Here is a 125,148-nt window from a genome sequence, read left to right as displayed (position 1 = left end):
AAAAGTGACAATTTTAACATGCTATATAAAAATATCTGTGGGGTATTTTGAGCTAAAACTTCACATACACACTCTGGGGACATCAGAGACGTATTTTACATCTTGTGAAAAGGGCATTATACCACCCCTTTAAGGGAGGGTATATCGATTCTAGCAGAGAATTTATTGTGATATCTTTGCGCATCATGATATCTTTGTGTATCAATTACATCTACTGTTGTAGGAAACGTAATTGTTATTATTATTGCCATTGTTCCTGTATTTATCGCAAAGATTGTAAATTCGTTTGAGTACGTGTTTGACATATGACATAATATTGAACTTTTATAGAACATACTATTTAACTTTTCTTAATACGGTCCTGGACAGTGAGTGACCTTGCACATTAAGATAAAATCGGATTTTCTCCAGTCATTATTAAAAAACAAGCTAACAAAACTTGCAAACTAACGTTAGTAAAGCGGCCAAAAGTATCGTTCTGCCACCACCTAAGCTCCGCCCACAAAAAACGTCACCATGTTTACCAACTGAAAATTGGTCAATTTTCAGTTGGTAAACATGGTGACGTTTGCACATGACTGTAGCGTGAAACGCAGATGGAGGGCAGGAAGCGATTTTCTACATAGGAAGTAACTTACTAGCACAAACTCAAAATAAACCAGGTAGGACTCATTTATGGCACTACCACCAGAAAATTTCTTTGGCTTTCAGGTTTTACCAATTGTAATAAGACCTGAATGACTATGACTGCCATGCACTATGATGCTGATATAATGTATTTTAATGAATAAAGAGAAAATTTAATTATAAATATTGTTTAATGAAAAAAAGAAAAAAAAACTTTTTTCTCTATGGGTTTCAACAAATAAATTAGACTTGAATTGTAATGATTTATGACGTGCCGTGTATGAAATAATGCCTTTTAATGATAAAGATTTTAATCCAGATTCCAGATTTCAACAATTAAATTACAATAACATTTTTAGTGATTAGTATCACTGCTATGTATGCCCTATAAATCTGTTTTTTAATGAACAGATTCAAATCTAATCTTAAATGTGGTTTTATCCGCACTCTACTGACCAGTAATCTGCAGCTAATAGAGCAATTCACATTCTTTTTTTCTGCTTAGTAAAGCACATTCCACAAATATTTACTAGAGACATAACACCAAATATAGAACATTATTCACAAGACAAATGCGTTAAGAAACTGTGCAACGTGAACTGTAACTGACTGTCATAAAACTGGCCGTCATTGGCCACTGACTTCATTGCCATTATATGATAGGCTATAGGCTATATGATAGGCTTCAGATAATGATGGAGACAAGACTCAAGAAGAAGTGACAACGTAGAATGCAACAGGACGTTTCTGAATGGTTAGTTGATAAATTTATGTAGCTTATGTGTAGTTATCTTCTAGTCATTGACAATGTTGGGGAAAGTTACTTTTAAAAGTAATGCATTACAATATTGCGTTACTCCCCCAAAAAGTAACTAATTGCATTACTTAGTTACTTTTTATGAAAAGTAATGTGTTACATTACTTTTACGTTACTTTTTCTTCTCACCTGGGCTGGGCTTGCTTTTTTGTTTTTTTAATAACAAGACCAACAAAAAAGTTATATTTTTGGCAAATGTTAAGGCCCTTTCACACCAAAAGTGAACTGAATAACCCTCAGGCTGAAGGAAATGTATATTTACGCTTGTACAGTAAAGGGTGCCGCTCAAACTAACCTTTCAGCTGCGCTGCTGTTCTGGATTAAAGAACAATAATATACAGGAGAAGGAAGTTCAACACTCTTATTTCTAAATCTTATAAAGTAATTTTTGCTTATTAGTATGGTTGAATTAGATCATTGAAGGTCAGCAGCAAAGACATTAATAAAGTGAGATTAAATTCACAAAGTATATTTGTGTAATTTAATAGTTAATTATAAAAGTTGAGTAAAGTTCTGAGATTGCATTTTACTGTTTTTATTTATTTTAAGCAGTGAGATGAGTAAGTTCACATTTACTCTAGAACTACAATAACCATCATGTTTACACAGCGCACACACCACCACCTCACTTTGTTTCTCTCAACATGGGGACAGGAGAGCTGTCAGTCAATAAATGTGAAAAAGTAACTAGCGTTACTTATTTGGAAAAGTAACTTAGATATTTTACTGCAAATTGAAAAAGTAATGCATTACTTTACTAGTTACTTGAAAAAGTAATTGATTACGTAACTCAAGTTACTTGTAATGAGTTACCCCCAACACTGGTCATTGATTATATTTTGTCTTGATTGGTGATATCACTAACCCTGGAGGAATGTTGTGCGATTTCTTTAAAAGCAAATATCTCCCTTTGCTTTGAACTTTGAGCATTGTAACTTTGCAGATGTTGTTTACACTCAAACAGCAACATTACACACTAACTAAAGTTAAAAAAGTTAAATCATAATCAACCACCCCTTTAATGGATGTCAATGGAGGAGAGGCTTCACTATGCTGAATAAACCGCTATTGTGAGGAAATAGCTTATCATTTAACGTTTCGACAGCCCATCTTAAAAATGTTTGCTCTTAAACATTCATTTTGGATTCATCTATTTTTATAGCCTGGGTTCCCCCATGCTGCCTTGCGCGCAGCGCGATTTTATTCACGCTGCTAGGCAGCCTGGATTCCATGGACCACATTTTTGCCTCAGTGAGGGGACCAATCACAGAACGGGGAGGGAGCAGCAAGACGATGACGACGTCTATGCGACACAACGAAGCAGTTTGTTTATATCTATGGATCCAACATGGCAGCAGACGCAAAGTTACCTTTCGATGCAGCCTTAGATAGTGTTCTAAGTAGTTTAGAACGCAAGTTTATTTCGTCTTCTTCCTCGTCGAATTTCTGTCGCTCTACATACGTCATCTGGTATAATTGAAACAATTGGCTATGAGCTACGTACAGCGCATTTGATAGACATTCGTAGCGCCCAATAAACGGCTCTGGGCATTCGTAAACCACGCCTCAAATACAAGAAAATGAACTTGTGGTTCCCAGACCACGTCTCAATGAGACTATGTCTGACGTTAGCCAGGCTACTATTTTTAGAGTTTACACCAAAAAAATGCTGTTTTATAAGAGAAGTCACAGACAATTGTGTGACATTTATGATTCAATTTACTGCACTTCTCATTCACTTCTATGGTATCCGCAAACTGTTACATAGCTCTTAACTAAATTCAAAGGCTGTATATATTCATGTATGTATAAATTGGTGCTCTATATATTTTAAATTACATGATAAAATATTTCAACTGTAAAGAAAATGACTTCAACCCGGAATGTGTAAATCATGTTTTTATTTATTTATTTATTTATTATTGAACTTAAGATAAAACCTCTTGAATGTATCAGGATGAAAAGCTCTTATTCCTGGCCTGGGCCTGTACATACTCCTCAGTTTTATACCTAAAGAGTAAAGAAAGAAAATACATAATTAGTAATATTTGGCTGGTCAAATGTGCAAACAGCATAAAGCATTAATTCTAATACAGTGGTTCTTAATCCTGGTCCTGCATGATGACCCACCACTCTGCACATTTTGTATCCCTGCGTCCCAATGTCCATACTATCCATCCTAAATAGCATGTGAGATTAGAATAAGTGTGTACCAAAGCATATACTAGTAGGCTACGTTGAAAAAAGTAGATGTCGAAAGTCCCCGGATGGTCTACTATTTCCGGTATTTTTGAAGTGTGGATCCGTGCACACTATGGCTGCGTTCCAGTCCACTTTTAGACACGCACTTACAAACTTCCCTAAGCTCTTCCCCTTGGGGGAATCCCTGCCGCCATTTTGAAGTGTGTTACACTTCATGAAGTGGATGAGGGAAGTTTATATGGACAGACCATAAAATTTGACATCTGTCAAAATCGAGGGAGCGAGTCTACTTCATATGTACACTTCAGGCAGCTCCATATACCACAATGCAACACGATTGGGACGTCATGGCATACTGCATTTAATTTACCCAACCACAAACAACTCTATGATATATTAATTATTTAAACTCAAACACACCTATATACATATAGAATGCTGCAAAAAATAAAAAAATAAAAAATAAATCAACCCCATAGTGGATTTTTCAATGTCAATCTTTTCACTGTTTACATGTTTATGCCCAAAATGCTATACTATTCAAAGTAGTTGACTGTAATTCTCCTCTACCCTGTGTACATTATAAGCCTAGCTTATTTAACATCGTTACAGGCACCTCGCAAGCATTCATTCATTCAACTATTTTAAAAGACTGGAATGAACACCAGCACACACAAGCAATCTTTTTTTATAGTCAATTTAATTAAAAAATGTAAACCCAAAATTTAGAACCCAAAAATGTAGAAGACTCTGTCTTCTAGTAGCTGTGCCAAGAGAAATCTGAATCATTCCCTTCCGAAACTTGCAGAGACGGAGAGTGTGAGTAGGAGCTGTCCATGAGCTATGAGCAAGAGAAACGTTTGCTATTGTCACAGTGTCTGGGTTTGTTCCCTGGGTCACCACTAGATGTCCTCCTTCCCCACGGTGTCTGTCACAATTGAACTACATTCCCCACGATCCTTGTCTCTTCATTGCACTCAGCTGTCCCTTGTCACTCATTATTACACTCAGCCAATTCCCCATTAGCATTGTCATTCACCTGTGTATTTATACCCTGTCTGTTTAGTATGTGTTACGGAGTCCTTGTTGTATGTCACTGCACTTTTGAAGTCTGTTTTCCTTGCCTGTTCTTGTATTATTTCTCATGTTTGGATTGGAATATATGGATTTTGACCCCCTGCTTGGATGACTACGAGATTGGATTACATTTAATAAACTACTGCTATTGGATCCTCCTGTTCCCCGTGTGTGTGTGACAGCTATGTATTCTGATTAATTATTTTGTCACGTTGCCTCCATGTCCCCCCGATTGCGTGCGAGCTTCTCCTCCTGTCCATACGGTAATTCTCTACTGTGCGACAGAGAGTCGCGTGGTTATGACGCAATCGTTAGCCTATTTTTACAAAAAATTGCTTCTAGGGGGCCATAACAGAAGCTACAAGGTAATGAAGCCTTTTATACATTTTCGTGTTTCTTTAGAAATAAATAATGGACAAATGGAGTCTTTAAACGCCTCAGATGTGAAGTTATTCGCTGTCAAAGTGACGCCAAAATGAATGGGAGTCAATGGGATGCTAACAGCAGGTGGGGGTCCACTAGCCAATGGCGGCGCCCGGGGGTACCTTCAAAATAATAGAAAACCCTGCCCCCCTGATTGTATGATGTAATAGTATGTCCCAAAGCTTGTCTACTCTTCTGCTACACACCCAAAAGTATGTAGTATAAATAGGCAAATTGGGACACAGCATGTCTCCCCTTTTTAACACACCTGATCGACTGATTGTCAGCTTATTAGAAGAGAGATCATTTAACTCAATTTAGTGTTTCAGATAAGAAAGACATACAAAACTTGCTAATTAACTGCTAATATTATCTAATATATCATATCACTGCTAATATATAATTTTCATTCTTTACATAGCTGTTTAGCTGCGGTAGTTCAGCTAATTTGTTAAGTTCATTAATTCGATAGTCTTGGAAATTCCAAAATCTTAAAAAAATTATCCAATTATTTAAAAGCAACAGTAATTCTTGGTTAATATCAAATAAAATATTCATATCTCACCTTGGTAGAGAGTTTACATCTATATTTTATAGGCTAAGTGGTGAATGAGGGGCGACAGGTTTTTTTTTTTTTTTGGAGGAGGAGGATGTGGTAGTTAAAGACCACCTGCAGTGAAAATCAAGTTTTTAAAGTTGTTTATGTGTTTTTTTAATATGTTTTCAGACCAACCATGTGCAAATTCCTAAGTCAAAACTGCAGTGAACAGTCTCAAAAACGCAGTTTAAAATTGCCGGTGTTTCTTACTACCTTGTATCCAATCATGTCAACGTGCAGATGGGCTTTAGCATATCATGCTGCAAAGCAGGGGAGTCTCAAGAGAAGCCAGGTTATCCCATATGAAAAATCGGGTACTTTTAGCAATATAGCGGGTGAATTATGTATATGATGTATATTCAGGTATATTATGATGTTATGATGAACTATATGCCTTTCTCCACTGACGTTCTAAGTTGTTCAAAGCGTTTCTATAAGGATGCTGATTTTTAGAAGGCAGACTGAGATGGCGAACGGGAATATGGTTTGTGTAGCATTAGCAACACATTATTAGCTGTTTGATAACGTTGTCAAGCAAAAGACTAATCGTATTAATTACCGTTATGTGTCCGATGTTGTAAAGAGCGATACCTTAAAAGTTGACAGAGTGGGTCTCTGAGCTGGGGCACGTTCTCTCTTGTTTGGTGGGTCTGTCAAAAATGTCAGCCCAATCAGCAGCAACATGTATATAAATCATGCAGTATTAAAGAGACAGCTTGCACAATGGATCCAAGTAAAGTAATTTACAAAATGTACGCTGCTGTTCGGTATACGCAACATTTGAAGATATTAGAAGACATGTTTGTCGTAAGAGTTTTATAGTAAAAAAAATAGCATATCAACAGTGATCAGCAATAATTATATAAGCCTAATACTCACAATAAAAATAACAAGGTCAAATAGATCATAACACAGTCGGAGGTAAGAATTGGAGGAGAGGGTGAAGATGGACATGAGACAGGAGGATTCAGCAGAGAGGAATGCCACGGCAGAACTGGCAGAGGGAGGAGTCAAGGCGGAGTCCTAAAAGTCTCATGGCACGTCTGGTCGTCAACCGATGGTGGTAGAGAGGGACGAGCTGGAAACCCTAGCAAAGCCGCAAGGATAACAGCCCAGGACGATATCGAAGGCAGGAGTCTGCCAGAACGGGGCGACATCGAAGGGAGCGAGGACCAAGGTGGAACCGGAGAAAAGGAGGATCCCGGTGAAGCTGGAGGGTTGGAGGGTTGAGGCATAGCGGAAGCCCTGAAAGTCCACAGCGAAACCAGGGTGAGATCAATGTGGAGCCAGAGGGACGAGGGAAACTGGCGGAGCTGTAGCGCCTGGACCAATCAGACACACACAAATTATTAATTGTATTCCTTATATAATCCAGCAAACTCACTCTCCTAACAAAGGTCTGTGAACCATCCCCCAAAATGCAACTAACATCCCAAATGCAGCCATTATGGCGCTTTTCCACTGCATGGTACGGTACGGTTCGGTACGGCACGGCACGCTTTGGCGCTTTTCCACTGCATGGTACGGTACGGCTCGGTTCGGCACGGCTCACTTATGGCGCGTTTCCACTGCATAGTACGGTACGGTACGGCTCGCTTCGGCTCGCTTTAAATGGTACCACCTCTGTTGAGGTTCCAAGCGTACCGTACCGGTACTAAAATGTGACGTGAAAACACTGCAGATCACTGATTGGTCAAACAGAATCGTCACTATCAGCGTCATTCTATTTGCGACACGAGACACTAAACCCGCTAGATTTAAATAGACAGTAGACAACAGCCAACGCTGTTTCTTGCAGTTAAAAAGTTTATTGCAAACTATACTTTAATGATCACAATTAAAGTTTTACTTTTATTAAATTGAACAAGCGCAAAATTAAGCATTAAATCAAATATTCAAAAAGACTTAATAATAATGTTATTTCTCTCTATAGGCGCGTTTACTACGAATATGGCGATCGTCAACTTCATCTTTGCCAGACACTGACAGAAAACACTATTTTATAAATAAAAATCAGTGCATGCGTCCCTGGATTTACAAATGCACATATTGCTTGTTGCACGCACATTATGTCGAAATAACGAGATATTATGTTGAAATAACATTATTTTTGAATATTTGATTGAATGCTGAATTTTGCGCTTGTTCAATTTAATAAAATTAGGCCTATATATATATATATATATATATATATATATAGGCTACTATTAATAAATGAGCAAAACTTGGCCACAAAATATTTAATATTAAATTTTTTTGATGATCACAATTAAAGTTTTAATTTTATTAAAACGCGTGCACTGATTTTTATTTATAACATAGTGTTTTCTGTCAGTGTCTGTGCATGGCAAAGATGAAGTTGACGATCGCCATATTCGTAGTAAACGCACCTATAGAGAGAAATGCACATAATGGATTACATACGAGAGTAGCCTATTTATTTTTGTTTTGAATTATTTCGTTTAAAGACATTTCAAGCTTTGTGTATTTGAGGATGAGATGCGCTAGTTAACGTACGTAGGCCTACAATGCAAGTGACCGCTCGGGCGCCTCAATGATTAAATTGTCTATTTTGCATCTTATTTTTTCAATTCAGGCAATTGTTTGATGAAAAAAAATATTAAAATTAAGATACAATTTATACAAAACGAAATTCACTTTAAAGAAAGGCTTTCTACCAAACAAAACATAATGAAGTGGTCAAAATTATTTCTGACTCGCTTCATGTCTCTCTACTCGTGCTGTTCACTTTTCATAATCAACATGGGCAGATGGAAAAAAAATAAGTTACATAACATTAACTAAATGCGCTTTTTTAATGGCAGTAGGCTATAGTTTAAAACAGTACATAGGCTCTCTATTTGTAAAGATTGCTGCACATTCATTTAATTCTGAATTGTGCACACACAAGTTGAAAGGCATTTGTTCAAATCAAGTTCACGGATAATTGTGCGTGCATTTATTAATCATTATGATACTGAAATCATAAAGTAGGCTATGCTATGTACAAAAAATTAGATGAGCCCATATGAACGCAACGTTTAATTACACGTTAAGAATTTTCCTTCCATATAGTAAACCATTATAAGAACGTTAAAAACATCCACATGCCGAGAATCAAGAGCACCATCCCCTGTGTTGTGCGTTTGAAATGTGGCGCGTTTACGATGATGTCATGGCAGTAGAGGCGGCAACTATACCGATCAGTCCCACCCAGTTTGAAGCGGTACTAACTGCAATGGAAAAGCAACCGAGCTAAAGCGAACCGAACCGTGCCGTACCGAGTCGAGTCGTACCACGCAGTGGAAAAGCGAAGCGAGCCGAACCGAACCGTTCCGCGCCGAGTCGAACCGTACCGAGCCGAACCGTGCCGTACCATGCAGTGGAAAAGCGCCATAACACCGGGCCTCTGGTTACAGGACACATGAAGACTGAGAATGTTTATGTTCCAAAGGAATTTTAGAAAGAGGTTTGACTCTCACTTAATTTTTGTTGAAAAGGACAAATAAACCCTTTTAATCCTATATATTCTATATATAACCACTTGAGAAATGTATAAACATGTATCCAATTTTCCATCTCATGTATCCATCTCATGATTTTCCTTTTATAAGGCTTGGCCTATATATTAATTCAGACTCTTTTAGATTAATGTTTCAGTTTCAGAATCGAATACTATGGTTAACTAAAATCACATGTGTAGATTCACACTTTAAAGATCACTGATCATAGATTTTCCCGCTTTCTGAGAAATCCTAATGTGAAGATGATGCTGAACTGGAAATCTTCTAAGGAGCCCTACGTTTGTGCCAGGCTGTGGCCTCGTCTTTCCATTCTAATGTAGTTAATAAAGTCTAGTTCGTATCACACTCAAGGTTGTTTGTTGTTTTGCTCATAACTGGAGTCCCTAATCATGCAGATTTTGGCTACATGCTCTGAGTAGTACTAAATAAATAAGTAATAAAGTTATTTCCCATAGCCCGGAAATTATCATTTTTTAGAATTAATTTATGATTAATACTGAACGTTTGCTGGACGAACAGGTTAGTTGATTGTGGTATTTATTCTGCTACATCAAGTTAATTCTATTAACTGATCCAAATATTTATAATTAATTATAATGAGTTAATTTGCTACAGAGCCTTAGTGATGGGGGACCAACGGCAGAGCTGAAGGAGCACAGAGCCAAGGCACATCTGAAGGGCTGGCAGGTTGAGGTGGAGAACTAGGCCTGGAGGCCTGAGGTGTTGCCAGGGGATCCGTATCACACAGCCGTGCTGGTGTTGAATGAGCCCAAGGTGGAGACAATGAGCCATCTGGAATAAGCAGTGAGGATGGAGTTGAGGAGCTAAGAGGTAAGTCTGGGGAATTAGACGAAGTAAGCAGAGATGATGGTAACAATGGGGTGGGCAGGATATTGGGTGGGATGCGTTATCCATGATGTTGAGTGTAGTGGACTGGAGAGGGATGAGCTCCTTAGTGAAATTGATGAGCCAACGCTCCTCAACTGGCTCATCAGAGAACTGTCTCACCGGACCTGACTCCTCGCTGGATCTGGCGATCGGCTCAAGCCTCGGAACAGGTGTGGCGACCTACTCTGGGATGGACTTTGTGGTGCTCAAGCTTGTGGTTTGCAGCAGGCGCTGACACAGGTTTTGACTCTGTGGCGGGCATGAGCATCATCACTGGATCAGTTGCAGGAGGTCTCTCTGTGTTTCCGGGACAATCCGGACACTGGGACGAAGTGTTTTCTCTGGAGTGGGCAGAGAGATGGCTGCTGGATGTGTTGATAGTCTTGGGGAGTAGGAGTTAATGGTGTCGTTGTCCTCAATGACTCCCACGGTGAGGGAGGATCCGCACACCCACAAGGCGTAATCGATGAATTGATGAATGGATGTTGATCCTTCCCCAACAGCAGCATCTGGCCGAGTATATTGTCCATCCCGCTTTAGAAACGCTGTTTTAAAGTTTTATCGTCCCAGTGCGCCTCGAGTTCCAGGTAATCCTCCACATAATCCTCCAGCGACCGGCCGTAACGTAGTCCTCATAATCCATTTTGTGGGTCGATTCTTCTGTCACAACTGATGTGGTAGTTAATAGAATCATGACGATTAAGATCAAATGCAAACTTGTTTAAGAACACAAAAAGAATATAGAGACAAAGGCATAGAGAAACATAACATTAAATACTCACACTAAAGATGGGAACTAACAATGTCCTGAATTGAAGAACAAGAAACAAACACACTGGAATGAAACTAACACAAAACACAACATAATCCTGACAGAGGGCTTCCCGGGAAGGCATACACGGCAATCATTTTGGCTCATGAGCAAGGTGCAAGTGTTTTCCTTTTGAGCTTTTTTTTTTGTAGATACATATAAATAAAAAGAAATGAGTCAAGGATCATGGATTACTATATAAAAGTATTCTATAATCATATAAAACAAATGAAATACTTAAAATTTAATTAATTTGTTGCTAATGATTTTATACAATTATGGCAGTTTTCCATGATGGTATAAACCAAATCAACTGCAAAAAAAAAAAAAAAAAAAATTATATATATATATATATATATATATATATATATATATATATATATATATATATAGCTTTTAAATATAGCCTAACACAGCCCAAATAAACAATAATGGGCAACCTAACTGGGACCCACAACTTTAACCAAGCTGGGGCCCACATTCAACCCATTAAAGTGCCCACTCTGACCCCATGCCCAGATGATGCCCATATAACCCAGATTAAACCCATGTGGGGCATGTTGGCTGGATTGTCACCTCCTAAAGCAATGGGCAGAGCCACTACCTCACCTTGCTGTCATGGTTTTAGAGGGACCCTCAATGGTCGATGTTGCCAAACAGCTCAACCCCTCTCAAAAAGGTGATTTCCCACAGATGGTACAGAATGTTCAAGGACATCTTCTTGGAGACACCTTAGCAGACACGTTACTGTTCATAACATCAGATCCCCCAGAGATGGGCAGTATTTCAGTTAAATATGTCAAATACATAATAATTCGAATTTTTAAAATTGTATTTTGCTTGATGGAAAATAATCAGGTGTACTTTGTAACAATATACTTTAAAAGATTGCTATTTTTTGTGTATTTAAAATACTGACTGATCCTCTTGGGTTCAGCATGCTATAGTTGTGAACTGTTTGTTTTCCTTATGACAACCCAAGGAAATAAGCTGCATTGGTGCTCAGTGCACAATGACTAAAGGTATAGTATAAAATACCATCAGATATAGCTCCCTGAATGTCATTATAGGACAGAAGAATAGAGCAATTAGCAAATAGCTGTGCTGCTCTAAAACTTGGCAATTTACTTGGTAGCTTCCAATTATTGTTAACATAGCTATTTTGTACCTATGAAACTAAGTATGGAACTAAAACTAAGCTTTTTATCAGGTAAATTTAGACTTTTTTTCAGTTAATCTTAACTGTTGTCGTCAAAATAGCTAGCGCCATCCTCATAAGGGTGACGTTATCTGTTTGTGATATAAAGTGATCGTGCCTCTTCAGAAGACTTGAATTTAACCACTCCATTCATATGGATTACTTTTACTATGTGTTTATGAATTTGACATTTTGTCATATATGTCAACAGAAAAACAGAACACAAAGAGAAAATCACTCACTGCTTTTGACTAAACAACTTTTAAAAGGTAGCAGAAGAAGACTAAAGGAATATCAGTATCACAATAAGCTTTAAAAAGACTATAAGTCTGTTGGCTTTGACAAGACAACCAATTGTTTTGGGTGTGTTGGTTCAAAAATTAGATCAAGAATAAACTAATCCGTACACCAAATATGGTGTCAGACAATTCTGGAGGAAACCACAGATAATACCTTGCACTCCCTCCTTTCCCATTCCCATTCGCAATTCTCTCATTATCATTAATACGGATTTTCTTATGTAAATAAAAAAAGCATGTGAATATAAACTATATAAAAAAATTTTTTTTTTTCATCAAATCAAAGGCTCTTGATTAAATTATTACTTTTGAGCCATGGTTTGTAGACATACATGTTGTCAACATAACTGAATCCATGTGGGATATTGACACAAAAAAAATGGAAACCTAAAAAATGTGCTTCATGTGGTAACGTCTAAATTAATTGATTTTATTTGAATAAAAAAATGTTATTTAACATTACTGAATCAACCTAAATATTATTAGGTTACACCAACAAAGCTAAATTTAAGGGTACGATCAGGAAGAAATAGCCTAGCTCTTTAAACAACAGGCTACCACTTTTTACAGTGTTGAGATACAGCAGAGCTTTAATTTACTTTAATGTTAGTCTACACTGTAAAAACTAAAGGAGCCTCAAATATCCTGTCGGATTCTCAAGGAACTTCAAAATGTAATTTTGTGCCTCAAAGCTCTTTCTCCTATAGTAGGGTTACTGGAGGAGCATTGACAATCTTTGAGGTTCTTGCTGGAACTTATGGGATCCTTTAAGCACTTTGTATTTAGTTCAGAGGTTCTGGAGTCACCTTTTCATTACCATGAGACCTCGAAGTGCTTTGGGGGAAAATAGAGGAACTTGAATGCGATAAAAGGGTTATTGGAAGATCTTTTAACATTTAAGTGGTTCCTGGAAGATCTAAGCCAGCATCTGGAGGAACCCAATGGTTCAGTGAGGCCAGAATAAGATTATTATTATCCTATTATTATTATTATAGGCTACTTAAGTTTGATTCAGTATCAAATGTGAAAAAGACGTACTATTAAATGTATTAAAAATGTACTTGAGTGTGTTTTTATTAGGCCTACAATACAAATATACTTTAATGCATTTTTAATACATTTAACAGTAGCCTACGTCTTTTTCACCTGGGTAGCTTACATTTATTTAGTATAGGCCTATTTTATTGATTAATTTAAACCTTAAACAACAACACTAAATAACAATAATATTAATAATATGAAGAAGAAGAAGCAGGAGGAGAAAAGTTTTATTCTGTCACGAAACTGCTGCTATTCCTCTGCTGTCGTCGCTTCAGTGATGCTCGCGCGCAACAAAGCTCAGCTGATCGTCATCGGATTTGAAAGTAACGGCTCCTCTCATTAAAGCCTGCGCAGCTTCCGCCGTTTGTTCGGCTCTCCGTCTCCATTACAAGGTTTGTAAAACTCTCCAAACAAGAAATATAAATACAGTCTACTCACTATATTCAAACACAGACATAAGCTAAATGTATTATACATTACTACGTTTTTACAGTGTTAACCACTCGTTTATTGCACAGTATGTGGTATGAAGGTTAGCCGCGATGCTTAATAATCTAATGAATATATGGAAATAATTGACTTATTTTCTTAATTTTTTTTAGCCATTCAATTCAACGTATTGTGTACAACTGTGTCTTCAAATTGCTGATATAACTAATTTAGCTGATTCCTGCTGTCGTCATTGGCGTTTAATAGTAACACAAGATAATGTTAGTTTGGTCTGTTTTTGTTTACTTATTACAGGTGCCCTCATTCTCTCAAATACCATTTTAAAGCCATTTACTGGCCAATAAATATTATGTTGTGAATAATCAGCTTTGTCCTTTTGTTTCCCCAGAAGAACCAGTACATTTCTAAAATAATCTGAACATTTCAGAGGCAACATTGAATTACGGTAAGTTACCTGCACCACATGCAAGTACTTTATTACTATGAGCTTTTCTGTGTGAAATTGTATTGTTTGACTGTGTAGTCTACTTGTATTTTTTAATCAGTTATTCTCTGAAAATCTTCCCTCATGCTCTCAAATCTCATTCATGTTACTCAGAAAAATAATATCACAGGTTTGGAGCCAATAATGCTATGCATTTTTTATAGGCTATACCTTAATCATTTGCATTTGAATATAAGACATTTGAACTCTGGATTATAACTTCAAGTTTAGTCTTTTTAGACAAAAAAGCTAGCCTATTATATGGCTTCAGAAGACTTACAACACAAATCATAACACATGAGTTGTGGATTTTTTTTTTTTTTTTTTTCCCATATTTTTATGCTCTTTTCTGGAACATTTTTGGAGCTTAACAGAATATTTATCAATTTTAACATAAATTGTTGCATTGAATTGAACTAGACAAGTGTACATAAGAATGGTTTAATGAATGATTTGCAATTTTTTTTTCTGCTTGTTTCATGCAGTGAAAGCGAATGGTGACTGGGGTTGCATTATGCCTGAGATCTGCTTTTGGGTTCCACAGACAGAGGTTCAAACAGGTTTAAAATGTCACAAGGCTGAATAAATTATTTTAAGTTCACAACTATCACTTAAATAACATTACTAACAGTACATTTTGTTCTTTGCAGGGATCTCGGTAAGCTGAAATACAAGTTTGAACAAGAATAAAAATCCTCCTGTACACCTGAAAATCGTTGAAGTGCCTGGACCATCCACCAGAAAAGAGGAAAAACAAACGGAAAATGAAGCTGATGCACATTTTCACTTTTCTAACTCTTTAAGTACCTCACATGTCCCTTGTGAAGATTTTACTGATTGCATTTTATGTTGCAGCGAGTAAAGGTGCGGTCACATTTGTGAATTTCGTGAAATTACACAGGCAAAAAAGGTCCATTGACCATTGTCAGCACAGCAGTGTAGCGACGTAATGTATGAAGCACAGCTCACACAGGAGTCACTTTCACACAGCTTTCTGTTGGTCAAATCAAAACCTTGGTCCCATAGTGAAATTTTTGACCACACACGAAATTGCTGATCGTGTGGATTCTTATTGAAATGACTGGAATTCACCAGTGAACATTCACAGAACAACAGATAATTTTACTGCACCTTAACTCTGTTAAAATTCTGCTTGTTGTGACATAAGGAATACTGTTTCCGGGTCGAAGCCTCTACTTCTACTTCCTCTATCTTGTTTCTAGTGAGAATACTCAACAACCATTTAAGTCACACATTTAAACTTTTCAAAAGCCACAGTGTACATTACAGTCTCCAGTCTCACGGCATCCCAGACTTCAACATTTTATGATTCAAAATAGCTGAATAACTAACCATCTGAGATTTCGGAATAGAGATAAAGGTTAGGATCATAATTTTCAGAAATATTACAGCACAATGAGTGTATATTAGCACTGTTTGTTGTTTGTTTTTGGCATCTGATAGTGATAGAGCTTTTGGACTTGGAAACAGTGATGTCTGACTTACCATCGGACTGAAACACAAATGTTTTAAAGTTAAGTGAAGATGGACATTTTTTATTAAAAAATTTACATTGATTTATTACATGGAACATGTGTTTCCATGCATTTTGTTGAAATGTCTTTTCTTGTGTAGCCTATTGTATATACATGGTTGATTATTCATGTTGCTTATGTATTATACTTTTTTTTGTGTATTCATTGATATTAATCTATGACTAGCTTTTTTCCCAAGTGCATGGAAGTGTATGTATTAAAATGGATCTAAAATATGTAATAAACAATTCTTATTTTGTATTTGGTTCAGTTTGTTTATTATAATAGAAGTCAATGGTAACCATAGTAACAACATGAAATTAAATAAATAAATAAATTAAATTTGGTTCCTGGAGGCACCCAAAAAGTGATTCCACACAGTGCCTTATATAAGAGTTCCTCAGGAAATCTGGTTCCTCAGAGAACCGCCCATTTTTAAAGGGTGCCTAGAGGATCTACAGACGGTTCCGCCGGTGTGGCAAAGTGAAGAACCCCAAAAGGTTCCTCCAGGCACCTTTTATTTTTACAGTGTACTATTTATAGCTCTCTTTTATTCTGTCTATAATATGCTGTGCAAAGAAAAAAACAAGTATTTTAATTCCGTAAGTAATAAATTCATGATTTATCGTTAAACTATAGATAAACGAGATGTTAATCTTTAATTTAATAATAAATTGGTAAGGTTTCATGCTGAAAGCACAGAAATTATGAATAAACAGATATGCCATTAGTTTTCGCTATCGTTGATTACATCTGTTCCTGTCATGTCTTGGGGTTATGCTAAAATAAAAGGAGCCATACAACAGTAATGTGCTCTAATGTGTCTGGAAACAATTTCAGCTACTTTGTATTAACGCATGTTAAAGGGGCGTGTGTAGCCTACTTATTGAAATTTCTGCACTCACCCAAATCGTGTACGCGCATTCACCGGCAGCTCTGAACCAGAGCCGTTCTGAACATCACCAAGCGTGTGCGCGCGCAGAGAAGAAATAGCCTAACGGGACAACGGAGACGCGGTGGTTTTGGTAAAACCGCGAAACGAAGTGCTCTTCTGAATGAAAATCAGATGTTTGTTTGTTTTTTCAGGTAATTTTTACGACAATGTGCGACGCCTCTTGCTGATGTTCCAGCTTTCGTTATTATCTGCCCTCGCTCGTCTGCGGAAGATCCGTAATTGATATCTTGACAGCATTACAAACGGTGAGAGGTGCACCGGATATGCTATTTATACTCAGACACATTGAGCAGCAATAATTGTCGATATTGTCATAGACATTTACTTTGCCATGTAATCTCAGTCTTCTCGCCAGCATTCTTGTACGGAGAGCGGAGGTGGAAAGGAACAGAACGTTTTTTTTTTTTTTTTCATTCACCGAATGAATTATCATAACAACGCTCCAATCGATTATTTAATTGTTTCATTGTCAATTCTGATGTGACAAAGGACGTATGTATTTGGTAGGCTAAATCAAATCAAGGAAGGGCACTGCTTACATCTTTACTACTTCAAATCAGACAAATCTTTATTTATCTCCAGTCAGTGGACTCGCGGCAGAAGCGCATTTCTGAGGGTACCGGTGGGGTAGATAGGGGGAGATAGAGACGCCGGAAATAGCAGAAACAAATCACAGGAGAGTAGACGGTTGGGAGCAAGCGAGAGAAAAAAAATGCTACCTTCGCAAGAAGCCTCAAAGATTTACCATGACAACTATATGCGTAACTCTCGAGCAATCGGTGTCCTGTGGGCCATCTTCACCATCTGCTTCGCTACCATCAACGTGGTAGTCTTCATCCAGCCTTACTGGATCGGGGACAGCGTGAGTACACCACATGCCGGTTACTTCGGGTTGTTCCACTACTGCGTGGGTGACGGTAACTCGAACCGGGAGCTGATTTGCCAGGGAACATTTTCCGACTTCAGTTCCATCCCGTCCGGCGCGTTTAAGGCGGCCTCTTTCTTCGTGCTGCTGTCCATGGTGCTCATTTTGAGCTGCATCGGCTGTATGGCGCTCTTCTTCTTCTGCAACACCGCCACCGTCTACAAAACCTGCGCTTGGATGCAGTTGCTTTGCGGTGAGTATTTTTTATTACTGACGGTTTTTGTTGGAAATAGATACATCTAGAATACGGCATGTACGGCATGTAAACGGTTGTTGTAAGAACTGATATGCTTGTTTATTTGAACTGAGCTCATTGTGGGTGCGTGTGTTTTCAGGGGGTTCAATAAAGCTGCCTTCTAGATCATGCCTTCTAGATCTGAGGTAGCGCAGAGGGAAATGTTACTGTGTGTGTGTGTGTGTGTGTGTGTGTGTGTGTGAGAGAGAGAGAGAGAGAGAGAGAGAGAGAGAGAGAGAGAGAGAGAGAGAGAGATATTAATATTACAAAATGTACTGTTGGTTATTTCTCCCTTTTTTCCCAACAGAACAAACAAAAATCAATAAAGCACTGTGTTGAACCTCTTTTTATGTTTGCAATATTTAATGCTGTTCATTTCCACATGGCAGTGTTCTGATTTGCTCTAGAAGACAAGAAATCTTCTATTACTATTTTCTATTCCCTGGAATGGGGTCATTTAACGTTGTGAAAAAATGATAAGCCTGTGCAAAACAGGTCTTCCACCATGCTGATTGTTGTGTTCTGAACATTTGTTGTGTTAAGCTATTTAAGTTACTTTTGTTTGATTTGTTCATTGCAAACAGCTGAAAGTCTGTACATTTGGCAAACAAACCTTATTTGCAATGAGGGTAATTTCCCAAGCTCTAAAATCCAAGCTTTTGTTTGGAGAACATCACTTAAACAGACAAATTTGAACGAGTCGATCCTGTGGATGATGTGGATATAATTGTTTTGGTGTCAGTATCCAACTTCCTTGATCAGAGTAAAGGGATTTCTTTAAGCTATAGTAAATAATTCAAGATATATCATTTTGATCGACAGCAGTGGTCCTTAAGGCAAAGTTGTTCAGAGTAAGCAGGCAAATCATATGATATGAATTATTTGTGACAAACACTTTGAAGTATATATGTTACCAACATGATATGGTATTGACTGGTGGCCATATTTTTTTAATTATATAGCCTACATTCCTTTTAGGTTTGGAGGGTAGGGGGCAGGCAGACCATGATATTGGGTATTCAACTTTATAGGTTTCACACTGTACATTCACAAAACCTGTTTTTAAAAAAAAGCTTGTCTCACTCTTGCACATCAGTTGTTCTTGAATGTAAGTACCATCTGAATGTACCATCAGTTTGTCCTGAACAGACTTTTTGGACCATATAACAGTAAGATTAAAGCATTTAAAAATTGTATATTCTTCACTCCAGTTAGGATGTTTTCCACCACAGTTTGACGTTTAGTTTTTCCCCCAAACTGAAAATAAATACATCACGTGAAAGTTTCTGACTATACAAAGCATGTGAATATTGAGGCAAGGGACGTTCCGACTATTATTTGGTTAATTGTTTGTTGCTAAACAGTTGGCCATTGTATTCAGCCACAGAATAAAAAATAAAAAAGGTAGTTGCGACTTTTTATCTCACAATTCTGACATTTTTCCAAATTTAGTTCTCACTATTCAGACTCACAATCACTAGTTTATATCTCACAATTGTGAGAAATAAAGTCAGAATTGTGAGATAAAAAGTCGTGAGAATCTTTTTTATTTTTATTTTGTGAAGGGAACAATCGCCCATCTTCCTTTGGTAAGGCATATCAAAACTAGCAAAACTGTCAAAAATCTCACAACTACATACAGATTAACTCAGAATTTTGACCTTTTTTCTCGCAATTCTAACTTTATTTTCTCATAATTGTGAGATACATATTTGCAATTAATAAAAGGTAATTGTGACATTTTAATCTCACAATTATGACTTTTTACTTGCAATGAGATTATAACTTGGAATTCAGACTTTTTATATCTCAGAATTGTGAGATATAAACTTGCAATTATTTTGCAAGCTTCCATACTCCCAGGTGACTTTGGTTCCTACCGATATAAACTTGCAATTATTTTTTATTTTGTCGTGGAAACAAGCTTCCATACTCCCAGGTGACTTTTCAAGGATCTTTCCTCAAATATTTAAACATTTCTAAACATCAAGAGTTTTCTCTTGCCACTGTTGCATTTGGTTGCTGTTTGGTCACTGGGGTAACTTGAGATGTAACTTCATGAATGTAAAATCTTCATGAAACTGATCAGGGTAAGAGATGAGTAGGACTGCAGGAGCCTGATCTAGGATGATCTGAGAAATAGGCCTGACTGTCAAATGGGTAGCCTGGGGCAATTCTGTAGTACATTCTGTCATGTAGCCTTGGTTTTCATTTCTGTAAAGAAAGGGTTTTATGATGTCATATTTGGCATCTGCTTTGCAAAGAACAGTTTTCAGCATTTAGAAAAAACTCAGCTGGTGTACTGGGCAACATTTGTTTTCTTTCATTGTCTTTCCTGTCCTGTTTGACCATGTGAGTGTTTTTAGTCTTAAGTTTAAGCTTAACTTAACTTTGGATGTGTACGCTTATACTATAGCCTATATTATAGCCTACATTAATTCAGTTACCACATGTTTTTATCCTTAGCAAATTATCTTTGTCATTGTATGCCAGTCAGTGAAGTGCACATACAGTATAAGGCAATTATTAAAGTGAATGGTTTCCTTTTAAATATGTACCTAACCAGCTATGTTTAAAACTCTGTGGTGCAAAAGTGACAGGTGTACTGTACGCTGTTGTCCAGGACATATCAGGACACGTTTGTGTTTATACTATAAATACAATGTCATCACCTTTGTTTCTTAAAAACACTGAATGTGGTTAGCATGACTGGATCACAATATTTTATACAGCACTTGAAATTTTAGATTATACTCTATTTCCTGAAGGAAATGTAATCTTTAGAAATGTTTTTTTTATATTTTTTTTTATTAATAACTAAAACTGTTTCACCCACATTTTTTACTCTGTAACAGAATGTTAGGTTACTTGCGTAACCCCAGTTCTCTGACAACAGAAGTGATGTATCAGGTGTGACCGACTATGGAAGCACCAATTACACCACTTCTGTCAGACTGACAGACCAATCGTTACAGCGATCATGGAATCCTGCACTCCCTGGTATATAACTCACAGCAGCCCGCAACTACATCATTCTACACATATCTTCTTCACCGTGTAGTCTGCAAGGAGGGTGGTGAAGTGAGATACCTCACTTCTGTAATCAGAGAACCGGGGTTACGCAAGTAACCTAACGTTCCCTTTCGAAAGGGAACTCGCACTGCATCTGAACGCTATGGGGAACGCCTCCGTGTGAACCGGTGTCTGAAATGCTTATCTAATCACAGCAATCCTGTTGGCCGGCCACAGCCTATGACATCATCACTAGTATATTGAGAAGCCTGTAGAACATGTCATCAGCTTTTTCGTCTTCAGGAACTGTTTTGTTTGTACACTTCAACCTGAAAACTTGAACAAAGCACTGTGAACTTGAAAAAGGAACTACAAAAAGGTAATCATGGCTTGTGAAAAACGCTTCAGGAAGTGTGTGCATTCGTCTCTAAGATATTGATACTTGATAACACACAACTTGTGTGTTTATTGTTTGGGCTCAGAGCATGCACGATCAGTTCCTGAGGGATCTGCTTGTGCCACTGTGAGTTTTTTTCCCTTGAGAAAACTCCACTCTCGTCTGCTCTCTTCTCGAGGGAAGAGGGACAGACGTCTGTACCAGGCGATTCAGGTCCCACTCGCGCTGAGGCAGAGTAGAGACTGGAATCGTGGGTTTTTTCAGAGGGAGCTCGCTGAGGAGGTTCAGAGAGTTGTTAATCTCTCACGCCTTCAGAGACTCGCAAGAGTGAGCTGCAGGATAAGGATGTGTTGTCACTAACATCCTCTGATCCAGCAGCGAGTGCTCTTCTGTGTATAAAAACAACCAGCCCAAGAGAGCAGGAGATGGCTGATGAGGGTGAAGAAGATATACAACCCAAACCCTCACAGCCACCCTGCACTGTGTATGTTAAGCTGTTGAGTGTTATGGAACGTGCTTCAACGAGGCTTCTGCTGTCATTGGAGCACATGAGGGAAGAATACGCTTGTGACAGACTTGACAAATGCTTTCTTTCCAGCCATAAAGCTCCAGCTCTCATGAGCCTTCCATTCCTGCCGGATCTACACAATGAGATCGGAAAGGCATGGAAGAACCCGTATTCAGCACGCATTCATCGCCATCAGCGAACTACGCTGATGTTGAGGGGATGAGCGAACACGGGTATGTGTCAATGCCCCAATTGACGAGATGTTTGCTAACTATCTCACGGCTGGAGAGGCATCAACACTAAGTGTTCCGGCCCTGCCTCTTAAGCCACTAAAATATGACAGCACGCTTAAATGGCAGGGCATACGCGGTGGCGGGTCTGGCTGGTGATGCCTTGTACCCAATGACGGTATTGCAAGCATAACAGGCTGATCGGCTGACAGATTTGAAGCATTTCAATCTCTCACCCCACACTGTAAAAAAAAAAAAGTTGACTTAACTTAAAATTTCGAGGCAACTTGCTGCATGGCTTTTTTGAGTTTACTCAACTTTTAAATCAAGTAGTTCACTTAACTCATTTCACTGAGTAAGGTCACATGTCTCCCAACTTAAGATCTTTTGTTCAGCTGATTGAGTTTTTATAGTTTAGAAAACTTAGAAAATTATACAATTTCAACTTTTAATGTTATTTTCACATGACTTAATAAAGTATGTTCAGTTGACTAAAAATTTGACTAAAAATTAATCAACATTATTACAAGGTTAAAAAATAAAGCTACAACTACAGGCTTGATATTTTGGTCCAGGTTTTATTTTAAATTAGCAGCAACACATTGTTGTGGAAATGGAAACAATGTTGAACACTTTAGCCATACTCATTATCATTAAAAAAGTAAAACAAAGAGAAGGCAGAAGAATAAATCACTTTTTTCTTTAAAGAGTACTTTAACATTCAAAGTGTTCTCACATTCAAATGGTCCTAAATACTTTAAAAGTTCTATCTTTTAAATGTTTAACATTTTAAATGGTTAACACTGAAAATGTTACAAAATGAGCAGATTTATAAGTGCAAGTTAACGTTTGTGCTGAAAGTGCTGAAACAGTTGCACAATGTTTTATCACAGCCTCAAGTTGACAGTTTAAACAAAAACATTAAATGTGTAAGATCCATACAGCTCACAAATGCAACGCCACAGTGATATCTTAGTTTTTAGGGACTGCATCCTAGCAGAGCAATGAGTGGCCATCTTCATGAACACCTTCTCAAAGTGTATTTCAGTTGTTGGGTACTCAAAGTCCAAGGCAAACAAAAGGCCAAACAGTTATGCAAGTGCAGACTGCAAGTCATTGGCATCTCTCAGTACAATCACCTCCTCCAACACAACAGCAAATGTTGTGACACTAGGCAGTGTGCTGGGGGGGAACATCATCTTCAATTACCACAAGGATTCCCACCTTCATTCCTCTGGTCTGTCTGTCCTCTGGAGTCTTGTCATAATAATAAAAAAGAAGAAAAGAACAAATCAATATCACTTGACACTAACCTCAAAAACAAACAACAAAAAAGATACATTAAGGAACCATAAAGTAATCCTATACAGTGTGCTCATAAGTTTGCATCCCACTTGCAGAATCTCCAAATAAATACACTCAAATACGCACAAATAACAATTGTTTCTTTTTCAATTTAGTACTGCCCTGAATAAGCTATTTCACATAGAAGTATAAAAACTTAGCCTGGGAAAACCCTGACGAACTTCCGGCAAATTTGAGATTTGCTCCGCAAGTCAGTCTGGCCAAGAGCCCATTCATGCCCATTTCCAATTTTTCCAAATCGAGGCACCAATCACAAACGTTGAAGCGGGCTTTACACGATGACGATCGCTCTGATTGGTCTATCCAATTGTGCCCAGAGGCATTTGAGCAACGTCCGTTGGTGACGCCCCTTTGGAAATGGGCTGTGAATGAACCTTCCCCAGACCCACTCTCAGATACAACTTAGAAGGTTTTGGTGTCATCCAGGCTAATAAAAACTATAAGATGGTATAAATCTAAGTAAATGATTAGGATCTGGCCTATAATTTGAAACATGAACTGAAATAAATTGCATACCCAATCATTGATTAAATCATGTTGTACTTGCAAAAAAATACTTTGAATAAAAAATCAATGCATCATCAAAACAATCTCTTTGCTGTTAACACAAAAATTCCCATTCCTTTTAGTCACTCATGGTCATGTAGTAAGATGTTGTATATCTGTTGAAGTAATGAAACATACTCACCAGGCATGTTTTAAAAAGTGCAGAGGAATCTTCACTGAGAAACATGGGAGACCTTCCAGGACAGTTTGCTTTCTGCGAGGTACAATATTTGTGGTCTAAAAAAAAAAAAAAGGTACAAAAGAACAACAAATTTCTTTAATGCACTGTTATTAATTTTTACTTTTTATGAGTTTGCATGTATGTTTGAAGTCATAGAGTCTCTGCTAATGAGCAACCAAATCAAATTAGATGTGTTAAATAGGAAATCAGTATTGTATGCAGTATTCTAAGTTCAGGACCAAAATCAGTCTAATCAGCCAGTGTACACTTGATATTCCTTCAAAAATATCTTCAGAAAACGTTCTTTATAAAATAGAAACCGGCTCTGATAAATCTGTTTTTAAAACTATCTTTGACACATGATGTTTACCAACAAGTTACCTGCTGAACAAGCTTGTTGAGATGAGCTTCCATTTCTGTTCCAAATGCCCCCAGTCTTGCTCTGTATAGCTCGAGGAGTTGTGGAGTGTGCTGATGCTCTGAATGTCTCGAGGAGGTCCACAAAAACTGGTGATAGAAATAAAACATGTCTTGGTTGTAACATTGTTTAACTGGCTTCACATGGCTTACAACAGATATTTACAACCAACAAAACAATAACCTGTATTAAAGATAATCTACAGCCAATTAATTTAATTTCAACCTTCTTTATTTTACCTCATTTGGAAGAAACAGGCCAGGCCATCGTTCAAGCACTTCAGAGATGATCCTGTCATCTTCTCTTTTCCTATTGAAAAAAAAAGTTACATATTGCACCTTTAAATGCATGCACACACATCCATGAGTTTGATTGAATTTGCAAATTTATTTTGCAATCCACAAACAAAAGCATTTCAACTTATGTCTGTGAAATTCAGAATTAAATGAATGTGCAGAGATTTGTACAAACATTGACATGTTTGTGAATAGAAATATTCTATTTTGTATAAATGTATCTCAATTTGTGGTACTTTGAATTCGATCAAATTCATTGCAGACACAAGTTAAAATGCATGTTTGTGGATTGCAAAATACATTTGCAAACTCGACAAAATTCATTGATTTGTCTGCATGTATTTGTTAATAATATCAAATCTAAATCAACTCCATAAAATGATACTTACTTTAAATTAGAAGTTTGCAGTCTTGTCGACTCCGTCGAGTAGCCTAACGTTAGTCTGGAAACACTTGAGAAAGCCTAGACAGGCTTCGAAGGGCACACATTGAAAAAATGTGCAAATTTTCAATTTGAGCTCAGTCTGAAACGTGAAAATCAAATATTAAACCACTGTAAAAGGTGTGTTAATTTAAATTTAAGATCGATTATTTCTTTGGTGTATTGCACAAATTCTCAAAATAAGTAGCAACGTTACATATTAGTGCATTATAACGTCAAAGCTAGCTTAAAATAATAAGTGGCGATTTCGAACTTGTTCCTAACTTACTACGATTACACGGGTTCTATTCTAAACAGTTTACATGCTGAATACTTAAGTTAGTAGACTTAACTTAGTTAAGAGTTAGCTTGCTCGTGAAAAAAAAAAATAGCCGTAACCAGGGCTCTGCGGTCAAGTTGATACATACATGTACTTGTACAAACGACTTCAATATAAATACATATACTTACATAAAACGATGGCTTTCGCGGTGTAAAGAAGCTGAAGAAAGAAGAAACACGTTGGCTGTGAGTTGGTCCGTAGGTCTCGCACGCAGATGCTCAAAATGGCTTCTTCGTCCAGTCTGTTCGTTGATCGCGCGCTTCATTGCACATGCGCCAACTTCGTGGTCGTTTCAATGCGCATGCTTCAACCTCCAACCCAACTTGTCTGCTTGTTAACTTGCATTTACAAATCGAGTTTACAATTAATACTAAGTTAGTCCAACGATTGTTGAAACAACTTCTTTTCACTGGTTAAGCCAACTTTTTTGCATTTAATTGTCCAGTTAACTTAAATATAATAATTAGTCTAACTTTTTGTGAGTTGGATTTTTTACAGTGCAAGTGCTTCTTGCATCAGCCTGAGGCTGGACCGATTATGAGTTATTCCTTCAATTTGGAACCCTTCTGTAGGTCTGGCGTCGGGTTTGGTAGTAAGTGCGCTCTTTCGTGCTCTTATGGTGATAGGCCTCCATTTTGTGAATGTCGTTTAGGCCATCGCTCTATGGGCAGCAGGTTGAGCTCTGTAGGTATTCTCCCTTTACGTGAGTTTTTAGTAAGGTTGAATAATAATTCCCTGTTAGGAAGTATTAAGGGGGTGTTAAATATGGTTTTCATAGGATGGTGAAATTAGGGCCCTGAAGTTCCCATATATAGGTAGGCTATGCATACCCTTCCCATAGGCCTCCTCTTATGTTAGAGTCATCAGGCTTATATAACGGGTAGTGCCAATCTGTAGTAGTGAACAGGTTGGCTGTATGGAAAATTCTCTAGTAAGGCCACCGTTCATCGGAGCACCTAATAGACATTTTTTTGTGTGAGATGGCTTCCTCCCTATCAGGAGTTATTCTACTGAGGCCACCGCTCTGTCAAACTCCAGATAGAACTACAAAGTCAAGCATTGGCCCTCTTCGATAGCCCACCTTGATAGCCACCTTATACTAGAGCAGCAGTTCTCCTCTCACTTTAGAGAGTCGTTGAAATTATAGCTCTGAAATTCAGTCACTTTATATTCGTGTGTCGGCCCTCACGGGGCCGCCTCAATTTCTGGCTTAGGCTTAGTAACTAGGAAATTGGTGGCGGTTTGCTAAGCATTCTCGCCTCGAGCCTCTCAGTATCTGAGTGTAGGCTCCTTAGAGCTAGAGCCCATCAGGATAATTTATTCCTGTAAATCTAGTTGTTCCTAGTACTGGCCTCCTCTTACTACAAGAGTCGTCTAGCCAAGGCCCGCCTTTTGCACTAGGTGTAAAAATGCTAGTGGTGTTACAGGGTAGATAGCAGCATAGGTAGCAGGCTATATTCAAAAAGCCTCCCATACAGATATCTCATGGGCGTTGTCAGGCCTTTTCTCTCTAAAAAAGTAAGAAGCAGTATGCTCATGCCTTCGACCTTTAAAGCTGAGTATTGTAGTTAGTTTATCCAGCTAGGCCTTAAAATTGAAAAAGGTCTCCATAAAGGCCTTATTGTGGCCTCCATTTCCTTGGGTTTAGTAGAGAATGTAAAATCTGTCTTGTAAAAAATGCATGCTGATAGTACTCCCCTTGTTAGGGTCTTTATTTAGAGTACTTTGCTACCCATAGCTCGTATGATATCACCCTTCACCACCCAGGCTCAGATAGAGACAGATTAGTTACTCCCTCCCACTTGGGATGGTTGAGTATGCTCCCTAAGAGCCGAAGCACTGCCTGGGCTGATGCCCGTGACATTCAAAGATGTAGACCTTAAAGTAGGCCTCCTCAATAATCCGGTAGCGTAAGATTGTACTCCCCTTGCTTTAAAGGGTCGATAGCACTTTTGCTGAGTACACTGCCTGTTGGCAATATGAAATAAGTATAACCAGGCCCACAGAGATGTCTGTGAGAGCAGCTGACTTACGGTATGTAGCTAGCTCTGCTAACAGTCCCGCTATCAAGTAGTTAGGCCTTGACAGGCCCCCTTGAAGGCGGATCCCCAACGAGTTGGATGCTTAGCATTGCAAAGGCAAAACCTAGCCCAGAGCCTGGTCAATACTTTTCAGGTTTTGAGTATAGTGTTCCAGAATCTATCTGAGGATCATTCTGAATACTTAGCTCCATAAATCTGGTCGGAAGGTCAAAGGACTCTCACGAGGCCTCCCTGTTAGATCAGCCCTAGAGCTGGAGGCACTCCCCTATTAGGGTCCCTTTCAGAGTGTTGAGTTATGCTGAGTTCTACTCTCCAGGATGCCCACACTGCCACTATCTGCAGTCATCCCTATCGGATGCCTCCACAAGTGAGGCAAAATATCTGTTTAGGAAACAGACAGGTTTTTGGCAAGACTAGGTCATTAAATTAAACCAGGTCAGTCTCCCTGGAGGCATGTGGGGTTGACTTCATGTCCCCCTCAGAAAGTGACTGGACGGGACTCCTTTGGAGCCCCTGGCCATATTCCCTTAAAGGAACCCCTTCCACAGAAGTTGTTGGTTCCAAAGCCTTTGAGCAGCCTTGGTAGGCCTTTGTTGTATCGGAGGCCTCTTTGAGGCTTATAGCTTGGGCAGTGGCCGTAGGGAATACTGTCACTGACCCGAAGGGGGAGTGTTTTTGGCATTTCAGTGAAACTGCCGTTTTTTGTTGCAGCCAGAATTTGGCATGCACTCCCCTCAGCATGGGTAGATCGTTCCCCATAGTATTCTGATGCAGTGCGAGTTCCCTTTCGAAAGGGAACGTCTCAGGTTACGACTGTAAAATACAGTGAGGAAAATAAGTATTTGAACACCCTGCTATTTTGCAAGTTCTCCCACTTGGAAATGATGGAGGGGTCTGAAATTGTCATCGTAGGTGCATGTCCACTGTGAGAGACATAATCTAAAAAAAAAATCCAGAAATCACAATATATGATTTTTTAACTATTTATTTGTATGATACAGCTGCAAATAAGTATTTGAACACTTGTCTATCAGCTAGAATTCTGACCCTCAAAGACCTGTTAGTCTGCCTTTAAAATGTCCACCTCCACTCCATTTATTATCCTAAATTAGATGCACCTGTTTGAGGTCGTTAGCTGCATAAAGACACCTGTCCACCCCATACAATCAGTAAGAATCCAACTACTAACATGGCCAAGACCAAAGAGCTGTCCAAAGACACTAGAGACAAAATTGTACACCTCCACAAGGCTGGAAAGGGCTATGGGGAAATTGCCAAGCAGCTTGGTGAAAAAAGGTCCACTGTTGGAGCAATCATTAGAAAATGGAAGAAGCTAAACATGACTGTCAATCTCCCTCGGACTGGGGCTCCATGCAAGATCTCACCTCGTGGGGTCTCAATGATCCTAAGAAAGGTGAGAAATCAGCCCAGAACTATACGGGAGGAGCTGGTCAATGACCTGAAAAGAGCTGGGACCACCGTTTCCAAGGTTACTGTTGGTAATACACTAAGACGTCATGGTTTGAAATCATGCATGGCACGGAAGGTTCCCCTGCTTAAACCAGCACATGTCAAGGCCCGTCTTAAGTTTGCCAATGACCATTTGGATGATCCAGAGGAGTCATGGGAGAAAGTCATGTGGTCAGATGAGACCAAAATAGAACTTTTTGGTCATAATTCCACTAAACGTGTTTGGAGGAAGAAGAATGATGAGTACCATCCCAAGAACACCATCCCTACTGTGAAGCATGGGGGTGGTAGCATCATGCTTTGGGGTGTTTTTCTGCACATGGGACAGGGCGACTGCACTGTATTAAGGAGAGGTTGACCGGGGCCATGTATTGCGAGATTTTGGGGAACAACCTCCTTCCCTCAGTTAGAGCATTGAAGATGGGTCGAGGCTGGGTCTTCCAACATGACAATGACCCGAAGCACACAGCAGAATAACCAAGGAGTGGCTCTGTAAGAAGCATATCAAGGTTCTGGCGTGGCCTAGCCAGTCTCCAGACCTAAACCCAATAGAGAATCTTTGGAGGGAGCTCAAACTCCGTGTTTCTCAGCGACAGCCCAGAAACCTGACTGATCTAGAGAAGATCTGTGTGGAGGAGTGGGCCAAAATCCCTCCTGCAGTGTGTGCAAACCTGGTGAAAAACTACAGGAAACGTTTGACCTCTGTAATTGCAAACAAAGGCTACTGTACCAAATATTAACATTGATTTTCTCAGGTGTTCAAATACTTATTTGCAGCTGTATCATACAAATAAATAGTTAAAAAATCATACATTGTGATTTCTGGATTTTTTTTTAAGATTATGTCTCTCACAGTGGACATGCACCTACGATGACAATTTCAGACCCCTCCATGATTTCTAAGTGGGAGAACTTGCAAAATAGCAGGGTGTTCAAATACTTATTTTCCTCACTGTTCCCTGAGAACAGGGAATGAGACACTGCGTCTTTTCGCCATGCCTCGGGGATGCCTGCTGAATAGTCCCTTCAGACGATAAGTTGTTGACAAGTTCTCCAGGCTCCCCTTATACTTCCGGGTCGCACTAGTGATGATGTCATAGGCTGTCGCCGACCAATAGGATTGCCGTGATTAGATAAGCATTTTAGACACCGGTTCACGCGGAGGCGTTCCCCATAGCATTCTGACGCAGTATCTCGTTCCCTGTTCTCAGGGAACATAGGTTACTGTCGTAACCTGAGACGTTCTCTTTCTAACATCTGTTCGGTATCTCACTATAGGATATAGACCATTCCCGTATTGCTGTATGAACAGACGCAACATTGAAGGTGGCAACAAGTGGACTTGGTTCTGACACTAAAGTAAAACCTGTGCCCTTATAAGCCTATATTAAAACCCTAAAGTGAACAGGCACCAGGGTGTTTTACTTTTTATGTGCGAAAGACGTGCGAAGTACTAGGACATTTCACGCACCGCTTCCACATCAAGCACTGAGTGAGCCAACGATGGCTCGGTCACATCCAATCTATAATATCTCACAAAAGTGTGCGGTGATGCCCAGCTCTCCGCAGCACAAATGTCCTGAATAGAACAGCGTCCAGGAAGTAGCCATTCCTCTAGTGGAATGAGCTCGGAGCCCTGGAGGAGATTGTAAATTGTTGTCCTTGTAACACATTACAATTGCATTCACCACCCAATGAGAGAGCCTCTGTGCGTAAGTGTGTTTTTCCTCTGTGCGTAAGTGTGCAGAGCATGTACCGGGCACAGACCGTTTAACTGGTCTTGGCTGCAAACTGCATACAGGAAGAATGTACAGACAAAGCATATTCACTCACCCGCTTTGCTGTAGTGAGAGCCAGCAGTAAAGCTGACTTTAAAGAAAGACGCTGTAAACCAATACTCAGTAATGGTTCAAAAGGAGGCTGGGAGAGCATGTTATAAATCGACATATCAAGGGGTGCTGGCTTATCATTCCTGAATCCAACCCCACATGACATGCTGATATGGCTGAAAGATAGACCTTTATGGTCGAAAAGGCTCTAACTTTGTCTAATAGTTCCAGCAGAAAACAGAGAACATCCCATACAGAACATAAGAATGAGATGATTCGTCTCTCTGCGCACCATCATTCAAAAACTCTCCGCTTATGATCATACAGTGAGCGTGTAGAGGCTGCCCGCACACTTTGAATCGTTTCGATCACGTTAGGGGATAACCCGATGGTGGTTAAATTCATCCTCTCAAGGGCTAAGCCCAAAGAGCTATCTTGTGAGGGGCAAGATGAAATATCTCTCCGCCCGCCTCTCTGCGGGAGAGGAGAGGCCAGGGCTGGTTGTATAGAAGTGGGATTATCTCCGCTACCCACAATTTCCCTGGCCAAAACGGTGCAATCAGAATCAGTGAATGTCTGAATTCCCTCACTCTCTGAAGTGTTGGCCCGATGAGGCTCAGCAGGGGGAATGCGTACAGCAACGCGTCGAGCCATGGGTGGGCTGGAAGGAAAGCAGACAGACTGGCTTAACCTACTGTCTGCTAGCGGCCTCGCGTCACCAAGGTCACATAAATCCCATCACATAGAGCCTCTTTCACCTAGATATCATCATATAGAGACTGTGTCTGTTGCCCGAATTTGGAAATCCAAAAAACGTCCAAACCCATCTAAGGTTAAAAATTTAATTGATGTTCAACAAATAAAAAACAGCTATAATACAGATGAGCAAATGATAAAGCTTGGGTTGCTGAATATTCAATCCCTTACTCCAAAAGCACTCATTGTTAATGATATGATTTCAGATAATAACCTAGGTATGCTGTGTTTGACAGAAACCTGGCTAAAACCAAACAATTACATTACTTTAAATGAGTCCACCCCGCAAGATTACTGTTATAAACATGAGCCTCATTTGAAACGCAAAGGGGGAGGTGTTGCTGTAATTCATAGTAATATTTTCAAAACCACTAAGAAATCAAGTTTTAAATATACTTCTTTTGAAGTGTTGGTGCTTAATGTAAAAATATATAGTGTAAACGATAAATCACGTTTGAGATTTGTGCTGGCTACTGTATACAGGCCACCAGGGCACCATAAAGATTTTATCAAAGAATTTGCGAACTTTCTATCAGAATTAATATTCACTGCAGATAAAGTACTAATTGTTGATGATTTTAATATACACATCGATAATGAAAAAGATGCATTGGGTATGGCATTTAAAGACATCGTAAACTCAATTGGAGTTAGACAACACGTGTCAGGACCTACTCATTGTCGTAATCATACTCTAGATCTAATATTATCACATGGAATAAATGTTGATGCCGTTGAAATTCTGCAGCAGAGCGATGACATCTCAGATCATTATCTAGTCTTGTGTAAATTACATTTAGCCAAGGCTGCAAAGCCGACTCCGTGTTATAAATATGTTAGACCTATCACTTCTGCCACTAAAGATTGCTTTATCAATAATCTTCCTAATCAGTTTCATCATCTCAGCATCCCGGATAGCTTAGAAGAACTTGATATTGCAACAGAAACTTTTAACTCTCTCTTTTCCAGCACTTTAGACACAGTTGCTCCATTGCGCTTAAAGAAGATTAAAGAAAATAGTCCAAAGATGTGGTACAACGAGCACACTCGGGCCCTTAAGAGAGCAGCCAGAAAAATGGAGCGCAACTGGAAGAAAACAAAACTAGAGGTATTTCGGATTTCATGGAAGGAGAGCTTGATTACGTACAGAGAGGCTTTAAAAGTTGCTTACTTTTCAACCCTATTAGAAGAAAAAAAACATAATCCTAGGTATTTATTTGAAACGGTGGCTAAACTAACGAAAAAGAAAGCTTCAAGCCCAGAAGTTTCCAAGTAACACAGCAGTAATGACTTTATGAACTACTTCACTTATAAGATTGATAATATCAGGGACAAAATTCTAACTATGCAACCGTCTACTACAGTATCGCATCAGGCAGTGCATTTTAGTCTCCCTGAGGAAAATTTTTATTCATTTATTGCTATAGGAGAGGAAGAATTTTGCAAACTTGTTAATTCATCAAAATCGACAACATGTATGTTAGACCCTATTCCGACTAAGCTACTGAAAGAGATGCTCCCAGAGGTCATAGATCCTCTTCTTAATATCATTAATTCGTCTTTGTCATTAGGATACGTACCAAAAACCTTTAAGCTGGCTATGATTAAACCGCTTGTTAAAAAAACGCAACTTGATCCTACAGAATTAGTCAATTACAGGCCAATCTCAAATCTACCTTTTCTGCCAAAGATATTAGAAAAAGCAGTATCCTCACAACTGTGTTCCTTTATTGAAAGAAATGATATCTGTGAGGATTTTCAGTCCGGATTTAGACCGTACCATAGTACCGAGACAGCTCTCTTTAGAGTCACAATTGATTTGCTCTTATCATCCGATCGTGGTTGTATCTCTCTATTGGTGTTACTTGATCTTAGTGCTGCATTTGACACCATTGACCACAGCATTCTTTTAAATAGACTAGAAAACTATGTTGGCATTAGTGGAATTGCACTAGCATGGTTTAAATCATACTTATCTGACCGTTATCAGTTTGTAGCAGTAAATGAAGAGATGTCTCATCGATCACAAGTTCAGTATGGCCAGGGATGTAGTGGAGGCTAAACGCACGTAAACGCCGTTTACGCACCTCCCAAAATTCGGAAATAGCGTTTGCCCACCTCCAAAGTGCGTTTATCCACCTCTAAATTGCGTTTATCCATCTCTAAATTGCGTTTATCCACCTCTAAATTTCATGTTATTTGAGCGGACTTTGCTTTTCCAGTGCGTGATCGCCGATCGGTACATGATTCGAGCATTTGGGCCGTTAACGACTGAGCAGAACGCGCAGCGCAAACACGGAGCAGAACATTGAGCAGAGAGCGCAGCGCGCCGACACACACACATACACACACGGAACAAAGAGAACGGCGCACACACGGAGCAGAAAACACACGCTCGTGAAGTTACTAAACAAGCTGCGCGAAAATGAAACTTGATCTCTGCCGCAATAGGAAATCATTAAAACGAGCCAAAAAAAGTGATAAAAAAAAAAAAAAAGAATTACAGGCAGCTGGTTTAATGTAGGGAGCATGTCAAAACCCAACTGTACAGGAGATTCAGAGGGAATCAAGCCTGCACCAGGTTAAAGACTTTTCCCTCTACAGAGAAACACTGATGCACATTTTTCTGATAGACCAAACAACTAATCAATAGGTGGTTTGCAGTCACGTGATTGTGATGACGCGCGAAATTCAAATGGAGGGCAGGAAGTGAAGAGCGGAATGGACGAGATGGAGGAAAGTCCGTACTGTACTACTTTAGACGCTATTACAAAAGAAAGATATAACAAAAAAATCGAAACATATGTTGGACGTGATCTTTACGTTATGAAGAGGAGCGATTTTCTAACTTTTAAACACCTTTAATGTTACGTTTGTTTTCAGTTACAGGGGTAACTTACAAACCCAAAGAAAAGAAGAAACAATTACTCTGACTTTACAAAGTTCGGAAACTGGTACGTTACACAAACATACTAGCCACATAAGTTGTATTAATTCACCTTTGACGAGGTGATCACTGCACACACGGGCATTTTCCGATTTGGCTCCTCCCGACCGCAGACGTAGGTTTGCAAGCAGACTAGCAGAGTAGGCGGCCAGCCGATTTTGCCGGGGCTTCAGTCCCGAATGTATTTTGAAATTTTGACGACAAATATGAAACCGGACAATAGCCTATTGTAAACCTCCGAAATCATAAGTTGCCTTATTTCATTTTGCTATGGCTTTGCTGCTGTCTTTGACTGGTGATGAAATCTGTCTCACACAGAGACGCACCACGTGAGCGATTTCAGCCTATCCTAGATTTCTCCAGGATTTGCGCGCAACAGCAAACAATCTCACAGCAATTAAATTTGTTTTATAAATAACGCAGTCAGCAGCGCCGCACAGTCCTCTGTCAGATGAGATGTTGTCACGGTATATGTCCGAATATAAAACTCAGAAACACGAACTTTCCTGTCATGTCAGCCGTGCGCTCGAGGCGCGCACTCTTCAATATCACGCACTAATGCAATCAATACATTTAGCCTAAATCGTTCATGACATTCTTTTAACTATAAGCAACCCAATTTGTCTAGATATGTAATATTATTTCCTTTGTATAATGAGCTTGTCTTTGTTTTCAATTATATTGTATTTTTATTGTGAGTGCATGTGAACTGCTGCACAGTCGTGTGATTTAGTCAGCTTGATTAACATTATTACAATGTATTCCTATTTAACACAAATGCTCTTTGCTAATTATAGAAACTATAAGCAAAATTGAAAAGTTTGATCGATTTGAGCAACCATAAACGACGCAAAACATAGGCATTTTTAGTTTGTTATAGTGCTTCCTAAATATAGCACAACACTTCCTGCCCTCCATCTGCATTTCGCACCATGGCAACGCAGTGACGTGACGTCATATGCAAACAAGCTATTAATCGAGGAAATATTCAACAGATTAATCGACTATGAAAATAATCCGAAATCCCTAATCATTATGCACAAGTGCATTGCATTGGAAGCCCTGGATATAAGCCTCCCTCTCGATCTCTCTTAAATATTTTTGTTCTCTCTGTTTTGTCATTTAGTAAACTTTATAGATTTCAACCATATTATTCATTCTTGAGTCTCTTTAACAAGAACTTAGATTAATGTATGAATTGAATAGTGATTGTGTGACCTATGATGAGGGAACAACCAGTGATACCCTTGGTAGTACCATCAAATGATAACCTATAGCGATGTCATCAGGATACACATACACCGGTAGGCAGTGGCCCACCTTACTGGGTGACCAAGTTGTGGTCCACCAGAATTTATAGTTTACCCACCTCTTTTTTTACCACTACACCACTGAGTATGGCGTACCACAAGGGTCAGTACTAGGACCGCTGCTGTTCACTCTGTACATGCTACCATTAGGAGATATCATTAGGAAACATGGAATTAGCTTTCACTGTTATGCCGACGATACTCAGCTGTATATTTCTTCAAAACCTTACGAAACTTACCAATTCACAAAATTAACGGAATGCATAGCTGATATAAAAAATTGGATGACTAGTAATTTCCTTCTACTAAATTCTGAAAAAACAGATTCTAATTATTGGACAAAAAACCTCCTCACGTAATATCCTGGGTGTGCTCTTTGATACCAATCTTTCATTTGAAAGTCATGTGTCTAGTATCTGTAAAACCGCATTTTTCCATCTTAAAAATATATCTAAATTATGCCATATGCTCTCATTGACAAATGCGGAACAATTAGTTAATGCGTTCATGACCTCAAGGCTAGATTATTGTAATGCTCTACTGGGTGGTTGCCCTGCACGCTTAATAAACAAACTACAGCTGGTCCAAAACGCAGCAGCTCGAGTTCTTACCAGAACCAGGAAGTATGACAATATTAGCCCGGTTCTGTCAACACTGCATTGGCTCCCTATTAAACATCGTATAAATTTTAAAATATTGCTGATTACTTACAAAGCACTAAATGGTTTATCTCCGCAGTACTTGAGCGAGCTCTTAACGCATTATAGTCCTTCACGTCTATTGCGATCTCAAAATTCCGGCCAGTTGATAATACCTAGAATATCAAAATCGACTGCTGGCGGTAGATCCTTTTCCTATTTAGCACCAAAACTTTGGAACAGTCTTCCTACCATTGTCCGGGAAGCAGACACACTCTGTCAGTTCAAAGCAAGATTAAAGACACATCTCTTTGACCTAGCATTCACATAATACATTATAGACTTCTATAATTCAATGTTAGGCTGCATAGATTAGGTCAGCCGGAACCGGGAACACTTCCCATAAATCCTGATGGAATCCATCACAAGAAGAATGGCATATACGCTAATTTTAGTTTCTTTGTTTATCCCGAGGTTTTCCCGCAGCCTGCCGGATCCAGGCCGTATCCAGATCTGACGAAGGACCTTCACCTGGACCCGATGACAACGCAGTGCTGAAGTGCCAACTAGTCTCTCCCTATGGAGGATCCCTTTATCACTCCAGATAAAGCGTTTTCGGGAAATTCATTTTGCGTACCTACCCCGAAGTGATAAAATAAAATAAAATTCTGTATCAAAATTTATAAGGAAAACCCAGTACTTTGTTTAGGCTTGGTTTGTAGGGAATTACAAACCTGCGCACATATATTCAAACGCACATAACTATAGAACCAATTCTTAATGCGCATGTGAATGCCATCAGTGTTTCTCACAGGTTCGCGTTTAAAGTCTGTGTAGAGAGAATGGTGTCATCTTAGCGGCCCCTAATTTAATAACAAATGATCGTTGCGACGGAATCGAATCAATCAAAACTAGCTGGAAAATAACTTTATTAAAGAACCGCTACAAAGCCAAAACAATCTCTGTTACCATAAATTATACGTTTATCTCTGTAAAGCTGCTTTGAAACAATCTACATTGTTAAAAGTGCTATATAAATGAAGATGACTTGACTTGACTTGGGCTAGAGCATCCACACCCAGTGGTGCATCTTCTCCCACTTGGGAAAAGAACAGAGGGCACTGCGTGTTTTCACGTGATGTGAAGAGATCTATGGCTGCTTGTCTGTATCTCAGCCACATCTGACTCACCACCTATGGGTGGAGTGTCCATTCTCCGTACATGGGATTTCCCCTGGACAACAAATCCGCCCCTCTGTTCATTATTCTCGGTACATGCGTGGATCGTAACGTCAGGAACCAAGTGCTACCCCACACAATTAGTCTCTGCGCTAGACTGTGCAGCTGTCAAAAGCATATACACCCCCCTGTCCGTTTACAGTATGTAAGCCACCACTGTTGTGTTGTCTGTTCTGACCAACACATGAAATCCCTGAAGGAACTGAATGAAGTTGCTTAGCGCTAGCAACACTGTTAGTAGCTCCAAGTAATTTATGTGGTCATTTTACCTGTGGTAAAAAAAAAAGCAAGCGTTCAGCTGCAACGTAGGCGCACGGCACCTTTCTGACAGATATTTGTAGAGATGCAAGCTGGGCGACACCCAACACATTTGCAAGGTTTTACAATCTCTGTGTAGAGCATGTGTCCTCCAGTGTACTGGCTACAAGTAGCTAGTCATTGGGGGGGACCCGCTCTGTGTCGAGTTTGCAGCGCCACTCCCCTCTTAGAACGGGATATGTGTGCTTATCTGCTCCATAGGTGAGTTTCCCACCTGGCGAACCCTGCATGGAAATTCTTCCAGCACCCTCGGAAGTCAGATGCAGCAGAGCTGTCAAATGCCGGTCTAGCACTCATGTGTATGCCCAGAAGGTCAGCCCCTGTGCAAGACTAGGTGCCCATGTGTTGTGATTCCTCTATGGGTGATCCTACATGTGTATTCATCCACAGTATGGCTTACCTGTCGGCAAGCCTGTGTCTTTCCCTTGGCAGATACCTTCCATCTGTAGCACTGCCCTAATGGTCAGTCCATATGTGTAACTCCAAATGTTACCTCCCTATGTGGTCTCCGTAGTCTCACTGTGTGGGTAAGAAGGAACAGCAGTGATAAAATCTCTCTGAATTAAAGCCCTGTCCTTTCTCTGCTCCAGCAGGTGCGGGGGGATTAGGCGCTGAAAGGGGCAGCAATTGTGGCGCTTTGACAGGGATCCCAATTCGTCAGTTCACTTCTGATGCAACGTTGAACGTGACTGACTAATAGGGAACGTATAGGTTACTAATGTAACTCCCGTTCCCTGAAGGAGGGAACAGAGATGTTACGTTCCATCACCATAATTGCTGTACCACCACTTAAATGGCTGGGACACCATCTCAGCTCCTCAGAAAGCAGAAAGACTAACATTAGCGTAGATGCAATTCTTCTTATGATGTAACGAGTACATCGGGTGTTATAGAAAGTGTTCCCGGTTCCGGCTGACCTAATGTCCATTGGCTTGTTTTGTTTACACTCAAAGGTGATTGGGCTCTCAGGCGAGATCCCAATCTCCAGTTCACTTCTGACATAATGTCTCCGTTCCCTCCTTCAGGGAACGGTGGTAACATAAGTAACCTAGACATTTTCACACACCTATTACTGTTCTCCCTGATTACGTTCCCTTTGTATTCAAGCCTTGAGTTCATTCTGTTCAGTGTCCAGTATCGTCAGTGTTAATGTGGTTATGTTTGAATTGTTGTTCCTGTTATCTTCTCTGTGTTCCTGGTTTGATTCATAACTAAAGACTTAGTGATATTCATTTGTTGTGCGCTCATTACAGCCATTTTGTGACAGTATTGGGCATAACCCTAATTGTGTGGACATGCCTAATTGTCCACAATTAGCAGTTTAAAGCTGGGCGATAGCATAGTAAAAAAATAAAATGTGTAACTTTCAGAAAAACCCTAACAATAATAAATATGTATTATTTTGTTGTTGTTTTTTGTTGTTGTTGTTGTTTGTTATTTCCACTTGGTTTCTGGTCCTTTGTTTGAAATTTTTGATCTTTTCATTTAAGCCTTCAGTGTGATGCCTATTGTCATGACTGTCTATCATCTTTACATAGGAAATAAGTTACAGCGCTGTTGCTGTTGAGTTTCTTTATTTCTTTCTATTTTTGTTTAAGATTTTCTTTATTTCTTTCTGTTTTAAGATTTCTTCAGTTTCTCCCGGTGGACTCTCAGGCTGCCATCTCACACAACCATACTGAGCAGCTGGTCCTTGTCCCCCTGTCTTCTGCTGGTGAACTTGAAACCCTTTTTTGCTTTCTGTCTAGAGATAGAGGTGCAATTATTAACATGCTTAGCTAATGTTCAATTAAGCAAAGCTTTGAGGCGTGTCAGTCATCATTTAATTCTGTCAGTCTATCTCATTGATCTCATCAATGTCAATCTGTTTGTAGATTTTAGAATGGTGACATGGTATAACTTTTATGTTCCTTGTTGTAACATAAAAACAATGAACAGTGAATTTAACTTCAAGTGCCTTCAAAACAGTAATTATTTGGAATAAACATATTAAAAGACACCATTAAATCAAAATTGACAAATCTTTTTTTATATATTGCAGGAGCTATTAATTATAAATGATTTATCCTACACATTATTTTTTATTTATCTGTGCACATTGGGGAGGCTGCTCCAGAGGAACTGTACGTGCAGGTTACTGTTGACTGTTGATCGCACAATGGATGTTCTGTACTCGCGTGCTGAAGTTCAAAGCGGCAGTCCAAAACTGAATATAAATCATACAGGCAAAAGTTCAATTTAAGAATGACCACACTGCTGATGTGATCTTATTGCTAGACGTTATCTTATCGGCAAGGCATATTGGCATAATTTTGTGCTGCTGGTGACAAACAACAAACTCTTGCTTGTATATACTCTTGTGTACTGTATGTTCATTTTTGTTATTCCTTGTCATTCATTCAATCATTGCTTTATTTTATTTTATATTTAAGCATTATTTTGCTTCGCTTCAGCTATGATAAAGAGACATCTACTCTTGCATTGCATGTGTTTGCATTTTGGGGGCAGAGAAATTAAGGGTGGGGTGTGTTTATTTGGGATGATTTCAAAGATCAACAGTGTTTCTCAGAAATCACTTATTGCACCTTTAGGCTGACCGTTTACACAGTTTATTGTACTACTATCATCACATTACAAACAGGTATTTGTTATCAAATTTATTATCATAATAATCATAAACACACTTTTTTTTACTGCACAAATAGTTTTTACTGCACTACGTTATTCTTCTGGTTATCGACCTACAGTATAGCGTCTAATGGATCGGAAATCTTTCACATCCAAACAAAATAGCTTACTTCCACATTAAAAAAATAAGGTGGACAGAATGGTGTATAGAACAAATTCATAAGGCAAAAATTGTAAATAATAAATCAGCTCCATTGTAGGGATGTAGTGTTGACACAGGAGTCGGCCAATACTGAGCCGGCGTTCTGACGTAGAACCCGGAAGCACTGCACTGTGTTTACAATGCGAACAGATCAGAGACTGACACAGAAGAGAAGAAATTGTTTAATGAAGTCGTTATTTTGGGGGGGGGGGTCTTGCGCACAAAAAGTATTCTTGATGTCGTCGCTTCATAACATTAAGGTTGTAGTCACTGTACCACTGTACCCACATGGACTATTTTAACAATGTCTTTACTACCTTTCTGGGCCTTGAAAGTGGTCATAATGTTGCAGTCTGGGCAGTCAGAAAGCTCTTGGGTTAAATATCTTGAAAAATATCTTCATTTGTGTTCCGAAGATGAACGAAGGTCTTACGGGTTTGGAATGACATGAGGGTGAGTAATTAATGACAGAAATAAAAATTTTGAGTGAACTAACCCTTTAACAACTGTGAAGCTTTAGGGGTGTTGATGAACTCGATCTACTCCATATATGTTTTAATCATTGTTCGGAATTCGATCCGGACGTAGTCTTTGACAAAAATGCATTTTTCTCAGCTTTTTGTTTAAAATGTAGATTTTTTAATGAAACTTACCCGCATTCAAGTGTTGATAAAAAAGGATACATGAAGCTAGAATAAAATGTTTTTGAAATGGAAAGAGTTAAAGTACAGTTAAAGGTATATTTCAAATATATATAAAAAATTACCTAAATAGGAACAGGTAGCATACTTAGAGTGCAAAAATAATTTATAAATAGTAAACCATAAGCATGATGTTATGTTCACTGAAATAAAACTTTATAAACTAAAAATGTTCTACAAGTATTTGACAAGTAAACTATCAGTATAGGCTACCTATAAGTTAACTTGTTGTATAGTTGCAGTACAAACGAAAAACTTATTTGTAAACTAAAAAGTGGGCCAATTTAGTCTCAATTAGTTGTAACGATATTAGCTCAAAGGGGAAATATTAATAATAATCCATAATTATTAATTATGATTAATTATTAATATTTGGGTCAGTTAATTAGATTAACTTTGAGGTAAGCCAAATTAATATTACAATCAATTAATCAGTTCCAACGAACTCTTTGATTATTCATTTATTCTAAGGAAAATGTATCTTCATGGTCGCTGAAAATTAATTATTCCTTATCATGTACAGCAATTTAGAGCATGTAACAAGATCAAGATCGTAAAAGGGACTTTGTATGCAAACAGAGGATCAGAAACCAAATTCATAATTATGCACAAGTTTTATTAACTAAATCACAAACATAACTAAACTAAGCAAAACAAACAAACATACATACATTCATCCATCCATACATGCATAGGTCAAGTGGTGAGTGTTATGGAACTGGAAACAGGAAATAGAACTATGGAGCAAGATCTATTTTAGTATGAAAAGAACCATCAGCTTATTTCATAGCACCTTATTAAATACTTGCATGGTCAGTTGCAAATCGTGGACAATTCTTGAAGTGGTTGAAAAATGAGTCCGTTGGTGGGTCCATGAGGGTCAAAAGTCATGGTGCAAGTTGCCATCTTGTGGTTCCCAAGCTGTTGTGGGTCGGAGCTTGCATGGTGGCTTCGAGCACATAGCTGTGGTGAGTCGAAGCCTGCTGTCCTGGCCTGCTGAGTGCACGCTGGCTAGTGCGGCCTCCTGAAGTGCCAGGAAGGCCAGGAGTTGATCGTTGCCAATTCAATGATGGTAAAGTTGCAGTTTTTCTGGATTGAAGAAAAGGCAGTCTATCTCCCTCTGGGGGAGCATGAAAGCATGGCAGGCAGTGCTCTGGCCTGCTGGATCCAGGGCCATGGAACCCAGTGGTGGGGGAGGGGCCCCCAACGCGAGGAGTACAGTGGAGGCCAGCAGCACAAACACAAAAAGTGGGCTGATCTAGTGAAAAGGCCTTTTTAAAGCTTGACAAAGGACAGCCCTATGCAGGCTGGTTCACCCAATGAGAAGGGTAGAATTTCTGGCAGGAGTTTCCTCTGTCACCAGGATTTACAAGCCTTTGTCTTAAGCGTGCTCACTCGGGCTGGCATGCTGAATTGGTGTTTGATGACACCACTACGAAAGATTCTTGTAATACAAGAATTGTATTATTGCACAGCTATTGGCATATCATGTACACAATCATTTCGATCTTCAGAGTACCAATTTATCGAGACCAAACATGGTATAAGTGGGTTACATTGACCGTTGGTCCTGTAATAACTACATAGTGTCAAAGAGATCATAGTATCAACAGAATTATTAAAAGACAAAACACATAACAGTAAATCATTCTCAAAATGTTCTGGAATGCATGTTAATTTCATGTTAGTCAATTCATCAATAAATGAATGCAGGAGAGTCTGTTTAGCAGATTGTTTCTGTCTTTCCATGGTCTTTCTCTTGCATTTGGCCACATTCTTTAACACCCATAAAACCTTATCTGATCGTAAAAACTCTCTGTGTTCCCTGTAACAAGACACCGTCCTGCCAGTGTGTTAGCCTCATTTGGGATGTTAGTTTTTGGTGAAGGTTTCACAGTGATTTTGCTGGATTATTCATTAAATAAATGAATAATTTGTGTGTGTCCGATTGGTCCAGACGCTACATAGTATTGAATCAGTACACCTACAATTATACCTCTAGTACATTGATATTAGTATAGGTACTACATAAAATATACTTAAAAATATACTTTACTAATAATAATTTTAATATAGGGGTGAGCGGGGCTCACCCTAACGCGGAGCTAGTTGTAACACACATGGTTTAAAAGTTTCCACACATGCCATCATGACAAAACAGAGTATTTACTAGTTGTCATATCAACATTATAAAGAGAAAAAGATTGCGCCAAAATTCAAAAATCTTTGGAAAATATCACTGAACATTTATTTAACCATTGTGATAGTACATTTCTTACTGAAATCATTTTTTCATTTCAGTTTTTAGTGTTTATATAAAATGAAAAAAATATTTGAGTCTCCAATCTGTTATTTAGCCATTGAGATAGTTATTTAATGCTGATCTAATCAGCAGAAGACACTAGCAGGATTTAAATCCCAGTTGTGCAGGTGAGGTGCGCTCTTCTATGTTAGCAATATAATTCACATTAAAGGGATAGTTCACCCAAAAATGAAAATTCTGTCATCATTTACTCACCCTCAAGTTGTTCCAAACCTGTATGAGTTTCTTTGTTCTGCTGAACACAAAGGAAGATATTTGGAAGAATGTTTGTAACCAAACAGATCAAGGTCCCCATTGACTACCATAGTATATTTTTTTCCTACTATGGAAGTCAATGGGGACCGAGATCTGTTTGATTACAAACATTCTTCCAAATATCTTCCTTTGTGTTCAGCAGAACAAAGAAACTTATACAGGTTTGGAACAACTTGAGGGTGAGTAAATGATTTTCATTTTTGGGTGAACTATCCCTTTAACAACTTATGAATTCCATTGAGAAAAAAAGAAAAAAAATCTATTGAGAAACCATGAGAAAGAGGTGAATAAAGAATAAGAGTCAATGTTCAGAAATGATTTACTTTGATTATATTTTGAACTGTGCTATATAGTTGTGTTTTGCAGTGTGTTTATTGTCAAAATCAAAACAAAACAAAATTTTAATTAGCAAAAAATGCCTAAAAGTAAATGTATTTAAATTGTATTGTAAATTGTATTTTATTGGCAAAATATTTTATTTTATTTTTTATTTTATTTAGTTTTTTAGATCAGATAACATTTTAAGATTTCATATGGTCATGTTACAATGTCCCTCTCACATGTTACAACTACAGTCTATGGTTAGGTGGGGCATGTTGTCACATTTTACTTCCAATCTTTCGGGGTAAATGAAGAAAAAAAGTATACACTGTATTAATGAAACAAAACCACATAATTGTACTACACGTGTGAAATTAATGTTGGAAAAAAATACTCTGAACCCCAAGTGGATTTAAACAAACTGAGAAAGTCAAAAAGTTTAGAACTTTAGAACTTTACTCAAGTATACTTAATTAAATTAACTTGAGTTCGGGTCAGGGGAAACCTTAATTCGTTGTCAGTGAACCTTTCTGTTGTTGTTTTTTTTTTAAATGAGCGTTGGATCTTTGTCCATTGATCACGCTGGAAGATCCAACCACTGCCTAGTTTAAGCTTCCTGACAGGGTCAGTCAGGTGCTGATATATTATCAGCTGGTACTTGATGGAGTTTATGATGCAGTGTATCCTAACAAGTTGTCCAGTTGTCCAAGAAAATTAGCCCCACAAAATTAAATGTCCACCACCATACTTTACAGTGGGGATGAGGTTCTTATATTTCTGCCCATGCCAAATCCACCTCTGGGGCCTGATGTATAAATGTTGCGTACGCACAAAAAATGTGCGCAAGCAATTTTCCATGCACATAGCAGGATTTAAAAAAAAAAAAATTAGAGTAAATATGTGCGCACTGTATGAACACTAGACCGTGCGAACGCACTCTTTTACTGGAGTGAGCGAAGTAATGAAGGAAACAGAATGATTTAAACTCTGTTTTACATCTGATATACAAATTTAGATTTAATATTCCACTCTCATTAATGGAGTTAAGTACTGAATTTTCAAATCACTATCCAAAAGTTACAACTTTTTTTTTATTAAATAAAAATATTTGTAGTGAATGTGCTGCTTTTGAACACTTTTCCTGTGGCATGCTGTGTTTTAGTGTTTTAATGTTTTAACTACATCGAGTGCTTGGCGCATGATAATTCCTCTTTAATTTGTGTTCTAAATAGCAGATGTTCTGAGAAAATATTTCCTTGCAAATAATAACTAAGACTAATTACACAAGACGCGTCTCCGTATTGCTTTGAATGGGGAAAAAGTGCAACGCTCAATATGGCGGAATAAGTCCTGCCTTCTAAATAAGAGCCAATCGGCTACATCACTACAGCTGCCGTTAGAAGCTCCGGAGTCAGTCTGACGCGCATGCGCATTAACTTGATCCAGCCTGAAAATTTTAGTTTTCTGTCATGATTCGAGCTTTTAGAAACAAAATTTATGAGACAGTTGTTGTCAGATTTCATTGGTGATTTCAAATATAAAAATGTAATCATAAGCTTGGCGAACCGTTTTGGAGAATTTTACGTTTCCCCATTGAAAAAGATAGGAGCTACAAAGATGTTTCAAAGGCGTTTCAAAGATGGCCGCCAAGTGAAATGGCTTGACTTAAAGGGACTTTGATAATAATCAATGATGCGCACTTGACTCCGTCTAAGCAGATGGCTTAGCAACAAGACAACATAATGACAACAGACACCGAAGGACTCGCTCGGTGATTGAACGGCCCATTGGCCGGTTTGAATAAGTCCGATAACACAGTAGCCTACTGTACAAACTCTGCTGAACGCAGATGTGCTGTTGGTGTCATGTCGTGCACAGACAGACAGTAGGAAATGGTAAGATATGCACGTTTTATTTTTTAAATGTTTTGTCAGTGCAACGACGTGTCAGCAAAGTGCTAAGTCGTACAATTATTTACAGTGCAAAAACTTAGGCCTATCTGTTTCCATTAAAAATATATAAACATCCTAAAATATGTTTATCTTATGGGCAAAATTGCAAAAATTTGTTTAAAGTAATTAAATACTAATTAAATATTATTTAGAGAATAACTTTTCTCTGAAAACTTTTTATTTATTCTAAAACAAGGCAAGAATACTGAATGATTTTTAGCAATGTAATGTGATCCCACATAGTCTGTATCTCATATTTTCTTAATGCCTTGTACCATTGAATATGGTAACACGTGGATGGAATATGCATGGAAATGATATGCAGATTACCTTATGCATAGTTAAACTAGGTGTTGTGAGCACCGTATATGGTTATTTTGGGGAGGAGACAGGGTGGAGATGCATGTACGCATCTTCCGCTGACTGGGTTTTATAAAGGGAATTTTGCGCAGGTTCTGGTGCACACATGGTTTTATAAATCTAAAAAATGTTGTTTTTTACATGAAGGCCCCTGATGTTTTTCCAAAAACCTTTATTTTGGTCTCATCTCTGATCCTAAAACCCAGTCCCACTGAAAGTTCCAGTAACGCCATGTGCATGAGATTGCTGTTTTAAATCATAATTGTTAATTAAGTTAATAAATTTTAGTCTTAATTGTTGGTGATTTTAATAGCCATGTAGATAAAGAAAAAGATACATTGGGATTGTCATTTATTGACAGTCTAAACTCAATTTGAGTTAGACAACATGTGTCAGATCCCCTCATTGAAATCTTAGATCATTGTCTATTGTTGTGTATACTCCATTTAGCCAAGGCCCGAAAACCAACTCCTTGTTACAAATATGGTAGAACTATCACTTCTACCACTAAAGATTGCTGTATGAACAATCTCACCTAGTCTGGGTCACGCAGATGAATCGGAGTTGGGGTTGATGTCTTTGAGGTCTGTTGCCTCTTTGAGGTCTCACTGGCAGTGGTGTAATGGCTGCCGCACCAACAGAGTCATGTGTCTGCAATCATTTTAATGGCTGGTCTAGCCAAAATTATGATATTATTATTATTATTATTATTATTATTATTATTATTATTATTGTGGTTGTTGTTTTAAGTTGTTTTGATGTCTATCTACCAATCTTCTTTCACTCCACAACATCACCAGAAAAAAAGTTGAATGTATAAAAAATGCTTTAAGAAAAATAATTCTATTACCTATAACCTATAGGTATACTGAATTTTTTTATGTTTTTTTTATTTATTTTATTTGTGTATATTACATTGGTCCTGTCCTTTGTACAAGCTGCTATGTTAGGTTGTTATTTTGGTTGTTTTGTTCAATGAATTAAAAAAAATTTAAAAAAATCTTCCTGGCTCCTGACTGAGAGTTACAAATGATTTCCTCTTGTCATCTTTCTATTATCTCTCTATCTCTTTAATAGTGTTACTGGATCTTAGTGCTGCATTCAATACTATCGACCACAACATTCTTTTAAATAGACTTTGTAGCAGTAAATGAATAGGTATCGCATCAAATCACAAGTTCAACATGGAGTACTGCAAGGCTCAGTACTAGCACCGTTGCTTTTTACCCTCTGCATGCTACCCTTGGGAGATATCATTAGAAAACATGGAATTAGTTTTCACTGTTATGCTGATAATACTCAGCTCTGTATTTCATCGTGGCCTGACAAAACACACCAAAATAACGGAATGCATTGTCGATACAAAAAACTTAGATTTTTAGGCGAGGCTCTGCCAAAGGGGTTATAGGTCTCTCCTGCTTTTATTACATCTGAGAGGGGCATGGCTCGTGTATCTATTAAAGCCCATTCACACCAAGAAAAATATGGTTGTTATTTATTTATTTATTTTTATTTCTTTATTTTATTATGGACAGAGTACTTTCAGGGTTATTTTCTGTTTTGGTCATGTTTCATTGTGTTTTGGTTCTGTCTTCCTTGTTTGCCTGTTTGACCTAATTTCTCAGCTTGTTTAATTATCATTTCGTTCACCTGTTGTCTTATTAATTATCTCATTAGTTCCTGTCTATGTATACTCCCAGTTTAGTTCTGTTCCTTTGTCTGGTGTCGTACTTACTATTTGTATGTGTTACCCCTGTTATTCAGACCTGTATCCTGTGGATTATTTTATTAAAGCCTGTTTCTGTGTATTCCCCATCTTTATGCGATTACTATAGCAGCCACGCATTACAAGTAGATATCATGTTCTGGTTTGGCCCTCTGCGATCCACTCCTAAAGGTCCAGTTTGATGACTGTTTGATGACATACTGTACAAATATGTCATAAAAGCTTTTTTTTTTTGTCTCCATGTCTCATTATTAAAAATACACCTAATTCAATTCATCTGTAGAGTCTCCAAAACCTGAAATGTCTATTTCAGATTTAAAAAAACATCAAAAATGTGTACTAAGACTGCAAGAATGTATCTCTCTTCATTTGTGACTATAGAGTGTGAAACTAAAGGAAAGAATAAACTAGAGCTAATTATGCATTGGTTTCAGCACCAGTTTTGGCCAAAGACCTTGTTATAGAGATAAATGCCAACCTTTTTGGCCTGGGGGCTGTGCTCTTGCAGGAATATGACTTAAGACCTTTCTAGTAAGGGGGCTTAGACCATCTGAAAGAAATATACAAAATTAGATTCTTATGCTTAGATAAGCATTCTCAGAAAACTCCAGGAAGTATCTTTTAGGTACCTATGTAGTGTTTACTGATAATAATCTGTCTGTCTCGACAGTATATGGAATCCGGGCAAACAGGTTCTAGGAGAGAGGGTAGAGAGATGAGAATGTCTACCTGTGTTCAGTTTGAGGTTGCCACTCCCACTGTTGCTTGAGTGCAGACCATTGTTGCAGGAGCAAGAAAATGTTGTTAGACCCTCTTGTACCTTCATATCTCACTTACAGACATCCTTGAAGCATTGATGAGGGTATCTTTGAGTTGTCTTTCCAATAACTAGCTCTCCACAGAGAAGTTCTTTTATGATCCTCCCATGTTTCAGTCAGTAGACAAGGCACAGCAAGCAAAGTCAACTCTGCCTAAGGAGCATGAACAGGTTTGGGTTGTTACCACTGTCCAAGACCTCTTTGTTTGTAACTCGGTTGGTCCACTTGCTGCCAAGAATGCGCCACAACCATTACATGTGAAAAACGTTTGAACTTTTCTTGTCTTCAATAAAGGGTCTAAGATTCACAGCCATACATCAAGGTTCCCTTTCAGTCGCTCACTTTCGACGTAGTCGATGTTTCGACTGATTGGGATCACGCTTAGGGAGCCTGTCATTTTCGAGTATTGTTAAAATGAGCCAATGCACATTGCAATTGTATCACACGCTCCGCCCTGCAGCGCAGGTATAAATACGGAAGTGGATGCATGTACCAGTTGTCTTTCGCTTCAAAGCCGATCGGGTCTTCTGAAGAGTGTTGTTGTCTACAACGAGCGAGTGTGTCTGTGTTCTTCTGGAAAACTCTCCCAGTGCTGATGTGTTACAGCGAGTGCAGCGGTGATCGCAAGCTATGGAGGGTTCTGGTGCACACATGGTTTTATAAATCTAAAAACTTTTGTGAGTACGCAAAATCTAGCTTTTGTGCATACGCACACTTCTAGAATGAAAACTATGTTTTTTGCAAGAAGGCCCCTGATGTTTTTCCAAAAACCTTTATTTTGGTCTCATCTCTGATCCTAAAACCCAGTCCCACTGAAAGTTCCAGTAACACCACGTGCATGAGTTTGCTGTTTTAAGTCTTAATTGTTAATTAAGTTAATTAATTTTAGTCTTAATTGTTGGTGATTTTAGTAGCCATGTAGATAAAGAAAAAGATACATTGGGATTGTCATTTATGATTTGCCTCCGTCTGTCTCCGCCTCTGCTCCTGCTGAGCCATCGCAGCAACCTCCACCCAAGCCTCACGCCGGTTTCACACTACACGCATAAGCAGAGCGTAAGCAGTGCAGGAGCAGTGCGTATGGTGAGCGGGAGCAGGACACGCGCGTTTTGCTTTCACACTAGCAGCGTTTGTCACGCGCGGCTGAACTGCGGCGTGTGCACAGACAGAGTACTCTATAATGGGTAAGTTGGCATTGCTTTATTTCGTTTTCAAATACATTTAAGAGAAAAGACTTGTCAAGAAGCTTATTTTATTAATAATTTAATTTATATAACTTTTGGTTCATCTTTGTTTTTATTGTTCGGGCAACAAGTTTGTTTTTGGACATTTGATTTCTTTTTAAATTGCTGTTGGTCATTTGATTGACTGTTTAAAACACAATAGATATCATCAATGCGCTTTTTGGGTAAAACTGCGGTGTATTTTGGCCATGATCAATGCATTATCACTTTAATTCAGCGTAAGCGGCGCAGCAAAAATAGACTTGGCACCGAAACTATCGCGGCACTGCTGCTCCTGCTCTGCTCCTGCTACGCGCTGCCACGGCGCCTCTGTGTGCGATCTGAATGCTCTAATCTGTTAACATGGGTGCCAAAAAAAAATATGCGCTGCTTACGCTCTGCTAACGCGTGCAGTGTGAAACCGGCGTCAGCGTGGACCCGGCCGGTGGTGACTGGTGGTGTGCGTCCCCTCAGCTACCTCTTGTATTGCCAGCCGGCAGTTGGGTGCGGTTCGAGGACCCAGTCATGCCTTCTCACGCACTCTCTTGCACTACACACTCAGACCCCGCTTTGGGCCGCCTTCGGGCCTTCCGAGCTGGGTCCCTGTTCTCTACCTCGCTGCCTCACTCTGAGTATGTCTGTGGTACCCTTGGTCCCCCTCCATCGGTCCGTTGTAACACTAGATGGTGCCCCCGACTGATCCATCCGGTTCCTCCGTGCCAGCAGACTCGGCTAGACGATTCAGTTTGTCCGGTGCCCATGCTCAGCGCTATTCTTTACACTTCAGTGTTTCCGAATGTGCGTCTGTCGTGCGTGCGGTCATCGCATTCCTACTGGCGAAGGATGCGATTGAGCCGTCCCTCCAGCCGGTATGAAGACTGGCTTCTGAAAGATGCCCGTACTTCATTGTACTCAAGCAATGGTGAGTCACGACCATCTTGGATCGGTGTCTCTTGATTCGGGCCCTTTTTCAAGCTTCCATTCAAGTTACAAACACAGAAACGCATTCCCAATGCTCCGTCCCCAAGATTGGTCTGCAGCGTTCGACCTGTAGGACGCGTACTTCAGATCTCTACCCTTCCACAACACAGGCCATGCCTGTGCTCTTGCGTTGAGGGGTCGAAGTCTTAGTACAAGTCCCTCCCTTCAAGTGCTACATAGCCAGTTGGGTCTTCAGGTCAACTGGGGAAGAGTAAACTCATCCACGGACTGAGGATCTCTTTTCTGGTTTGGAGGTGGACTTGGTCTACACATTACTCAGCAGGAACGTGTCCGGTCAGTGCTTCATAGAAGTGAGAAAGGGTCCCAATGAAACTTTCTGAGGCTCCTGGGGCATAAGGTAGACATAGCCGCATATTACCGGCTTCCTCCATATGAAGACCGCTTCAGCACTGGCTTCATGGCCGAGTCCCGAGGTGGCCGTGGCAGAGCGGCACGCTCCGTGTGTTAACAACACCCGGCCTGGCGCCAAACTCTCAGCCGTGTTCAGACCTTTTGATTCTCCGGGCCAAACGCTCCTAGAACAAGTGTCTGCTAAACACCAGCTGAGGGGCCACGTATAACAGGCATGCAGTAACGGGGGTCTGGGCGAACCTCCCACTGCATTGGCATCCATTGCCATCTCAATGTGTCCTGTAACAGTGTCCAGTGTGTTAGCTTCATTTGGCATGTTAGTTTTGGGGGAAGTTTCATAGACCTTTGTTGGGAGAATGAGTTTGCTGAATTATTCATTAAATATAATGAATAATTTGTGTGTCTGATTGGTCCAGATGTTACAACAGCGACCATTGCTCATACGCTTCACTCGCATGTCACAACTCACCCGCCACCTCCTCCTATGGAGTCAGAAGCTTCTGAGGTCGCTTCTTCCACTTTAAGTTCCGGCCTGCTCATTCGTGCCGCCCAGGAGGCCTCACGACAACCTGTAGCTGAGGAGAATGGAGACTCCATCCCCAGGTGGTCCAGCTGTTCCGGGATCACTTCGGGGATGCACAGTTACATCTGTTGCCTCTCCGAACTCGTCCCCTTGCCAGTTGTTTACACCCTGAAACACGGAGACACTGGCATACAGCTGACCCCGGGGCCTACGCAAAATGCATTAAAAATCCCCAGTGAGCCTTCTTGCACAACACTGTGTTACGTCAGGAAGGAGAAGAAGCAGGTTTTCTTAGTTGCCCCTTAATGGCCCAACTGGACCTTGTTCCCTCGAACTTATGCTCCTCTCGACAGCCCCTTCCTGACCCATTCCTCTGAGACATCTCAGGGACGGGGCACCGTTGGCACTCGCACCAGACCTCTGAGAACCCCAGGTCTCGATGTGGAGGTTCAGCTTCTGCGAGAGCTCCCTCTAAAAAGTGAGGCTTGCTTATGACCTGAAGTGGAAGCTGTTCGTTGCTGGTGTTCTTCTCACAGGAAGACCCCTGAAGGTGTTCGATCACTTCTGTGCTTTTTTCCTGCAAGATGGGTCGGAGCGAGGGCTGTCTCCCTCCACCCTCAAAATGTATGTTGCCTTTATATTAACGCACATCATGATGCAGTGGTTCTAATCATTAGGGAAGCACGACTTGATCGTCGAGTTGCTGAGGGGAGCAAGGAGACTGAATCCACCTTGTGCCCCTTCTATACCTTCTTGGGACTTATCTCTGGTGCTACTGCACTTGGAGACCTCCCCTTGAGTCACTGCAGCAGCTGAGTTAAAAATCCTGTTTTTAAAGAAACAGTTCTCCTGCTTGCTTGCCTCTATCAAGAAGGTAGGGGAACTGCATACATTTTCGGTCAACGAATCGTGCCTGGAATTCGGGCCGGCCAACTCTCACAATATCTGAGACCCTGGCCTGGATACGTGCCCAAGGTTCCTAAGCCAAAATAGCCTATGTATCGAGCCGGTTGCTTTCCATTGGCTCCCTTCACATGAAGCCAGCTTCACTGTTAGTCCGGTTTGTAGTGTCGGCTTGCTGCGCCATTCCCATCCTATGAACTGGATATGTGCGCCATTGCTCCAGTGGAGTTCCCCTTTAGCCGAACCCTGTTGAGTCCTCCACACCCCCTCGGCGTTGGATGTGGCGGAGTGTCCGATGCTAGGCCCACCACTCGTATGCACTGGTGGAACTTGTGCTAGGCTGGGTCCATATGTTGTGATCCCTACGGCGATCCCATATGTGTGTTCTTCCACGGTACGGCTCCCTCCGGCGAGCCTGTATCTTCCCTTGGCAGAGCCTGCTCTGCCGTCACTGGAGTGACATTCCATATGTTGCACTGCCCGGTAATTCGCTCAGTCCATATGTGCTATTCTCCACGTTACCTCCCTACGGGCCAGATGTGGCTTCTGCAGCGTATGCCTTCCAACAAAAGGTAACGCTTTCCCAGTGGTCTTGTGGAACAGCAGTGACTTTCCTGGCCTAAGCCCTGTCCTATACTCCGCCTCAATATGCGGGAGGATCAGGAGGCTTTTGTCTAGGCACTGGAAGGTGGCAGTACTAGTCGCGTTTTAATAGTGATCTCAGTCAGTCGACACGTTGACTACGTCAAACGTGAGCGACTGAAAGGGAACGTCTCGGTTACGTATGTAACCCTCGTTCCCTGAAGGAGGGAACGGAGACGTAGTCCCGTCGCCACTATTGCTGGACCACTGCTGACCCCGGGCTCTGCTCGGCTCCTCATCGAAAAACAACTGGTGCGTGCATCCACTTCCGTATTTATACCCACGCTGCGGGGCGGAGCGTGTGATGCAATTCACGCACGCCAATGTGCATTGGCTCGTTTTAACAATACTCGAATATGACAGGCTCCCTAAGTGTGATCCCAATCAGTCGACAGGTAATGAGGGTTACATACGTAACCGAGACGTTCTTAGAGCACATGCTCTAAAAACTGTCAGTTTGGTGCTTTAACAGACATGCATTTTCAACCTTGATGTCAAAGGCCTTGATGATGAGCGATCAAACTGAACAATTCTCTCCATATCTGTGTTAAAAGACTCAATCATGCTGATCAGCTTCGGTGGGCCACCAATCTTTTAAAGGACCGTAAACTGGCCATCTTCAAATTTCAGGTCTATGAAGGCGATTTGAAAAAGCGGTTTCTGTTTTCTGCATTCTATTTTCCTGAAGCTGTCACAGGGAGAAGATCATGTCTATTTTGGAAAGTTCTGATATGAAACCGTACTCTGACTCTGGATAATCCCAACCTGCAAGTTTCTGTAGACAATTTAGGATAGCCTGAGCAAAGACTTGAGCCAGTGATCTTTATAGAGAGATCCCACGATAGTAATTGCAATCACTGCGATCCCCTTTGTTTTTATACAGGGTGACTATGTTGCAGTCCTTCATGTTTTGGGGAACTGTTCCTTCCTCACAGAATTTGGAGAGTATTTTGTGCAGGTGACTCGATAACACACCACAAACACCATCAAATAAAAACAGTCCAGGTGGGCTTTACCCACAGAGAGTATAAGTATGAGGAAGAGCCATGGTCACGGAGGGAAAAAGATCCCCACTTCAGGGCAGTGAAGACCATGGTGGAGCCAGAGGAGGAGGAACCATGGCAAAGCCAGGGAGTTCTTAAAGCCAGACGGTAATGGCAGAGGAGGAAGGTCAGTAATCCTGGGTGGAACCAGGGAATCAATCAACCCAGATAGGACCAGCAGAGGACGAAGGGATAAGTTCATGGGCACCACCAGGGATTCAATCAAGTCAGACAGGACCAGCAGATAGTCCTTGAAAATAACAGAACAGAAGACATGTGACACTACCATTCACAAGGAAATGGACAGTGGACAGACCAGTTTACAACATGCTGTGCACCTTAACTCCCAAATACGGGAAAAAATGCTTAAGCGTTCTCAATGCTCGAAAGCGCAGATCATTAGTAAACTTAAGACGCTGCGTAAAAAAATCCACCAAGTGCACGACTACAATGGAAAGAGTGGTAGCGGAAGATTAGACTGGCCTTTCTACAACACATCCTGACGTCACGTGTCTTTTACGGGATGTGTGTGAACTCACTCACAGATTCCTCTGTGTGAAAGGGGCTTTTGTTAGGCTATGTATTTACCACAGTCCATCTGTGAACTGATAGAATTTCATATTATTTCATTGTTTGGGCGAGGAACGTATATATGTATGTTGTAAAAGATTGTAAGAACATTCAGGATTCAGTGTTGTGTTTTGTGTTGTGGCAGCCTGAAAACATGAGGCTGTCTTTTGTATTACCTCATTGGACCAAGATGGATTTATAGAACTGAGCAAAGTAATGTGTCAGTGGGTGCTGAAGGGATTCAGGGACCTTTTGTTGGAAAACAAGTAGATGATAGTAAGGAGAAAATGTCAGCATGGTCTATAGCTCATATGTGCAAAGTTCGGTGAAGGTCTGACAAATGGACTAGGAGGAGTTTAAAAAAGTAGTTTTTTTTTAGCAAATTAGAATGATGAATACATTTTTTAGATAATCATAAAAAATTTATTTAGTATTGTTTGGGCTTAAAGCAAGGATTTAGAAGAAATAAGAATTTTGATTCCGTCTCACACGGTTGCGGAGTTATTAGCCAAAACATAAAGTTGATTATTATAGCGCCACCTTGTGGCTGTTTTTCAAACAAATTTTTTTTACAAGGTGCAAATATATGCATTTTTGCAATGGTAAGCCATGTAGATTTGATGTTATTAGCCGCTGAAATTTGATTGGCTGCTGGCAGGCATGTTTTTTTAAGTATCTGAGTCATATTAGAGGCTATGTCAGGATGTCCACCAAAGAAGTTGCATACTAACTTCATGGATCATATGGTTGCAGAGTTAAAATGGTTATTTAACTGTAGGAATTGGTGGAATTTTATTAAACTTGTTCTGCATCCTCAAAATGACATTTCCAATGCTTCAGTGAATCAAAATTATTTTGATAACTTTTTGCCAGCACCATCCCTAGCTGCTATGTTCCTGTTTTGGTGAAGATCGGATCAACGGCCAAGGAGGAATTCGACAAAGTATGTTTTTGGGAAAATTCAAAATATACATTTGGCTCAAGCAGAAGAGGCTGGCTTGATACAAGGATTCATGGAAACATTATTTTGAAACATTATAACATTATTTGTTCTAACTCTTACACCCGGTTTCACAGACAAGGCTTAAGCTTGTCCCCGACTAAAATGTTTTAACTGAAAGCAACTTGCACTGACATATCTTAAAATTTGTCATTGCCATTGTTTTGTCTCAAAATGCACACCAGTAATGTTTAACGTAACGTTTATAAAAGCTACTTAAATGCCCTAATTGAACTAAGGCCTAATACTGGCTTAATCTAAGTCATGTATGTGAAACCGGGCCTTAGGGTTTCAAAGTTATGATCCAGATTGAAAATTACCTTATTATACACACACCTAGTGTCGAACAGTTTTGTGTCTGTGCACCTTAGTAGCGGTGTACGATTGTGACCATCCTGCGCCAATACACACAGAAAAATAAAAAGGATAGGAAAGCTAAGGAAACATATCCTTACGAAAAAGAAGTTTATTCAAGTGTGCTATTAGTATACTTCTTTTAAACTAAAAAAATAAGAAACTATACTTTCAGTCTACTTTTTATGTACTTCTCAGAAATATACTTTATGTACTTCTCAGAAATATACTTCAAATTCCACTCAAGTATACTTGACTTATACTGAGAGAAAAGTCCAAGTATTTGGCCTATACTTGTTGATCGAGATATACTTAAAAGTATAATTAAGTATTCTAAGTATTCTTGGCTTGTACTAGCGTTTACTATTTTGATTGAGTAACTTATTAAATACTTTTTAAAAAAACATAATATTACACACTGTCTTATAAACTAACATGTTCAAGTTTATATAGTAACAAGATTTTGTGTGGAATAGCTTATAGAGTAAATAAAATAAGCATGGAACTGAACTGAACTTTTACCCAGCGATAATAATTCCCATATGAAAAATAAGTTTATTCAAGTGTTCTATTACTATACTTCTTTTCAACTAAAAAGAAGAAAGCATACTTTCAGTCTACATTATATATACTTCTCAAAAATATACTTTATGTACTTCTCAGAAATGAATTTGAATTGTGTAAATTTGAATTATTGACAAGTGTAATCTAACAAAATTAAATATTATGTGGAATTTTAAATAGCTCTGAATTTGATTTCTTGAAACGAATATTGAACATTTGAAATTTAACAAATTGAAATATGGCTGAATTTTATAGACATGTATTTTCAAACAGCTATTTTTTTGTTCTGAATTCTTAGACTGCAAATATTCTGTTTTGATCACGTTTCTGAATCTGATCAAGGTGTAGTCTTTGACAAAAATGTGATTATCTCATCTTTTTTGTTTAAAATGTTGCCTTTATTTATGAAACTTACCAATATTCAAGTGTTGATAAAAAAGGATGCATGAAGCTAATAAAATGTTTTTAAAATTAAAGTACAGTTAAAGGTATTTTCATGTATAAAAAATAACATTTGAACATAGCAGTATAGGCCTACTGCAAGTGCAAAAATTATATATAAATAGTAAACTATAAGTATAATGTTAAGTTCACTTAAAGAAAACTTGTAGTATAAAACTTCTAAACTAGTAGTCTGCTAGTTTAGTAGTTTTATACTACAAGTAGTAGTTTATTGAGAGTACACTAAAAGAAAACTTGCAAGTATACTTGCAGTATAAAACTACTAAACTAGTAGTTTACTGAGAGTACACTAAAAGAGCAAAAATAATATATAAATGGTAAACTATAAGTATGATGTTAAGTTCACTTAAAGAAAACTTGTAGTTTAAAACTACTAAACTAGTAGTTTACTGAGAGTATACTTCAAAGTTGCTACAAGTATGAAAATAGTAAACTACTAGTATACCCATAAGTTCACTTGCAGTACAAATGTGAAACGTAATTATGAACTAGTTGTGCACTTAAAGTTTACTACTGTTACACTTAGTCCCAAGCGGTATTAAAATAGTACACTTACAAGTTTACTACTAGTACATATTGACATTAGTATACTTACTACATAACGTATACTTAAAAATATACTTGAACATTACTTAAGTATACTTCATAAAATGAACTTTAAGTATACTTCTTTTTCGTAAGGGTAAGGAAAAACTTGACCGCAAAAGAGTACACAAGAGTCTACAGATCAGCCAAAACATTAAAACCACCTTCCTAATATCATGTAGGTCCCACTCGTGCTACCAAAACAGCTCTGATGCTTTGAGGCATGGACTCCACAAGGCCTCTAAATGTGTCCTGTGGAATCTGGCACCGAGACATTGGCAACAGATCCAAGTCCTGCAAGTTGCAAGGTGGGGTCTCCATGGATCGAATTTGTGTGTCCAGCACATCACATAGATGCTAAGTTAGATTTAGATCAGGGGAATTTGTCAGCAGGGAGGAGGAGACCACACACTTTCCATTGAAAATATAATATATTGGAGTTATATGATGACAGAGAGTTAATAAAATGAATATATTGGAGTTATACTGTATGATGACAGAGAGTTAATAAAATGATACAAGCTTGATTGTCAAGGTATTCTATTGTAACTGACCTAGTAAGACATTTGATAACTTTTCCCACTATATAAATCAGTGCTCTTACTGCAGTAATAATGACATTTTTTGGCAATTGGAAAAATGCAGCAGTGCACTGGTGATGACTTGTGCCCATCAGTCCACAGTAAACAGGGTCTCATATTGCACTATTGTGGCACTAACCACACCAAACATACAGTAGTGGCCAAAAGTGATCAGGCTACAATTAACATGAAAATGTTTAAAACATTTTCCAAAAAAAATAAAACTGTTGGCTGATTCAGAGGTTGATGGCGACCATTTTGGGGTTGACATCATTGTAGTCTTTAGTTGTGCCACCTCAGTTACCACATATGAGTCAGTTTTATATGCTATGTCTCAATTCGCCTACTTATACTACGGCCTAAAAGTATGTACTCTTTTTGTGAAGAAAAAGTACATACTTTTGAGTGTGTAGCAGAAGAATAGACAAACTTTGGGACATACTATCATCTCATAAAATACCATATTTAACATTTGCTCTCTGTTGCTTAGTTACACGCCCACACATCCTGTCACGTAAACTGACCTGTCAATCATCTTGTCAAAGATAAAATCCTCCACGTTTAATTTAATTTCCTACTGTATCAGAGAAATGCAGTAGGACTTTGATCTGCCAGTCACGGGTCTTTCACATGGAGACTCTCCTCATAGTCATGCATAACGATACATTTAAAAGTTAATTGCCAAACGGATCTTTTTTAAAAGTTCACGTTGCTGTTGCAGATGAAATATAACACGAATAGCATTACATAAATATTTTTTATCAGCTTAAATGTTGATTATTAGTCACTCAAACCCCTTTATCTAAATCTCTCCATTTAACCATCGGTCACGCACATCCGCCATGTTTTGTAGTTTTCTGAACACTTTTTACTTGTGTTTGTATTTCTGAACTGGATCCTCCTCCAAAGCGCAATGGGTTGTGGGCTATATTAGCTGTTATAGTGAGCACAGAAACACACAGAAACATCCACCGGAAATAGTAGACCATCTGGGGACTTCTGGCATTGTCTTTTCAACATACTATGCTTTGGGACACACTTATTTTAATATCGCATACTGTTTAGGATGGATAGTATGGACATTGAGACGCAGGGAGTCTTTGCTAAAAGTTGCTTTTAGATTCTTTATAAATAGCTCATACTCTACAAGATAATCTGGCAGATTTTGGGCCCAATTCTCCCCATATCGACAATTCTAGGTAAAGTCCTGATTATATTGATGGTTCTACAGATTATTTTATCAGATTTTCCTGTGGTGTGAGGTGTGTTAAGAGAGATTGAATTTGTTTGGAAGAACATTGGGGCCGCACAGATCTCAAATCGTAAATATCCAACATGTTGAATATTTATGATCAGAAATCCTGTTGTGTGAGGGGACCACGAGGACAAATGCGCATGCACTCTGTAGATTGTCACGTGGAACGAAACAATACCCAATCAGAAAGCGTGCTGATGAAAGACGGAAGAATAATAATGACTTCATCCAAACCTTTTTTCTTTTTCCCGCAAGTTTTCTGTAAAAAGCCGTCCAAACACAATTAACACATTTCTTCTTGCCTGTCGTCCGCCATGTTTGTTTACTCAAAAGTCATGTTTGACCACAAAAGAGATTTTGCAAGATTTCCCATGTTCACAGTCGGGACTGGATGACATTGTTAGTGAATGGAATCTGTTAGTGTGTGGTGTGCGGTCTTGGTCATATTGGAACAAAACTGTTAAATCTATGATTTTTTTATCGTCATGTTTATGGTCTCACATTTTGAAAATGTGATAAGATTTTAATCAGGGTTTTTTTATATATCCTGAATAGTAGCAGTTCTACACTAACCTGCAATTTTCGCTGGTTTCAAAACACTCATCACGATGGATATTACCTGCCATTTATTTTCACTTAAATGCAATGCTTTAAAGAGGTCATCGGATGCAAAATTCACTTTTATATGGTGTTTGCGTATAAATGTGTCTTTGCAGTGTGTGGACACAACCAACATATAATGAAAAAAATCCATTCACTCCTTTATTTTTTATCCTCAAAAAGCCTAAACATTCTCAATAGTCAAGCTGTTTGGATTTTCTGGGCAATATGATGTCATATTTATGATGTCCTTTAAAAGTTGGTGACATATCCTCGGAAAAACTCCTGAGATCCAAAAGCTAATGCCCACGCATCGCCATTGTGACTTACCTTTGATGACTTGACAACTGACCGTGGGCATTTCGCTCATGTTGGAGGCATCAACATCATATTTGCATAGGCCGTACTATTTAAATTCATGATTGGTTGACTGCCAAATTTAATGGCATGATTGGTTGGATGCCTATTAAACAGAACGATAAACTAACGTTATTATAATGGTAATTTCAAATAAGAGTTTCTGTTCAAAACGATTAAACTTGATTTTGTTTATGTTCCTGATAAAATGTAGTTTGTTTCCGGGTTTTGTTTTCGTTCCTTGAACCAGTTCAGAGCCCTGGCCAGAAGCCCACTAAATTAATAATGCCTTCACATGCTATCAAAAAATGTCTACTTCCCACAAGTCGTGATTACAAGTGTCACAAATCTGGTCACTGCACTTCCGGTTGGTCACCACCAGAGGTTGCCCACTCACAGCATGGACTCTTGCACTCCACTACAATCCCCATCATTCATTGCATTGACGACACACACAGCTGATTCCACTAATCACGCTCACACCTGAGAACTATCACACACTATCTCACACTCTTTATAAGCCTTGGACTTTCTCTCCCTGTGACCGAGTATTGTATTGTGTTTAGCACTCCCCTAGCGTTAGCTACTCTACACTGTAAAAAATTAAACCGTGATTTTTTTCGGTAAAAAACCGGCAGCTGTGGTTGCTAGTACTTTACCGTCAAAAATACGGTAGCAACGTTATTGGTTTTACAGACTTAACTTAAAATTTACAGTAATAAACCGTAATTCATTATCTGATATAATGTGAATTTAACGTCCTATTGAAGTATTAATATCTGTTTTGTACCATTGTAATACACTGATAACCAACAATAACAGCAGTGATGAGAGTCACATGATCAATCAACGCTCATCACAAGCAGCTCTTCCACAAGAAATGTAATACTAATATAATAGAAACTGCACAGTGTCATTCACAGAAACATTAAACACCATCATGGTAACACACATGAAATTTTAAAAATGCAATAAACATTAATTTAACAACATTAAATGTAACATAAAACCCTAATGTACATAACTGATTAGAACAAACTAAGAAAACTATGAAGAAACATAGTTATTTTAACAAAAATAGATCAAATGTGAAGTGTCACGCAGGGAATTGTGGGAATGTTAATTTACGGTTTTTCACTGTAAATTATACAATGAGTTGTTCTTTTTCACTTTCAAAAACTGTAAATTTAACGGTATATTACAGTAAAATTATATTAAATGTACCATTAGATCTATCACAGTTATTTACCGTATATAGTAAGTACGGAAACTTTCTGTTAACCAATTAACAGTTTTTCACTGTAGCATTTTAGTCTTTTACCGTTAAAATCACGATAATTTTTTACAGTGTACAGAGCCATCCAGTGATCTTAGTCTTGCCTTGTCCTTTGCGTTTTCCTGTGTTCTGATTCTTGCCCGTGTTTCCTGGATTAACCTTTAGCCTAGCCCTTTGGACTCTGTTTGCACCTCGTTTGGATCATTGCTGTTTACCTGGATTACCTCTCCTTGCCTTGCCCCTGTTGGATATTGTTCGCTGATCGTCTACCCACGCTTGCCCTAAGGTTTATTCTGTGTCATGCCTCTGCCATACCTGTTTGCTGTTTATTGACCCTGCCTGTATGATGACCATGTTTTGGAATTAAGCCTTGCATTTGGATCCGCACGTCTCACGTCTTGTTCGCACAAGCATGTCGCATTCAGGTGCTTTGTTGTTGGAAAAAATAGGGATCATGGAGGACACCAGAAATCTTATTAAAGCCAAAATGTATTGAAGATATTTAATTTTTAATAAAATGTAGCGTCCCATTCATTGACAACCATATAAACATTCACTGTGCTCTATAGATAGTCAACTTGCTGACAATTCAGAAATTTGTCAAAAACATGCTATTTTCACTGTGTATACAACATAAAACATGCTTCAAATGGTTATTCACATATGTGAATATGCACTGCTTAAACGACAAGGTGATGTAGAAATTGTGGAAAAAAATGAATAAAGAATACCAGTCACAGCAGCAATCATTCTCCCCTCTGCCATGTTTAAAGATTATGGCACGCCCAAGTCGAAAACTCTGTATCAAAATTATCTCAGAGTTTCCCAGTAGTAAATATGACTTAGGGCTTTCATGTCCAATTTCCGCCTAGGAAACTCATACGATAATATTGAAAGCACGTGAAGGCAGCATACTGTAAGTCAATTTGAGCAAGCAAGCCCTTTGAATCTACTGATCTTTCACCACAGTTCTCATTAATTTATTTCCTGAAGCACATAAAACATTGCTGGTAATCTATTCAATTACAGCGTGCCAAATACCTGCATGCCCAATGTGTGTCACTCTGTCTTTAGGAATATTTAATAGCTTTGATTGTGAAGCAGTACAAGATTTATGCAGTGAGTATTACAATGCATATAAAATGCCTGCTTTTCCACCCCTTTCATTCTGGATCAACAGTGTTTTCCCCTTATCACTGATGATTAGTTTCCTCAGCAGCACTGATACTAGATGCTTCACTTTCTTCTGTGTCTTCTATAATTGATTCATACCTACATACATCTCTGCATGGCAAAATGGCAGCATGAATGCATTAAGACTTATTGTCTTCTTGTCCTGTTGTAATGTCGCATTTTGTCCAAAATCCCCTTTGATGAAATCCGGACAAAACTTGTACACAAATGACAGATTTCTCTTAAAGCCCAGACACTAAACTAACATCAAAGTGAAAGTCATCATAATGAAAGATGATTGATGTGTGGCACTTGCGTCTGGGCCAAAAAGTTGCGCTTTAACATGCTGCAAAGTCAAGCGGCAACCTCCTCTGTCTCTCTCTTGAAACCAACACGGAAGTGAATTCAACGGCAATTCATCGACTGGCCGCTTGAGGCTGTGTGCAGAAGTGAGTCAAATCTGTATCTCTCCCATGTTAAAATACCCAACTGTACAGCAGAAAAAAACACGTTTACAGCCTGGTGCAAAAAGTAGCTTTGGTCTATATAGCTTATTTTTCCCTTCATGACAACTGTGAGGGGGGTGAATTTTTTTATAACTCATCCGTTTACATTATATTAAGCCTTAAAGTTCTGCATAATTAAGGGTGTCCACTTTTGAGTGACAGGTGGATTCCCGCTGCAGTGGTCATTAGTCATCATTAGCCGTTTGTCTGCTGTTTGTTAGCCGTCACGTTACCTCAGCTAATTGTCTGACTGTAAAAATAAATAAATTCGGGAGTGACGCGCTACCAAGATGGCGATCGTCGGCCACGCCCACTTTAGGCTTCAAAAACGGTCTTCAGAAACCTACGGGGGATGTCACGGACACTAAGTCCATATTTTTTTACAGTCTATGTGCAGAGTCTGCAGTCTTTGGCCAACAACACCAATCCTGCTTACCACATAAGTATTCGGAATATAGCTTGAGAAAAATGAGTAAGAGAGAGTGTGTGTGTGTGTGTGTGTGTGTGTGTGTGTGTGTGTGTGTGTGTGTGTGTGTGTGTGTGTGTGTGAATTATTCATTTGCCTGCATTCGTCACTTCCGTTTTTCTTCTTGTGCTTTGGTATAAGCTATAGTAGGGTGACCATACGTCCTGTTTAACCAGGACATGTTTGGCCAGGATTTCGAGATCGCCCAAAATGCCCGGGATTCGGCTTTTGCTTTCTACAGTCACCATTCATTATGTTTACATTATTACATTATTTGACACTGACACGTACGTGCCAGCTTTGCAGGTCATGCATTCTGCTTCACACGGATCCCGATCGAGACGAAAACACAGGAATTTTCTTAGCAATGGTAAAACGCACATCAACCGATCACTTGTTTAGCGTTCATGTAAACACTACATTCAGATTCACCAATCGGAATTAATTCAGTCCTACTGAATCAAAAGGTGTGCATGTAAACAAAATGAATGGCGACGATAAAGCAAAAGCCGTATCCCGGATATTTTGGGCGATCTCGAAACCCCGGCCGGACATGTCCTGGAATATGGTCACCCTAAGCTATAGTGATCTCTCTCACAACATGCAACATGCTCAATAGCCTGCAAAGCTGTCTGACTCTGACTAGTACCAATGTTTTGCAACACGCGGCAAAAACTTGACAGATGCTCAGTGCCTATGGCTTGGTGTGTCAAGGTCTTTACCATTCATCTTTCCGTCTTCATTAGTTTACTGTCTTTGTTTAACAGTTTCTGACTAAAAATTAAAGGGCAAATGCAATGCCATAATGCTTTTTTCATATACTTTTTTCGGCGTTCAGCAAATTTTAAACCTTTGAATATCTAATAAACATTTAAAATGGTCATAACAATATGAGTTTGAACACTAACACTGTATATGTTTGTGGTTACTACCATTGAGTTTGTAGGCTTCAGGGTGGCAACCTTTGGAAGTACTCCTCAACAGTCCAACTGTCATGATCCCTGTCGTTACCCTGGTCTTGTGTGGACTTTTAAGTTATTTCCTGTTTTGCACCATTTTTGAAGTCTTTTTGTAGTTTTTCTTGTTGATCAGTTCCTGATTATTCCCAGGTGTGTCTTGTTTGCCAATCACCCCTTATGTTTAAATACATTGCATTACATTTACATTTAATCATTTAGCGGATGTTTTTATCCAAAGCGACTTTCAAATGAAGAGAGCAATAGAAGCAGTCAAATCAACAGGGCAACAATATGCAAATGTCGTGACCAATCTCAGCTAGACCAGTGCAGCACACATTTTTTTTTTTATATAATATAATAGAATAGTAAGTGTTAGTATTATTGAGTCAAATGTTAGTGAAATAGATGCGTTTTTAGTAGCATAATACCCCAGTCTTATGTTGTCCTATGTGCATGTTATGTGCACTCTGTTTACCCTTACGAAAAAGAAGTATACTTCTTTTTTTGAAGTATACTTAAGTAATGTTCAAGTATATTTTTAAGTATACTTTATGTAGTAAGTATACTAATATCAATGTGTACTTGTAGTAAACTTGTAAGTGTACTATTTCAATACTGCTTGGGACTAAATTGGCCCACTTTTAGTATATAAAAGTATACATTTATGTGTACTATAGTGTAAGAGTAGTAAAGAGTAGTAAACTACTTAGTTTACTATTTTAATACAAGTAGTAAATGTTTTAGTTTATGAAAGTACACACTGAAGTGTACTCTCAGTAAACTACTAGTAGTTTATACTGCAAGTATACTTGTAAGTTTTCTTTAAGTGAACATAATATTATACTCATAGTTTACTATTTATATATTATTTTTGCACTTGCAGTATACTACTATGTTCAAATGTAGATTTTTTTTATACTTGAAAAATACCTTTAACTGTACTTTAATTTGAAAAAAATTTAATTAGCTTCATGCATCCTTTTTTATCAACATTGAATGTCGGTAAGTTTCATAAAGAAAGGCAACATTTTAAAATCGCATTTTTGTCAAAGACTACGCCTTGATCAGATTCAGAACGATGATCAAAACCTATTTTTTTACAGTCTATGATCAAAACAAAGATGGAGTAGATCGAGTCCAACACCCCCAAAACTTCACAGTCATTTTCTCTTCATGGGTTACTGTAACGGTCACCAGCTGGAGTGCCCTTGAGAGCCACCAGAGGGCACTCCACACCAGACTCTCACGTTCACTCACAGACTACATCTCCCATCATTCTCTGCCTGGACTCATCAGCACTCATTATCACATTCACCTGTATCTCATTATCTTGTTTAGTTCACCCCATATAAGCCTGGTTCACCCCTTCACTCATGGTAAAGTTTTGTATGTTGTTGCACTGCATCTCTGAGCATTTTCCCTGGTTTCCTGTTTCTTGGTTTTTGGATTTCTTGCCTGTTCCGTGGACTATTCTCTTGCCTCTGATCCCTGCCTGTCTTGTTTTGTTTTGTTTGTTTGTTTGGACTGCCTACCTGTGTTTTGACCCATTGCCTGTTTATTGGATTACGTGTCTGGATTGCCTCTTAATAAAAGCTGCATTTGGATCTTACCTTTGAGTCTCGGAGCAGTTTCGTGACAGAAAACTTCGCCATGAGTGAAGGGGTGAACCAGGCTTATATGGGGTGAACTAAACAAGATAGCCTAATGAGATACAGGTGAATGTGATAATGAGTGCTGATGAGTCCAGGCAGAGAATGATGGGAGATGTAGTCTGTGAGTGAACGTGAGAGTCTAGTGTGGAGTGCCCTCTGGTGGCTCTCAAGGGCACTCCAGCTGGTGACCGTTACAGTTACGCTTCATTTCATTTGGTAATATTAAGCAGTTTTGATTTACAAGCTGTTTAATGTTTGATGATCACGTTATTATACATTTGAGTGAGCAATCTTCTATCACTTGTTTCAGCTTCTTCTCCTGTGTTTTGATCCGGAGATTCTGTAGCCTACTAGAAGGTGGGTCATAGCGCTCCCTTCCGTATAACAGTGAAAACATGGATAGCTGGAAAATTCAGTCAGTGGTGGGGAAAAGTAGAATTAGAGTAAATTCCCATACACTACCAGTGGACTAGCCTACCCAAAAATTCAGATACGCAGAATTAGAAACATATCTGTTTTATATCAATATTCTAATCAATATTTTCAAACAATGTAAGTTTCATAAGACTGTATGAAAAACTATGTAAAACAAAGTATATTTAATAGGCTATTCGATCAAAAGAGTTAACACAACTACAAACCTAGTATCCACGACTTTCCCGAACTCTGACCTTTCCCGTGATCGCTATGGCAACGTAGAACAAGCCGGTAACGAACTTCCGGTTTACGTTAGCCTGAAGATACCGCTATCAGAGAGCCTCAACAAGCCCAAACAACTTGCTTGGATAATGAGGAGTAAAGCTTAGATCGGGCCCAAAAAATCAAGCCCGACCCTACCTGAGCCCGTTGTGTCCGAGCCCGGCCCGACACATTAACTGTAATTATGAGCCCGAGCCCAATCATTTTTAATACGTGGGCCGTTATAACCAGGGGCGGCGCCAGATAATTTTTTAACGTGTGCTGAGGGGGTGCTATATAAATACTTTTAATAAATGAGCAAAAATTGGCCACTTAATATTTAATATTCAATTATTGTAATGATCACAATTAAAGTATTAATTTTATTAAATTGAACAAGCACAACATTCGGCATTCAATCAAATATTATTAAAGATTTATTATTATTAATAATGTTATTTCAACACAATATCTCGTTATTTCGACATCATATGTGTGCCGAGTGTGCGTGCAATAAGCAAGATGTGCATTTGTAAATCCGGTGACACGCGTGCATTGATTTTTAAAACTAGTGTTTTCTGTCAGTGTCTGCTGCAAAGATAAAGTTGACGATCGCCATCTCCGTAGTGAACGCGCATAATAGCCTAGAGAGAAATGCACATCTTGGATTACATAATCAGAGATTAGCCTATTTCTTTTCATTTTGAATTGTTTCGTTTAAAGACATTTAAAGCTTTCTTTAGATAGGCTATATTTCTCATGTCTGAGTTTCGGTTAATTTATGACTTTAAAGAAAGGCTTACAAAACTTAATGAAGAAAATTAAGTTTAATCATGTCTGACCCATTAACAAAATCATGTCTGACCCCACTCTATGTCTCCCGATGCATCCTATCATGGTGTTCACTTTTCATAATCAACATAGATGGAAAAAATGACATTATAATATCTGAACAAATATGAAACTAAATGCTCTTATTTAATGGCTACTACAACAAGTATAGGCCTACATACTCTCTATCTGTACAAATTGCTGCACATTCAAGTTAATTCTCGAATTAATTTTCAAATTATTGAAAACATTAAACATACCACTTAAAAATATATATACAGTTGTACTGCAGTTTTTTCTAAGTAGCGTTACAAGAAACACTTTCTGCATAGAGGGTCCGTTTATGTTGGAAACAGCTCCCATTCATAAAATCCTTCAGTTTTCGCGTGTTGTTTGTGCACCTGACAACGGTAGGCTACACGTTGAGCCACAAGGAGCCATTGCTTATCTGTCAGCATTACTACTTGTCAGTAATCAGTTTCACCCGTTTGTACCGCAACGCGAGTATCCCCTGTGTGCTAGCTTCATTAAGCTTTAGGCTAAACCTGAACTAAATAAAGTGTCATGGCGACGCCCATTAAGACTCGCAGGAAAGTTGTGGATACTTTGAATACTTAATTATACTTTTAAGTATATCTCGATCAAAAGATTGAGTACAACTACAGGCCAAGTATACTTGGACTTTTCTCTCATTACAAGTCAAGTACACTTAAGTGTAATTTTAAGTATATTTCTGAGAAGTACATATTTTTGAGAAGTATATAAAATGAAGACTGAAAGTATACTTTATTATTTTTAGTTAAAGAAGTATAGCCTACTAATAGAACACTTGAATAAACTTCTTTTTCGTAAGGGTAGTTCTGTTTATCTCATGTTTTGATTTCTCCTGTTTGTTGCCTGGATTTACTTTTGTTGTTTTGTTTTAATAAAATAGTTTCTGCATTTGGTTCCTCCTCTCTTGTCATTTCTGAACTGCCTCATAACACCAACATAGAGGCTGTTCTAAATTTACCCTCTTTTGTATCACAGTTTTCGTCTTTCTTAGGCATGGTGGAGTTTTAAATTAGGTTCTTACCATATTTTTCTGCCACCACAGATCCATTTTGAAGTACATAATGGCATGGAGAAGCACTCGTCACAACACACTCATCCATCAGAGCAAATGTAGTCATTTGCAGAAAGAGAGGCTTTGGGAATGCTGCCATATTTTCCTGTATAGCCTTGCTTCCACTACAAGATGGACCACCTAGTCCGTACCTCATTGGTGTGAACCACAGGCATTGGCCATAATCTCTATCCCTCTAGGACTAGGCGGACAGACTGCATCAATAATTTCAGTTGTAGTTTGCAACTATCAAGGACAAAGTATTTGTGGACCTGTTGTCATGCTCCAATCCTGCTCAGGCCTTAAGCCTGGGACACACCAAGCCAACTTCAAAGAACTAGCAGCGATGAAAACTGACGGTGTTGTGGACTCGTATTGGCTGCGTCTGGACCAGAAAGCTGTGCTTGAGCTCACCAAACAGACTACAGCCGACTGCCGACTGCAAACTAGCATGTGCTATAATTTTGTAAAATTGCCTTTTTGTAATTTTGTAAATTGTAAAACGCCTGTGTGCAAGGAATTAACTGTCTGTTTCAGCAGGTATCAATAGTCTATATTCTAAGCAGCGCTTGCTTACCATTTTGAATATCAGTTATGTTGATAACTTTATTCATTTTAAGCGGCTCATGTTATTATGAATATATTCACGTTTTGGAATGCTCGGGTAGGATAATATAACATTAGATCAGCAGAGGTCTGTGCCGTCTTAACTTACTTGCTGTCTTTCATCACATTCGCTTTAATTCTCGTGCATTTATTAAACTGAACATCCGATCAGTGTTCCCACTCTCCCCAACGGCCCGACGCCGATTCAACATCGGGCAAACTGCCGCTGACATTAGCACTGTATTCTAACACCTCCAGGCGAATGGGGTGTTAAAAGGTACAACCAATCCCTCAAAAGTGGACTGCGTGCACAACTTCTCCCAGACATATCTATACTATCATCCCAGCTAACAATTTTAGGTTATAAGAACATTTCCGTAACATTCCCATTAAGTTATAAAAACGTTATTTCTGAATGTTCTAGAAACGTTCAAAGCGTCCAGTTTTTTAGACGTTGTATTAACGTTATTTCTTAGTTATAAGAACGTTATTCAAAACGTTATTAGAACGTTCAATTCTCCTGTTATATAAACGTCGTATTAACGTTCTTGCTTGGTTATAAGAACGTTATTTAAACGTTATTAGAACGTTCAATTCTTAGGTTATAAGAATGTTTCCATAATGTTCCCATTAAGTTATAAAAACGTTATTTCTGAATGTTCTAGGAATGTTCAAAACGTCCAGTTTTTTAGACGTTGTATTAATGTTATTTATTAGTTATAAGAACGTTATTAAAAACGTTATTAGAACGTTTAATTATCTTGTTATAAAACGTTGTATTAATGTTATTACTTGGTTATGAGAACGTTATTCAAAACCTTATTAGAACGTTCAATTATCTTGTTACATAAACGTTGTATTAACGTTTTTCCTTGGTTATAAGAACGTTATTCAAACGTTATTAGAACGTTCAATTCTCCCGTTATATAAACGTTCTCTTAATGTTTTTCTAAGATTATAAAAACGTTCTTAAAACATTTCATTCACTTGTTTAAACATTCTCAATGTTTTTGCATATAATGTATATATGACAATCATTTTATAAAAGCACCTTATTAAGAACTTTCAGATTTTAAAATTAAGACAAAAGATCTAGAAAGATAATTAAAATCAAAAAGACCCATGAATCATGTCTGTGTGTAATGTAGTCCACTGAAGGCGAGCTGAAGTGAACCAAAGTGTAGTTTATTTCAATATACAGATACAACTGAAACCGACTTGGGTTAAATTGAAATATGAAATTAACATGAAAATAAACCTGGACTAAAACATAGAACAAACTGATTAAACTTCAAAATAATTAAACATGAAACAAAACTAAAACTGCCTCTTTACCTAACCCTAACATATCAGCAAGCTAAAAAAACAACAACACACATTTTAAATGACATTATCCACAATCACATCAGCTTCCACTTCCGGCACATCGGACTGGACTGGACTGGACTGAACCCTGAGAGGATCTCCGGAGACACTGCAAGGAGAAAATAAAACAGTGTTGTATTAAAGTGTGGTGAGATTAGTATAAAAGCACTGGGATGCTGTACTTGCTCATGCAGAATATCTAATTAGATTTTCTGACAATTTACAAAAAGTTTAATCTGCTTTGGAATATTGGGAGAAAACATGAAGATACGAGACAAGCTCTCTGCTCTTGTCCCTAAGCCAGATGCTACTAAATTTATACTGCTTTTCATGCTCAAGGACTTTGTATTGTTTCTATTTTAACGCACTCTTAAAGTTTAAATTGCATTAATGAGCCGTGCCACACCCCAAAACTGCAATCTAATGATAACTTTGCTTAAATCAAAAATATTTTAAATGGTCATTAATGGATCATAATTATTGCACAAATATTATTAAGTAACAAAAAGCTTAAAATATTAAATAATTATTGAACTAAAATATAGTACATTTATTGAATTGATGAAAAGGTACACTTGTTTGGTACACAAGTGTGTGACCCAATTATCATATAGGAAAGCACGAGGGTTAAACTCAAGAAAAACATTAATGTTGTCTCTCCATCACTCCCCAGAAATGCCCCAGTTAATGTGGTCCTCTTAGTAATCAATGCATATTATGCGTTAATATTTAGGAGAAATTGCTGCGAATATAATGAAACTGCTGTCTGGCGTAATGTTATGATTATAACTAGGGCTGTGAAACGATTAATCACGATTAATTGCATCCAAAATAAAAGTCTGTGTTTACATAATATGTGTGTGTACTGTGCAGTGTTTCCCCTACAATGTATTAAGCAGCGGCGCAGCGCCGCCGCTGGATTTTCAGCGCCGCTGCAAAATCTTCACATGATCAATAATATCACGACATTCACTTACACACGTTGCCATAAGGGGCCGTTCACATCGTTTTCAGCATGGACAGATCAAAAGGTTTTCAGGCGCGCCTCTGTTCATGGTTGGCATAGTAACGACAGACGCCACGGGAGAGCGAGCAAGCGCTTGTGCAAAGGAGAAAGCGGTACGAACTTTTCTCCGTTGAAGTCTATGGGGTCGCTGTGTCCATTATTTTACTGTCTATGGAAAATATGCCGTCCCGCCCCTCCGTGTTCGGCGATCAGGTTTCATTCTCGCGCAGCTTGTTTTAGTAACTTCACGTGCGAGTCTTTTCCGCTCCGTGTTTGCGCCGCGCTCTCGGTTCCGTGTGTGTGTGAGTGTGTGTCGGCGCACTGGCTCTCTGCTCAATGTTCGGCTCCGTGTTTGCGATGCGCGTTCTGCTCTGTGGTTAACGGCCCAAACGCTCCAATCATGTTCCGATCATGCACTGAAAAAGCAAAGTATGCTCAAATAACGTGAAATGTCTCAGTAGTAGACTTCTGTTTGCTGAGCTGGTATAGCCATGCATGGTAAAATGACCTGCTCTGATCACATGCTCCGGTAATAATAGCTTTGTATGACTATACTTTATTTTGATAATTAGTCAAAAAATAAATCTGTTAAATCTGAGTATGTTGCATAGAACTGAATGAAGAATAATATATTGATGTTTTATATTTTAATATAGGGCTATTTTCTGTCCAATTTGTGTGGACATTTTTCTTTTTTCCCCCTTTTTTGTGTGTTTGATTTAATTAGTGATTCTACATTTAAATATTGATGATTACAAGTTTGGAGGAAATGCAATTAATTGCGATTAATCACAGCAAATTGTGTGATTAATTCGTTATTTTTTTAATCGATTCCCAGCCGTAATATATATACAGTGCTATGCATAAGTTTAGACACCCATGCTAAAGTTGACTAAAAAGAGGAATAAAAAATCATCTTTTGGAAATTGAACTTAATGCCTTAATCTAAAAAATGAGGAAAAATCCAACCTTTAAGGACACCAATTTTCTTTGTGAATGAATAATGTATCGTAAATAAATAAATGTTCTTCCTTAACATACAGGGTGCATAAGTCTGGACACCCCTATGTTGAGGCAGGCAGATTTTTTATTTTTAAAGGCCAGTTACTTCATGGATCCAGGATACTATGCATCCTGATAAAGTTCCCTTGACCTCTGGAATTAAAATAGCCCCACATCATCACACAGCCTTCACCATACCTAGAGATTGGCATGGAGTACTTTCTATAAGATCATCTCTCAATGCAAATCAAACCAGCTATTAGGCTAACTGAAATAAAACCATGCCAATCTCTAGGTATGGTGAAGGCTATGTGATGATGTGGGGCTATTTTAATTCCAGAGGTCAAGGGAACTTTATCAGGATGCATAGTATCCTGGATCCATGAAGTAACTGGCCTTTAAAAATAAAAAATTTGCCTGCCTCTATGGGAATTTAACATAGGGGTGTACTCACCTATGCACCATGTATTTAAAGGAAGAACATTTATTTATTTACGATACATTATTCATTCACAAAGAAAATTGGTGTCCTTAAAGGTTGGATTTTTCCTCATTTTTTAAATTAAGGCATTAAGTTCAATTTCCAAAAGATGATTTTTTTATTCCTCTTTTTAGTCAACTTTATCATGTGTGTCTAAACGTATGCATAGCACTGTATATATATATATATCATTTTTTTTTTTTTTTTTTTTTTACATAGTGCCCCTTTCTTACATTTGAGCCTCAAAATGTATGTCTCAAAATGTCCATTTCTATCCACAAAACTTGCCAGAAGTCATGGTTTAAGGGGTTATTAAAAAAAAAAAAAATTCAACCTCCGGCACGTAACAGCACCGCTGCTGGAAAAATGTATAGGGGAAACACTGCTGTGTATAGTTATTTTGTATATATAAATGCACACACATGTATATATTTAAGAAAAATGTGTTATTTATATATAAAATGTTTATATTTATATAAAATATACATTACATATACATTAAGTCTATATACAGTATATACATGCAAATATTTCTTAAATACAAGTGCATGTGTGTGTATTTATATATTCAAAATTATTATACACCGTACACACACATATATTATGTATACACAAACTTTTATTTTGGATGCGATTAATCGCGATTAATTATTTCTCAGCCCTAATTATAACGTAAGACTATAGAAACAGACAGTTGTTAGCTTCAGTAAAGTTAGCTTCATTCATTGAGCGAAAAGGTATGACGTCACATGTGCGCCTTTTGGGTTTGTAGTCTTTGTAATTACGTATTTTCACAGTCTTATACCTCAACAGTTTTACATCAAACTGCGACTTTCTTGACTTTAAAATGTATCTTTTAAATTGACAAACATCATATGTGTAATTCAGGGCACGATTCAAACGAGATCAAAATATTTGTTGTCTCGCCATTGGCTACCATACAATATTTTTCCAAATTAAGGTCCCATGGTATTCCACCGAAAGGGGAGGGACTTGAGCTACATGAACCACGTGACCACGAAATCAAAGTTGTGCGCAACTCTCTTTCAACGGCTCTGCATCACTGCAACGCCAGAGGCGCCGTTTACCATAGAAACTCGTGCTTACAACTGTTTTCAACAAATTTTAACGCAATTTGAGCAAGAGAAGCAAACAGTGTTGTTCTCAGTGAAATATGTTATTTAACTGAGTTTGTTAAGCAGTTTTTGAGATTTCAGTATTCCCCAATTCAAATAGATAGTACTTTCCCAAAAATAGCTGCCTGGAGGAATTGAAAATATGGCCTTCCATACACTGTATATTATAAATTAGCACAATTTACGATACTGATGGTTGTTAAAACGCGTAATTACAGTCTGTGAAAAGGGTCCATTACTGTTGTCAAGTGCTCGATCCAAATATCAAATTTAAGAGGAGCCTGGGGATATCCTTCCTTTTTTAAATGTCACATAGGAGCTTGTTATAACCTGTAAAACTGCAAACACTGTGGACAACTTACACGATAAAATTACAAATAAGTTACAGATTTCAATATGACGAACTTGACACATTAAACAGATAACTGGAGGGGGAAATACCCAGACCATAGCTAAGCTAATTGAGCTAACATTAGCCGATTAACTTTGGAATCTCAAGAACGCGTTCAAATTAAAATCAGTTTAGCTATATTGAAAAAGCGAACAAGGACACTGGAAAAGGTGAATCTAAATAAAGACATCAATGTAATTCCGCGTTTATTCTTCAGTTTTAACTACATATTTGCGTAGTGTTGTTAACTGCTCTGTGGACTGCTTGAGCAGTTTACGTTACTCAAGACAGTTCATGCAAACTGATGATCTAGTTAACTTTATTAAAACAGTAGCAACTGCTGCAAAACTAAGTTAATTAGCACTGATACAAGTATTTGATTCATACAACACGCAAAATTCAACCAACTTACCTAAAAGCTGTCCGTGTCCGACGTCTTGTCCCGCTGACGCTGTGTTTAATTGACGGTTCGTGCCGCGCTGCAAAACCACGCCCATCTTAGGTAACAGGTCGTTTGGTAATGTGGGGAATGGTCAGATAAAACTACAGTCTATGGAAATAACACATTCCCTGTTTTCTCTTTGACTGTAATTGCAAAAGTTATTAAAAACGCTAGTTGTATTTTTTTTTTTTTTTTTTTTTTTTTAGAGGTAAAACCAAATATATAATTGACTGTAGTTTTTGAATTATTTCCTGTTGAATAAATAATTATTTTATATCTGGGATTTTTTTCTAATAATAATATTTTAATAAATATTTTAACCCAAAAAAATAATTTCAGTGCATTGTGTCACTGTATATACAAATTATGTTTCTGAAGTTGTTTTGCAGAAGATAAAAGCTGTATGACTAATTTGTAATTACTAATATTTGTTTTAATTTAGTAACGTTTTTAAAACATTCCACTAACAAGTAAGAATAACGTTTATCAATGACATGTTGGCACAACGTTACTTTGGTAACTTTGAGAGAACTTTTATCTAAGTTAATCAGCATTGTGATAAAAGTGTCTAATTCATACAACAAGCAAAATGCACTCAACTTAAATGAATACTGCTATTTTCCTGTACATAATTCTTTAATATTAGTCCAGGCAAAATAGCGTTTTACGACAGACTAATTGTAAAATAATTTTTTTCAGCTTAGATAATTTCTATGACGTGTCCAGAACAACATACTAAAAGTCCTAAGAAATCCTAGTTGAGGAAATATGTTAAATTCTCATCAATCCGAGATGTGTGCCAATAAGGCCAGGCAACAATACAGCCCAACGGGGCTATTTTTTTCCTTTACTCCTATCAAAATGAAACTTTACACAATGAAAGTACCCATGAAAAGTAAAAAATGTTGTATTACAAGTTTCTTTGAAAATTAATTTGAATATGCAAATGAGCTATACACTAATCGAATATGCCCAAAATACACCCAAATAGGCTTATTTTTTTCCTTTACTCCTACCACAATAAAACTTTACATAGTAAAAGTATACATGAAAACTAACTTTTTTTGTATTACAAGTTTCTTTTGAAATTAATTTGAATATGCACATGAGCGCCACACTTATTGAATATGTCCTAATTTGCATAGGCAGAAACACCATTCATATCTATGACAAATACATCGGCCCAATCTTCATCCAATCATCCTACTGCCAATGGGTGATGGCATTGGCAATGCTGCTTTTAGACTGGCCTCTAACCTGAAAACTGCCTGGCTTGGTAGTACCTGCCAGGGGTATAACCCCCGCCGGTATAGTCTTCAGGGTCACGGAGGCACACAAGCCTCCCCACCACGACAAGGTAGCAACAACAGGGGAGGCTTTCGTTTTGGTGTTTTTTATTTTATTTTAGTTTTTTTTTGTGCTTTTCTTTAACTAACCTAGATATTGCTGTTGCTAGCTTCTCATAACACTGCAGCTACTTTACAAATGGTGGAAGTCTGATGTGTGGCCCGCCTGGTCTGAAATACTTGCTAACTACAAAAAGAGAAGCAGTTTTGGTGTCTGGCAAAATTATTGTAAAGAGCTGGAATGTCTGGAAAGTGTGTCTATCTGGTTTTTCATCTGTCTTCTGTGTGAGAGTGAATTGTTTAGTTGGTAAGAATGACTTCTGCCTGTAATCTCGTAATCTTACCAACAATACCAATCATTTGTAAATCTACCAGCCCAAAATTTAATCTCACCACGTTACTAATGATTGAGATGGCTATTCTGACTTTCTTCTGATGTTATCTGTGGGGGAATGTAATTAGGTAAGGCTTGTTCACAAAAAAACTGGAGGCAAGATTGTGCAATCAATTCTTAAAGGGATAGTTCACCCAAAAATGAAAATTCTGTCAGTAATTACTCACCCTCGTGTTGTTCCAACCCCGTAAGACTTTCGTTCATCTTCGGAACACAAATTAAGATATTTTTGATTAAATCTGAGAGCTGGCTCACTCCTCCATAGGCTTCTAAGGGGTTGAAACTTGCCGGCCCAGAATAGTTATTAAAGACATTGTTAAAATAGTCCAAGACAAAACATACGACTTTATTCCTCTATTTATTTTCTTCTCCGTGGGCCTGAGTGACTTCACGTAGTGTTTTAGCGTAGCGCTTCTGTGTTGTAAGTCACACACATCACACACATGACCAGCGTCAGCCAATAGTGAGCCTACATGGTGACGTGCAACACAGAAGTGCTGTACTAAAACGTGAATTCACTCAAGGCCCAGAGAGAAGGAAATGAATAGTGGAATAAAGATAAACATATGGATGAGCCACTGTAGTCACTTGGACTATTTTAACGTCTTTAATAACTATTCTGGGCCAGCAAGTGAGACAGCTCTCCGATTTAATCAAAAATATCTTAATTTGTGTTCTGAAGATAAACGAAAGTCTTACGGGGTTGGAACAACATGATGGTAAGTAATTACTGACAGAATTTTCATTTTTGGGTGAACTAACCCTTTAAGGTCAATATAAGTCTTTTTGTGGCAAGTGACCCAGGTAAGTGTGGCAAGTGACTTCAAATTTATCGTGTTTATGCATAGGTTAACTTACTGAATGGACATGGATGTGTTAGTTATTTGGCCCCTTTTTTTCTACTTGTGACTTTATGGTTTCTTGGCCATAAGTCAATTAGGCCTAGTGTTGAGCTTATTTGCATATTTAAAATAGATTTTCAAAGAAACTTGTAAAACAAAAATGTTACTTTTCATGTATACTTTTACTGTGTGAGGTTTGATTGTGATAGGAGTAAAGGAAAAAATAAGTCCATTAGGTTAGCCTGGCTAACGTCAGACCTCTTCTCATTGAGACGTGGTCTGGGAACCACATGTTAATTTTCTCGTATTTGAGGCGTGGTTTACGAATGCCCAGAGCCGTTTATTGGGTGCTATGAATGTCTATCAAATGCGCCTGTACGTAGCTCATAACCAATCGTTTCAATTATACCAGATGACGTATGTAGAGCGACAGAAATTTGACGAGGAAGAAGACAAAATAAACTTGTGTTCTAAACTTCTAAACACTATCTAAGGCTGCATCGAAAGGTAACTTTGCGTCTGATGCCATGTTGAATTCCATAAATATAAACAAACTGCTTCGGTGTGTCGCATAAACGTCATCATCATCTTGCTGCTCCCTCCCCGTTCTGTGATTGGTTCCCTTTTTGAGGGGAAAATCTGCTCAATGGTTTCCAGGCTGCCTAGCAGCGTGAATAAAATCGCGCTGCGCTCAAGGCAGCATGGGGAAACCCAGGCTACCATTAGGGTGTATTTTGGGCATATTCGATTAGTATATTGCTCATTTGCATATTCAAATTCATTTCAAAAGAAACTTGTAATACAAAAAAAGTTACTTTTCATGTATACTTTTACTATGTAAAGTTTTGTTGTGGTAGGAGTAAAGGAAAAAAATTAAGCCTATTTGGGTGAATTTTGGGCATGTTCGATTAGTGTATAGCTCATTTGAATATTCAAATTAATTTTCAAAGAAACTTGTAATACAAAATTTTTTACTTTTCATGGGTACTTTCATTTTGTAAAGTTTCATTTTGATAGGAGTAAAGGAAAAAAATAGCCCCATTGGGGTGTATTGTTGCCTGGCCTCATTGGCACACATTCAATTCAATTCAATTCAAATTTATTTGTATAGCGCTTTTCACAATACATATTGTTTCAAAGCAGCTTTACAGAAAGTGCATTTCAGAAATGTACATAGAAAAATACAGTTAGTTAATCATACATTAATTTAGGGCATAAACATATCGCCAGCGTCGAGTCGTCTCTTCACAGGCGTCGAGTCGTCTCTTCACAGGCTTCGAGTCGTCTCTGCACGGGTGTGGGGGCATCTGTAGTTTCCATGGGAGGCTGGATACAAACTGGAGCTGACAATCTGTGTTATCCCGAGATAACAACAGAAAAGCAGATGGGAAATAATTAGCGTAGCTGCTGTTCATAACAATAATGCATTCAATCTGATTCGACTGTAATATAAAAGGTAAGTATTATGTGAATGCTTGGCTAAAGAAATGCGTCTTTAATCTAGTTTTAAACTGGGACAGCGAGTCTGAGCCTCGAACAATATCAGGAAGGCCATTCCACAGTTTAGGAGCTAAATGTGAAAATGCCCTCCCTCCTTTAGTGGACTTAGATATCCTAGGAATGACCAGAAGCCTCGAATTTAGTGATCTTAAAGAGCGCGATGGATTGTAGGGCGTTAGAAGTTCCGTTAAATACCCAGGAGCTAAACCATTTAGGGCTTTATAGGTCATTAGTAATACTTTGTAATTGATACGGAACTTTATAGGTAACCAATGTAGAGATGATAGAATTGGTGTTATATGGTCATATTTCCTTGACCTAGTAAGAACTCTAGCAGCTGCATTTTGTACTAACTGTAGCTTGTTTATTGAGGATGCAGGACAACCAGTTAATAAAGCATTACAGTAATCTAGTCTCGAGGTCATGAATGCATGAACTAACTTTTCTGCATTAGAAACAGATAGCATGTTGCATAGCTTAGCAATGTTTCTAAGGTGGAAAAAGGCTGTTCTTGTAACATATGAAATATGACTTTCGAAAGACAAGTTGCGGTCTAATATAACACCCAGGTCTTTTGCTGTAGAGGATAAAGTAACAGGACATCCTACTATGTTAAAGTTGTATTGTGAGAGGTTTTGTGGGCGTTTTTTTGAACCGATAAGTAGTACCTCTGTCTTGTCTGGATTTAATAAAAGAAAATTACGCGTCATCCAGTCTTTTATATCTTTAACACACTCTGTCAATTTGGATAATTTAGCGTTTTCATCCGGCCGTGATGAAATATATAATTGAGTGTCATCAGCATAACAGTGGAAATTAATTCCATGTTTTCTTATAATATTACCAAGTGGCAGCATATATATTGAGAATAGCAGAGGGCCTAACACAGATCCCTGCGGCACTCCATAGTTTACTGACATTATCTTCGATTTTTCCCCATTTAAACAGACAAAATGGTAGCGGTCTGATAAGTACGATCTAAACCAGCTTAATGCCTGTCCATGAACACCAGTGTAGTTTTGTAGTCGATCTAAGAGTATCGTGTGATCTATAGTATCGAACGCAGCACTAAGATCGAGTAAAACTAGTATTGAGATACAGCCTTGGTCAGAAGCTAGATGTAAATCATTTGTAATTTTAACGAGCGCAGTTTCTGTGCTATGATGCGGCCTGAATCCAGACTGAAACTTTTCATAGATGTCATTTTCTTGCAAGAAAGAGCACAATTGAGCGGACACAACTTTTTCTAGTATTTTAGACATAAATGGTAAATTTGAAATGGGTCTGTAATTTGCTAGATTATTAAGATCTAATTGTGGTTTCTTAATAAGAGGTTTAATAACTGCCAACTTGAATATTCTTGGAACATGACCTAAAGATAAAGACGAGTTAATAATATTGAGAAGAGGCTCTTCCACTACAGGTAACACTTCTTTCAGTAGTTTAGTTGGTATTGGATCTAATAAACATGTTGTTGGTTTAGATGCAATGATAAGTTTATTTAGCTCCTCCTGTCCTATAGTTGTAAAGCGCTGTAGTTTTTCTTGAGGGGCGATAATTGAGGCTGAATCATAAGACACCATTAAAGATTGTACATTTACAATTGTGTTTCTGATTCTTTCTATTTTCTCAGTGAAGAAGTTCATGAAATCATTACTGCTAAACTGTAACGGAATATTTTGTTCGGGTGACGTCTGTTTATTTGTTAGTCTAGCCACGGTGTTAAATAAAAACCTTGGATTATTTTGGTTATTTTCTATTAGTTTGCGGAGGTGCTCAGCCCTGGCTGCTTTTAGGGCCTTTTTATAACGTGACATACTGTCTTTCCACGCGATTTTAAAGACCTCTAAATTAGTTTGTTTCCATTTACGCTCTAAATTACGAGTTTCTCTCTTGATAATATGCGTAGTATTGTTATACCATGGTGCTTTAGTTTTCTCTCTAACCTTTTTTAATCTAATTGGTGCAACAATGTTTAATGTACTAGAGAAAATGGTGCTCATAGTGCTAGTCATTTCCTCTAGTTCATCTGTTTGTTTGGGTTCACTAATCAGCTGAGTTAGATCAGGTAAGCTATTTGAGAATCTATCTATAGTGGTTGGAACGATTGTTCTGCCTGGTCGATAACGTGGCGCAACGTGGCAAATTTCAGCAGTACGTAGTATGCAAGTGACCATGTAATGATCAGTGACTTCATCACTTTGCGGTATAATATCTATATCGGTTGGATTGGTTCCATGTGATATAATTAAATCTAGCGTATGATTAAGACGGTGAGTGGGACCAATGACGTTTTGCTTGACCCCAAAGGAGTTTAATAAATCTGTAAACGCAGCCCCTAACGCATCATTTGTGTTATCGACGTGTATGTTAAAATCTCCAACAATTAATGCTTTATCGACATTGACCAATAGATCTGAGAGAAAGTCTGCAAACTCTTTTAGGAAATCAGCGTAAGGCCCAGGCGGTCTATATACGGTAGCCAAGGCTAGAGATAATAGGGATTTCTTTCTTACATCTAAGAGAGTAACATTTAGTACAATTACTTCAAACGAATTAAACCTGCGACCTGTTTTCTGAGTAACATTAAGAATATCTCTATAGATTGTTGCAACACCGCCGCCACGACCAATCAGACGGGGCTCATGCTTATAGCAGTATCCTGGAGGAGTAGACTCATTAAGACCGAAATAATCATTAGGTTTAAGCCAGGTTTCAGTAAGGCAAAATACATCGAAACTATTATCTGTGACCATTTCATTTACAATAACCGCCTTAGGTGTGAGCGATCTAATGTTAAGAAGACCTAGCTTTATAAATTGTTTTTGTTCACTACTATTGAGATTTTCTGGTTTAATCACAATTAGATTTTTCCTGGATCCTACAGTAGATTTAATGTTTGACCTCACTAAACGAGGAATGGACACAGTTTCAATATAATGTTCTACATTGGTACTTATATCAATTAAGTTTGGACAGCAAAGAGTGTGATTTGGACTTTGACTTACTAGTCATATGGTGTGTAACGTCTTGAAGATGTTGTCTGACAGAAGAGCCGCTCCGATTCTGCTGGGGTGAAGACCATCAGCACGGAAGAGCCTAGGTCACTCCCAGAACAGATTCCAATTATTTACAAAGAGCAGTCTCTGTTCATTACACCATGACATTAACCATTCATTTAGAGCAAATAATCTACTGAACCTTTCTTGTCCTAGTCGGTACGTGGGAAGCGGTCCAGACACGATGATCGTTGTTTCAGGCGATGTGCTGCGTACCGTCTCGATCAGGCTCCTGTAGTCCTTCTTCAGAACCTCAGTCTGCCGTAGCCTGATGTCGTTCGTTCCCGCGTGCAGCACGACAGCTCCGACGCGCTTGTCACTGTTCAGGATCTCGGGGACCTGCGCAGCGACATAAAGAACACGAGCACCAGGAAAGCAGTGAGTGCGCACCTTACCTTTACCTGAGGAAGCGTGGACATGCCGGACAATGGAATCGCCGATGATCACAGCGTCGCGTTCCGTCTCGCGTAGAGGGGAGAAGCGGTTCCGGGTGGAGATCTCGAAGGCCGGGAGGGGCGGAGAGGTCCTAGCTCTGGTCCTGGCTCGCGTCTTCCGCTGTGGAATCACACATCTCGGATTGATGAGAATTTAACATATTTCCTCAACTAGGATTTCTTAGGACTGTTAGTATATTGTTCTGGACACCTCATAGAAATTATCTAAGCTGAAAAAAATTCTTTTACAATTAGTTCTATTTTTGGCTCCAAAATGAGTTACTTTGCCTGGACTATATTCTGGGATTTTTTTTTCTGACCATAAAAAAATATTTTAATGAAATAGTTAAATAATGTCAGTGCATTGTGTCATTAGTTGTGTCACTGGATTTACAAATTATGTTTCTGAAGTTGATTTGCAGAATAAAAAGCTGTATAACTAATTTGTAATGACTAATATATATTTTTTAACATAATAAAGTTTTTAAAACGTTTATCAATGACATGTTGGCACAATGTTACTTTGGTAACTTTGAGAGAACTTTTCTCTTAATATATATTTTTTAACATAATAACGTTTTTAAAACGTTCCACTAACAACGTAAGAATAACGTTTTAATGCTAACGTTTTTAGAACGTTTATCAATTACATATAACGTTGGCACAACGTTATAATAACGTTACAGCGAGAACGTTTTTGATAACTTTTAGAGAACTTTCAGAGAACGTTAGCCAATGTTCTGAGAACGTTCCCTGTTAGCTGGGATATCACTCAACATACTACCAAAACACCAACAAATCATGAGGATATGATGAACAACATTGGGCCAAAGACACTACAATCAGAATCTCAGACTGGGACCGGACTATTCTCCTCTCTAGGTCACTCATTAGTTGGGGCAGAAGACATGTCAGTTGGTTGATGATTCGCACTGTCATGCTAGTTGTGTCTGTAAAGTGCCAACCCCCATAGTACCAAAGCTGTAAACTAGAGGATATGCCACTCCTGCCTGACATTAAATGAGTCAGCAGAGCTGTGTCACTATGGGGTGTACATTTTGGACGGGGCTGGAATTGGAATCACAGTCACAGTAGATCTCTCCCTACCCTGAATGCAGATGTGGCCAGGTTATCTAAAAGGCTTATGAGGTTTGTGTGGGCAAGGAAAATAAGTATTTATAAAGATTTATCCATATTGCAATTAGACATTAGACACAAGATTACTGATTTTGGTCTTTCTTCTGCCTACTTATTTTTAGCACAGTCCTGGAGGTCTTATGAGTGAGATGGGATAATGGATAGGAGATAGTGTAAAAGAAAGAGACTCATAGTGATTAGAGTAATGAAGTTGACTGAGGGTTGTAGTGGAATAGATAAAGAGTTCTTTGTCATGGAACTAACTTAAATGCTTTTAGCAAATTATGTAAATGCTGGAGTTATTGAAAAATTAGTTGGAAACGGAAACTATTGATTATGAAGGCTGAGGTGAACAGTTTAAAATTTAAGGCAGCAGCAAGGTGGAGGTTCTATTTGTTTATTTATAAATAAAACTGAGGGGACTTGAAATGCACACTGTAGTCTTCACAATAGATTGGCATTCAGCCAGTTAGCCAACATTATTGATATTGTAAATCTCTCAGACGTGTTAAAAGACAATTTATCAAAGAGGTCTATATGTCCTTTTATATAGTTTATATAGTTGTCACAATTTATATTAGGTGTCTTTAACTATTATGTACTTACATTAAAAAAAGAAATCCAGTGTACTTAATGTATTCATGTTGAATTGTAAAACACTTGTGCTGCTATTGAGATGGATATGGGTAAGATTAAGGACAGGTTTGGTGGTATGGGTATAGGTTTAAGGGTGGGTTGGAAGGGAAGGGTCAACCATGTAACTATAGATGTAATCACATAAATTAATTACAGATGTAATTATATGCAGTTAACTAAAATAATATAATAAGTACAATGTAAAAACATGTATGTAAATAATAAGTGCATTGTCTCAAACAAGTAATTAAAATGTTAGACCAAAATAGTTATCGGAGTGCTCAGTCATCAAAATAATCATTTGCTGGACACCTGCTCTACACCTACAACCCCATATTTTAGGAACAACCTGGGACTTTGAAAACTAGTGTATTGAAGTGCATTAAAGCAACATTAATAACAGTGTTGTTATTATATGGGCCCTAGTGCAAAAGCACTTGACGGTTTCCCTACCACCCCCACACCCTCATTATTTATTATTAATTAAATGAACTACAAGCAGTTGCACAAAATAATTACAAATTAAGAATGTGTAATATATTGTAATATTAAGAATTAGGAATTAAGAATGAAATGTACTAGTGCAATATTACAGTAATTTTACAGCTGTGTAGATGCACAGAAACACTGTAAAACCAATCCAAAAAAACAAAACCAAATTTTTTTTCAAGCTGTTTTTGAATTCTATGACAAAACTATTAATTTGCCCTAATTGATGTGTGATTAGTGTACATATAAATCACACATCTACTTCTTTTTTTTTTAAATGAATATTCTTTTTTGTTAAATCATCCTTTGTCTCAGTCTCTCAACTTTTCTCTCTTGGCAGCTGTGTGCCTGGTGCTGGGCTGTTTGATTTTCCCAGATGGCTGGGATGCAGAGGTCATCCGGGATATGTGCGGAGAGGAAACAGGAAAGTACACACTGGGAAACTGTTCTGTTCGCTGGGCTTACATACTGGCCATCATCGGCATCCTAGATGCTCTCATCCTGTCCTTTCTTGCTTTTGTCCTCGGAAACCGCCAGAACGACTTTATGCACGAAGAAATCAAGGCTGAAAATAAAGGTGAGGGGTGCCCTACAGATCACTGTTTATGCATGCAACCTTATAAAGTAAGCAGATAACATTATTCATAGCCAGTCAATATAGTGGTTATTGTTTGATATGACAAAACAGTTGCAGTGTTGCTGTGGATTTTTGTGATATGTTGTTTTTGTCATCTTGTTTGTTTTTTTTGCTCCTCTTTGGTAACTGATATGATGTGTAAGCAAGCTTGAGTGCCTGGGGATATTTACACTTGGCCATCATAACTATTCAACCATGAACAGACCAAGTGCATTGCAATCCAATCTTAAATCAATTCAGGTTCTGGTTTAAGAAGAATTTCAGATGCAACTCTCAAATGTAAAACCATCTGCTTGTTCATGTCACATATTTAAGCTGTACTCCTTCCAAATGGGGATATGTAAGCATGGAAGATTGGTAGCCCTAGATCCACATGTGAGTGAGCAATAATGGATGAGACTTATGGAGCAACCGCAAAACTCAAACATTAATTGAAGCAGAGAGTGTTATCATCAGCACAGAAGTGATGCATGTGCAAAATGTGCACAAAAAAAGTGCAAAAGTTCTATTTAGAGGTACAACAGCTTGTCACTGGGCAAGCTTTCACTAACTGGACTCAATGCAATCCAAGAATGAATGTCTGTTTATACAGAAGTGCAACAGAATAATGCTTCACGATAAATAAAGCACAGATGATGAACGAATGACAAGGAAGCACAAAAAATGTACGTAAACTACAAAATAGTAATTACAAACAAGAGTTGGTTGTTAGTTGCCAACAGCACAGCAGCTCCAGACACACAATGACACTCAAACCCAGTGTTACTCACGTGTGGACCCGAATCAAAGCAACATCCTCGTCTGTTTTCAGGCCTTCCCACTTAGCTCTCTCCAGCGCTGGACAGCGTTTCTAATATTAACACGAGTCCTAAAGCTCTTGCCCAGACATAACCCTTTATTTTCCAGTAATTTCTTCTGAGCCTTTCTCTTTTGTATTGTGTCTCATCTCTATTTCTGCAGTCTTTCTTCAGTTCAAATCTCCCTCTTGCTCATTCTCTCTCCGTCCTAATGCTGATTGGCTGACACGTTTGTTGTTGGTGTCGGACTGACTAACATCCAAACAGCATATTTCAAAAACTACTGATCCCACATTTAACATATTCCAAATCAACTAGGGAAGTTGTCATGGTTACATGTCAGATTCCAGGAAGATGGAAGGATCTCCTTTTCTCTCCCCAGCAACTTAGCTATCCACAGCTGTCATGGCACACGCATGTCCTCTATCACCCTTGCTTTCTGCTAACCAGTAGCGTACCGTGGGGTTTCAGTCAGGGCCTTCAGTAACGATCTACTGTATATCTATTTTTCTATTTTGACAGGGCCAGCAGAGAAGGCCCTGCTGGCTCTGACGGCACACCATTGCTGCTAACTAATTTGGAAAGAGGGTACATGCAACGACGACAGAAATAAGAAGAGAGTGTGTGCACAACATCTGTGATTTCTGGGCCATATGTACTGAAAATCAACAAAAAAAGGTTGCCAAACCTCCCCTCTCTGCCTTTAATCCACTCTACTCTACTTGACCCCTAAACATAAACTCTTCATTAAATCGTATTCATTATTCATTAAGTGATAAAACAGGTATGTCATTGTCCAGCTCAGTTCAGTTCTCATATAATGGTGTCAATGCAGGCAGATCAATAATATTGTTGAATATTAAGTGTCCTCAACTAAGCAAGCCAAAAGCCAAAGGTGACAACATGGTGGTTTATGTAGGACACCAATGCTAATTCGTCTGAGCGGACTAAGACGTGGTATCCTTTCAGGTCTGTCAGGAAGGTTCTGAGGGCCAGAAAGACTGCCTGCATTTCCAGGCAGTTGTTGTGCAGCCATTTTTCCGTGCTCGACCAGGAGCCAGAAGTCAGCCTGCCCTCGCACAGAGCTCCCCAACCATTGTTGGAGGCATCTGTCGAGACCACCTTCCTTCTGGAGACTGACCCCAGGTTCACGCCAGATTGGAACCGACAAGGATCCTTCCAAGGGTCCAGGGCCATGATGCAGCCGTGGTCCACCCTGATACGAAGGCATCCAAAACGCCAAGTACTGATGATGCAGATGCTATAAGGCCCAGCATTCTTTAAAATGTTCTGAGGGGGGGTGAGACCCTGACCAATCGTCAAAGCACAAACTGGTGTGAGCGTGGCCCGCATTTGGGCCGAAACCAGAACTACTCCCAGATTCAAGATTCGCTGACTGGAAGACAATGAGCTCTTGGCAATGTTGATCCTGAGTCCCAGGCATTTCAAATTGCGCACTTCCTTCTGTCTCAGAGGGGAGAGCCAGTGCGCGAGACAGTCCGAATGGAAGGATGGTATACTGGTAAGCCACACCCTCGAACACGAATCTCAAGAACGGTCTGTGATGGGGGGGCTATCTGGATATTAAAGTAGGCATCTATCAGATCCACTGAAAGAAAAAAAAAATCCCCTGGACACACTTACGAGAGGATTTGTTTCAAATGTTAACATCTTGAAAGGCCGAGATCGAGGGATGGGCCTGCGGCTGCCATCCTTTTTGACAAGCGGGATATGGGCCGGCGTGAGCTCACTTAGTCCCGTTCCCTCAGCCCTGCGACATCATTGTTTCCATTTTGGCAGGTTTTAGCGCCGTAGGTTCATGCAGCTCTGCTGTGTAGCCATTGGTTCGTGCAGCTCTGCAGCATAACCATTGGCTCATGCAGTTTCACTTTGTGATTCTATAAGACTTCTAGCCTAGAAATCTAGATGCACCCTAGCGGCAGCAAATTTTATTTGGCTTTCGAGCTGGAAAAACCAAACTCTAGTTAGGCCAATCACATCGTGTATAGAGTCGACGGGCGGGCTTAACATAATGACGACAGTTGCGATGGTTTCCTGCTACTTGAAAACAAAGAATGGCTACTGCTGCTGGCGAACAGTGGTCTTTCGAATCGGCTTTGGCCACGACTCTTGAGGACTTGGAGTTAAGCTTTTCTTTGAGAAAAGAACAAAGAACGGCACTGAAGTCATTCTTAAAAAAGGAAGATGTGTTCGTAGTTTTGCCGACCAGATACGGCAAAAGTTTAATCTGTCAACTAGCTCCGCTGGTGGGAAAACGCTGTGGTTGGTTGTAGCGCTATCCTATTGCATGCAGAGGGAATTTGAAAGACAACCGTTTATCCCGTCCCTCAGATTGAGCCCTGCCAATGGTGAGTTCCTAGACCCAACATCTTGATGTGGGTCTGGCTTGCCAGGCTATAAGGCTTCAGTAATCAGAGAAAAATGAGTTTTCCCCAATGCAGCTAGTGACGCAATACAAGTGAACCGCATCGATAGAGAACTGTATATTCTATTTCCTTCCCCTAAACCTACCCATCACAGAAAACTTTCTACATTTTTACATTTTCAAGAAACATCACTTATGATTTATAAGCTGTTTTCCTTATAGGGATAAAAAAAAAAATCCTCACAAGGACAAGGATTTCAGATATTGTCATCTTTGTGGGGACATTTTGTCCCCATATAGGGTTTACCAGGACCACACACACACACACACACACACACACACACGCCTTACTAAATAACCACTTCTATTCTGTCTTCACAGATTTGGCAGTATCCAGGGTAAGTTGTTCTGCTGCTATGAATCTTGTGGTTGTGTGAAGTTCTTGTAAAAAGTCTTGTAGTCTTGTAGCACCTTCCTTACTATATGTACTCTTTGTTGTCATGGTTAGAAATTATCTTAGATTAATCCCCATTTTAGCACACATATTATTTATGAATGTCACTCAATGGGTAGACAATAAACAAAAAAATCATAGCAAGACATTTATTGTTTATAGCAGGAAAAGACTGCATGAAAAAAAGTGCATGTGTCAAAAGCTATGTTGCAGAGCATGGAAGCAAATATCTGTCCTGTCCTGTTCTATACTACATGAATATAGTGCCTTTTGAGTCTAACATGTACAAGACTATTATATTATAAAACATTGTAAACCAAAATGATAAGTAAACATTTCTCTGAGCTAATGAAATCTTCTACAATATACAAAGGCATTTAACACACATGTACACACAATATTATATTTGCAGTGTTAACAACTCTACAATCTGCACATTTGGTACACCTGATTGTTGGTATTTTATGTATACAGTAAAAATGTTATCAGAATATTATTAACAGCAATTTTCATCCCCAGCAACCTCTACATGTAGGTTCTTCTCTTCGTGTGGTTGGAGTAAACTTAATTGTAGTACAGTTTAACTTAGCTGTCTCTTATCAGTTGATCCATTCCCTCCAAAAACTAAGCATGCAATCATAGCATGTAGCTTTAATCCTTAACAAGGAACTTCACACATGGAATATTTGCTGATTCTACAGTCGGTTCCAGTGATTATGAAATGGTGTTTTACTCTCCTTTGTTTTGCTCTTTTGTGTGTACTATAAATTCCTTGGCAATAGCATAACTATTGTGTGTTTTAGGTGAAGCAGTCACACTTGATCATTTCACATTGTTATGCATTCACATGCAGTCCTACTTATTAAAGCAGTGCTTCTCAAACCTGCCCTTGGGACCCCAGCACTGCACATTGTGTATATCTCTCTTATCAGACACCCAATGCGAGTCTTGCATTCTCTACTAATGAACTGATGAGTTGAATCAGGCGTGTTAGATGAGGGAGAAATATAGGACAGGTTTGAGAAGCACTGTATTAGAGAAATGTTTCAATCAGTGGTGTAGTCCTTAAAAAAATAGTGATGTACTATTAACCAGTGCCTTAAAGTCAACACTCCCCACTAGGGGTGTAAAGATTCACCCAGCTCACAATTTGATTAAATTCATGATGCTTGGGTACACAATGCGATTATCTTACAATACTTAGAATTTTTTTTTTTTAATGTATTTCTGAAACACTCAGACACTGTTTTTTCTTCCAGCCAAAGCTAAATCTACTGTTAAAAATGACAGACCTTAAAATTAAAATGTTAGGAAAAAAACATCTTCAAACCGTATTGTTCAAACATATTCAGTGTTTAATTTCTAGTCTTTAAATTTAACTTTCAAAGCGTTTGTCACTGAAAAAAGCTGAGGACTGCAGATAAATATGATCCTCTTCTCAGTGCTTTACCTACAGGTTTTTGTGGGGGGTCTTTTTGGTAATTTTAGTAACAATCACATTCTACAGCCAAATCAACTCTCAAAAAATTAAAATAGTAACAACGGCACTTGTATAAAAACTTGTGTACATAGCCGAAATGTACAACTGGTTGTTAAACTGTTTATCTTCTCCAACTATAGGCTGGATTTGATGAATACTGTTATATTTATTGGTTTGTCTGTGTGTAGTCCCATCCTGCATAATAAAATGACAGAAATTATAGGGATAGTTCACAAAAAAAGAAAATTCTGTCATCATGTACACCCATTTTCTCCTCATTCCAAACCTGTATGCACTGGTAGCGAAACAGTTTTGGTGACCATTGACTTCCACTGTATGGAAGAAAGGGGGGAAAAACACTACAAATATTCTCAAAAATATTTCTCAAAATATCTTGTTTTATGTTCCACAGAAGAAAGAAATGCAAATATTTGGGTGAACTATTCGATTAAATTGACATCCTCAAAAAAGTCTCCATCTTTATCATCCTCAAACTCTCAATCCAATGGCTAATTTCTGTATTTTACTTTCATTAACTCAGTTTTGCCATTAAACTCTGCAACCACCCAGTGCTTAAGTTTGAGTCGGATCCTGCTGGATCCTGTTCCAGAAAATGTCAAATTTTGGATTTTGTGTTCTGGCATTTGTTTTTAAACAACCCGGCATTAAAGGAATAGTTATTGTAGTGGATTTTTCCCTAAACTTGACTATCTAGCGTCTGCAAATCAACACTTAATAAATAAAATCTGTCGCGTCTACTGATTGACACCGAGCGTCTACAAATCGACACTTAATAACCTTTATACTCTAGCTCTTTGCGTCTTCTGTCGACAACTGGCCAAGTCTCTTACCCTAACTTACTTGCTTCCCTAAACTGACCTGCTGCGCAGCAGAAATTAACAGACAGACATCAGCAAATGTCCTCTAAATGCTTTAATAATGGCCAGGAGAGTCTTCAAGCAGTTCCCAAGAAACTCAGAGAAACTCGCCCAAGAAGAATCAAGGCCGGAGGATCTCAGACAAATTCCATTGAGACAATCCCACAGTGCACAAGAATACAACCGTTTTTATAGTATAGAGGTACAGTATGGCATAAATGTCAGGCTGCATTACATAATTTCCCCACTATTTGATTGGTTCTTCATATGCAAACCCCTCTGTTACTAGGTAAAGCAAACTTTGTTTTAATGATGACTTCATTTGTTAATCACAAGATTCTAACAGACTGTCTAGTTTCATTTCCCAAACTATGTTATTTATACACACACACGCACACACTCACTAACAAGTTTTCCATTGGTTTCGTACAGTACATCCTGTTCAAATGTTAGATGTTAAATAAGGTTAGATGTTAGAAACATGGTTAGTTTAATATACAGTTTAAAATTTCTACGACATTATCATTTCATCATATCATGCCATCATTTACTCAACTTCAAGCCTGTATGAATTTCTTTGTTCTACTGAACACAAAGGAAGACATGTTGTCTTCACTTGTAACCAAACAGTTGTGGGGCACCGTTGACTTCCATAGTATGAAAAAAAAAAATACTATGGAAGGCAGAGGTGCCCCACAACTATTTGGTTATTGTGCATCCCCATATTTTTCAAAATATCTTCTTTTGTGTTCAACAGAAAAAAGAAACTCATACAGTTTTGGAACAACTTGAGGATGAGGAGTAAATGATGAAGGAATTTGTATTTTTGGGTGAACTATCTCTTCAACAAGTTCATTACATGGTAATTGTGTGAGTGAGAGACCGAAAGAGCGTGGGTTTATGCAGATATATTTGGAGGTTATGTTTTGCTATTGGCCCTCAGCATATATATATTTTTGACAAAGTTCAAAATCACTGTCATTCGTTGGTGCTTACTGCTTATTGTTTTGCATGCAGTAAAGCTTAAAGTTTGGAGAGAGTGTATATGCCTGACAAGTTATCCTAATAAAAATAAGTAAATATCGCCAAAATGTCAAAAAGACAGTCAAGCTTATTTTCATTTTCCATATCCACAAGTAAAAGCTGATGGTGTTTCTGATCAAAAGAGATCCCGAAGATGGATATAATACTAATACTAATACTAATCAGGATACCGGGAGTCACAAGCAACGGGAGTTAGATTAGTCATAATCAGAAATCAGAAATGGAATGGAAGAGGCAACGACGTCAAAGGTGAGAGAGAATAATATTTTTTGGTCTCAACATATTTACATGTAGATAGGGCCATGCAGAATCATATAAATGATGCTCTTATAGTTGTGCCATCACTGTTTAGTGACATCATCCCTGGAAAACTGAAGTTGCATGGTCAGTGTCAGACACAGTGCCTTTTAATAGCTGTTTTTGATCCTGCAATTATTCATTTACAAATTAAGCACTGCAACAACCCCTAAGTGGTTGCCAGGGTTTAATGGCAAAACTGAGTTAATTATGATTATTTACCTCAAATTTAACTTTAAAATTAAGTTAACAGATAGTGGTAAAAATCCCATTAATTGTTTTTTGCATACATACAATCCTAGTTACACCACTGAACCCAACAAAACTTTTTCCAATTAAAGCACAGCCTCATACTTCCAGCCTAAGGATTTCTTGGAAACACAATTTTGTAACTCATGTTACAAAGTTGAGATGAGATGTGCCCACAGTCATAATAAAGACATGTTGAGGGAAGAGTCAAGTATTCAGCTTCTAGCTTCTCATATAAAAATACTGATCAGAAACTGATCCTGATCATAAAATTTTTAGGTTACGAAAAGTTACCTCTCTGGTAATCTAACAAAAATCCAGTGACAATCCTAGTTGTACTGAATTTAAGAAAGGTGTACAATTATGGGTGTAGGTTTGACACATTGCCACAGAGTTAAAAGTGTCATATGCAGATTATTAGTAGTTTTATATTTTATTTAAATATAAAATATTGCTTGTGTATGGCAAATTATTGTTTGTGTAAATCATCCTTTACTGTAAATTGCATTTGCTCCCAAAACCCACAATGATTTATTATGACTCATGTGTGTAATCTCATTTTTGTTAAATTGGCTGATGTTTCAACGTGAGTCATCAGAAAGTGCTATTATTAAAACAGCAAGGAAGACAGTGAACCTTTTTCTGAAGTCTGACTCACAGAGTTGAGTTCATGAAGCTCTCTCCTAATGAGCTGGTGATTTGAATAAGTTGCCTGTTGCACAAAGCTGGTTTCAGTTGCTACCCATAAATTCAAGATTAGTTTGAGCAAACTGGTTTTTCAGGCTGAAGAAGGTGGACTGGTTTTTAGCGGTGTTCATCCCCATGGTAACTTGCTACACGGCTAACCTGCTCCAGAGCAGGGCTGCGTTCAGCCCCGACAAAACGTTGCACAACGTTTTTTAAACAGAAACGGTGGTGCGTTGAACACACTGTTCTGATGACGCAAGAGTTGCAACTATGGCAGCTGAGAAGGCTATTCTTTGTGTTCTCTGTGAAGAATTTTCGGAGCCTGATGAAGTCGGTATAAATATGTGTTTAATACTACAAAATATGCCCGATGTTACAGTAACTGCACTTGCCGCCCAGAACAAAAGAGAACATCCCAATCGAGAGAAGGGATTGCTGAAACTGAAATGGAAGCAAACATCTTACCTAATTCAGACTAAAACACATCTATTTAGCCTCACATACTGACTTTATTTGTAGTTCATACTGTTTTAATACCCTGTATTTTCTTTCTCATTTTTAGGAAAAGCACTTAACTACCATTGTTTATTTCTATACCAATACACTTGCAATGAAGCTAAAATAAACAACTACATCATTTTGTTGATATCCTATATTTTTTACAATAAAACTTTCGACAAACATGTCTTCTAATATCCTCAGTTGTTGCGTATACCGAGCTGCATCGAACACATTTGTAAATTTAATACTTTCCTTGAACCCATTGTGCGAGTTCACTTTAATACCACGTGCTTTATATACATGTTGTTGCTGATTGGACTGCAGTTCTGACACACCCACCAAACAAGAGAAAACGTATCTCAAACCCCGTTGCACACCGGTGCACGCCGTTTCCAGGAAACATGACGTTCAACCCGGAAACCATAGCAAAACGTTGCGCACCGTTTTGAACTTGAACATGCCCCAGGTTTTATTCTGAGTTAGAGATCGCAAACCTAAACTGGACCAATCACCTGTGAGCAAAGTGACATGTGCAATAAAGCCACTCCCCCGCCCTGTCTCGCGCCAAATTAAAACATTTAATAGTGAAAAAATCTTTGTTCATCTTTTGCTGCTAATTATTTATTATATTTATATTAAATTAATTATAATATAGAAAACCGTTGACTATCAATCAGTTTGGGGTTGCCAGTGGGGGACTAGTTCACCACAGATGTCCGATTAGAGACATGAAGCAGCAGAAAGTTTTCTTTGCAGCTTTATTTTCTCCATAACAATTCCATATGCTTCAATAAAGGTTTAGCACATAAGTGCAGATGAGTACATTCGTGAGGCCATGAGTATGGGTGTGGTCTAAAACAATATATATATATATACAACATAAAAACAATTCAAGATAAATACATACAATGAGATGTAGCAGAAATGCTTCCATGAAACATAAGCAACATCATGTGAACACAAATTAATCCCTATTTCTATGTGAAGCATCCCCAAACAAGGAGCAGACAAAACAGCAACAAACAAACAAATACATTTCATCAAACAGTCAACATGAGTTGAAATACATAAACCAACTTACTTGTATTCTATACGCACACATCAATGGCAAGAAAGCATAGAGTCTGTTTGCTACACTCACCCCATGCAGAGCTATTTACTACAAATGCTAATCAATGCCTCCTGCTGGAGATGGGCGGAGCCTAGTGTCTTCACGTTGCTGCTTTGACAGCATGCTCTGAGATTGGCTGATTGCCAGAGCAAGTCTCACACTCAATACAAAATTTACAATGGAATTTACAATACTTTTTAACAGCCGCCCCCAGATTTCTAAAGAATGAGGAAATCTGCCCATTATAAAAAGGTCAAAGTCCAATTTTAGTCTGGAATCTCAGGAAGCTGTATAACCTTAGCCACAGGTCGCACATAAAACTTGTCCTTAATTCTCACTTCAACAGTCCTGACTTTTTTATCCACCCCAGGGAATACTTGTGAGATCTGACCAGTGGGCCACAGGGCCCTGGGAAATTGAGGGTCCACAATCATAACTGTAGTTCCAACCTTGATATCGGGTGACTCTCGTTGCCACTTGCTACGAGTCTGAAGGCCAGGCAAATAGAACTTGATAAACCGCTTCCAAAAGTGATCTGCTAGGACTTGGCAATGACGTCGACTCAGTATTTCACTTTGAGGGTATACCACTTGAGGAAGGGATGAATCAGGCCGCCCCATAAGGAGCGAATTAGGAGTGATAGGAATTGGATCAGAGGCATTCGAGGAGGTATACCCCAGGGGTTTAGAATTTAAGATCCCTTCAATCTCAATGAGTGTAGTGAGAAGAGTTTCCTCGGGTATAGACTGAGTTCCCAGAGTGACCTGTAGAGCTTGTTTCAGGGAACGAATCTCCCTTTCCCAACACCCACCAAAGTGTGGGGCATGAGGTGGGTTGAAACGGAAGATAATCTGCTGACTGGCAAGCTGTTTCTGAAGCTCTGGAACTAGTTCGCCAAATGCCTGTCGTAGCTCCCTTTCCCCTCCTTTAAAATTCGTACCTTGATCACATAAAACTTCCAAAGGCTTCCCACGTCGGGCTATAAAACGCCTAAGGACCATAAGGAAGGAGTCTGTATCAAGTCTTGGAAGGAGGTCGATGTACACCGCACGAGTAGTCATGCACTTGAACAAAATACCCCAGCGCTTCTCATTTCTCCGTCCAATTTTTACTATGTATGGCCCGAAACAGTCACCAGTAGAATAAAATGCGGGTTTAAAGAGACATAGTCTGGCTGGAGGCAGATCTGCCATTCTGGGTATCTGTTGCTTTTTACGAAGCTTCTGACACTCTAAACAATCCTTGCGCTGATAATGTCAGATTGCTTCCCTACCCCGAAGGATCCAGTATTTTCTATGCATTTCTGCCAGTACTCTCTCAGGTCCTGGGTGAAGCAGCTTTGCATCATAGTCTTTAATAAGAAGGTTAGTGACAGGATGATGGGAATCCAGCACAATAGGATACATCAACTCAGGCTCAATCTCTTCACAGCAGTGAAGACGACCTCCTACCCTAAGGAGGTGACTTACACAGTCAAGTTCGGGAGCAAGGCTAAGGAGCCGACTGTTGCTATTCAGTTGTTTCCCCGCTGTAAGTAGTGCCATATCGGAGGGAAAGCTTTCCCATTGGCCTTGCCGAAGGATAGCTATCTCAGCCTGTTGAAAGTCTTCAGCTGACAGATTGTCCCCATCCTCCCTGAGAGATTCTGCGATGGCTGTCAGTAATTCTTGAAAGGTCAGAAATTTGCTTAGATCGGGCATGGACAAGCGATGTGCAGTATTAGTCAGACCACAGAATGTAGAGTTTCTTAGTTCAGGCATGGACAAGCGATGTGCAGTATTAGTCAGACCACAGAATGTAGAGTTTCTTAGTTCATCACTGTCAATAAAAGAGGATGGGGGTGTAACCTGCCACTGATCAGGTGGAAGATGAAGGAATGGGGGCCCTGTATTCCAACGACTTTGTGGCCCTAGATCTGCCAGCCTTTTCCCTCGGGTGATATCATCTGCCGGGTTGCTATCTGAAGCCACATAGCTCCACTCACAGTGGCTGGTAAGGTCCTGAATCTCTGTCACCCTTGTACCAACGAAAACCTTGAATCGACAGGATTCGGATCTAATCCAGGTCAAAACAGTGGTGGCATCAGTCCAAATGAAAACTTGTCGAATAGGCAAAGTCAATTCCTTCTGAAGGGTCTTAGCCAACTGTGCACCTGTCAAGGCTGCACATAGTTCTAGACGAGGTATTGACAGCCGTTTCTTAGGAGCCACTCTTGATCTGGCCACTATGAATGTGATCTCCACTTCTCCCTGCCGGTCCTCCGTTCGAAGATAGGCGACCGACCCATAAGCTGACTCGTCACAGAAGATATGGATATCTCGCTGGCTGAAAAGATCATCCTTTGGTGCAGTACAATAGCATCTGGGTAAGACTATCTTTTGTAAGTCACTAAGCTCCAGTCTTTACATCTAATGAATAGATGAATCTTCTGAAACTGCTTCGCAGATCATGTGGCAATTTACCCAGAAGTCTGGACACATGAGATCCACATTTTAATTCTACTTTACCAGGCTTACCTAGTTGTCGCAACATTCCCACCAAGGATCTCACCCTCAGAGCATACATTCGGAAGGTTCTGATATCTCCAGTGTTGATGCTTGGTCCCTCCATCAATTCCACTATTCGCTGCAACGCCATCTGATGTGGCTGACCATACTGCTTATTGAGGGCACCCATGGTTTTGGTATAAGGATGACGTGAACTGCTGTAAGATTCAGCAATTAGCTGAGCTTCTTCAAGCTTGAGATGTTCTAGCAGAATATGGAATTTGAAATGCTCTGTGGAATCAACTGGCAGAATGTTTTCCAAAGCAATCTTAAGCCGTGCAAACTCTCTGGGGTTTAGGTGAATCAGGTCAGGAATCGTAGGAGTAGGTCCACGATATACTCTTTCTTGCTCAACCAATAAACTTGGAGAGTGGTGGTGCCTTCTACTCCTAGATGATAACTTGTGCCGTGGCCTGATGGAAGATTGTGGAGATGGTGATCGGACATGACTTCTTGGAACCATGTTGACCTAAGGTCTTGACTCCTATTGATCTGTCTGTCAATCGGTGGACTGATGTTAACCTTGGATGAGCGCAGACGCAGGTTTCTCATGCCATCATCAACAGAAGAGGAATGACTTTCTTGACTGCTTGAATCCTCTGAGCTTTCAGAACTTTCCGCTGTTCTACGATCTTGTAATGCTTCATAAGATGCCTGGGCATTTTTTGCGTTTGATACCGGCTCAATTACTCTGGACCTTCGTGGGGCTGGTACTGGTCTAGAGCGGTCTTGGGTCTTTGATGAACCAGATACAGGAAGTGGAGATAATATCTGAGGAAATTGTGACTGCTGATTTCGCCAACTTAGCAATTCTTTCACCTCTTCTTCCAATTGAGACATCTGTGATGTGAACTTAGTGTTGGCCTGCTTAAGATCATCTCTTTCCTCGTTCAGCTGCTGAACCGTGATAATCAGGTCTCGGTGGAGTTTCCTTAAATCAGCATTCTCATCCCGCAGGGCTTCCATTTGCTGGTCCCACTGATCTGTTATATTCCACCGTTGTGGACTGTGATAATCACTATGATGTGCTGGTGCCTGTGGGGTGTCCATCCTGACATCCTCGTCGACAGATGCAGCACAAGAAGATTTGTGAGAATAGTTGGGTGGTGATAAGGATCTATGTAGGTCAGGGCTATTCAATTGGCGGCCCGCGGGCCAAATGCGGCCCGCCAATCATCTCCATGCGGCACGACGGCACCAACCTCTCTCCTCCTCTTTTCCTGGCGGTGCGGCTAATTCAGTTTGATTGACCTCCGATTGACCTGAGAAACGTTTTACATGCGAATATTTCAGCAGTTATTATATGTGTTCCGAATTTATGTCGACTGAACCAGCGATACCAATCATTCGTGAATGAATCATTATTTTGGTTCGATTCTAAACGCGCTTGCATAACGGTCTAAAACTATTCGGATTCATTCGGACCGCTCCGTCACTGAATCATCTGAAGCGGTTTCTCGTTCAGTACAGTATAACAACAAATAGCGCTGTTTACAGTTGTTTCAACACAGCCCAGCACGGAGTTGCGTTTACTCCCGGTCCCGGACACCGTTATTAAACAGCGTTGCGACAACCAGTGGGAAGCGTTTCAGTTCGACACTCGATGATTTATCTAGTATTAAATCGGATGAAACAGCCTCAACATTCAACAAGACTGATGAGGAAAGCAGGAGAAACATTGTGGCATGAACGGAATTAGAAAGACTTTAAATCCCCTAATCACCCTTACAAACATTTACCATGAATTTACTGTAGTAATTTACCATGGTTGGGCAGAAATGTGCAATAGGCCTATTTATATTGAATACTATGTAGTAATAAATAAATATAGTAAATATATACTATAATATTATATAGTATAATAGTAAATATAGTGATTTATATTGCATTAGTTTTGGGTAGAGGAATATATAATTAATGCTTGTTATGAAATGATGTCAGTTTCTTTGTAAAGGTGCGTATAGTTTTTAACTTGTGTTTAGGCATTTTTTATACATTGGGAGTGAGTAGCCTGTGGTTAACAAGTCTCACTGTCAGAATATTTTCATTTAAGCATAACAATTATAAATAAAATTATTATTATTTCTCACCAACAGCTATAAGTTTGTATAAATAATTTATTTGTTCCAAGGAAAATAGTTGTACACAGCTGTAAATTATCAAGTTTTTTATTTATTATGGTTTTATATATTTGCATAGGCTACTGTTGGGTACCACATTTCCAAGTAAATACCATACTTTTTTAGGGTTACTTTAACTTATTTATTGAAACTGTTATGTTTCAATAAATAAGATAAACCCCCAAACCAACCCACCGGCCCACCTCAACTTTTTGATTTGATAATGCAGCCCTCGAATGAAACTAATTGAATAGCCCTGATGTAGGTTATAACCAGTCAAATCATAATCCTGCAAATGTGCTGGAAAAGACGATTGTCTCCTGGGCCACACAACAGGGACTTCAGCTGATATCTGCTTCTCCATAACTGTGGAAAACTCTTGCTCCGGCTCAAAGGACCATATAGAAAACTGTTGACTATCAATCAGTTTGGGGTTGCCAGTGGGGGACTAGTTCAGATTAGAGGGGGTGAAGAAGCAGCAGAAAGTTTTCTTTGCAGCTTTATTTTCAACATAACAATTCCATATGCTTCAATAAAGGTTTAGCACATAAGTGCAGATGAGTACATTTGTGAGGCCATGAGTATGGGTGTGGTCTAAAACAAAGCTATATTATATATATATATATATATATATATATATATATATATATATATATATATATATAACAAAAACAATTCAATAACAAGATAAATACATACAATGAGATGTAGCAGAAATGCTTCCATGAAACATAAGCAACATCATGTGAACACAAATGAATCCCTACTTCTATGTGAAGCATCCCCAAACAAGGAGCAGACAAAACAGCACCAAACAAACAAATACATTTCATCAAACAGTCAACATGAGTTGAAATACATAAACCAACTTACTCGTATTCTATACGCACACGCACACATGGCAAGAAAGCATAGAGTCTGTCTGCTACACTCACCCCATGCAGAGCTATTTACTACAAATGATAATCAATAGGCTTGTTTGAGATGAGCAAAATCTGCGCAGAACCGATCACCGGTGATCAGCGCGAGATGCATGCCGGTTAGAAATGTGTCCGAGTGCGGTCCGCTTTGCTCTGATGTCATGCTGACGTATGTCAAAAATCTCTCGCGAGCGCAAGGCGCACGTGTCGGATTCTGCAGTCAAGCGCTGTTGCTCTCCACCTACTGCGCTGATCAAAAGCACGATGGGAAACGACTTGCTGACGACACAGCTTAATGCTCATGGTTTAAACAACTGTGATGTATTGTTCTCTTTTAAAATGTTTTGATTTTAAAACTCTAATATCGTGTTTTATGTGTATATGTTATGTGTGAATATTCCCAAACTATCTGACAGTGCGATCTCTTTGGGTTATGCAATTTAATTTGTATAAAATAAATAAAAACACATATGTCTGTAAAGAAAAAAAATATTGATAAACATGTATTTGGTATGGAATTAAATAACAAGTACTTTGGGTGTCTTGTTCATTTTATTTATTTTCATATAAAAGCAACAGAACTTGAATAACATCCAGTTTATTAGCAACACTGTGCACGAGCGTGAATCCCGCGATATCCATCTTTGATCTCACAGGTGTCAGATCCACTGCGAGAAGAGAGATCTGTCCGGCTTGCCTGCGCTTTTTTTCACTCCTCCCTTCACTGCAGCCGCCTACTCTCGCACACATTTCAGGCGAGGCAAGGCGCATCTCAAACAAGCCTAATGCCACCTGCTGGAGATGGGCGGAGCCTAGTGTCTTCACGTTGCTGCTTTGACAGCGTGCTCTGAGATTGGCTGATTGCCAGAGCAAGTCTCACACTCAATACAAAATTTACAATGGGCCTTTTTAACAATAATTACTTTTAATTAATCTAATATATTCATATAATTATTACAGCCTATTACTTGACAAGTCATATTAAACTTTGCTTTTAAATTAATATACATATAAAACATGTATTCATATATAATGCTTTTAAACAACGTGTATTCATTTGAGGTCTTTGTGAACCTATAATTATTAGGCCAATTTCTTTGATTTACATCATGCATTCATAAAGTCAGATCTTTTCTTTCAGTTGCCTTCTCAAACTTTGGCTGCAGCAGCAATGTTTATTCCTGCCTTGTAAACGCTTTTAATTTCATGATAATTTTCAAAATGATCTCTTAATCTTTAGAAGAGAAGTGAATTGCGCCGTCTCTTGCGAGAAGTGAATCAAACTGATGCTCTCCATGTTCTGTGTGATTGGCTGTTTGCCGCACATGTCACACTTTCAGGTGCACACATGCTTCAGAGTTAATCGCAAACTCTGGATCAAACCTGAGTTGACAGAGAACTTTATACTGAGCTTTGTGAGATCACTGAACCTGATCTAAACCAGGTTGGATTTATCTGGATTTGTCAACTCTAAACCTACTCTGAAACTCAGAGTTTGTTCAGCTAGCTTTGTGCAACAGACCACTGGTCTATTAAATAAGGAAAACAAACAAAATGTGCAGAGCGGTGGTTCCCCAGGACCGGTGTTTATAAATACTGCATTAGGGAGTTTAAGTATAATGTTTGTTATTTATTATGTCACATTCATCTGTTTTTCCATATAGACTCCCAACCTTGTGGGCAATTCATCATTTATGTAATCACTCATGTCTGTCTTGTTTCACCTGTCTTGCCATTCCCATTCAGTTAATTCCCCATGCTTTGTCTTTGTGTTTCATTGGTTCCTAGATTCTTCACCTGTTTATTGACTATGCTCTGCTGGTGCTAGTCTGTTTGCATGCCTTGCTGCCCTGCAGATACCCATTGTTGGCAGCTCTTTCTGTTTGCCTTTTTCTGGATAATTCTCATTAAAATCTGTGAACTGACCATCTGCTAGTGATTCCTTGTTCAACTTGGCATTACAATAGCCAGCATGGAATCAGAGCAAGGCTGTCCACTGAGGCTCAGCAAGGTTTTGGGAAAGTCTGAGATTTATGCAGCCAGTCTCATCAGTCTCAACTTAGTTGATTCCTCTTCCAGTGTTTGCTGGTTTCCATCAATCAACCCTCAAAGCAAAGTTCATTAACATCATCATGTTGCTTACTGCTGGGAGTGGCCGTGCAGGAAGACTGCTCCCCTGTAGTAATTTTTTTTCCGAATTCTCCAAGGAGATGAATAAGTAATATCGTTTAGTTTACTGCAGGGAAGCACATCTTCTTTTTCACCTTCATCAGGGGAGTTGAATATTGGACTATGTCATTGAGTCTAAATGGATTGTTGTTGAAAATAAAGGATAAGATACTCATCCGTAACTTTGTTTGTTTATGTTGCAGCAAGCCATTAGTCATTATTCAGTTGCAAGCTTTGTAAAAGAAGATGCTTATCACTTGTTAGGTGTCTATTGCTTACCAACAGTTGGTTTCGTTAAGTGAAATTCACAACGTAATTTCGGGAGAAGTGAACCCATCTAATCGTTGAATTAACCGCCAGAGCATATAAGCAGCCGCTCACCTTAGTCTGGCATCAGCTGTTTTGGCATCCCTCCACCTCCCCAACATAATTTAGGCATCTTGCTACCATATTCATCATCCAAGCATTAGTAGTCTCACTGGGAAGTATATCTAAGCTCGAGTTGAAGCTGATTCCTCGAGCCCCTCCACTGTGGACAGCAAGCCAAATGCGCTTAACCTTATTAGCTTAAAGATTATATGGGACCAGCGCCCTCAATGGTCAATGCCTGGCTTAAATCTCCTAGGCAACAACTCCAGAGAGTATTCTCCTTTGCAGTAACCACTGAAAGGAGATTGATTTATTTTTGTTATACTCATCTGTATATTCCTGCACATCTTTGCCTCATGGTGGCCTCTTCACTTTATATCTTTACATCATGGTTTACTTTTCACTTTATCTGCACCAGTTGGACCCACGGAAAAATACATCTCGGAGGTAGTGGCAGTCAGCCTAATCTATCCCTATTCATGGCCTGCGGAGCTAGGTTTATTCTTCATGAGCAAGGTGGGTGTCTCCCTGCCACCACATATTCACTATGCAGGACTTGTCTTCTGCTCTGTAACTGCAAGGAGCCACCATCTTTACAAAGTTGGATGTCCTGAATGCATAATACCTTGACTGTATTAATAATGAAAAGACTTTGAGTATTTAGTTATGCTTTAGTTTGATCAATGCCCCAGTTGTCTTCCAGGAATTAATCAATGTCATATTGCAGGACTTCGCCTTCATCTATAACAGTGGATCTCTTAACTCTGGTCTTGGGGACCCACATTAGGCTACTGCACATTTTGTATGTCTCCTTTAGTTATATCCCTTATTTAAATCGTCAGCTCCTTAGCATAGAGCTGCATGAACTGAACTTGGTCTGTCAGATAAGGGGTATATACAAATGTCCAGGTGGTGTCATTCTTGGGGTATATCATCTTGCCTGAAAGTGTTCAGATGGAGTCAATGATCACTTTATTACACAGGTTTGTCAACTTCTTACCATGTCTGGAACTACAGCCAGGTGCCCCCACTCATAGCTTTTCTCAGAGGGCCTTGAGTGGCCTTAAGATTCACTGATTCACTTCTGGATCAGTCCACGGGAGAGAAGAACTATGACATTGGAAATTTGACATCGGTTCACTCCAAACAGAATCAGTATTATATCCGTTCCTTCTGTAACATTACAGTTCCGAAAACAGTTTAATTAGAAAAAATACTGGTTAATAACGTTATTTTTGTTAACTTTTTTGGCTAAACTTTATACCATAGCTTGAATACTAGAGCTTGTAAGTAGCTGTATACTAGAGCTTGTGACTAAAGCTCGTAACTACAGTGGATCCTCAAACTGTCGGAAAAAACTCATACAGTGGCTCCGCCCACCTCAATCGTGAATGCAGTGCTGCACACAATTTGGAGACAGTCTCTGCTTGTATGCAGTGCAAAGGTAAATAAAGAACTGGTTAAAACACCATTTTATATTGCTGGATATTACCTGCCATTCATCATAATACTATGGTATTGCCATTTTCTTAAACCCTAAATCTACATATACCTGGATTTTAAATTTTAAATAAAATTTTACAGTAGATTCAAAATTCAACCTCAGAAAAGACCACAGAAATTTCCCATGCAATTAAGCCACTTGCAAAACATTCAAGATTCGTTTTACTCTTCTATTATTTTGCATGTTCCCTGGGAGTTGTTGAAAGTGCCATGCTCCACCAGTAGAGATACATGAAGACCTTAACAAAAGGTCTACAACAAAATATTATTAACTCCTCAGGCTGCTCTTTTTCATACAACTTGTGTATTATATTCCAAGTGTTATGAGGCTGTATGATACATTTGTGAGAGGAACACCACAACACTATATGCTGCTATCCACTAGCTATTATGGGTGTAACAAAACATTGATATGGATTGATACATCAATCAAATGACTAACGATACGGTGTAATGATGGAACGCGTAAAAAACAATACCTAAAAAAAAATTAAGTGGCACCTTTATTTTGACACTTTCCACATCTTCACACAATATCTGTCTATGCATTACCGCCAACAAGTGCATTCTCGTTTAAACTCACCTGTTAGGGCTCGACAGTAAGGACTGCCTGATGGCCCTGGGTGAGAGTGAAAGACTCAAGAGAACTCATTTCTTTACTCGCACACTGTGTGAGAAGTTTTCTGCGTGCACACATCAGTAGCGCGCACACATGGAGCAAGTTCCGTTTAAGTCTTAAGTGATCATACGCAGTTGAAAAAGAAAACGCATGTGTAACAGTATATTGGATCCGTGCATTAGGTCTTAAAGTGACAGCAGCCCAATAAACCTGCTGCTGACTGTCCTTAATGTAGATCAAACAACAAAAGAAAGAAAAAAATCACTTTTGATAAATCACTGAATAACTTTTGTAACTTTAATAAGGATTAATCTATAGTTCATTTATACAGTTAAGACTATGGAGTTATTTTACATTTGATTACTTTATTCAATTTCTGTACCTAAAAACTTTAGTTAGACCTACATGAAAAACCTGATAAGCACTGTTTATTTCAGTTGTGTCTTTCTTCTGTGGTGTTTATTTATGCTATTGCTTGTAATTTGGTTACAATAACACTAGTGGCCACTAGTGGTCAGTTCACTTAGAACTTGCATTGATTTCTACCTGCAGGAACATTTTCTTGTTTAAAAAAAAAAAAAAAAAAAATAGATTCACTTATAGGCTATAAGACCAAGTAGAATTCTTTAGTATGTCTTAATTATGTATAAAATGATAAATATAGCTGCGAGCAACGATTGCGGGCCCAAGCCGGTATATATATATATATATCAGATAAGTAATATTCTCTGTCTTGTCACTTAAAAAAAAAAAATATATATATATATATATACATACACACACTTAAAAATATATATATATAAATATGTATATTCTTTTTTCCCCCTATTTTATATATATATATATATAATTACATTTTTTGGATGCTAAACTATTGTTTATTATAGGCTTTGTACTTCAGTATGAATTGTACTACTGACTATTTAAACAGAGCAGTGTAATTTTTATATGTTAGGTTGACTATTTTATTATTTTATTTTATTAAGGCTATAATGAACAGACTGCGATGTCAAGATTGCAATGCTGGAATGTGTGTGTGTGTGTGTGTGTGTGTGTGGCGCAGGCGCGATTGAACAGTGGACACATAAAAAGATACTCTGTCACTTTGTTCATACAGGACATCATTCAAACTGCAAAGTGTTAACTTATATTTGTGTACAGTCGAAATAAAACACAACATTGTGCTTTTGTAAAATAAATTCAAGCAATCCGCCCCCGAAATGGCGCTAATTTTAAAATTAAACTAAAATGTTCACGGCTGCATGGGCATTCATAACGGTGCGCGTCCACGGCGAGGAACGGGCAGAGAAGAGCGAACGTTTTTTAGTTCATTCCTACTTCCATAGGAATTCATTGAAAACGCTCGCTCTGCTTTATCAAAGTTTATCAAAGTTTATCACCATTATCCATGTCAGTGCGGACAAACATAATTTACTTTCGTTTTTAAGTTAGCGATTCAAAAGCCCCCAGTGGTGTCACACGTTGATTAACCGGTGGTAAAATATTATCACCGTCACATACCTACTATATTTTTATATAGATACAATAGGCCTACCTGATTTTGAACACAAGGGGGCAGTATAGCACTATGAATGACATAATTTATTTATTTTTTGGACTAAAAAAACATTCTGGGTGTTTTTAAACTTAATTATTAAATTGAAAAAAAAAAGAATAAAATGGGTTTAGTTCTGATATTTGTATAATTTTATATAGAAATAAATGGTGTATAATTAAATTTTTAGAAGATAGGAGGTTTTTAGTGTTTCCTTTTTTGACATTACTTTAATCCCTCGCCATAGCAAAACCGTTTGAGATATTTATTATCTGTTTACAATTTAGCATCTTTAATGTATTTTCATCATGTTGAAAAAGTTTGGTGGGAATAAAATAAACCACTTAAGAGGATTGGGTAAAAATTCAGAGGCTGATTTTGCAAAGAAATCCACATTCAAAATATCTGACTTCCTGTTGCTCGGAGCTAATGACTGTAAATTAGAAAATTGTCCGGCTTGATGAGACCAATATGCGTACTGATTTTTTTTGTGACTGTACATAAAATTGCTGATGTCTCATCCTCAATGTCTTGACTTCATTCACACCGAGTTTGGTGGCAATCGGATGAATTCCCTAGGAGGAGTATTTCACATTCCATTGTATGCGTTTTCCAAACAACGTATAATAACTTCCTGTTGGGCTGGCGTAAAACTTAGAGCACGAAAGTTGTTCGGCCCGATGATATATGTTTACTGAGTTTCATATTATTACATGCAAGCGTGTTTGATTTATGGAAGTTTTCGGACCCCATTCCAGGGGGCGCTATCGAGCCCCCCTGCCACGCCCCGGTACCAGCTTCAGCCCGGCCCTGATGGCCGCAGGTTCTGACATGTGTGCAAAATTGCAAGAGTTTTTGAGCATGTTAAGGGCCCCAAAGGTGGCAAAAAGGCAAAAAATAATAATAATAATAATAATCCTTCCGGAAACAATAGGGCCTTCGCCCTTTCAGGGCTTGGGCCCTAATAATAATAATACTAAGTTTTATTTATATAGCGCCTTTCCAGGGCTCAAGGACGCTTTACAATGACCAAGCAACAATAATGGCAAGGGACAATGACAACATACAAAACAACAGTAGGTAGATGAGAGTAAAAGTACAGTAAAGTAGAATTAGGTACTGTAGATGGGGCAGCATACAGCAGAATACAATCAGACACAACGAAATGTAGTACAGCTTAAGAATGGTAACATTCAGAAAATAAGAGATTTGAGCATAGTTTTAAATTCAGAAATAGTAAAGAGAGAGAGGAGTCAAAGATTGTGTCATCACTCCTCCAATTCCTCCTTTGTTTGAATGTTCCCAGACAACTAAATATTACAAATCAATACGGTAATTAGTATAAGCTCACTGATAGCTCCTGATTAGGTCAGTAATTTTATGCTGTACTAATTCCCAGGGGTTTGGATTGTTGTGTTGGGTTGTGATCTTGTGTATGTTGGTTTAATTACGTATACATGGAATTAACAGATGTCTGATTTCTTCTCACTGGGCTTAAAGGGATAGTTCACCCAAAAAAGAAAAAATTTCTGTCATTATTTATTCACCCTCATATTATTTCAAATTTATATGAGTTTCTATCTTCTGTGGAACACAAAATTATTTTGACAGATGTTGGTTACCCAATTATTTTGGTGACCACCGACTTCCATTGTATGGAAGAAAAAACACTGTGACAGTCGTGCAACAACATCAGTTTGAGTAAATGATGCCAAAATTTTCAGTTTTAGGTGAACTATCTCTTTAAAGTGTATTTAATTCTTTCTTTAGGTCTTCACTGCTCTGTATATAATTATTTCTCTCTCTCTCTCTCTCTCTCTCTCTCTCTCTCTCTCTCTTCTCTCTCTTCTCTCTCTCTCTTTCTCTCTCTCTCTCTCTCTCTCTCTCGCTTTAGATTGAGATCCGGGATACCAGGGACCCTCGATTCGGTGTCCAGCGGTTTCCGTAATGACACAGCATCCTCCCTACTTTATCTACTCCTCCATCCCTCTCTCCTTGTCCTCAGGCCTGTGTCTCTAATCTCAGTCAGGATGCTGCTAGTGCAGCTCTTTGTAATATAGAAAAAGACTGGAATACACTTCAAAAAGACAACATATTCAACATACACCAGTTTAAAAACCATGAGAAATTAAAACCAATAAAAAGAAGAAAGATCAGCTTTACATAAACCAACAACTCTGGGAAAGTAAAAAGTTACACAAATTACTACTGTTATTTAATAATGCTTTGATGACAATTATGATGATAGTCATGATTATGCTTGCAACAGCGATATTATGTTCAGACTTTAATATTTATCTAAAATGGGGAACATATTTCTAGCTTTAAGAAAATATAAGGGAATCAATGCATATGTACAAGAGACTGGGTGCTACTCTGGACACGCAGATGAAAAGGAAAAACATCAAGCCAAAAATTTAAATAAACAAAAAAAAAAGAAAGAAAAAAAAGAAACATTTTGTACAGCACCAGATGTAATTTTGAAGACCATCTTTTTCTGACAAATTTTGAATTCCCCTCTTTGTACATGTGGTCAGCAATCAGAGTTAATTGATTAATTAAATTGTAAATTCTATATTTATATGGATACAGGGTACAGCCATTAAGCATTTATTCACCCACATCATATTCCATCTACTAACTGGAGTGGATTTAACACATTTATTATTTTGTCTCTCATTTCACCTGAAGGTACCAATGATCATTCTATGACTGTGCAGCAGAAAACACTAACAACAGCTGAATACACCAGTATACCACATACATCTAATTTGGCATGCAAATCTCTTCTTACATTTCTTTTTTACAGACACTTCTTCACTTGATATTTCCTTTTTCAATGAACTGTTGTGAGATTTATTAGTGATTTGCATAATGAACATTCTTTGGACTCTGCTACATTAATTTAATAATTGTACGTTTTCTTCAGCTTTTTGTGTTCATTGGACAGAGAATTTTTCCCCATTAATCATTTGTCTTGAGGAAAAGCCCTGCATGCTGCATTTTACTCAGGCCGTTATCTGCCATATACCACACTATAGAGCATAGTGGTACAGCACAAAGTTAACCATAACACATCTAGCTGACCCCTGCTGAAAAATATAGCATATAAAAACAGCATGAATTTCATGTTGGTATATTCTAGTTTTAGCTGGTATAGTGATGGTCTAGATGGTGGACCAGCATAGTGATGCTGTTCTCAAACAAAACAGCATGGTCCACCAACACTCCGGCTTCCCATGCTGGTGATCAGCAATGCTGGATTTTTCAGCAGGGACTCCTGAAACTTGGTACACAGTCATGAAAATGACTACCTCTATGTTTCCAAGGCAAGATGTGTTGCACAATTATTCACACAATTTCTTAGCATAAACTCACATTACATTCAATGGACTGGTGTGACTTAATTCTTCACATATGCAAAATGCAACAACTTATTCTCGTAATAGAAATCAACAAATAAGAAAATCAGAATATTTTGTTATAAATTCCTTAAATATTTGAATCATGATGAACCATTCAAACTAAATAGGAATTTGTGTGCAAAATCAAAATTCTTCTAAGGTTGTACTTGTGTTTGTGTTTTTATCAACACCTCCCTCCACTTTGTGTTAAACTTTATCTTGTTATCTTGTAATGGCATAATTTCTGCTGTGGCAGTGGCTGGAGCAAACAAAGACCCTCAAGGTGAACTGGAGAAGAAAGTTTACACTAATTAGGATCATCTCAAGAGGAAAGCCCTGTTGGGGGTATGTCTGGCCCCTAGTCTGCAGCCCCTTTTTGCCGGATTTTGGAGTTGACATGAAATGGACATACTCCATGGTGCTTAAATCCTCCTAACCCTTATATAAAGACTGCTTTGCTGCTCCCCATCTACCTCAGTCTTGAACCCCTCCTACTCTATTTTCTTGATATGCTCCACTGGGAAACCAGAGATGAATGCTGAGATCAGATGGAGAGTGAGGCTATGAGGAGCCGGAAGATTAGACTGCACTGGACTTGTCTTTCTATTCCGTAATCCTGAAACAGCTACTCCATAAATTCCCATAAATTTCTACACTACCATTCAAAAGTTTGGAAATGCTAAGACATTTTTTGTTTTCAAGAACCTGAGTCTTTGATTCACCTAGGATGCATTCAATTGATCAGAAATTAATATAAAGGCATTTACAATGTTACAAATGCTGTATTATATACAGTTATAAATGCTTCACTATTTAAACTCTGTTCAAAGAGCCACATTGACAGCTTAAGCATTCTAGCTGTCAGTTTATTAATATATTCAATTGAAGTTTCATCTCTTGCTTTCTATAGCTCTAGGTGTTTCTTGTGAACCTCGACTCAACACTTCATCCAAAATACCTTTTTAAATAATCCATAATATCTTTACTACTCGTGCATGTGCGCCATTCACTTCTCTCTTTGTGCTGGTTAGATTCCAGTTTTCATTTTTCTTTCAAGTCAGCAATATAAATAATAGCCTTCATCTCTCAAAAGAACAACAGACTGATTTTGTTGACTGACCACTTGCAACTGTAGTCCATACTTTGTGTATGCAAACTCTACTGTAGGCCATACAATGTACTGCTGTTTCCACACATTATTAAACTGCACAATTATTTTCAACTGTGCAAATACTAAAACAAATAACTTCTCGAGTGCCAAACAGACACATTCAAAGGAATTCTTAAATATTACACAGTATAATGCAAGGTTTTTTTAATGGACTGGAGCAATGGCTTTGCAATACTCTATGATCACAGATAACAAATTAATTTTAAAAATAGAAGTTATTTCAAACCGTGTTAATAATTTACAATATCACTGGTTTGTTGTATTTTGTTTTGATTCATTAAATGCTACATTGGTGAACACACAGATTTTTTTTTAAAAATAAACATAAAAATGTCTTGGTTTTGCCAAACTTGGTAACATATTTGTATGTGTATTCACATTCACATTTGTATTCATTCACATTCATTTCATGTACCACAGGTCATACACACAAATAAATTCACAGCCCAGCAAACAATACATATTCAATAGTAATTTCATCCTGGGTGCACTGTGCTGGTCAATCTTTATTTGACAGGAAAAACACAAAGCAGAGACCCCAACGACAACTAGTTATTTCTGAAAATGTAGCCACCTCAGGGGCAGTGTATATCTGCAGTATTCAATATAATTTCTTCTCAAAGCCATTTATATTTTGTGTTTGTCTCACAGAACATTAACATGACCATTGCCCAGATGTTTTTACAAATTAACTGATTTATGCAACATTTTTGTCTACATACACAAGAAACTTTTAAGAGAAACGTACCGGTATTCTGATCATAGTGTAGAACTAATTTGATATTTATGTGTTGGTCTTAGCTGTTATCTTCATTGCCACAAAACTTTTTTTCAGTTAATCTCATGTGAAACAACATTTTCATCCAACGTCTAGTTATTAATATTTCAATTTAAAAAACAATCTTTGATAGGCCCATGTTACTGAAGACTTAGTAGTGTTTGTTTAATTTATTTTGTATTTTTACTTTCTTTCCTGTCTTGCAACACTTTTTCTTAATCTACCATTTTAAAAAAAAGAAAAGAGAGTAACAAAAGAAAGAATTAAATGTGCCAAAATTGCACAACAAGAATACTGTGGAAAGATACGACAAGGTTAATTTCTGAAGTTTACATTGTCTTTTCCTGTGCTTCACGTGTTTAATGCCTCTCTTTTGGAGATTATGCTTTTTGCTCTAGTTGTAAATGTTTTTTCCCCCTCTGATCTTTCTGGAATGCTGTAATCTCTAAATTAAACAAAAATGTATAAAAAAATATATATTTCTGCAAGTCATAGGGGAGTGCAACATAACTGACATCGTCACCATAACTGAAACATTGTTGGTGTTGTTGTTTAAAATATATATATATAAAAAAAAACATTGAATACCATGTTATGGGTTTATTTTGAGGGAAGATACACTCCAAATATACAAACCAAAAAAAAGGGTTTTGGTACCAAGCAAAACAGACGAAAAAAAGCGGAAACTGAAAGGATTCCTGATCAGTGCTTCTGATCCACATTCTGAACAATTTGTTCAAGTTTGTTGTTTATCTTTTTGCATTTTAAAAATATTATGCTTAGCCTATCTCTAATTCATGGCTGAGCAACATACAACTTACAACCTCATACAAATCATGCAGGTAAAATGGCCATAGCTTAAAATCCACACACAAATTATAACACAATAACATCCCATTTAACTCCCTGTAAACTAGAAAAAGAGGTCCACACACCTGACGTATGAATTTGAGTGAGTGTGTATCAGTGCTATATTTAGCTGTATCAGCACAATAAAAAAATATATGCTGGAAGCCAGTTGCAAATTGTATAACAATTATGAAAAAAATTTGTCTGTGTGTCCAGTCAGGCTACCGTTGGCAGAAAGCCACCTCCTGTAGTGCTCATTAACAGCACTAGGAGAATGAAGGACTAGATCAAAAGAGCGAGGGATGATAAAAAGGAAAGGCTGGGCACTGGCCAGCACAGACAGGATGGGTCATGGCCAGAGGAGGTGCCAACATATCAGCAGGCATTAAACGCATCTTTGGTACAGCCAGGTGCAGCAAGCTGTGCTATACAGAGAGGAACTCCTCCATCCTGAGAGTAATTACAAGTTGGCTTCATATGAATGCCAAAAATGTGACACTGCCACAGTGGGTCACAAAATGATACATATTGCGTTCCAGTACACCAAGTATTGCTGTATATTTCCCTTTATTGCTATTTTTAATTTCATTGTCACACATAATTTCATGTAAACATAACTTGCAGATTGTATGGATCACATGAAGCAGTCACACTTTATATTGGGTGTCTTTAACTTCTATGCATAGGTACAATGTACTTCTTGTGTTCATATTGTATTGCAAAAATTTTTTGCCGCTAGGTAACTCTCGCCAAAATGCAACCTAGGGTCTTTTTGTTAATCTACCCGAGGCACACTTTCGTTTAAAAGCATAATTAGAATGGAAACGCCACTTTTAAGTTTGATCGTATTTTCATTTTCTGTCAAATTGCCTTTTGAATGGGAGTGCTTGGGGCACTTCTATGATAGCATCAAAAATCACTATTTTTAAAACACTAAGAAGTCTCTACACAACATGAAACTTTGCTCGAAGTATCACCAGGGACTTTTCACGTGAACTCGATATATAAATTGCAATAGTTCCATAAATTCACGGATAATTTGTTGTTTTGTCGTTAGTGAAAATCAATATTGACCTTGTATTTGAAAAAGGATGCTCATATAAGAAGCAATACTAAAATTCAGAGTCAGTTCATTCACATTCGGAGATCGACTATTTTTGACTATCAAAATGCCGGCGGACACAGCTACAGTGAGTTGTTCAAAATCTTTCTTTTTAGTAAACTCTGTGTACACAAACAATGTTCTCAATGCTCAAGTTCATGTGAAGAGCCCCTGGGGCCTGTTTCAATAAGGAGGTTTAACCAACTCAAGGAGTTGGGAGTTAAAACTTGAACTGATTTCTTGAACTTGAATCAACTTGAGTTGATTTACCCTGAGATGGGAAACTCTGAGTTTTCGGTTTCAAAACAGCTGAATTGAGTTAGTTTAATCAACTCTGAGTAGGTTGACTGAGTTAAGCTCGTGCACCATGACTATGAAAAGCCATGCTCAATGGAGCTCCGAAATTACGATTCACCATGGCAACAGAACTCGACAAAAAGATGTCTGCATACTTCCGAGTCAATACACAAGTATAATTCTTAATCACTGTTATATTATCAGGTGAAAACTGACAGAAAGGTAAGGTAACTTATACTCATTTTCATGGTATCCCAGGAAAAAAAAAAAAAAGAAGAAAAAAAAAAGATTGTGGTTGCAACTAAAATTGACCAATAAATCCATAATTCAATCAGTTAAATCGCCAAGCATAAAAGGTTCATGCCTGTAGGCTATGACTTTATAAACATTTGACAAATATAATTCAGTGTCTATTTCAATGTGCCGCAGCTGTTTCCATGTAGTATAATGCTCTTTTCACATAATTAAATGCTCTCTAATCCAACCTGTTACATTTTCTAATTAGGCTAATGAAATTAACATTTGACTTCTACTCTGCCAACAGCAAGAAGGTAGAAGCTGGTCCTGCACCACCACTGATAGATGAAGTTGAGATAAACAATATTGGAAGAATATTAAAAATCCAACAGGAAAGAATTACTGTTGCTTTTGTATTTGTAGTAAATAAAAATGACCAAATAAATTGTGAATAATTTGTGTTCATTTAACAGCTGTGGTGGTTACGGCATATATCTCTACCCTTCCATCTGTCATCCCATTCCATACAGTTATCTGGTACATTTTCGGAAGGTGCGATGATGGGATTATGTGTGTCATCAATGCATCCAACCACACTGGAAATCATAAAGGAAATTCTTATTAGGTTACTTTCAGAGGTCACAGCAAGATATCAAGTTATCAAGTGAACATCATTTATGAGATTAGCCTCATTTAAACCGATTTCTCCACCATTAACCTGCAATCATGTGAATCTCCTCTTTGATGGCTCATACAGGTTTGTGTCCAGGAAACAACACAAAAACTCTCAGAAGGAGCGTGAGAGCGAGGCACACTTTCCTTCCCGCTCTGATACAGTGGCCTTACTAATGTGCTCTGCATCTCCGATGTTATATAGAAAAATGTGCAATAAATAAATGTACTGCTCTGCACTGCAAAAAATGTTGTTTAACATTTTTGTTGTTTCCGGTCAAAATATCTAAACATTCTTAAATCAAGATGCATTTACTACATAAGAAAAACTCTGGGTTTATCTAAGAAAACCTGCTCCTGACCAGGTTAGGTTCACAGAGTAAGTTACCATGGTAACTGACTCTGAGTATAAGTTACCTCTCTTTCAGAAACGGGCTTGACTTACTCTGCTTTCTCGGGTTTGACATGCCTCCCATTCTGAAACAGAAAACCCAGAGTTTCCCTCATTTCAGGGTTAACATACTCAGAGTTTTCACTTAACCTCCTTTCTGAAACAGGCCCCTGGTGATACTTTGAGCAAAGTTTCATGTTGTGTCGAGCCTTCTTAGTGTTTTAAAAATAGCGATTTTTCATCTCTACTTTGGGTGTGAATCCATAGTAAATTCGGAGTATACAACTGTGGACAATGTTCTATTCATATTCCCAGTTATTCTCCCAGACTGATGTTACTTAACTCCTTTTTAATAGGAAAATAGAAAATAAGAAAATCAGCTGGGTAAGCGTGACAATTTTTTATTGTTGCTTGTATTGCATTGCCTAATTCACGCCCTTTTATTTATTTCTATCTTTATTTTAAATCATGAGTGGATGAGTATGACAATTTAATTATTTTTTCATTTTGTCATTTTTTCTGCCTGCCTAACTCACGCTTTTATTGGTTACTCGTTTTTTAAATTGTCTGGATGAGCGTGACCATTTTATTATTATTATAATTTATATATATATTTTTTTTTTATATATATATATATATTTTTTTTTCAGTCATTTTGTCAGCTTGACTAATTCATGGCTTTTGTTGGTATTTGAATATGCTGGATGAGAACGACTTTTCTGTTTGGTTTGTTGTTATTTTGACTGTTTGCTGGGTATATACAGTGAGGAAAATAAGTATTTGAACACCCTGCTATTTTGCAAGTTCTCCCACTTAGAAATCATGGAAGGGTCTGAAATTGTCATCGTAGGTGCATGTCCACTGTGAGAGACATAATCTAAAAAAAAAAATCCAGAAATCACAATATATGATTTTTTAACTATTTATTTGTATGATACAGCTGCAAATAAGTATTTGAACACCTGTCTATCAGCTAGAATTCTGACCCTCAAAGACCTGTTAGTCTGCCTTTAAAATGTCCACCTCCACTCCATTTATTATCCTAAATTAGATGCACCTGTTTGAGGTCGTTAGCTGCATAAAGACACCTGTCCACCCCATACAATCAGTAAGAATCCAACTACTAACATGGCCAAGACCAAAGAGCTGTCCAAAGACACTAGAGACAAAATTGTACACCTCCACAAGGCTGGAAAGGGCTACGGGGAAATTGCCAAGCAGCTTGGTGAAAAAAGGTCCACTGTTGGAGCAATCATTAGAAAATGGAAGAAGCTAAACATGACTGTCAATCTCCCTTGGACTGGGGCTTCATGCAAGATCTCACCTCGTGGGGTCTCAATGATCCTAAGAAAGGTGAGAAATCAGCCCAGAGCTACACGGGAGGAGCTGGTCAATGACCTGAAAAGAGCTGGGACCACCGTTTCCAAGGTTACTGTTGGTAATACACTAAGACGTCATGGTTTGAAATCATGCATGGCACGGAAGGTTCCCCTGCTTAAACCAGCACATGTCAAGGCCCGTCTTAAGTTTGCCAATGACCATTTGGATGATCCAGAGGAGTCATGGGAGAAAGTCATGTGGTCAGATGAGACCAAAATAGAACTTTTTGGTCATAATTCCACTAACCGTGTTTGGAGGAAGAAGAATGATGAGTACCATCCCAAGAACACCATCCCTACTGTGAAGCATGGGGGTGGTAGCATCATGCTTTGGGGGTGTTTTTCTGCACATGGGACAGGGCGACTGCACTGTATTAAGGAGAGGATGACCGGGGCCATGTATTGCGAGATTTTGGGGAACAACCTCCTTCCCTCAGTTAGAGCATTGAAGATGGGTCGAGGCTGGGTCTTCCAACATGACAATGACCCGAAGCACACAGCCAGGATAACCAAGGAGTGGCTCTGTAAGAAGCATATCAAGGTTCTGGCGTGGCCTAGCCAGTCTCCAGACCTAAACCCAATAGAGAATCTTTGGAGGGAGCTCAAACTCCGTGTTTCTCAGCGACAGCCCAGAAACCTGACTGATCTAGAGAAGATCTGTGTGGAGGAGTGGGCCAAAATCCCTCCTGCAGTGTGTGCAAACCTGGTGAAAATCTACAGGAAACATTTGACCTTTGCCTGTAATTGCAAACAAAGGCTACTGTACCAAATATTAACATTGATTTTCTCAGGTGTTCAAATACTTATTTGCAGCTGTATCATACAAATAAATAGTTAAAAATTCATACATTGTGATTTCTGGATTTTTTTTTTTAGATTATGTCTCTCACAGTGGACATGCACCTACGATGACAATTTCAGACCCCTCCATGATTTCTAAGTGGGATAACTTGCAAAATAGCAGGGTGTTCAAATACTTATGTTCAAATACAGCTATCCTTATTGATAGTAATATTCCTTTTGAGTCCTCAAACATTATATCGGACAAAAATGGACGTTTTATTATTGTTTCAAGCAAACTTTACAATAAGTCAGTCAGTTTGGCCAACGTCTACGCACCTAACTTTGATGATGTACAATTCTTTAAGAGATTTTTTTCTCACCTCCCTAATCTCAATTCTCACTCTCTTATTCTTGGTGGGGATTTTAATTGTTATCTAGATCCAGTATTAGACCGCTCTTCCCCTAATCCGGCCACTCCTAGCAGATCTGCTGATCATATCAAATCATTTCTTGCTGATTAAAACCTCTCTGATCCGTACAGGTTTTTGTACCCCATAGGAAGAGAATATACATTTTTTTCACATGTCCAGCATACCTATACCCGAATAGATTATTCTTTTGTTGATAATTCTTTATTGTCAGATCTTAAGTCATGCAGTTTTGAAAGTATTGTGATCTCAGATCACGCTCCCCTGCTCCTTCAAGTGGCTTTCTCTGATGCTGAGTGTACAAGAAGACAGTGGAGATTGGATCCACTGTTGCTCTCAGATGAGAGTTTTCTTACTCACATCTCCACCCATATTAAAACATTTTTGAGTATAAATAAAACACTGGATGTGTCCAATGCAATGATTTGGGAAGCCCTGAAAGCCTATTTGAGGGGTGAAATTATATCATTTGCAGCACACAAAAATAAGTGTTTAAAACAGAAACAAACTGAAATTGCTGATCGGATTCTGAACATAGACAGACAATATGCTAATTCGCCTTCACCTGAACTTTACAAAGAACGTTTAAAACTCCAGACAGAATTCAACCTTCTTGCCTCTCGTCAAGTTGCCGACCAGTTGCTGAGGAGCAGAAGTACTTTTTACGAGCATGGTGACAAGATTGGTAAACTCCTGGCCAACCAATTGCGCGGTTTTAGAGCGAAGCAACTTATCCCTGGAATACGGACAGACAGTGGGTGTATAACATCAGATCAGAAACTAATTAACGATAAGTTCTAAAAATGTTATTCAAATTTGTTTAGTTCGGATTGTACAGCAGACGTAACTGCCATGAAAACCTTTTTCAGTAACCTAAACATGCCTTCCCTTTCTCAAGACCTGAGCCATAGCCTTGAGGCACCTATTACTCAGAAGGAAATTATTGCAGCAATAACATCTATGCAATCAGGTAAATCTCCTGGCCCAGACGGACTTTCTTCTGACTTTTTCAAGAAATTCTCAGTTGAATTATCACCCTTTTTATGTTCAGTATTCTCTGACTCATTTGACTCAGGTAAACTCCCCCCTTCGTTCTATCAGGCCTGTATTTCCCTGTTGTTAAAAAAGGATAAGGATCCTCTAGATTGTGCATCATATAGACCAATTTCACTATTAAATACGGATGTAAAGATACTTGCCAAAATTCTTGCCCACAGATTGGAGGATATTCTTCCCTTTATCATATCCCCCGACCAAACTGGGTTTATAAAGGGACGCCACTCATTTTATAATGTCCGCCGGTTAATGAACATTTTATATTCCCCCAAGAATACTGAATCAGAATGCCTCGCTTCTATGGATGCTGAAAAAGCATTTGATAGAGTAGAATGGAATTATTTATTTTTTACCCTTGAAAAATTTGGTTTGGGTCCTGTTTTCACTTCTTGGGTTAAACTATTATATGCATGCCCTTCTGCCTCAGTATTAACAAACAGCCGCTACTTGAGTAGTTTTGATCTGCATCGTGGGACCCGGCAGGGTTGTCCTTTGAGCCTGCTCCTTTTTCCTATTGCAATTGAACCACTTGCAATTGCCATTCGCAGTAACGAACGGATACAGGGGATATGGAGAGGAGGAAGCGAGCATAAGGTATCATCATACGCTGATGACTTACTTTTGTTTGTCTCAAAGCCAACCACCTCCCTACCGGAGGCACTTTCTGTGTTGGAGGTCTTTAGTCAGTTTTCAGGCTATAAACTTAATTTGAGTAAGAGTGAACTCTTTCCGATTAATACAGAAGCACTTAAACTCAAGTATACTGCTCTTCCTCTCAAGGTGGTGACAGATCATCTGAGTTATCTTGAGGTGTGTTTTACCAGGAATTTTAAAAATCTATTTAAATCGAACTTCCTCAAATTATTGGATCAGGCAAAGCAAATATTATCGAAGTGGTCTCCTCTGACTTTTTCTTATATAGGTAGAATAAATTCAATTAAAATGACACTTCTCCCAAAGTTCCTATATCTTTTCCAATGTCTCCCCATTTTTCTCCCTAAATCCTTTTTTCAGGCCCTTGACTCTTTAATGATAAATTATATTTGGAATGGTAAGCATCCTCGGTTATGGAAAGCTTTTCTTCAAAGACCCAAACAAACAGGTGGAATGGCCCTCCCTAATTTCCAATACTATTACTGGGCTGCTAATATTCGTTCTTTAGTGTATTGGGTGCATTTTCACCTCGATGACTCAGCCCCAGTCTGGGTAACAATGGAGTCCAGCACTATTAGCCCATTGTCTCTATCTGCCCTCTTAAGCGCCGCACTCCCACTCTCTTCTGCTATTCCCAACGGTAATCCCACGATTAAGCACTCCCTTAGAATCTGGACCCAATTTAGGAAAAATCTTGGACTGCAGACTTTTTCACTTCTCAGCCCAATTGCAGCTAATCATTTGTTTGCTCCCTCGTTGGTGGATGGTGCATTTAAGATCTGGCATAAAAAAGGCTTAAAATGCATCAGCGATTTATTTATCAATGATATATTTGCTAGTTTTTCTCAATTGACAAAAAACGTTGGTCTCGTAAAGACTAATTTTTTCAGATTTCTACAAATCAGGCATTATATACTGAAGTTAATACCCCAGTTCCCTAATAAACCCCCAGCCAATCCTGTCGATATGTTTCTCTCCATTAACCCCACATTAAAAGGCACAATTTCTGTTTTTTACAACCTTATTTCGAAATTGCATAGCCCTTCATTAGTAGCTATAAGAACCATGTGGGAACAGGACCTAGGTTCTGCATTCACTGATCACATGTGGGATTCAGTCCTGGATCGAATACACTCCACCTCCATGTGTGCCCGACATGCTCTTGTGCAATTTAAAGTAGTACATCGTATCCACATATCTATAACCAAACTAGCTCGTATGTTCCCTGATGTGGACCCGACCTGCGATAGCTGTAAGAGCGCACCTGCGTCACTCTTTCACATGTACTGGACGTGTCCCACCTTGAATGAGTTCTGGACGTCAGTCTTTCAAACGATTTCTGAAGTTCTTCATCATCAAATTGAGCCAAACCCTCTTACTGCAATTTTTGGCATTGCTCCAAATTTGGGCTTGCCTAAAGTTAAGCTGAAAGTATTAGCCTTTACCTCTTTATTGGCTCGTAGGGCTATCTTACTCAAGTGGAAAGATCCTGCTCCTCCTTCCCACTCACATTGGATTAGGGACATTATGTCCTGTATGAATTTAGAGAAAATACGTTACACCACCCAGGGATCTGAGAATAAATTTGACAAAATATGGCGCCCCTTCTTGACATTCTTTGAGAAACCAACTACAACAATATCAGAGTAGCTACCCCTTTCCCCCTTTTTTTTATTTTTTTTTATTTATTTATTTATTTTTATTATTATTTTAGGTGTGTATTTAGTGTCTTCCATTCTTAATATTTTCACCATTATGTATTATAATTTAGACTGTGATTTAAATCATCTCATGCAGGAATTTGTAATGCAGGTCTGTTTGTAATTGGGTGGGAGGGCGGGATATGGGTGGGGTATGTTTATATGTATATTCCAAAAACAAAATGTATATTCCTTTGTATAGTCATTGTTTTTGCAAAGTTGTCATTCAATAAAAAAACCTTTGAACACAAAAATAGCGATTTTTGATGCTATCATAAAAGTGCCCCAAGCACTCCCATTCAAAAGGCAATTTGACCGAAAACGAAAATACGGTCAAACTTAAAAGTGGCGTTTCCATTCTAATTATGCTTTTAAACGAAAGTTCGCCTTGGGTAGATTAACAAAAAGACCCTAGGTTGCATTTTGGCGAGAGTTACCCTTTAAGGTTGGATACGGGTAAAGGTTAGAGACAGGTTTGGTGGTAGCTATGGTTAGGTTTAAGGTTGGGTTAAGGTGTAAGGAAAGGGTAAACCGTGCAATTATAGATGTAATCAACAATTAAATGTTGATACATAGTAGACATGTATTATAAAATTGAACTCATGAAGCTAAATAAAAATGTTAATGAATTTCATGAAGTAAATCAAAATTAAACCACAAACTAAATTTGATTTCAAATGGAACACCATGTCTGTAACAGTGTTATACATGTTGCAAAATGTCAAAAATAAGTCTTCAACTAATACTAAATATAACAGGCCTTTTGCTAATACTTGATGCTAATCTTAAATTTCAATATCATGATGAAGGAAATCTGCAATAATTCACTTACTGTGATTTTTTCGCCCTCCACAGCCCTTGTTTTATCTTTGACATATGTGGCTGTTGCATATTAAAATACCATTGCTAATTTAAGAAATAATATCAACCATAGAGTCAGTGGTGTCGCAGTGGTCATCAAAGCAACAAGATTTCCTCATGAAGCAGATTGAGGTGAATGGTATATATAATATTTTTTTTGTTAATTCTGATGTTACGAGTGAAGGAAAAACTGCAAAAACTGTCAACAGACTCTTAACTCTCACAGGTACACTTAATATCTATATATTTATATATACAGTGTGTGTTAGTGTGTCTGTCCTGACAGCAAAGCTTGTGTGTAGTGTTATGCAGTTAAGTATTGTTATTTCATATTTCATTTCAAAACAGTTAAGGCGACATACAAGTTTCTGTTACAGTAGCGGTCTGCGCATTAATTCATGTGTATAAATCTTTCATGTAAATGTTGATTATGTTCATGTTTAGTTAGTATTCAATTATTATAATTTATTAATGTATTCAACTAATAATTACTGTTA

At 38.5% G+C, this 125,148-nt stretch overlaps 1 protein-coding gene and 1 long non-coding RNA gene across 4 annotated transcripts; one reads left to right on the top strand and one right to left on the bottom strand.

The window, feature by feature from the left end:
* The first annotated feature begins 16,894 nt into the window (after positions 1 to 16,894).
* On the top strand, positions 16,895 to 114,734 carry lhfpl4a (LHFPL tetraspan subfamily member 4a). 2 transcript variants are annotated; one of them, XM_084129398.1, is made up of 4 exons: positions 16,895 to 18,047; positions 86,908 to 87,144; positions 90,769 to 90,785; positions 110,784 to 114,734. In XM_084129398.1, the coding sequence occupies exons 1-4, from the start codon at positions 17,642 to 17,644 to the stop codon at positions 110,835 to 110,837; spliced, it is 714 nt and encodes a 237-aa protein (XP_083985524.1). In that variant the 5' UTR covers positions 16,895 to 17,641; the 3' UTR covers positions 110,838 to 114,734. The 2 variants fall into 2 exon arrangements, with proteins under 2 accessions (XP_083985524.1, XP_083985525.1); XM_084129399.1 differs by lacking the exon at positions 90,769 to 90,785.
* On the bottom strand, positions 22,797 to 26,654 carry LOC311092579. 2 transcript variants are annotated; one of them, XR_014608273.1, is made up of 6 exons: positions 25,935 to 26,654; positions 25,432 to 25,566; positions 24,986 to 25,055; positions 24,710 to 24,835; positions 24,290 to 24,384; positions 22,797 to 23,493 (listed from the first exon to the last, which is right to left on the bottom strand). It is a non-coding gene; the product is annotated as an uncharacterized lncRNA (long non-coding RNA). The 2 variants fall into 2 exon arrangements; XR_014608272.1 differs by having other exon boundaries at positions 25,432 to 26,654.
* Positions 114,735 to 125,148: the final 10,414 nt, after the last annotated feature.

Source organism: Abramis brama (genome assembly GCF_963993115.1).
Source record: "Abramis brama genome assembly, chromosome: 11".
NCBI lineage: Eukaryota > Metazoa > Chordata > Actinopteri > Cypriniformes > Leuciscidae > Abramis > Abramis brama.
The sequence above is the reverse complement of the archived record's forward strand: the minus strand, read 5'-3'. Positions and strand labels throughout refer to the sequence as shown.

Excerpts from the sequence above, each read along its gene's own strand:
- lhfpl4a (XM_084129398.1), top strand. The coding sequence starts at position 17,642 with ATGCTACCTTCGCAAGAAGCCTCAAAGATTTACCATGACAACTATATG. Across the intron at positions 18,048-86,907 it reads TTGGATGCAGTTGCTTTGCG|CTGTGTGCCTGGTGCTGGGC; the intron begins GTGAGTATTTTT and ends CTCTCTTGGCAG.